The sequence below is a fragment of the Astatotilapia calliptera genome, chromosome 16 (genome assembly GCF_900246225.1).
Source record: "Astatotilapia calliptera chromosome 16, fAstCal1.2, whole genome shotgun sequence".
In the NCBI taxonomy this organism is placed as follows: Eukaryota; Metazoa; Chordata; class Actinopteri; order Cichliformes; family Cichlidae; genus Astatotilapia; species Astatotilapia calliptera.
The window spans coordinates 24,115,235-24,259,413 of NC_039317.1; the positions used below are offsets into that span (position 1 = coordinate 24,115,235).

General features: G+C 39.1%; 2 protein-coding genes across 7 annotated transcripts; both read left to right on the top strand.

Annotated features, from left to right (window-relative positions):
- Nucleotides 1-4,472: 4,472 nt before the first annotated feature.
- On the top strand, nucleotides 4,473-10,600 carry LOC113007582 (uncharacterized). Its single transcript, XM_026144299.1, has 2 exons — nucleotides 4,473-5,433; nucleotides 5,517-10,600. Exons 1-2 carry the CDS (start codon nucleotides 4,473-4,475, stop codon nucleotides 9,914-9,916), a joined length of 5,361 nt encoding a protein of 1,786 aa, XP_026000084.1. The 3' UTR covers nucleotides 9,917-10,600.
- Nucleotides 10,601-15,325: 4,725 nt separating this feature from the next.
- On the top strand, nucleotides 15,326-105,867 carry epha3 (eph receptor A3). 6 transcript variants are annotated; one of them, XM_026145865.1, is made up of 19 exons: nucleotides 15,327-15,516; nucleotides 22,985-23,049; nucleotides 31,210-31,221; nucleotides 32,102-32,762; nucleotides 66,058-66,213; nucleotides 71,423-71,782; nucleotides 75,753-75,877; nucleotides 80,603-80,765; nucleotides 81,438-81,543; nucleotides 82,283-82,347; nucleotides 83,523-83,648; nucleotides 86,682-86,867; nucleotides 90,275-90,336; nucleotides 92,372-92,581; nucleotides 95,285-95,434; nucleotides 95,671-95,864; nucleotides 100,044-100,199; nucleotides 102,246-102,359; nucleotides 103,628-103,690. In XM_026145865.1, exons 1-18 carry the CDS (start codon nucleotides 15,423-15,425, stop codon nucleotides 102,325-102,327), a joined length of 2,973 nt encoding a protein of 990 aa, XP_026001650.1. In that variant the 5' UTR covers nucleotides 15,327-15,422; the 3' UTR covers nucleotides 102,328-102,359; nucleotides 103,628-103,690. The 6 variants fall into 6 exon arrangements, with proteins under 6 accessions (XP_026001651.1, XP_026001650.1, XP_026001646.1 ...); XM_026145861.1 differs by lacking the exon at nucleotides 102,246-102,359 and having other exon boundaries at nucleotides 103,628-105,867; XM_026145862.1 differs by lacking the exon at nucleotides 102,246-102,359 and having other exon boundaries at nucleotides 81,441-81,543; nucleotides 103,628-105,867.
- Nucleotides 105,868-144,179: the final 38,312 nt, after the last annotated feature.

Sequence of the window (144,179 nt, forward strand, 5' to 3'; positions counted from 1 at the left end):
CCTGTTCATTTTCTTTACACGCCTAAATCAACCTTCAGTGTAAATGTTCAGTCTGCAAGAGTGTAATTTGATGAATAAGTGCTGAAATAATCATATTAATGTGATGTAATTAGGACTCACGTGACACTGTTCAGTGTCACTCAGTGCTCCAGCTGTCTTGCTTTTTGGCTCAACAGCTTGAACTGTTGTTCAGGTAACCTTATAAGCAGCCATGATTAATTAGAAAGGAACACCTCATTTTGTAGCCTTGGCAGGATTCAAGCAACACGTGTGTGTGTGTGTGTGTGTGTGTGTGTGTGTGTGTGCATCTGTGTATCTTCACAAGACTTAAAACCAATAGTCTTGCACGATTCACCCATCTTTGTTTTTACTGATGTGAAATGTTTACTTTAACTGTGGATCACTGTGTCTTTTACATGTTTATGGTGTGCAAATATTCAGAGACACTTTGTGCCTTTGCATTTATATATACATACACGCATGTTTGAGTATTAAAAATAAAAAGTGCAGCAACAGTCTAGACCAGACCTTCCCAAAGTGTGGGGCCCGCTCCCCCTAGCCATTGCAGGGGGCGCGGTATGAAAAGGGAAAAAAACAAAAAAAACAAGGCTTGGACACTGCTAGCACGGGGCGCTCACACAAACGCAAAGCAGGAGATGAAGCATAGTTGAATATGTTTCCAAACCAACTTCATTCTAAGCCAAAGACTAGAAAATATGGTGAAGCATATTTTCCCTTTGGTTTCACCTGCACAAGTGCCAAGGTAGGTCTCTTCTACATAATTGGTTTTCCCTTGGTCGGGAGCACACGCTGGGCTCTCCAAATCACGGACAAACAGTATCCCACATTCTTGATTTTTAGTTCACAAACATTTGTTGTAATGACTAACTACTCCTGACATTTTGGAGATGTTAGCTCTTTACACAGTAAAGTTACAGCGGGATACAAATAATATCAGGCTGACCCTGCCATGATTTGTTCCTCCGGTTCAAATCACAGACAAACAGTATCCCACAGCTGTTTATGTTTTTGAACCCATTTTGCACAGAGAGGCATTTTTTGAAAAATGTATTGATAGCAATGTTGAATATTATTAAACAGGAAAAAAAACAATTGCACCTAAAGTAATTACATCGTGATGCCTCAGCCTTTCTAAATGGAGGGACAGTAACTGCCCATGTTTATGTAAGCATGTAAAACCTGAAGATAGAGACAAAATGCTGTTAATCTGACTATCTGCCATTCTGCAGTTCATCTCATGTAAACAATAACGTGGCGCACAGCGTGACGTGAAAAAGGCACATACCTTTGACGTTGCGTGACGAACTCTGTATTCCTCGTCCACACCTAAAGGCAAAAAAGGAGTTTTAAAAAATCTCAGTTTTTGGTGATTTGAAATGCCGTTTACGTGTGAACGAAACAGCTGCATTTTCAAAAATACCCGTGTAGGTGCGGACGTAGCGTAAAAGAGTTAGTAGTTTGTTTTCTTACTACCTGTAATTTATTGCAGATTACTTGTATTTGCTTAATTGTTTACTGTTTGAGGTGTGAAATAAACCGCAATGGAGCAAAATATGGGTGTGTGTGGTTGGAGGATGTGTTTGTACGTGCGCTGGGGGGGGTGGGGGGAAATTTTTCTTGTAAAACAAAGGGGGGCCTAGCAAAAAAAGTTTGGGAACCACTGGTCTAGACAACAACAGCAACAAAGATGCACCAATGAAAGTGACAAGTCTGTAGAGCCATTAGCCAATTAGCAGCTATTATGGAAGCTGTGCAATGTTGATACACACTCATGCGCACAACTTCAGGGCCTGTACTCTATCATCTGTATAATTAAGGTGCTTTTCTCCTGAATATTTTAGTTAAGTGTCTCTGCAACAGTGCAGCAACAAGCCTTCTTTGAGCTGTCTTCTCACTGAAGTATGCTGCTCTCAGAGTGAAACCATTAGAAATCACACAGACTACACAGGCGTGATTACAATTATTCATTCGATAACATTATGTTGGTTAGACCTTCACATTGAACATTTTTACACTGAGATTTAAAATGCAATCTAACTACACTCTGAAAGAATAATCAGTGGAAATACAGACTTTTATTACTGATTCCTTCTAAATAGTTATTGTTTATTAAAACTAAATACCAGAGATGCAAAATGCTAAACTTTTCAAGTAAAGAATTTTAAAAAGAGTGGATTTGTTTAGGAAGTGGAGTGCACTGCCATCCAGGTCTCATTTGGCATAGTTATAAAACCTGTCTTGGGGGGGTGGGAGGCATGTGTGTTGGGGTGTGCAGAAGTTTAATCCTAGCAGATGGAGGAGGATTGGTATCCAAGACAATACTGGCAGAAGGAACGCTATAGGGAGTGAGATGGGAGTAAGGACGCTGTCCTTCAAAGGTTGAATAAAACTGGTTCTAATATGAACACATTGTTGTATCAGGACAGAGCCGTCTCCGCGTAGCCCACAAAACACAACCCTTTCATTCACTTGAGCTAATTATCTCAAGCAGTATTTGGCCTGAACTCTTATGTTGCAACACCATGAAATGAGTTTATTATTACAGTAAAATTAGTGATCAAGTGCTTCACAGGAGGGTTTTCTTTTCTTTTTTTCGCCTGTGGAAACAATAGATTTTTCACATATGAAGCCAAAACAGCTTTTCAGTTTGAGCACTCCTTTATGATTATAAAATCATAAAGGAGTGCAGAAGTAAATATAATTGGATTAGTTATGGATTCATATTCATTAAATTTCAAGTACATGTATCATCGGGGCAGTTTTAAACATTTACAGCCAACTCCTTGAATGTCTCCAAAACACAGTCGAGGCCGTGCGTGTGTGTGCATATGCATGTGTGTGTGAGAGAGGGAGCAGAAAGAAAAAAGTAAAAGGAGAGAGAGGAAACTTTCTTTCTGAGTTTCAGAAAGAAAGTTTCTGTCAGCATGTTTGGATTTTTGTGTCTCCTCGTGACAAAACCTCAATGCCATCAAGGAGACCATGTTGTTTCCTCGCTCTCTAATTACCGGCTCTTATGGTCTAGCCTTGTTTAGTTGTCCTACAGTAAATAAACCCTTATGTCAGACTGTTTAGTTTCGAGCAATTCTTTAGCTAAATATGCTGCCAGGTGGGACTGAGTTTTTGTGTACATTCTTTTAGAGGAAAAAAGTATCCACATGTATGTCACTGTGTTCCTTGTTGCTAACGTATACGGTAGACATACATGAGTAAAGCTGTTAGCTGTAGCAAATTCATGACGGATTTGCTTTCCCAAGGGAGAATCCTCAGGCATGTGGGAAGTTATGTGTTTGTCATTTTGCTAGTTAATTAGTTTGAAATGGTCTGTACGCAACAGCAACACAAGCCGCTCTCTGACAGTTTACGTCTGTATAAAACTTAATTGCATCAGCAAATTATTTTGAGGAAAACCAATTACTTTTTTAATGAATCTAATGTAGCCGGGTGGAAGTTCGATATTATGGGACATGCCACTGGATGGCACTGTTTTTCTTTTGGGGTACCTCTGAGAGCGGAAGGGATCATGGGGATCTACGGAGACATGCACGAGTGCTAGCTTGCATTGGTGTTATGTGGGTGTGCAATGCCTTTTTTTCGCTGCGTGATCTGTTTTGAACGCAAAGTGTGCAACAGTTAAGGCACCAGGAGTAGCTGCCACCAACTTCGCCGTTCGTCTCAGAGGGATCCATATTCCGTTTTCTGCTGGATTAATGCACTGTATGTATTTGAGTTCACACTTGTATTATACTATCTCTGTGGGTAAGAGGGAAATGTACCGTGTTAACTGTTTAATCTTGGCTCTGTATCTATGCAGGAGAAGCCACTACAGTTATTTTTGCACTGCTAAGTTTTGTTTTATTTATGTTTGGGTTTATATCAGACACGAAATGACGCTAGATGTCCTTGAGTTCCAGATGCTGATAAAGTTGGGGAAATAACCTGCAGTAGCAGTGGGTTACCAGAGCACAAAGCTGTTACTGGATAGGAGCTGTCTGTAACAATTTTATTTCTTTATTTTTACAACCTTGTTATTTTCTTCTGAGCACTTACTTTATCATTCAGATTAAAAGAACCCCAAAGATAATCTGTGTTCTGGGCTGGTTAATTTAGCCAGGCTACACAATTTGGTACCAGGAGTGGGGTATCTGCAAAAGTGGCAGCTCAGCGATTTTGTTTTTTATGGGTTTCCGTTTAAGTAGGTTATTTTACGGTGCAAGAAATAACTGTAGTGGTGGTCACCTGCGACGCGAGGGATTGGAAAGGATCGGACGATTGAGGCCATACCAGAGGTGTGCAGAGGAGCAGTGGCCAGTCTTTCCAGAAGAGGGTGATTTCGATCGAGGGAAGGATTCTTTCCAGAGGAGAAGAGGACATCAGTGGCACCTAGCTGAATAGACTGCTAAGGCAATTTCTGCATCCTGACCAAAGACTAATCTGGACACAGACATTTCATTATGTCAGACACAAACAGTGACGATGACCAGGGTTTGGCGGGGGCCACCGCAAGGGACCCTGTCACTGAGCTTCAGGCAAAATTGTCAGAACTGAGTAACAAACATGACCAGGCTATGGCCAGGATAACTGCTTTGAGTGACGGGGCAAGTAGGTCATATGTATATCTGCCGCGAGAGCGACCTATTCAACCCTTTAGTGGGGATGCAACCGTAGATGGACGTTCTGTAGAGGAGTTTATTGATGAAGTACAGAGGGGTATCAGAACTAGAGGCTTGGGTAATGATGATCAGGTTGACTTCATTTTTTCCCTCCTCAGGGGTTCTGCACTTGAAGAGATCAAGTTATGTACTGGGGGAGAGCAAATTGAACCCGAAGAAATATTTTGTTTTCTCAGAGAAGCTTATGGTGAGAGGCGCAGTGTAGCACAGTTACTGCAAACCTTTTTTAGCCGTTTCCAGCTAGAAGGTGAAGATTTCTTTGAGTACTCACACGCTCTGTCCCAGATCCTCCGCTTAGCCCTTAAACAAAGGCCTGATGCAGTACGAGACACAAAGATGGCAGTTAGAGACCAGTTTGTGGAGGGAGTAAGAGACTCCACTCTGCGAAGGGAGCTTCGCAAGATGGTGAGGGAAAAGCCAGAGTCTACGCTTTTTGATGTACGTCAGGAAGCAATTGCTTGGTCGATGGAAGAAAAACCTAGTGGCACCAGAGTTGCCAAGAGCAGGCCCATATTAAGTGACAGTGCGGTTGCAAGGGATCAGAGTACCCGTGAAGCTCCAGATAGGTCATCTGCAACTCTAGATGAAATCCTTAAGGTGGTTTCTGAGCAGGGCAAGGCTATTGGGGAGTTACTCAGTGTGGTTAGGGAGAGTGTTACATCCGGAGAAAGGGCCCCTAAACGTGGGATTCCCAGATCAAAGTTCCAGTTCACTGATGATGGGAAGCCCATCTGTTTCAAGTGTAAGGGAGTTGGACACATTGCTAGGGAGTGCAAAACCCTTAAGCAAGGAGCCTCTCCAGTTTCTGTTCCTGCACCTGGTCAGGGAAACTAGCCACCTCGGTTGCCAAGAGCCGGGCAATTCGAGGGGAGACTACTGGCTCAAAGACCCTAACTCGTGAGAGATTTTTTGACAGAGCAGTTGGTAAATGTCCTGAAGTTGAAATTGAGGTGGGAGGGATTAAGGCTAGAACCCTTTTGGATACAGGGAGCCAGGTTAGCACCATCTCAGAGGCATTTTTCCGACAACACCTAATGGGTGAAGATGATGATGTAACCCCTACAGCTAAATGGCTTAAATTGACTGCAGCTAACTCATTGCCAATTCCTTATATAGGTTACATTGAGCTGGATGTGCAGGTCATGGGGTTAACAGCGCAGGAGTGTGGGTTTTTGGTAGTCAGGGACCCCGCCCCAGAACCAGGAGGGCCACAGGACCAAGAGCTAATGTCAGCTAAAGTTAAGGTGCAGGAAAATGATGTGGAACAGCAGGTGGGAAAAGGTGCCAGCAGACTAGAGGGATCCCCCCCTGTTCTTGTTGGAATGAACATAATAAAGAGATGTAAGGAGCTAGCCATTGCTAGTTTTGATTCAACTCTCGGAGGAGAGTTAAATGCTGCTTGGGGAGAAGCTTTTCAGAGGGTGCAAGCCTGCGAAGTATTAGAGAGGTCATCCATCGCCCGGTTAGCTGGTAAAAATACTGTACACGTGCCAGCATCATCCGTGGCCACAGTATTTGCTAGAGGGCTTGGGAAAGTTTCAGATGACCAGACCTTAATGTTACTTGAGCCAACCAACACGCTCGTTCCCAGTGGTTTGGTTGTTGTTCCTACTCTTGTTGAAACTGACAGGCACGTGTTTCCAGTTCAAGTTGTGAACTTCTCTCAGGAAGATGTGTGGTTGGCTCCCCGGACCAGACTTGGTATGCTTACTGTAGTGGAGTGTGTTGAAAATGCAGCTGAGGTGCAGTTTAATCGTATCTCTGCTGACCACGAGGAAGTGTCACTGAATAAGGAAGGGGCTAAAGAATCTGATGGTGAACTGAAATTGCTGATAGAGCAGCTGAGCATTAGTGGCTCCCAAGAGGAACAGACCAAATTAGCTGCACTTTTGGCTCAGTATGCAGATGTTTTTGCTTTCAAGGATGAAGATCTAGGTTATACAGAGAAGATCAGTCATGAGATACACCTAGTCGATGATGTCCCGGTCACTCAGGCCTACCGACGGATACCTCCAACACAGTACAAAGAGGTGCGAGAACACATAACCCAGCTTCTGAAAAAGGGTGTGATCAAAGAAAGCACTAGTGCCTATGCATCGCCCATTGTGCTGGTGAGGAAGACAGACAACAGCTTGAGGTTATGTGTCGATTACAGGCGGCTAAATGCCAAGACCAGACGTGATGCCTTTCCTTTGCCCCGTATAGATGAATCCTTTGATGCATTACATGGTGCAAGGTTTTTCTCGACTATCGACCTGGCAAGTGGCTATCATCAAGTGGCAGTTCACGAAAGAGACAGGCACAAGACTGCTTTTACAACCCCATTTGGGTTGTTTGAATATACCAGATTGCCCTTTGGTGTGTGTAACGGTCCAGCCACTTTCCAAAGACTCATGCAGGCCACTATGAGTGACTTAATCCTTCAGATCATGCTCGTGTACCTAGATGACATATTAGTCTACTCATCAACTTTTGAAGACCATTTGACACGTCTTCAGACAGTGTTGCAGAGACTCAGGGAAACTGGGCTGAAGGTTAAGGTGGAGAAATGTCATTTTCTCCAATCTAGTGTACGCTTTTTGGGTCACCAGATCTCAGCTGAAGGGATAGGTACGGACCCAGACAAGATAGCTGCAGTGAGGCAGTGGCCAGTACCCACCACAGTTAAAGAGCTGAGATCCTTCCTGGGTTTTTGCAGTTATTACAGGAGATTTCTCCATGGATTTTCGCAGCTGGCAGGTCCTTTGCATGATCTGATTAATGCATGGGGCAAGGAGGACAGTCCAGCTAAATATAAAAACTTGCTGGAAAGTGTGTGGACGCCATCTTGTCAAGAGTCATTTGAACAGCTGAAAGAGAAGCTCACGAGTGCCCCCCTACTTGCTTATGCTGATTTCTCACTGCCATTTGTTGTTGAGACGGATGCCAGCAGTTTAGGACTGGGAGCAGTTCTTTATCAGGTGCAGGGTGGCAGGAAACGTGTTATAGCATACGCCAGCCGAAGGTTGAGAAACGCAGAGAGAAATGACAGAAACTATAGCAGCATGAAATTAGAGCTCCTCGCCCTTAAATGGGCTGTGTCTGAGAAGTTTAGGGGGTATCTCTTAGGCTCCAAATTCACAGTTGTGACAGATAACAACCCCCTCTGCCACCTGAACTCAGCAAAGCTGGGAGCCATTGAACAGCGCTGGGTTGCCCAGTTAGCGCCATTTGACTTTGAGGTGCAGTATCGTCCTGGTCGGTGTAACACAGCAGCCGATACCCTCTCTAGACAGCCATTAGCAGGGGAGCCCCAGCCTGCAGGAGATGAGGAGGAGTTTGATGGATGCATATCCATCTGTAACCTTGTCAGCAGAGGGACAACGCTAGGCCTGGACTTAGTAAGTGCAGGTGTAAAATGTTGTCAGGTGAGGCAGGCCCGGGTCACAGCAGTTGAGCAAGACACCCATTTTACTGATTCCCAAGGGAATACACCCACTCTGCCAGGATATTCTAAGGAAGAGTTGCGACAGTTTCAGTGCTCTGACCCTACTATCAAGTCCTTTAGGCAGTTTTGGGACAAAAAGAAGAAACCCACACACCAGCAGAGGAGAGGTTTGGCTAAGTCTGTGATTTCTCTGCTCCGGCAGTGGTCACGTATCATGGAGTTGGAGGGATTGTTGTATCGGGTCATTGAGGATGGACATTTGGGGAGGTGTCAGCAGCTCCTTTTGCCAGCTTGTTTAAAGGAAGCTGTACTGGGGAGTGTGCATGATCAGATGGGGCATCAGGGGGTGGAGCGGACCCAGAATCTGTTAAGACAGAGATGTTTTTGGGTTGGTATGTATGAAGAAGTGGACCAGTGGATTAAGAAATGCTACAGATGTGTGCTTACTAAGTTGCCACAGCCCAAGATTCATGCCCCTGTCAAGCCTTTTTTGGCCACTAGACCTCTTGAAGTGGTTGCAGTAGATTTTAGCATGTTGGAGCCAGCCTCAGATGGACGGGAAAATGTGTTGGTGGTTACAGATGTTTTCACCAAGTTCACACAAGCTTTCCCCACACGCGACCAGAAAGCTGATACAACTGCTAAGATTTTGCTTAGAGAGTGGTTCATGAGGTATGGCGTACCAGAGAGGTTACATTCTGATCAGGGCAGAAATTTTGAAAGTGATGTGATTCAGGAACTGTGCAAGTTATATGGGGTTAAAAAAAGCCGTACTACACCACATCATCCCCAAGGTAATGCACAATGTGAACGTTTCAATAGGACACTTCATGACCTATTGCGTACCCTCCCACCTGACAAGAAACGCCGTTGGCCTGAGTATTTGCCAGAATTGGTCTATGCGTACAATGTGACTCCCCATGCCACCACAGGGCACTCGCCGTATTACCTCATGTTTGGAGTGCACCCCCACCTTCCTGTAGATGCTTTACTGGGGCAGGAGCAGGTGCTTGATAAGAGACATGACTGGCTGGTTGTGCATCAGCAGCGCTTAAATGAAGCACATAACAGAGCAAGGCAGTACACGGAGCAGAAAGCAGCGGAAAGGCTTGAGCTGGACAAAACCCGAGTCTATTGCCCCCCTGTTGAAGTAGGTCAGTTAGTTTATCTGCGACACTGGCCCCAAGGCAGGAACAAAATTCAGGACGCCTGGAGCCCTGTGGTTTATAGGGTTGTCGAAGTCCAGGGCAGCACACATGCAGTGGAGCCGGTGGAGGGTGGGCCAGTAAAACGGGTTCACAGAGCTAACCTTAGACCTTGTATTGGCCCAATTCCTGCACCCAGGAAAAAGAAAAATAATGAATCCCCTGTGGTAGTGAGTCCTAGGACAGAAGAGAAAACAGGCTGTTCAGATCCAGATCCTGAGTATGTGTTGTTCGGAGAAACCTCATACCCAAGTGCAGAGCAGGGGTCTGATGAAGCAGTTCAAAGCAGTGACATTTCTGAGTCTGTAAACACTGATGATGCTCGTGTTACTGTACCATCTGACTCTGAGCAGGTGTCCACACCAGAGACAGTTGCTACTGAAACTAACAGGGATATTGGGGTCATTCCACCAACACCAGTGCCCCGTCGGAGTAAAAGAGCTAATGCTGGAGTGCATTCAAACCCTTACCATGTCCCTGTATCAGCATGTCATGCCATCACCTTGAGCCCTGAGGTACTGTCTCAGTTGTTGACTAATTTGGGTACTGCTCTCTTTAAGGAAGCAGTGCATGAGTTGAGATATACCAATTGAGTCACCGGGGACGTTGACTCTTAAGCAGGGGAGTATGTAGCCGGGTGGAAGTTCGATATTATGGGACATGCCACTGGATGGCACTGTTTTTCTTTTGGGGTACCTCTGAGAGCGGAAGGGATCATGGGGATCTACGGAGACATGCACGAGTGCTAGCTTGCATTGGTGTTATGTGGGTGTGCAATGCCTTTTTTTCGCTGCGTGATCTGTTTTGAACGCAAAGTGTGCAACAGTTAAGGCACCAGGAGTAGCTGCCACCAACTTCGCCGTTCGTCTCAGAGGGATCCATATTCCGTTTTCTGCTGGATTAATGCACTGTATGTATTTGAGTTCACACTTGTATTATACTATCTCTGTGGGTAAGAGGGAAATGTACCGTGTTAACTGTTTAATCTTGGCTCTGTATCTATGCAGGAGAAGCCACTACAGTTATTTTTGCACTGCTAAGTTTTGTTTTATTTATGTTTGGGTTTATATCAGACACGAAATGACGCTAGATGTCCTTGAGTTCCAGATGCTGATAAAGTTGGGGAAATAACCTGCAGTAGCAGTGGGTTACCAGAGCACAAAGCTGTTACTGGATAGGAGCTGTCTGTAACAATTTTATTTCTTTATTTTTACAACCTTGTTATTTTCTTCTGAGCACTTACTTTATCATTCAGATTAAAAGAACCCCAAAGATAATCTGTGTTCTGGGCTGGTTAATTTAGCCAGGCTACACTAATAACAAAATTCCTTTAACTAACATTTTCATAAAGCCACACATATGCATCAGTAATATATTCATTGACAATATCTCTTTTTACATTTGTAGAAACTTAAGAAAAACGGAATATATTTGAAATCTTTTGTCATCTTTCGGCTTGGTTAAGCTGTGAGAAAGATGTTTATATTGGCCCAAGGCATGTCTTATTTATTTGATATTTAAGATTACATTTATTTTCTTAAACATGAAGTGTTTTTGTCTCGCAAATCTAACCACTGAGGGAACTCCCAGGTTTCCTTGTTTGGTGAGAGTTGTGCAACTTGTGCACACCTGACATCCACTCCTTATCACCCCCTGCTGACAACATAACATGCCAATGCGTTCATTCACATAACAAGGTTAACCAGCCAGCAATTATGTTGCAACCAAATGTAATCATAAGTGAAAAAAAAAGAAAACAAAAAGTAGGGAACAGGTTTGACCAACAATACCCACTTTGGCTATGTAGTCAGAGAAAAGAGGTGAGAAAGAAGAGGAAAGACAGAGAGAGGCGGGAAATAAAAATAAACCATTTCCACACGGTTTCATTTACAAGTAACTGTTTTTTTTTTATTAAAAAAGTTAAAAACTAGCAGAAATTCCTTGTCTCAATAAAAGGTAATTGAAATGTCATGTCTCAAAATACCGAAGGAAAGACAGAAAGGAAGGAAACTTTTGCACATGTTTACTTTATATGGGATTAAAAAATGCATAAGTGCTTCAGAGGGTTAAACACACCAGTTCTTTCTGTCTTCTTTCTGATTTTTTCTTTTTTGGCATCATTCTGTAACTGATCTCAAACCAGGAACATCCCCTGGACAGTCCAAAGCATTCGCTTGCAGCAATTTTACAAGATTGGGCTGGAAATTGTTTATATGTCTTAAGCAATACTTTGAATAGAGCAACATAGCGTTGCACTGCAGTATTGGTCCTTTGATTTTAGTTAAAGACTTTTTGTCTAACACTGGTTTTGTGCTACATGAGTGGACACAGATTTAACCGATACTTGCACCAAAGCAGAAACAAGCCAGTCAAGAGTCATGCAGGAAAACATAGGAAATTAATGATAAACTGAAGAGCATGCCGATTTCTGCAAGAGCTCCATATAGTTTGAGGTTTTGTTGATGGGAACTGTTTATTGACAGTGTTAACAGAGAACAATAGTCACATTTAACAACCAGTCTTTTTCCTATTTATATCAAAACAAACTCACGAAACAACTGAAAAATCTGCCCCAACATGATTTATAAATTTGGCCTTGTCACCCCCACCCACTAAAGTGTGACAGTAGAGGACATGATCATGAGTGGATGTGGAAAGACGCCTTGCTCTGCTTCACTCTGTCATGGCTGGTCATTCAGACTTATCAGAGCCATCTCTCTCTAAGGGTAAGAGTGGGGGGATTTACCACATGAACCATAACCCAATTATTCATTGGTGCAAATCCAGGAAATGGAGGGGCAGTTGGGTTTTTGTTTAGTTGTGTAGTTAGACACACTCAACTGAACACATTCTTCATACGATAAGAGTGAATGCTCCATGTGTGATGCTGTAATTAACGTCTTTTCCCAGCATAAAGATTTCCTTTCCTTGATCTTAGATCACAGACGTTCACGGGGAATTGGTTGCATCTGTGAAAAACACGAAGGTTTTTGTAATCAGATGCTTCGACTCCCTTTAATCAACTTTTAATAAATTTGACACCATCAGCAAATTCAAGACGGGGAATAATCCTGTCTATACTACGTTGTTTTCAGTACATTCAAAGAAATATTGCACCTCCATTCAATTTCTGATAGCAAGCTGACACATGGTACTGTCGAACAAATGTTACTTTAAAAACAAATATTAGTATTTCTCTTTAATGGATGCATAAAATTTTTTAGTTGTGTTCTTCTAGTCCACATGAGTATAATATTGTAAATAATCCTTCTAAGAAAATAAAAGGATGGGGGGGAAAGGGTGAAAAGTTGTGGTGCTGGCAATGGTAAGAAAGCCTCCGTGGTATGATGTTTGGTGTGGGGAGGATAGTGTTACATGCCAGCAGCCTGCTGGCTTCTCCTCCTGCTGTACGCTGTGCGTATGGAGGAATGTGCCGTCTGAGAACCACAGGGAGGAAGAGAGTACTGACAGCAAGCAATAATCACAGTCAGCTTTTCTGTTTGTTTGTTTGTTTGCATGTATGTTACTGCATAAGAAGGCCAAGTCTTGGAGGCTTCAAAGCTGCTTCTAAAAAACATCTGTTCTATGAGTTTGGAACGCTAAAACAGCCTTGTCAGAGCACATGATGACTTACAATTGCGGCTTTAAATCAATATTTTCCTCCATCTCATACTGGATTGTTCCACTGGCAAGAGTTCAAGATGGACAAGCGCTCATTGAGAAGGGGGGGGGGGGGGGGGGGGGGGGGATGCTGGAGTGGGTAGATGGGAGGCACCCATTGCATTCTTTCAATTCACCACAATCAGAAACAGATTTCCAGCAATTAGTCTGAACTAACTTGCAGGTTTATTGACTAAAAACATAGTGACAGTGCCTCTCAGACGACCAAATGAAAACGATAACTACTAATTGTGTTTGACTGTCAGAATGAAGATCCTTTAAATGCCAAGTTATAATCTTAGTCACTTAGAACTTGAATTTGTTCACATTCTTTTCATTCTAATGGGAGTTTGCCATTTTTAATTGTGCTCTTTTGTGGCAGCAGTGACTTTGGTGTCTAAAAGAAATAAAATCCTTTCCAGATTTGAGTATAATTCATCTAATATTCTACAAACATGCAGAATGAAAAAAATAAAAGGAGATTCTGCTGTGAAGCTAAAGCCTGTAAACTGTGAGCCCAGAATGACCATCCTTTGAATTGATTGCTAGCTGTGGGGCCTCTTGTATTAATCTCGTTCAGTGTGTAATAAGTGAATTAGTGGGATGTAGAAGATGATGTATGACAAAGGCTGGCATGTCTAAAACCTGCTGTAAATCCACATGCCACAGTCACTTAATAATGCAGTCAGAGACCTCCTGGCATCATTCTTCACTGTATCCATTGACAACCTGAAGCTCATAAATTTCTCTGGTGGTTTTTTAAGCTGACTGCTAAGTTATTATTGTTTCTAATATTTAGGTTAAATATACTGCAAACTAACAACTGATTTACCGAAGGATGGTTTAACATCCTACAAGCTACATAACTCACTGAGCTCGACAGATGGCGAAATTAAAACTGCTGTCCTTGATTTGCAGGATTGTGTTATATATGCAATAATTTAATGGCGCAAATGTTATTCTAAAGCTGTGAAATCTGTAGGTTTGTTGACATCACATTTAGCTGTGTGTTCAGTGGTTTGTTTTAAAGTTTAGTTTAATTCAGTGACTCCATATTATTATCATTACTTCAACTGGGTACTATATTCCTTAGCAGCCTTATTTGTAAATTAAACCTTCAATAGAGGCTAAAACAATATTTATTTTTATTTGATTTAAGATGAATGTATGACAGGATAAAAGATATTTCATCAGTAAACTGATAAAATGATTTATATTCACAAGCAGATATTTCAAATCCAAGTGAAGCGGCATTGTTTCTCTGTGTGTGCTATGTCCTTTAACTTTTCCCATACATCACAAGCCTTCAACCCCCCACCACAACAGCTGGCGTCTCAGCAAGTGCCATGACGTTACACTGCCACCCCAGCCTTTCAGTATACGTCAAGTATTGTGGTGTCAGGGGCCCCTAATGGCCTTCAAAGTAAAATGCAGACAGTAGAACGAAATACACATACGACATATGTCCTTCAGCACAAAGATAAATAAAATTTCATCCTACTGTGGGTGAGTATTACAACATGGAAAACAGTATAAACAAATAGGTATTTTGGTTCTTCAGAATTATATGTTTATATAGTATGAATTATAGGTTAAACATAGCTAGAAGCTTAAATATAATATAAATTTGTCAATGTTATATTACAAAACAGCCGCATAATATGACAAAACAATTGTGTTTGTACCCTTATTTAATAATCCTGTGTGACTCACTGTTCTTTTGCACTTTTGCAGTGCTTTACAGTTTTTGCCAAAGCAGGATTGACACCATAACATCATACTGTTGTCTGCCCCAGTTTCCAGTTTAAAAACAAGAGGTCACTAAAAGTCAAAGCTTAAACCAAAACGAACAAATAAATTAAAGTATGGCCTTTAACCACAGACTTTATGTTATTTATATATTTAATAAATAAATAAAGTTTCTCATGGTGCTTATGTGGCTTTGTTTAAACACGGGCTCACACTGCATTTTCATTCATAATAGTAACTGAGCCAAATGTAATCCATTATGATCAGATATTTTGGGAGAGAATAAACACTCTTTAAGTGTAAGGAAAGATTTGGTAAAAGAAAACATAGTGCAGACTGTTGTTTCTAGATAAACCCATTACGTTTATCTCAGCCCCTGCTCTCCATTCGAATTGATTCATGTTACAGATTTCGGTGAAATAGACGATAAAATACGCTGAACTGCTGAATTCGTCATTCTTTTTCTTTCTTTCTTTTTCTTTTTTAAAGACGCCTGTGGTAGAAATTCTAAAATGACCTGTGATGAACTTGAACGCTGTTTTGATGTATGTAAGACTCTGTAGGACCCAGCGGAAAACTCCTCCAACCGGAGGGAGACGGAGCAAGAGAGAGTGAGAAAGCTGAGTGGGGAGAAGACGTTCCCAGATTAGTCAGTGGCTTCATGGAGTTATGTGTCTCTGATCCGCCGCCATGGATTGCAATCCGCGATCACTCCTTTTCGTTTTACTTCTTTTGTTGTCCTGCGTTATCCCCGCGTTTCCCGTCTTCTATCCCCCCAATGAAGGTAAGGGAACTCAGGCTGCGGACATGTGTGTTTGTGTGTATGTGCGCACTTGTGTTTATGTATGAATGGTGCGCTACGGCACGTATCGCGGTCAGAGCTGTGCGCTCGTCGAGGGCTTACTGTCTAAATTATAGTCTCAAAAATCAAAGGACTATCCAGAGCGAATCACGGTGACACCGGACATCACCGATAAAACTGGATAAGATCGCCAGCAGATAGTAATAATCAGAGAGTAAACTTGAATCCAAATCCGAACAAGCCAGACAAGGTAGCGCGATTTCCGATAATTTGGCTAAGATGACTTAATAGTTTTCAAATAGAGATGAATAAACTAAGTGATGTCGAGACAGCTCCCAAAGACGCGTGATTGTGGGACGAATGGACGTAAAGAAACTCCGATATTTGTGTTTATATGAGATGTGCGTGTCTGTCTGTTTTACCCAAGAATCCATTTGGGGTAGACGCCCCAGTTACTGGGTAACTGTGAGCTTAACTCAGTTTTAAGGCAATAAATAGAATATGAGAATATTCGCATAGTGCGTAAAAACGTGGCTGCTTTTTTAATGGGTTCGACTCGAATAAAGATTAAGTCTATCTTTGTGATCATGTAAATCTGCAGTTTCACGACTTTTTTAAAAGTTGCATTTAAAGCCGATTTCATGATAAATGAGCGACAAAGACGTTGCACTTTATCTCTCTTTAGGTCTTGGTCGCTTTCTAGGCGAATATAAGCTTGTGGCAGTATTTTGAAGCCGGGGCAGAAAAAGGCTACGGTAGACACGTCCACTAGCAGCACAGTCATTTATTCAAACATATGAAACTAAACTACAAACAATAAAGAAAGGGAAAAAAAACCTTTACACAACAGAGGGAGATTTGGTTTGAACTTTGTAAATTATTGGTTTACATCCTGACATCTTTAAAACTTTAACATGTTCGGGTCAAAGTGTGTGTATGTGTGTGTGTTAAGCAGGGGCAGTAAATGCAAATGCACTCTGAGGATGAGCTCCAACCCTTAGCACTCCACAAGAGACAGAAAAAAATGTAATTGAGTTTATTTTTAATGTCCAGTTCTCTGTGGTTTATGTCACATCAAGTAAGGGATAATGTTTAAAGTTATTCTGGGTAAAAGTCCGAAAGAAAAAATGAAAAATGAGTCTGTAAATGTGAATAGAACCTATTAACACGATAGCCATCTAAATGGTGCTTTATGTGAATTATCAGCACAAAGGTCTCAGTTTAGGATATCCAACAGTTTAAACCTTAATGGCGAGAAAGTAATGGAATCCGTCCGTATACTGTAGATGTTTCAGTTTACACCACAGTAATTGAATGTTCAGAGACAAACCCACCCCGTGTAAACTTCCAGATCAAGGCTGATGTTGTTGGAGAAGTTTGGAAAGTTTTGGACGTTAGTTTGTAGGTCACGCCAAAGGATCTGTTTTATAATCCAACGATTATCAAACTAAAAGTTTCACTTGTCGCGCACTTAATAAATGAATTAATTCATCAGGCCAGTCACATTTCAGTGGATTTTCTTCTGACCCTATAAGTTTTGTGATTTCTTTTAAGCCATCAAGCCTAAAATCAATGTTTTCTTAACGAAAAATGTTTGTGGAATGTAAACCATTCATTTGATGCAAAAAAAAAAAAAAAGACTGTCCCCTTTTTTATGCACAGCATTTGGTGTCTGGGAAATATATCTCCTTAGTTGTTAACGCAATGCAAGAGAGCATACGATTTAATTTATGGTGTTTGACACGAAGGCATGGGTCGGGAAAATGTGCAGTTCTGTGGTGAAGCAAAAAAAAAAAAAAATAGAAAAGAGTCAAAGCCACCCAGGCCTAATGCAAATCCACATATAAGCATTTGATTGAAAAATAAGACTGGTGAAGTTTTAGTTTGGCTCACGATGGTAAAAAAATAAGCAAATACACATTGACCCTAAAAAAATACACACAATTCTACTGGTAGGAGTGTGTTAGTATTTTATTGTGCGTTTGGAGGAAAGGGAGAAAGTGAGACGATACAGAACGCGGAGTGAGTGGGGCGGGGGATAATTTAAGAGTTTAGGATAAACGTGTAATTTATACGAGTGAATATCAGAGAGAAAAGAAACGATGAGAAGACACACACACACACACACACACACACAAACAGATAAACTAACTAAACAGTTTGCATGTTAGCTGGAACAGGGAAAGTGTCAATACAATGAAGAAATCAGGCAATTATGTTCGCCCTCCAGAGTCATAAATCAGCCAGAGAGTGTCAGTATCGAGCTGCCTCGTCTATACAGCACATTGTATAGAAATTCATATAGACTTGTACACCACAAATATGAAGACGACAAAGACGTTTTGAATCACTTAAGCGCTGTTTCTCCGGTTCGGGTTAAAAGTTAAACAGATGGAAACACACGTCTGTTTTGGTCAACTTTGACAGTCCTCACGATGAAAGAGAACTCATATCGATCATTAATTTCTACAAGTAACAAAGTAGAAAAACATAGTAATTTACTACAAACCTTAGAATGAGGTCCACACACATTTTTTTCCGTGACACAAAAGAAAATCAGAGGTATAATCACAGAGTATATATGCACTTAAAGGGCTTTCTTGGATCTTTCTTAATCTTTATTTAGATCATAAACTTTTGCTTTAAAAATAAAGCAGACAATAAACACGCTGGAAAGCTGTACCAATTTTGAAAATACTGATTTTCATAAACATAATGTGACGAATTCGAAGACACTCTTTTTTCATGATCTTTTACGTTGAACTGTAGGTCACTGTTTACACGACCGAAACATAACGTCACTTTTACAGGCTTTATTTTTTATTTCACGCCAATAAGTTGAAGGTGATCAAATCTACCCTGGCGCAGAGATTATAAAACAGTCCACTTGACCATGGGGGGCTGTTTGTACGTTTAAAACTCGATGGCCATAAAAACATCTTCTGTGACTTCGCTGACGTCTTACTGTAGTTTATATAAGCTATCAGTAAATTAGGAAATGAATCAAGTGCGTTATAACAAGTAAAGGAGAAAAAAAGCATCAGTATAGAAAAGAAACCTCAAGTTTAAAAGGATGACGACAAACTTATGATGTTTTCCTCGCGTCTGTACTTCGTTGAATTTTCCGTCTCCGCACCGCACCTCAGCAAGCATTTTTATTTAATTTTACTGTGTGGTTTTCATTAGGTCTTAATGATCCCGTAAAACTTTAGGAAAAGTTTAAGGAAATACAGAGAAACGCCTCAGTAATAGATTTCAGCGGAGAGGATTCATTTTCACTTTGAGAAGCCTTTGAGGAGACTTTGTGCTGACATTAGCTATCCGATATCGTTTAAATTCCACATAATTAGAAGAAAAAAAATATCTAAAGTTTCGAAAGTCATTAGTTTCTATGATGTGGTGCAGCATGTCCTTCTAGGTGGTGTAATGCTGGCTCGCTGCGGGACGTCCGGAGGCCTCTGGTATTTTTAGTCGGCGTTAGGGAGGCTTGGCCCGGAGAGCCCGGCTCAGCAGTCCCGCTGGGGCTGATGTGCGTCTCAGAGCGATGGTACTTTTCAGAGGGGATGGAAATGTGCGCAGACGCAAAATACCCCTCACTCCCGTCCCCATGTATTCTAAATGCCTATATTTATATGTGTATGCTGACCGAAGGGTGTCATCCTCATTTTAACGTTTTATCTTCAGAGTTAGGCGAAAAAAAATCCGTATTTAGGGAGACTACATGTGTAGATATACAGTACGTGGTCATGGTGTGCAGGAGTGCTCTATGCCTTTATGTCTGTGTAAATTATATGAGAAAGAAAGAAAGAAAGAAAGAAAGAAAGAAAGAAAGAAAGAAAGAAAGAAAGAAAGAAAGAGAAATGGGAGCAGAGGGGCTGGGCAAGCAGCAGCAACATCAGACAGAGCGACTCTGCTCTTGAATAATTCATAATGGGAGGTGAACACTTCACCCTTTAACACAGACACAAGTCGCTTGCTTTGCCTGCACTGCGGCCTGCCAACCTTCAGATGCATGGAACCAGGCTGCAAAGCATCATCCACTCTTTCAAATAGCAGATATTGATAGATAAGGACATGTGTTCTATGCTATTCTATTATGGAGGAAGCTGATTCTTTGGTCATGCCCCTCTCCTTAGTCTCTGACTGACTGACTCTTCTTTCTCCCCTCTAACATCAGCTGTGAAATATGTGGCTGCAGTGGAGAACTATTTCATGAGATTTTTGTATTGTACAGTTATTATTTTCATCTGAGCCGTTACTCATGGTAACACTGGCATCAGAAAAAGTACCCTTTCTTGCTTTGTTTGCTACAGTGTTCAACACATAATATGCCAAGCGATATAGGTCACCAGCAAGTGAAAAAAGGATGTCTTCCATTCCTCGGGGCTAGGGTTATGAGTGTGGGCGTTTGATGGTGACCTTAGTTTGCTTTATATATTGATTCACCTGTTTCTACCTCTGTGATGTTTTGCTCCCTCCCAGACAGGCTGGCTGAGTTTGCTATTAATACTCGTAGTTCCCGTTTAGAGGCACTCCCTGTTGGGGCAGGGGCTATATGCTTGGCTGACGCTAGCTTGCTAACTGACTGTGTGTGTGTGTGTGTGTGTGTGTGTGTGTGTGTGTGTGTGAGAGAGAGAGAGAGAGAGAGAGAGAGAGATTGAGCGAGAGAGTAAAAAGACTGTCAGCAAATGTTGATGTGTGCACTTGTGTTTGCTTGAATGCGCATGTGTGAGAAAAACTGCACGTTTTGGTCAGGTTCTACAAAAAATGAATGCATACAGTAGATGTGCGTGTCCATGTCCAACTACATCATGTGCTTGCAAACGCTTTCCTTTGGAGGATTTCATGTGTTGGCATCATTTGACTACCTCTCAGTATATAGCGTTTTTTGTGTTTCAGAGTATCTCAGTTCTTCTTGCTTCTTAGTTGAGGATGCGTCCTTTGTGTTTGTTGTGCTTTGCATGTATTTGTGAACGTACATGCATTTGTGCGCATGTGTGGGTACTGATTTCTTCAGCCAAGTGCAGCTGGAGGGGGCTTTTTACTCCTGCGATATGAGAGCTGTCTAATTTTCTGCTCTCAAATTCCCTCACTCGGCTCAATTTGAGTGTTGGGCTCGGCTCGTTGAGAAATGTAAATTGGAAGCAATGGCCCTGGATGCTGAGCTGCTATTATCTGACATGAACAGATAGCTTCATTAAACTCTAATATGAATGTGTCCACTGCCACTCAACTGGCTCAGCGGTTTAGCATGACTGCAGCTCAGGTGAACATCTATTGTGTTTTGAGTCCAGAATAATAAATCTAGGTGTTTGTGTCTGCCTTTCTATGCTTCATTTTAAGGTCCTTTTATGCCACATTGGCTGATGTTTACCTGATAAGTCTGAAACAAAGAATCACTTCCTTCTCCAACTTTTTCTGTAGTACAAAACAACAACCCATTCACAGAGAAGTGAGATCGCTTCTTCTTGCAAATTTAGATCCCGGTGCTTGACAGGGGTAGATTGTGTTTGACTTAAAAGGCTTCCCTGTGAGCCAGCGGTCCATCATGACTTGATAAACACTTGATATGTGGACATTCTTGCTTACTGAAGCCTTGCACAGGAGAATGAAGGAAGAATGCATTCTTCATATTCTCACAGTGAATAGAGTTACAGCTGCAGGGCCTCTACTGCACTGCTGCTTCACTTTGCTGTATGTGTCCACTTGCGTTGCTAAGTGTTTGCTACTTGTTTGAGTGTTCAGAGCTGTCGACTGCTTTGCTCTCAACGGGATAAGTAAAAAGAGGCTGAGTCAGTGTTGCTGGAACTGATGAAGTGTATTGCTCTTTTTTTCTTTATAATAAATGGTTGTCTGTCCTTTACTTTTTTACCAAATTCACATAATCCTAAGCTACATTTTCTATTGCACAGTAACATATTAAAAGTATAATGTGTCCCAATTTAGCCCACTGTAGGTTTATGTGCTTTTTTTCTCCACCATACCATTGCTTGTCAGAAACATTATATTTAAGCATCCTATTTTTCCTCAGTACTGTTTGAAAAACAGGACTAAAAGGGATTAACTGTAAATAATTTACGTCATGAACACCACCAAAATCTTTTTGTGTATTTTATTCTAACTACATAAATTGTTGTTTGAGGTGAGAGCACTAAGCTTTATTAGTCTGAGCTTTGTGTCGCTAGACAGAATCTATTGCCAAATTGCTCGTGACAGTTTGGTTGCTGAAGTGGGGCATCCTTTGAGCATAAAGCTGCCTTCACATTCCTCACTCCATGTGTCATGACCCATGCTGACAGTTGTATTCAATGACAATTATTCACTCCACAGCCAAGTGTATACACTAAGAATAGAAAATGCTTCAGCTCCTTTTAAGATACTCTGTGTCAGAGTCAATTTGGCCATCACATCTACTATTCACAAGTGTACTTCTAATTATGTTCTGTGGAGGTAGGCAATAAAAGCGCTTTCATAAGTAATTTGTGACTTCAAAACTTCTGCACAACAGACATAGTTATTCGTTCGGTCCCTTAAATTCCATAATTTGAATCCTGTTTTGCTAAGCCAGAGCCTGCACTTGCATGATTTAACCACTGAAGCTCCTTGTCTTATTTGTCCTCAGTCATATTTCCTCTATTAGACATGGATCCCCTTCTGCTGCTTGATGTGTGTTTGAAAAGAACGAATTTCTGGCAGGAGACACACTTAAAACTGTTTTTTTCCATTCATTCTGGATTGGATTTATATTTTGATTTCAGTGTGGCCAATTGAATTTCGGACCACCTCTGAAACCGGTGATTGCATTTGAATTTAGATCCAATAGAGTTTTGCTTCACCTGGTTACACTCTATTTTCCATGGATATGTGTGTGGGTCGGTAGAATGGGGGTCAGATGGGTCAAAAGAAAAGTCTTTAAAAAAAGAAAGAAAAAAAAGGAAAAAAGACATCTGGTGGTTTTTGAAAAACTGACTGTACTTTAGTTCAGTACCTTTTCAGGATATTTTCATTGTTTGCCCAGTGAAGTTTTGATTTGATGCCTTACAAAGCAAGGATACAAAGCCTACTTTATTCACTTACCTTCAGAACAAGGATGTGTTGGAGAAGTGAGGACAATTTGACCAGTCTTAACTTTCTTCTCTCTTCCAAGAGCCCCTTAAGTGTTAACACTTAGTTTTAGAGTTAAATCGGTTTAGGGACGGGTAGGCTAAGGGTCTAGGGAATGGGTTATATCAATGAATCTCCTCACAAAGACATCAGTACAAGTGCTTGTGGTTGTGTGTATGTGCATATGTCTGTGTGTGCGTGGGGGGCAGCTGAGTAAATAGAGTCATGATCAGTGCTTGAGGTTGGTGAATCCTCCTGTGGGATTAGATAAAGGCTAATTGGGGCTAACAAGGGCTAGACACTCATATGTTTTCTTTGTTTTTCCTCTCTCTCTTCCTCACCACAGTCAACCTGTTAGACTCAAAAGCAAGCCAAGGGGAGTTAGGATGGATTTCCTACCCATCACATGGGGTGAGTATCTTCCATCTCTATATTTACCCACATCATGCCTGAATATGTTTGCATTTAGGAGACAGATCCAATAACATGAATTGAATGTCAGCTTCAACCGTGAAATCAGCTTTTTCAGATTTTTGTCGTTCTCACTATGCCGTGTTGAAACAATCATCCAATGACGATTAACCCACTTTTTTAGGCATTTTGTTCATTTTTTTATCTAGCAGGGTAAAGTATTCAGAGCTCACCATACAATCATACTGCCTGTATATGTGTTTGTGTTTTTGAATACATGTATGTATAAATAAAGATTAAACATGAAAAAGCATACATTTTGGACTTTTGGTCCAAAAACATCTGCAAAAGAATTCCAGATTTACTTCCAGCCTCCCATTAACAACTCAGATAGCGTTTAACAGGAAATTCCATCAAAAGCTGACTTGTTGCACAATGTGATGTTGCCATGTTAGTATTGTTCCTACAGTATCTTAAATAATGGTGTTAAATGGCCATCACTGACTAGACACACTGTTCTCATGTCATACTTTTAATACCTTTGTTCCAGAAATCATGGGTTTATATAATCATCATCAAATGGGTTTATATTAACCCAAATCATATTTTTGTTTTCTTAACATCAAGTAGTTTTGGTGATTAAACCAAACAAATTACATCTCAGTTATGCAGGCCTAAACACTGGTCAATGACCCCATGATAACTAGCGGTCACTTGGAAAAAATTTTCATTCCCTGACTGACTGGCGAATGGTTGTGAGATGTAGCTTTGTGTTGTTTTGTGAAATTGGTCATGAACAGTGATGCACTGAAAAGGTTCTTGTGATTGCTTTGATCGCTACCACATTGGCGCGGATGCCAGTAATTTCTTTGGAAGATGATGAGTTGTCTGCAAAAAATGCACCAATTGCTTACGGAGAGGTTATGGAATTGTGAACAGTGCAATCGGAAATGGAGATGGTGTTCTCTGTTTCCAGTTTGTGTTGCACTTTTTTATGTCTCACTATCACTCCGTGGTTACTTAGTGAGTGTTTGTGGACAAGTTTCAAGTTTCGTTGCAAACGATGGGCAGTTGTGTCATACTGCTAGTCACTAAAGCAATCGCAAGGAAGTTTTTAGAGCACCCTTTTTGCGACCGATTTCAATCAGTCAGCAACTGCTTGCCATCCGGTTGGGAAATATATATTTATCCCTAGTGACCTGCAGGTTGACAAAGGGGTCATGTATCAACCTCTAGGCCTGTGTTGCTGAAGCCTACACAAGTATTGTGTAAAATTAACAGAATGTGACTGAAAACAAGCAAAAACATTAACTTCATCTAAAAATATTAACTCAACTTTGACTTTCATAAACACATGTGTTTTAATCTATTCATTTACCACAATGTCAACTCTATGTATTTTCTTCTATTGATAATACTTCTGCCCCACAGGGCTAATGGTGCTAGTGTTTTATGGCCTTATTCTCAGAGTAGCACAGCTAGGACATCACAGCAATCTGATAGGTCAGTTCAATCAGTCGCCATGGACCAACATTAATTTATAGTAGTATAAACAACACCCACCCACATGGCAATATCAAGTAAACCTTTGATTTGCTAATCCATAATATGCAACACTTCATTTTGTCTGTCTTTCATTATATTACAGAAACTACTGTAACCTTTTATCAAGCATTTTTCCAAGTTTGTTTTATCCATTAATGCAATTGAAATTAACAGGAGCACAAGGAGGAATCACATTAATATTGTTTTTAGTATTAGCATTATTTCATTGGATGTAAAAAAAAAAAGGTCATATATCAGTCTCTGCTTCTAAAATCCTCCAATGGGCTCTCGTTCAGTGTTTATTTCTCCAACTAGTTAGACTTCTGTGCCTCTGAGCAAGCCCACTGTCTCTCTCTCACACACAAACACACACACTCATTCACACACGCACACACACACTTCCTTCTTTCTCCTTTATTAAGTGTTAGAATTACTCCTTGGCAGTGGCTTAAGGTAATCCAGTCATTTGTTCCATTGAGCTGCCAAACCTTGTTTCTCTCGGCCATATACAGAGCTGGCACCAACAGAGCACTCGGTTTTTTCATGAGGTTCAACCACAATGAAAAAATTACCCAAAGGAAAAACTTCAGGTCCTTAAAATGTATTTAGTCAAAAGACAATTGCAACCTACACAACAACTGCATGACCAGCTGACAGGCCAGATTGATGTTGTGTTGATAGACATTATTCACATGTAAGCAGCTAGGGAAATACTCATTGATACAGCTATTTGATCCAGCGCTGGACACCAGACTTTTTTGACAGAGGTTAGGCAATTTGTGCAACCATGTCTGTTTTACTTCAAGTTTTTTGCTTTGACCAAGTTCAGATGAAGAGCGTGTGGTTATATAATTCATAAAAATGCTGCAGGAATGTGAGTCAATGTCATTGTTAAATGAGAATAACTCCAGAGAGATAGAGAAGGGAATGGGGGGAGGATCAAAAAGAAGGAGACTGATAGAGGGATGAAGAGAGAGGGGTGGGGAGAGGGAGACGGAAGCAGGGAGAGGAAAGGACAGGAAGGAATGAGGGAGAGAGAGTCACACACACAGAGATATTGCTGATGATCAAGTCCTCAAGGTGAATCATCTGTAATTACTCACGTCATCCACTGACTGCGCTCCGATAAGCAGAGTGCCCTGAGAGACTCCTGCTCACAAATGATTTCTCATAATGTGGCAGTGGCACTGAGCCCTCACTCCCTCCCTTTCTCACGCACACATACATACACAGACAAACACTCATTCACATTGATGGAGAGGCCGTGGCTATTGGCCTACCGAGACACAACGTGCTCCGGTCAGAACAAATTAAGAGCTTAGCCTCCCCAGGATGTTCACTCCAGAGCCACCGACTGGACTGATGAGTGCATGAGTGTGTGTGCGTGTGTGTCTGTGTGCGTGTGATCCAGATATACAGTTATCTGTCTTGGAAGCTGGCTGATTGCTTAGCAGTGTCCAGGGGGCTTAGCCCATCACTAAAGAGTGTTAAAGATTACATTCTTGCATGCTTTGAAAGCATTCTTCAGCAACAAACCAACACCCTAGACACTGGCTGTGCATACAAAATAGAATTAATGGATAATTACAAACTAAAGTCCATTCTTCATAAGAAGGGAGAATACAATGTCCTTTCTGGTTGTACTTGGAACTTAGATTCATTGTTTTTCAAATAAATAAAGTCGCTGCAGCATTTAGACCCAAAGTGTTTACCACAAGTTATAGCTTAACTCTAGTTTGATTTTCTGATTAAATACCAAGTTTATGTCAGTTATTTGCTACATGCTAATCAGCAAAAATAAAAAAGTTTAAAACTATTTATACAGTAAAAACATTGCCTTGTAATTGTTTTTACATGGGTTCAACAGTCTACATTACTGTGTCAGACTTTAGTAAAAGCGCAGTAACATTTGTATTGTTGATGATAAAGAAGCTTGACATCTGTAGAATAAAAAGCCAGTGCTCACAGTATGTGAACTTTGCTTATAGTGTCTGGACTCGCACAAAAATTGAACCAAAACACATTCACACCTCACATTCCAATTCTCAGGTCTGGAATGAGAGGGTGAGGTGACAGGCAAATAATAGCAGGGCTGATTATGCTTTGGGAACAGGCCCACCAGTCAGCCTACTCTTTCTCTTTCTCTATCTGTCTTCTTTCATTTTGACAACTGCTGTTTCAGCTTCTTTAATCATCCAAGTGCTTAAAAGCCCCCGCGAACTGCGTCTACTTCATGTGCAAAATCAGCCTGAGCAGATAAACTGCTTTAAAGGGAGAAAGAGAGCAAACCTATCCTTAAACAAGGATTAGTTTGGTAATGCAAGAGACCAGAGGTAAGGAGGAAGGGGGAGGGTAAAATGATTTATTGTTACTTTCGTGTTCCTGAGATAAGTTGGCACAAATCCTGAGGAGTTTATTTTATTACATCCTATTAAAAGTTGTATGCATTATACAACTGTACTGATAAGCACAGTCAGATTTTGTACTAAACCTCCCTAAACTATGAAAATCTTACACCTCGGTGTTACAAAGAAGCATTAGTAACGAGTAAACATATATTTTACCAGTGCAGTGAAGATCATGACATTTTTGAGGCAAGCGTGTCTTAAAAAATGAAAAAAGTAAAGAAAAAGAACATTAAGAACTTTGACAATTACAGTACTCACATTTTTCTTTCTTGAGTACTGTTTAAATATAAATGAACAGCATTTGTGATTCCAGCATCCCCAAACAATTGCCATCAGCTAGTCTGTCCTTGAACAAAACACAAACAATGATTCGTCAGGCAAAGCTCAGGGTCGCACATAAACAAGAGATGGGATGAATACAAGGAGGGATCACATAAACATTCAGGTTTTCCTTTGGCCGGACAGAGTGATGAAATATCCTCTATTTGATATGTTGCAGTTGTTGAGCCTGTAACCCCAAAGACCTCTGTGCTCTAAGCTTCTCGACCAGCATTTGTTGCAGACACTCCGGCTTTTAGGATCACCATCTCCAGCTGTAGAGATTTAACAGAACGTTTTAATTATAATTGTTTTCTTTTTCCGTTCAGTAATCTGATATCCCAAAATCACAAATAGCCAATTTTGGCAAATGAGTAAATAAAGAGCTTATTTTAAAAGTAAAAACCAAATTGTGAACCATTATGGTTTTGATTTTAACAGCAAGTAATTGTTTTTCTCCCGCAAATTAAGTTGAAATAATTATCAAAATCTTTAAATAAAAAAATATATTTTACATAACTTGATTAAACTGAATTATGCACTATGTTATAAATTATCTAAACTATAACATAATGAAACATTTGTTATGTTAAGCTCTTGTTGAGCAAGTTAGACTTGTGATAAGAGCATGATTGAGCTTGTTTTCTTACACTTAACAAGACTTGCTTTTAATGTATTGCTGCCCTTTACAAGTCCATATACTGGCCCATTAACTACCATTGACCTGAGTGTCTTTGAAGTGGATAAACTGGTGTGCTGACTCTGTGACTCAGAGATGTGCCTGTTGCTCTACTTATGTCCAGAGCAGATCAAGTTACCACACTTCATTTTACTGTCCCTTTAGCTACTTCACCTACAGCACAGATCAGAGAAACCAGGGGCAAGATTACACTGAACTTTGTCCCAGCTGTGACCATCAGGGGTCAGGGTCAAAGGTCACGTGGACTGCTGTAGGGTCCTAGTGTTGTTATATATCAATTAGAGGGCAGGGGGATGGGAGTTACACCCTCAACCCCTTGAAGAGAAACAAGGGAATAGCTGCTGACTAGATCTTTTTTTTCATCCTGACTGACATTCAGTGTTTCTTGTGTAGGTGGAAGAGCTTTCATGTATTGCAATGAGTGAGTAATAGCAATATTAGTGGAAATGTTGGGTCTAGAAACTCATGGGTACTGTGGTACACCTCCACTGACCCACACATAATGTAACAATCAACTAAATACGGATAATGATGTTAACATATTCTCTATTTCTTCTTATTTCTTTTTTACTTCTGGTCTAAAGGACAGAGAGTTGCAACTTAGAAATAAAGTGAAGTGATTCAAGGTTAGACAAGTTAACTCCCATGATGTAATATTTAGGGACAGTGATGGGGAGACATTTATATCCCTCTCATTTACTTTGGCAGAAAGTTGCTGAAGCTGAGTCATATTCTCATATAGCGTACTTAATGCACACATGCGCAGGCACATACAGACATATACTGGATTTGATTTGAAAACCTTTCTGTGTTTGTGTTTGGCAAGCTTCTCCATAAGACAGCTTACAGACTGCCATCAGTCATAGTTGCTTTAGATTAAGCCCAGTTTGGAGCATACTGGACGAGTATAAAAAGGAATGACACAAAGCTAGTAGCTCACACTGAGATCTGCACTACTGAGAATAAACAGGATTCACACAAAGGCTGTCTCACTCCAAACTCATTACACAAAGAACTGATGGTTGAACAGGGCAGTCTGTTACCTCATTGTAAAGTACAGTAGGTAGTACCCCTACCTGAAGGGGTACTCTATGAGCCTAACTTGAAGAAGAAGTACACTGTCTCACTGGACTTGTCACCTGTTAAAAAAAAAAAAGGAAAATGGAGGAGAAGGCTGTTTGCAGAATGGTAGAAGTTCATAAACTGCTATATTTCATTCCTGTTAAGTTCAATTTAATTTATAATAATGCCAAACCACAACAACAGTCACCCCAAGGGACTTTATATTGTAGGGTAAAGACCCTCCTTTAATAGAAAGGAAACCCCAACAATTAGACGACCCCCTATGAGCAAGAAGTTGACGACAATGGGAAGGCAAAACTCCCTTTTAACAGAAACCTCTGGCAGAACCAGACTCAGGGAGGCACTGCCATCTGCTGCGACCTGTTAGCGGCAATGGGAGGGAGGACAAAAGACCCACTGAGAAAGAAATCCAGAGATTAATAGTAACCAATCTGGTATATTAAGTGGTGATAAAGACATTGTGAGTGAAAATAGGTGAGTAAAGAACAAACACTAGGCCTATTGCAGCGTAACATAGAACATTCAGGGTCACCTGATACAGCCTTTGTCCACAGTATCATCCTTTGTTAATCCTAAAAAATGTATAAAAAGTGAATAAACAGCAACTGAAAAAATGTTGATGTTTTACATGACAAAACCGTAGTTTTTCATCCAATTTTTGTAAAATAACTGTTCTTCCACTGTAATATTGAATGATATATGCTGTATTATGGGATTGATATGCTACAATTTACTCATATGCAGTATGGTTCTATCCTCAGCTTTAATCTTTTTTGTTGCCGTTCTTAGCACCTTCACTGGCACAAGTCACCCAATTTCATGTATTTTTAGACAGAACGCAAACATCTGTCACTTCTCTTTTAAGCAGGTCACCACAAAAAAAAGTTAAATTACTGGTTGAACTCTCCTGGCAGAAACACATTGCTTTAACCATGACAAAAAGCACACATCTATATAAAGGACAAGCATAATAGGATATATTATTATTCTCATGTTCACGGAAGTCTATTATCTTGTAAAATTTAATGTCAGCAAAATCATTAATCAAAGTGGGAGTCCTTGCCTTCACTTTCCTTTTTGTTATGTCAAAGTCTTTCAACATAGCTTTTTGCATGTCATCACATCATTTTTATGCTTCTGTTTAAAGTCGTGCTCTTACACCTTTGAGTAAAGCAAGGTGAAATGTTAAGTTTAGCTTTACCTCTCTATATTTAGTCCCACTCACTCCTGCAGACATTTCCCTGTTATTGTTAGACCTCCAAAGAGCTAGGACTACTGGCTGATGAATGACGTGATACCAAAGAGGGTGATGGGGGAGACTAAACACCAAAGAAGTATCGGCCCTCAGTTTTCATTTCACTTTATCTCTTGCTTTCTTCTTTTTCCTTTTTTTTTTTAGCGCTTTCCTTTATTTCCTCTTGTTTTCTCTCCCCTGTCCTCCTCATTCTCTCGCTCTCTCAGGGGTGTTTCATTAACTTTGCCGTGAGATGAAAAGTGAGTGGCTATCCCTCAGCCTGAGAGCCTCTTGAACATCAGACATTCATACATATGCTTTACACCCGCACACCCCCACACACAGGCAGACAAAAACATGTAACAGAGAACCAACTCCTTCTTAGCTCGTCATTAATTTCTGAGTTCAGCTGAAGGCACCTGCTGTGTTTGCCTGCTATGAGACTTTAAACACTTCACATGAGCTTTATGTGAGTGCGTGTGTGGGTTTATGTTACCATTAATGCTTGTGGGTGAAAGGAGCAATAATTTAGGTTCCAGTTACCACGAAATTCTTTCTCTGTATATCTCTCCGTCTCTGAAGAAAGTGCTGCTCATTTAGACACACATGCATTCTGGATTTCACCATGAGAAAATATACACAAAAGCATCCATTTACGCATTTACGCCCATTTGTTCTAATGACTGCCATTTCAGCCACTATGAGCCCGCTAGTTCAGGTGTTTGTCCATTCATCATCACTCCGATTCAGCGTTGATTTGCCGGGACAGCAAAGCCAAAGCACATGATCAATGAGTCTACCCGCTGTGTTGAATTCAAAAGGAATGACCCCACTTTCTTTTTCTCCTCTCCTCTCTCTTTGCTTTCTCCCAGTGGAGGGAAAATGTAAGATAGACACAAACGTTCCTGGTATACACTCTCATCTGTCTATACGTCGTAGCTCCTTTTGTTTCATAGTGGATTCAGCACGTTTCCTTTAGTAGAAGTAGTAGTGTGATGCAAATAACCAAGACTGCAGCTTGAAAGTCCTCACTTTTAGAGAAAAACATTTTAGTATAAGGGTGGAAAAAAGAAACACTATGAGATTTTGTTAATATTTAAAATTAATTAAGCTGCCTCACACAAATTTAAAAAAAATTGAAGATCACGTTTTCTAGCTTTTTTCTTGGCGATATTTTCAGAGCCTTCTAATGTAGAAAATTTGGCTAAGCCAGCAAGTTTGCTTTTAATTAATTTCAACAATTTACAAGAGATCTGGTAGTGTGATTTTTCACCCTTAAGTGTTTATTAGATGCTTAGTATTCAGCAAGAATGTTTCTGGATCTAAATAATTCATCCCTAAATGCTTACAGGGTGGAGATAACTTTATTTTTTCTCTGCTATCTTCCCCTCCTTTCCTCTTATTCCTCCTTCTTTGACTGCAAATTCTCACTTTCCTCATTTGTTCTATCTTTAACTCACCCCATTCCCTTTACTCCCTTTGCTTCTCTTTTGACCCCAAACTTCCCAATCCCCTTGCTTTCCTTTTTTAAATCTAATATATTTTCACTTGATCCTTTTCATTACTCATAAAAAAATCTGTCTTTCCTGTATCTATGCTTCTTCTACTTTTCCTTCTGTTGCATCCATTCCTTGTTATCTATCGCTCTCAATCTTTAAATCTACCTTCTCCCCTTTTTTCTGTATTTGGTCTCTCTTGTCTATTATTCTTCCTTGTCTTCCTCTGTTTCTCCCTTCGACCTTTCCTTGTCTCTATTTTTTCCAGTGGGAGGAGATCAGTGGGGTGGATGAGCACTACACTCCCATCAGGACCTTTCAGGTCTGCAATGTGATGGACTACAGCCAGAACAACTGGCTTCGGACCAACTGGATCCCTCGCCAATCTGCTCAGAAGATCTATGTAGAGCTGAAGTTCACTCTGAGGGACTGCAACTCAATCCCGTTGGTACTGGGCACCTGCAAGGAGACATTCAACCTCCTCTACCTAGAGGCAGATGATGACCAGGGCAGCCACTTCCAAGAGCATCAGTTCTCCAAGATTGATACCATTGCTGCTGATGAGAGTTTTACTCAAACTGACCTTGGAGATCGCATTCTCAAGCTCAATACTGAGGTACGCGAGGTGGGTCCCATGACCAAGAAGGGTTTCTACCTCGCATTCCAGGACGTGGGCGCCTGTGTAGCTTTAGTGTCAGTAAGGGTTTACTTCAAGAAGTGCCCACACACTGTGAGGAATCTTGCCTCTTTCCCTGATACTGTGCCCATGGACTCCCAGTCACTGGTGGAAGTCAAAGGCTCATGCGTCAATCACTCCAAAGAGGAAGAGCCTCCTCGAATGTACTGTAGCACAGAAGGGGAGTGGCTTGTGCCTATTGGGAAGTGTCTGTGTAACCCAGGATATGAGGAGAGAAGCAGCACCTGCCAAAGTAAGAAACATATTTTTTTTGCAACTATTTCTCAACAGTGCTCTCACACATGCCTTGCCATGCATTGATTCTGCATGTATAAATGCACGTGTCACTTCTCTTCTACACATTTCCCTTATTTGAACCTTTGGCCTAAACAAGCAGATTTTTTTAAAGCTGTAAAAGTAAACAGTGTGATATCAGGACTCTCACGCTTCATATCTGTCAGTCCAGAAGGTTTAATGTCAAATACACTCTCTGTGTGCATGTGTGTATATGTTTGTGTGTGTATGCATTGTTTATGTGAGCTCTTCAAACTAACCCCAAATTCCCAAGGTGCTAGGTGATTGGTCGGTAGTTATACGTGCATATTCCCATACATGTGAGTAGAGTGTTGTCCAGGTCCAGGGTGCAGCATATAGAGGTTCAATAGTAATTTTCTCTGTGACACATCATTAGCTATGGGAAGATTTTAAGCAGAGCAGAAAGATGGGACTGATAACACAGAAGAAAGGAGTGGGCTGGAGTGGATGGTGAATGATGGGATAGCTGCGGTGATTGTTGTGGGTGTTGGTGAAGGTAGCAATGAGTAGTCATTTGATGTGCTTTCAAAAGTATGCAAATCTGCATGCCTAAAATTGCCTTTCATGTCCTGACCAACAGGACTGGTCTTCCGTACTATCGTCACACATGTTATGCAGGGGACTATTTTTTGTTGCTGCTGGATGGTTTTTAAAGTGAGCTTGTCAGAATGATTGCAGTGATACTTTGGCTGCTAGAGTTAAAGAGTTGTGCTTGGCCAGTGGGGTGACACCTTGCTCTGCAACACATCTCTACATGAGAGTTTAAAGTATAGTAGAAAACATGTAAAATGCCTCTGATTGTTGTTGTTCCTCCTCACATCATTTTGCCTTAACAACTTTGTCAAAAGAAGTAAAGTTATCCATTTTGAGATAAAAAAAAAAAAGGGATTAGCATAAAAAAATGAAAATTACAAAGTCTTCAATATCCATGGTGTAATGCATCATAAACTTCCCAAACATATATATTTGGATCTGGGTTTTAAATCTTGTAGACATGTACACAGATAGGACATCATTACACCACTTTACACTTTACACAAAATTAAATTTCCTCTGTTTTGCTTCTGTGGCTGCTATAACAGCTTTCATCAATTACAGTTACAGTACTTCATCAGTGTTTCCATGCATAAAAAAAAGAAGAAGTAGAAAGTGGTCCCTGGTGTGAACAATACAATGCAGATGTGTTCAGTTCATATAAATGTAAATGCCACTATAGATATGATTACATTATATTACATTTATACATTTTTGTTTGATTATACAAAATATAAAATAGTGGCAAACAAGACCAAAGTTAGCTGAAGGCTTCCATGATGCTCTATATCTGCTCCTCTTTACTTATTTTCTGTGAGATCTTCTCTGCTTAAGAAGCCAGACACAGCATCCATCTGAAAGCAGCCACCCCTGCACTGCGGCTGTCCCAGAATGACTTTAAAATTAAAACGGTGTTGAAGTTTCTGAAAAGGAAATCCATCTTTAGCATTCTAGGTTATTATAGTGGGTCCCAAATGGTCCCTTGTTCATCAGTTCTCTCTTTTCCAGAGCCATGCCCAGTGTTAATTAAAGATCAAAGATGGTCTCCCAGGTCAAGCTCCTGCTGTCAGGGCCAGGGGGAAGTGTTTTTTTTTTTTTTCTGTTGCTGTGAACTCCAGGCCAACCTGTCTAACTGTACAGATAGGAGGGAAAACTTTTTCCACACTTGTCAGTATATTTTTCTGAATTTACTCATTAAAAGCCAAAGGTATCTACTGCTGAACCCCTTTGTCCCCGGTGATTAACATCTTCAGAGTAATTAGAATTTCTCCCAAGTGTCACCTGTGATTTTCATTTTTGGATTGCATTTATTTTGGTTTGGTTTTTCCAAATTACACAGAAAAAGTGTAATTTTTCATTTATATCTTTCTTATTTTTCTGCTTTTTGTCCCTATATTTGAAAGAGTACAACATGTCATTTCAAGAATGGGACATTGTACAGACAAATGGCTCACCCCTGTGCCCCCCTGCTCCCCCCCCTCCTCTTACTTCCTGCCTCTGTGAATTGTGTGAATGTTTAGATGTATTTGACAATCTCTTATTAGTTTCAGAGTGGTCTAATGGACTCTAATAAGGTCTTATGTTACCATGGAGTGGGACAGCTGCACCAACAGGCCCCCACAATCCCTGCATGCAGCCGTTGGGGGCCCCATCATGCAGCTTGCTCTCCAGGCCTTCTGTGTTAACAGATAGATGGCTGAATGGGGTTAGGTCATCCCAAACTGATAGCAAAAAGAAAAAAAAGACATATTTACAGTGCTACGAACAACAAGCCACAACATTTTCTGGGAAAAAGAAAATGGAGAAGTGGAGAATAAATAGCACTGTATATTGTAGAGAGATACTTCAGTGATATTAATTATAGACAAAGAAAACTCTTCTGTTGGTAAACTCTTCCGAGGCACCCCGGTGTCCTGAGAAATTTCTGTTGGTATTTGACAAAAATAAACAAATATGTTATTAAGATGCTTAAAAACACAGACAAACATTGAACTGATGAAACATTTATTTTTTCTGGCAGGAATAACAAGGTGGATTTAAAGACAAAAATGCTTGGACTAAGTATTGTTGACAGTGAAGATTAAGCACCTTTACTGAATATTTTATGCTTTGTTTTCTTTGATAAGATGCCTTGTTGCAGCACCTCCTCTCCTCCTTCTCTACTTTGTGAGTCTGTCTGTCTGTTTTTGATCGAGTGAAGGGGGAAGAGAAAGAGTTCGCAAGCAGTTGCTTTTGTTTACACAGACTCCAAAGTGTGTTTAAGGGCTTTAATAAAGTCGACTCTAGCATTAAACCATCATTATCTTTCTGGACTGTGTATGTGTGTATGTGCGTGTTTGTGTCCATAGTCAGCAATGTTTGTCAAAGCAAGGATGTTGTTTCAGTGGCGCCTTCAAAGGACCATGTGAATTCTGTCTGGCTTAGGCAAAGGGACACGGCAGTTATACGAGCATGTGCATGCTCTTTTGTGCATCTGAGTCAGACTGTGTGTCAATATAAACTTTACAATATTCCGCTATGTCTATATATATATATATATATATATATATATATATATATATATATATATATATATGTATATATATATATATATATATATAACAGAGAAGAGCTCGAGAGGATGTGGAGGGTGAAGGTAACGGTGGTCCCCGTGGTAATCGGAGCACTAGGTGCGGTGACTCCCAAGCTAGGCGAGTGGCTCCAGCAGATCCCGGGAAAAACATCGGAGATCTCTGTCCAGAAGAGCGCAGTCCTGGGAACAGCTAAGATACTGCGCAGGACCCTCAAGCTCCCAGGCCTCTGGTAGAGGACCCGAGCTTGAAGGATAAACCGCCCGCAGGGGCGTGCTGGGTGTTTTTTTATATATATATATATATATATATATATATATATATATATATATATATATATATGTGTGTGTGTGTGTGGTTTGAATCCATGTCAGAGCCGCGACTTTTATCCAATTTTTGTTGCGATGAAACTCTGTGAAAAGATAAGATGAAGATTATAATACAGTACAATGCGAATGGACGTGTCGCTGATCGCCTGGATTACTGTATGTTTTGTGAGCAGCCTTCAGCCTTTCCACACAGAGAATGTGAGGCCAGATTTAATCTCGCTAAGGCACTCTTTCATCTGTCAGAACAGACTGGAGCAGGTGAACCAACTCCTATCTACCATCAGTGTGAAATTCCTGCAACCCTAATTTGATCCTAAAACAGCAAACGCATGCCAGTTTGTGTACGCGTGTGCGACTGTGTGTTTGCGCATGCACGTTGCAAATGCAAGCAGCTGTTCGCTCATACGTTGACGAGAGACCTAAGTTTACATTCTTGCTGGATTTATCAAGACACACAATCCTGAAACCTTCCAGTAACGTAAAGCTTATTACAATTACACAGACAAAGTATCACACATAAGCCTCAGTTGTTACTCGCCAGCATTGCTTACCGTATGCTTTCACGATAAGAGGAGGAAGGCGAGCTGTTTTAAAAGTGGTTTTAACTTCTCTTTTTAAAATCATTTGCCACTGGCGACTGGACCAACACCAAATAAAAGTTCATTTTCCCTTTCTGTTTCCTTCCTCTCCATTCATCCCAGCGCCCGATCGACTTGGCTGCCGGATCAAAGCCCATCGTCCATCTCATGTCAAATGTTTTATTTCACTCTCCACTCTTTCACTTAAGTGATTTAGCTGCTGCCCTCGTGCACTGAACTGCATGGCTTTCAAGCAGACATTCTGGACTCACATTATACATCTTTCACTGACACTGTCACGCAAACCTGCAACAGCTTGGTCAAAGAAATACTCAAGCTTAGCCTGAAGATATTCAACACCGACTTTAGCATCTTATAAGACGATTATGTATAGAAAGACAAGAAAATAACTTCTTCCCTGAAACACTTATTTGTTGTTTATTCCCAATCTACTGACTCGCTATCATGCAATTTGGATGGCCCATATATTATCACCATAACAGGAAAATATATGGCCAATCCAATTTGCATGAAGCTGGTTGTAAGAGCTAAATGCCAGCATGGATTCACTGTTGTTCTTTTTGTGACAAATGTCCATCTATTTTTGTTTTGGACTCTCCCTGCCCCCTAGTGATCAGCAATCCTTTAATGCAACTACATGTTTCATATAAAAACCCTGGATTTATAAAAAAAAAATATTACATTGTCAATGGCCCATGTATTTTATGCACACACACGTGAGAAAAATACTCTTAATATCCCTGCAGAGCTCCTACAGTTATGCTTAATATTTTTCGTGTGTGTGTGTTTTTTCCATGCTGTTGCTGTAGTGTCTTTGTTGTATACTTTTCTGTCAGACTGTTGAAGTTGAGTGCTGTGAATTCATGGAGCTGCTGGCTCTCCTCTGGTGCTTTGGAAGGACTCTGTTTGTTTGTGTTGGCCATTATATAACTGCCCAGCTCTCACAAAACATGTCACTTGTACCCGCAAATTTACACAAACCCACAAACCAATTGAAATGCACATATACGTAGCACTGCCTTCTAAACTGCATTTATTATTTCTAACCCACGACAAAACTAAAATTTGTCATGCCTTCTTTTCTGCATTCAGGTACATTTTTACACATCTGTCTGTTGTAGCACTTATGTGTCCAGTTCACTGAGTGGTGTGGTGGGACATTATTCAGTTTTCCAGCAGAATCCTCCTGCACTTCATATACCGTCCTTCCCACATTCATGATGAAGAAAGCAGCCTAGCTCAGTATAGCAATAGCCTGTACTATTCGGTATTTGGTTCTTTAATGAAGGGCACCTTTGCTCTTTGTGGTTGAGAATGGAGGTCTTTTTTAGACTATTGCCACACACACATTTAAAAATCGAATCCAGGCAATCACATCAGTTAAATCTGTCCCATGTGTCACTGTGTGTGTTTGCGTGTGTGTGTTTGGATGGGTGAATTGAGCATTATACAGTACACGGCTCTGTTCTAACACTGGTGTTCCATTGCATCGGTCTCCTCATCTCTTGTCAGTTTAGCTTAGTGGGGATGCTTTTTCTGCTGCAGCGTTTTGGCTGTGTGCTGCCTGGCATGTAGCCGCTTTGGAGCTGAAAAGAAGAAAAGAGGCTAGAGAAAAAAGACAAGGGGTGGATTGAGTGCTTCGGAGAGAAAGGTTCAAGATCATGATGCTAACTCTACATTATATGTAGTTACACAAAATTTACACCCCACCCTGATGTAGATCAAAATTAATTTTACACAGTCTTTGTTAAAAATAGGTTAAAAAAATATCGGGGGGGATTCATATCAATCGCCCTGCCACCCTTATACTAACTCTCATTTCACAGCAGCTAGGAGACTATACTGTATGTGTGAATTATGTGTGTGTTTGTGTGTTCAAGCAGGTAAAAAGGACAAGAAGTGTCACAAAAACAGACATAATTACAGATTTTATTGAGCTGTAGTGTAAGTGGATGAAAAACCTCAGCAATGATCTTGAATATGCTTATTTACTATAGGGCGTATACGGTGTATATGAGACAAAGAGAGAGAGACCACATTCATCCACTGATTCATTTGCAGCCTGAAATATAGCATCAAAGTCTCAGTTCATCTTTAAATCACTGTGTACTTCCTTATCTCTTTGTGTAGTCTTATAGTATATTGATGCATCGTTTGTGTGTGTAGGTGTGTGTGTGTGCATATGTGGCTGGCATTCAGGAAGCGGTAGCCAAGGAAGCAGGAAAGGTTTGCTCATTCTTGGTATTATTGCCTGTTTACTTTTCTCTTTATGAGCCTTCCAGTGCAGGCTGGGGGTAGCGGGTAAGCCTGTCAACCCAGAGCACTGGTGCTGTTGGGACTTCAAAGCTTTTGGTAACCACAGGCTCAGGAATTCAAGTTAACACACAGTCACAGACAAATATACACAAATGCACACACAAAACCGTGCCTGTAGCAGAAACAAGAGGGATAGATAGATGGGGTGTTTATTTGTTGGAGAGGCCCCTGCCAGTTGACCGAACCTCTTCACAGCGACCAGTCTTTGTGTATGTGTGTGATGCATGTGGGTGTTTGTGCCTGATCTGTTCACAGAGATAGAGTGTACAGGCAGTATGTGTGTCCAGACAGAAAACAAATACACAAAAAAAAAGAACAGCATATGTATAGATGGACATGCATAGCTTTGATTTTGGTGTTACGGCCATATCCACAGATGCAGCCCATGGGTGTAGCTTAATACTGATGGATGATAACTGTGGATTTAGCAATACATTTTAATCTCAGGGCATCTAGTACTCCCATTTTGCCAAAAGCAGCTCTATCACAGACATATGCGCAAAGTGTCTGTTTGGCTTCAGTGCCGTGATACATCAGCCAAAGTTGATCACTTTGTGAAAGTTTGGAAGTTTTGTGTTTGTACTTTGCTTTGTTTGACAATAAATTTCATCTTCATTTGCTTTCAGTGCTTGTACAAGTATGTGGTTAAGTTTAGGAAAATAAGCTTTGGTGAAAAAAAAAAGTTTTAGGCTACTTAAGCATAGACAAAACATTTAAATAAGAAGCCGAGGGGGCCTAAACAACAGTTATATGTTGATTCATAATTAGGATCTTCCTTACCATTACCAAAAAAAACCCCCATCATAATATTGTCACCAAATCCGCAACTGCAACAGGTTTGGCATCAGTATTTGACCACTCCAAGAATGCATGTGAGCATATGTGTCATTGTTTCAGTGGAAAGTCAAGGACTGAAGGATGGACACCAGAGTAAATGTTTAGTATACATGTAATGTAACACAGGAGGGAAACGGTGCAGTACAATACGGCAGTCACTCCATCATTTCTGATAGATGAGAAGCAAGTAGTTGTAAAGAGCTGGAGGAGGAGATGGGGAGGTGAAGGCAAGGAAGAAAGAAAGCAGCTGTCATTGGGATGTAGACCCCCGCTGTTAACTGGTGCTGAATGTCGGTTTTATGATTTATGATGTCACCGGCATTAATTTGACATCTGCGTCATTCTTTCTGCTTTGCTCCTCAAATTGTTTTCCACTTGTGCTATTTTAAAACATTTCTGCATATTAACCCATGCAGTGATTATCCACGATAGTTTAAAACAGGCAGGTGTGTCACAAGATGAAATGACTATGTGTGACATTCACAAAAGTCAGTGCATATTTAGTTTTTCTTTGGAACTGCTTAACTTATTGTAATTTAACCTATCACCTTAACATATTCTACTCAGTTGTATGTTCACTTTTTATTTAAAAAAGACGAATCAAAGGAAAACACAATATTATTACAAAAGGAATTCTAGAAACACCATTAGTAAGCAAGCCTTATCTATCTATATATATATATATCTATATATCTATATATATATATAGATATATAGATATATATATATTTGTGTGTGTGTGTGTGTGTGTGATTCTTTCTTGGGAAACTGGATGCAGCATAATCAGAAGCTCTTTTGTATTTTAAATTATTTCTCCACTTTCTGCAATGACTTTTTTTTGTATATCTGTGCAACCATAACCAAGCTCCATTACCACTTTCAGTTGGTAATGGAGCTGACTGACTGCACAAAAGACATATTAGAGGACCATATAATGTCAGAAAATACTGTAATGAAACATTCATTAGAATGCTACTACTACCAATAATATGCCTACTTATACTAGAAATTGATATTCAGCCTACACTTATATCACATTCTTAATTAAAGTTATGAATAAAAGAGGCCTAATAATGTAAATCTATTTTGTGTGATCTCTGCTGTCCTTGGTGCTGAAGCTGCAACCTCAGACACTTCTAGGCTGCGACTGTCAAGTGTCTCACTTATCTAAGCCCGCACTGCAGGCATGTATAGTGACACTGAGTAGTTGTCAGAAGCATCATCTTATTGTATAGATGAGATGCGTTCAGTGGAGAGAGCCCTCTCAGTGTCATTTCAGTTGAAAAACCCTAGCGTCACCACATAAATGTCTGTCTTCGAGCAGCTGTCTGATCTTGCTGTGCTGCTGCATCACAGATGTCAGCATAACAACCTTTCCGTTTTAACAAACGCTACATTCTTTAATGTCAGCCAAGCAAAAAGAAAAAAATGAAAAATGAAAACAAAAGGCAGTGTCTGTTTTAAAACTTCTGAAGGTTAGGGCACAGCATGGAAGTCTGGTGGTAATTCTGCAGTGAGGCCTGAGTCAGTTAATGTAGAGACAGTTACCGTTGATGTGGTGGCACATTAGAACTGATGTACTTATTTGTCAGATACCTCTGTTGCTACAGAAGCCTCCTAGACATTCAGATGTTTTATGATATCTGATATTTTTTTCTTTTCTGCATTCATATGCTGCTCTAATGCTAAGTTATGTGACACATATCAATACATCATAATCAGTATTATCTAAAACCTTGTCAGACTGACTTTGTTGTGGAAGGTTGTTGTGTAAGATAACAGTATTTTAGACTTGGCTATAGCCAGTTTAAGTCAATTATTTGTACTGCGCAATATACAAACAGGGAATCTCTATATGCTATATATGGTAAAGCAGGTAAACATCAGAGGTAAGACTTAATTAGCATACTATAATGCAATTGACGGCTAATTTGACACAGCAGCCTACAGTCTGCAAAAGCAACCACAAATGATCTGCAAGGGCAACAAGGACGGCACAATGTCCACCTAACCCAATTCCTTGTTACACAAAGTCAAATCAAGTTTAATTGTTTTATTTAGCCCAGTTTTGATTTAACCCCGTATATCCCATAGCTCCTGAGGGCAGCTCTTCTAAATTCATACAATTCATTGTTTTTCTGTTGCGTAGTTTCTATGATTGTCTATGTATGAAAACATTGTTATACAGACTGTTTTTTATTCTATGTGAATAATATCAATTCTCGTATGTCAATTACATATTTTCGCAGTATTTTTCAGTTTTTCCTCCTGAGTCACCTCAAATGCCTTGATGGCATTCGTCTGTAATAAGAATAGCCTGTCAGTGTGGCATGTCTATTAACTCTTCAAGAAGCTGAAAATCTTTGTGAAAGGAGTCCAAGGAAAGGCAATGAGTCAATGGAGCATCAATTCTGTTTAGTGACAGTGATACTGAGGTGATACTTTACTGCCTTAGGTGCTTTTTTTTTGTTAGTGTTAGCTAATGACTGCCAGTGGTGTTAGGAATTGTTAGCCTCTGTTAGGTGGTGTTACTGAAGTGTTATTTGAAGTAAAGCTAATCCTCTCAGCAGCTGGTTTCTATGAAATTAAACTGTTCAGTGCAGGGAAAGTATGCTCTTTTTTTAGGATACTAGAGTCCAAATTATGGTCCTGGTATAATTTTAGCTTATAAACTGGTGTTGTTGTTGTTGCTATAGTTGCTAATGGTCAGCTGTCCGGAGACGATTTACTTTCCTCTGCAGGAGAGTTTCACATCTCATCTGCTAACAATAACTTAGCTAAATGCAACAATGCTGTTTATGTATGGGTTTTTTGTATGCTAAAGTATTGATTGTAGTTCAGGACATGAGGCTTTAAGTAAGGAGGATGGAATGACATTGAGATGAGGGAGGAGAGTGCCTACATAGAGGAAGGAGGAGAAGATGACAGAGTGAGCAAGGACTATTCATCCCAGGGTCCAGTTGCCTAGGTAACCCTCTAATTTATTTACTACTCTGCCATTAGTCAGTCACCAATAGCTGCGCTGGATACTTAAATCACTCACCTCAAAGTTGAGAAAAGTTTAGTGGGACGTGCTCACAGTTTTTTAAAATTATATATTATTTATTTTTTTCACATTTAGTCCTCGAATGTCTATGGTCTCTGGTCCCTGTATATCTAAGAGTGGGGCTTTTATTCCTTCTTTACCCTCTTTTGTATATTTGAATGCGCTTGTTTCCTTCTACGTGTGTTTGCTTGTGAGTCATTGACCTTACTACCGTGACCTTGGTGCTAATATTGTTTGCGTCTTCCATCTTAATCACTTCTGAAAGATGTGGGGCTTCACAGTTCCTCTGGGATCTATATGTGCTTATGTGTATAAAAGTGAGAATTAGTACGTGACGTACAGTAAGCCTTTTAATGTTACAGCGATCATTAGAGAGAAGGTGCTTACTATGACAGCAACCACTGACACATGTCGACACACACACACACACCAAATCTGAGTCTGTTTTTACTGGTGGAGTATTATTTAATTTTTTTGTGTCTATTCATTCTTTTATTACATTTTTTTTAAATAGATGCCATAAATGACTTTCCCGCTTTATGTTTTAAATAAACCCCAGCAGAAGTTGTTTGTTTCAATACAGCACTTCTAGCCTTTAAAAAGATTTTGTTTTTGAGTTTCCAGATCCAATTTCTGTATTTCTATGCCTAAGGCGCAGTTAGTTGTATGTAATAACAGAATATGTTGCCTTTGAGAGTAGGATTAAGGCTTTGATAAAGAAGTGCCTTACTTTTCTGTATATTGAGCTGTGCTTTTAGTTAAAGAGGCCATGATTGGATCGGTTTCCATGTTGAAGCTGTACAGGAAATGGACTGAACCAGTGCCTGCTGCCCTGAATTTAGGTGTACTTTGATTTTGTTTACAAGTGTGCATGAAAAACATGTTGGGAATATGTCTGTGGTTTTATATGTGTATATATATTGTGCCTCTGTGGTTAAGAGAAAAAATGACTTACATGTGTTTTTGTTTTGACCCGCAAACTTAAGTTTGCTCCTGGAAAATTATAGAATTATGACGACAAGCACTGTGGAGACAGCAGTTGAAGTTGAACTTTAGGCTCCTTTAGTTGGTGCAAGAGCTCAATGAAGGTGGCAAACCTGGTAATAATATCAGGTATGTCACAACCGGGAGGTCGAACGCTGGAAAGTGGACTCAAATGCAGATAGCATATGGAGACTCGGAGGTATAGTGGAAAAAATAAAAAATAAAAAAAGATTTGTGAAGATTTATTTTGGCACATGAAAATGGAACACGCAAACAGAAGTACTAAACATGAACTAAGGGCGAGAGGGAAAACACTAAACCTCTGAGTTTGCTCAATTACAATACTAACGTAAAGCTTCACACCAGGGGACTAAGAACCTGTAACAGACACTGTGACTGGCAAGAACTTCAAAATCACTAAATATTACACAAAAGTACTCTATGAGATGCTGTGACGCAAGCAAAACTATGAAGCACTATTCTTGGCTGGAGCAATCTCAATGATAATCAAACATGTAAACAAGAATCACACCGCGAGTACAGCAGCAGAGTCCAAAAGAAAAGGTCGCTCTTAATGAACTGGGGAAAAACAGCCTGGGCTCGATACTGGGTATTTTCCGGAGCAGGCACACTTAGGTGGAAGATTACAGGGCAACACTCACTGAGTCACTGAAACAAAGGAGAGTGAAGTCAGAGCGAGCCCAAGCAGCAGTCTGGGGAGTGAGGGCTAAAATGCATTAGTCTTACTTTTCTAGGTGGAGGTGAGGCTTGGGGGGAAGAAAGTCCAGGTGAGGCTAAAACAGTTCACGTCACTCACGACGAGGTCTTGGGCAGGGAGGCAGGCAGGTGACTACGCCGAGAAAAGAAAACAAACCAGCGACTGAGAGTTGAGCAGGTTTATGACGGCGAGATCCAAATTTCCCTGAAGCTGCAGAGGGCGAGAAGACAAGTTTAGCTCCAGAAGACACACTAAAACAGGATTTACATGTCTGTGACTTTCACTGACGAGAGTTAGCTGACGTTCCAGCAACGAAAGTTTGAGAACGCTGGTCTTAAGAGCCTGCCAGCTGATTGCACACAGGTGCAACAAACGAGGAGGTGTGGCAAACCCCTGCCCAGTGATGGATTCACTGGCATGCTGGAAAATCCCGCACTCACCCAGACCATGACAAAATAGGCCGAAATGAGTGGTACTTCAAGGTAGATCTGATATTTACCTGAAAAGGTTTATTTTATCTCTTTATTTTTGGTTTTTGTTTAGTTTTTTTGACAGGCCATTTTGCTGAAAAAAATGAAAAATCAGCGAATGGCACAGACAAATAAGTGTACTCTACTTACTCATTCCTCCTTGCATTGCCTTCTTCTTTATGTGAAGAAACACAAAATAAAGTAAGCAGAGGATAATATATATCTGTTTTGGTGCCCCTGCAGAAGTTTCTGATGTCCCAGACAGTGCTGTCTTCCTGAAATGATCCATAGACTCAGACGCCACGCATCCTTGATTCTTCCTCCTCCAACAGTTGATAGAGATAAAGTAAAAGGTCTCTGCACTCATTTAATGCATACTCTAGCCATCCCCATCCTTTCGCACGAAGAAGAGTGGTGACATTTTACCTTCATCAGTGGCGGTTAACTTAAAAATGGTGTCAAATGGAACGACATGCCCGGCGGTGTAAATGTGCATGCATCTGTGTGTGTGGGAAAGTGTTCATCTGTGAGAGAGGAATGGGTCATTTGTGTGTGAGAAATATGCTGCTGCTGTGTATGCATGTGAGTGCATGCACAGTTTTTGGTGCTGATTAAAGGCAGTCAGGCCTCAGTGATCAGGCCTTCTGCTTGCACTTCGAATGCCAAACACAACCGAGGATTCCCAGTGCAGCCAAGCATAGAGTCTGCAATGCTAGACCACACTGGACAACCTTAAAGGACTGCAGCTGTGTGCATGTTTTTCATCTTTTTATTCTCCTTTATGCTCTTCACAGACAACATAAAGTTATATAAATGGGGAAAAAAGTTTTCAAAAAGCCACTTTTTCTCCATCTTCCAATTTTCGGCATCTAAACAAAGCACTACTGAGTGTGCGAGTCTTAGTCTTTATGTATTCCTTCCTAAGCTTTAACTCTGATTTGTCAAGCAAACTTTTAAGCCATTCATGCTGTACGAGCAAAAGTTAGACTATGGGAGTTTCGACGCCACAATTCATCACCCTGACATTTAAAGGAAACGTCTGTTCCAAGAACTTGGTCAATATTAATGTTTTTGTGTTGCAAGTTCTTGCAGACTTATTGAGCCATCACAATAATATCATGATAAGATGCATGATGCAGCACCTATTTCAAAATCATTCGTGCAGCCCTTTCTTTTTTTTTTCAGCATAGCCCCATAATGCTGTCTTTTATTAATCCCAGATTTGTGTGCCAGGAAGTGTTTGCACTGCCAAAAATGTTAAACGCCACTTCCCTCAAAACAGAGGTGTCTCTGTGTGCCTTTCTCTCAGCCTCTCCTCTTCTAGAGGCTTGAGTGAAGTGCCACTTATACCAGGACAAAGAATCCAACCTTTAAAGGTTGAGGGATATTGCAGAGATGACCTTTCTTACAATTACACACACTCACTACACACACACACACACGCACAAATATGCATGGAAGGTTGGGGGTGCAGTGTGAAGATGAGCAAAGTAAAATGGCAGACAGCAATGTCCAACAAGATTACTGTACTCATCATCCACAGATTTCCAACCTCCACCAATTCATTTCCTTCCGCCTCTGTCTGTTCAAATGGATGGCACCAGACATTTGTCAAGGTGAAGGTAGAGCGCCCCATGCCTCGCAATACAACCAACCAATTTTTCCATTCTTCCGCTCTGCTAGTCTTTTGCTATTAAGTGTTCAATTTCAGCACCTGGAGGTGATGCCAAAGAGCAAAGCCTCCAGGAATGTTAGAGAAATCTCACTGATTAATGCAACACCCCTGCACTCACTCCTGCCTGTTTCTAGTGGCTTTGTACTGCTGTTGATGCAAATGCCTACAGTGATGTGCACTGTGCTGATACTTGTGTTGCACAAAAATCTGTTTTGTTTTGTCCTGTCCATCTGATACATTAATTTCATAAACACGTAAACAGGACAGCTGATTCCCTAAATTGAGTTAGAAATTAATTATGCAGTGTGACGCTGCAATATTTTTCTTGTGTATGTGTGTGTGGATTTAGTATTATCAGATGTCAATACAATATGGCAGAAAAGCTCTCCAGTGAGCATGTGATAAATATGAATTAATAGAATAATAGCAGCATTCAGACAATAGAACAATAATGATAATAATAAGAAGAAGATATTAAAGAAATTTCCACTTTTCAGACTATTTATTTTCATTCTTGGTGAATTGCAATTTCCTGGTCAAAGAGCCTCACTCGTTGCTATGCATGTGTGTGTGTCAGTGGGGGTGGGCTGAGGATGACAGCTCAGTGCCAGAGGTAATTTAGGTGTATTGTATTGATGAGACCTCAAATCTAATGAGCTTTAGCCAATTAATCCATCGATTTACATGTAAATGGCTCCTGAAAGGTTACTGGCTGTGGCTGCCATCTGCATGTACTTACCATGCTAATGTTGTGCTGAGTGACACTTAACACGAATGCAGAAATTTAGGAGCTGAGAGACTAAAAGTGTCTCAGGGAGAGAGAGAGACATGACTGCTTGATCTTTGATAGATTGCGCCACATCCCATTATCTGCAAAATAGGGTGTTAATTGCAATGCCATACATCAACTGTGGGTGCACACACCTTTTAATTATGAAACAAACATCTTTGATCTGTCAATCTCCCACTAGACCCCTGCACATGAGGAGTTTTTTTAATGTAGGTTCAATATTTTTTTTACTTCATTGATATTCATAATTTGGTAAAAAAAAAAAAAAAAGGTAGTTATTTGAGTTTTTGTGTTTCATTACTGTCTCAAAAGCTAGAAATAGTCATAAAATTTATAATGATAAGAAATAATCTTACCTTTCTGTACTCTGTAATATCTGTGATCATGAAAGTGTCATTTGGGTGTGACATGATAAACAATTATTCTGCATTCCTCTCTTGCAAACCTATTCTAGTTTTACAGTAATTGATATTCCAAGTATCAGTTTTAAGTTTCCTTTAAGTGTGAAGAATAGCTCATCCTAGCTGTGCTCTTCCCGAGTCTTGCTATCAACTAGCATACTGGCTGAGGTTCAGCGTTAATTACGAATGTGCTCAGCTTAACTGAGATACTCAGTAAATTGTCCCCAGGTGGGGAAAGAATAGGCTCTATCGTCATTTCTCATAACTGCAGTTGAGCTAATTATGATGGTGAGTGTGTGCAAGCGGCTTGTGCTGGCAAAGCCTTTTCTGTCATCTGTGTATGTTTAGGGCCACTTGAGAGTGGAAGCTTCTACGTGCATTTGTATGTGTATGCTTTGGTGTACACTGTGTGTGTGTGTATGTCTGTGTATATGTTTATGTATATCTGTTTGGAGTTGTGTGTGCGAGTGGATATGATGCTTTGAAGCACTTTTTCTGTGTGTGTGTGTGTGTGTGTGTGTGTGTGTGGGTGGGTGGGTGTGTTTGTACATTCAAGCATGGCGAGACTACAATTGGCACATGCTAAAACACGAAACTTCCAAAGCCAACAGTTCTGTTAAGTGAGATGTGCTGTGTTATAATGATGCCATCTATCATTCCTTTCATCTCTCCATTCCTTTATCCCCTCACTCCTCCATCACTGTCTCTGTGGCCTCATTAATTTAGCCCGGACTATTTATGGGCCTATAAAAACAATAAGGAAAGAGAGTAAGGGTTTTACTGGCAAAAAAAGATACTGCCAAAGCATGGGAAAGATGAGGAAGCCTGTCAAATTAGATGGAGCATACCACATAATTTTCAGTTAATTGCACTTGACCCTTAACATCTGGTTAACATTGGACAATGGTTACAAATACCCAGTATTCATTTGAAAAATTAAAAGTACTTAAGTCAATATTTCATACAAAAACTAAAATAAATAAATGGGAATTTACTCTGGCTATGCAGACAGATTTTTAGAAAACCAAACACAGGCTACAATGCAATAATTTGAGGTTAGAATTCATTAATATTGAAGGTAGCATTGTAGGACAATTAGAGCACATTCTTAAACTTTCACAAACTGTTGAACTGTAAACTTCATATCAATTTTAATATGAGCAGCCATGCCTCAGGTGGTAGAGCAGGTTTTCCTGACATTAGTGGTTTGATCCATGACACTCCACTCAAATGTCTTTGGTCAAAACCCTCTACCCCAAATAGCTCATGATGGCAGGAAAGCTCAATCATCTTTAGCATGTCCGTGAAACAAAGTAATTGAGAAGCTATTTTTTACTGTTTGTAAAAAGCACATATTTAAATTGTGTTATTGTGGTAATTTTTGTATGTTTACCCTTACATATACAAGTTTGTACTGGGTGCACTTACTTCACCTCTGTCACAAGTATGGTGTAAGTTTAACATGCTATAATTTGTCTTTAGAAGCTGATGCCTCACTTTGTATATTTGCAGCACCCATAACCATATCTACCCAATAGGCCTCTATTGTTTCTTCATGCCTCAAGTTGAATAAACTTCAGCAGTGAGATGTAGAACATCTACAGCAGCCTTATCTCTGTTATCCAGCTGAAAAAATAAAGCATTGTTCCAAGAGAACTGTCAACAACAACAGATAGACAAAAGTCTGGTACTGTGCTTCTTGATGATGCCAATCTGGAATTGTGTGATCAAAATAAAAGACATTAGTGTGCGAGTAAGACAGTGTTTAAAATACATGTGGATTTTTGATTACATGAACATGACTGTTGCTTATTTTTATTTGTAATCTGTCAGTGGAAAGCTGATTGACAGCTGAATTAAATTTGTATTATAACTCACTGTTAAAAACACAGTATGATCAGAATTAGATTTGTGGGGACAAAAATAAGGTCATAGTTAGCCTGGCTGACAACTGTGCAGTTATTCCTTACCCATACCCTGTAGTCCTGGGAATGTTCTCCCTACCATTTGAGGTCCAGTGACTTTAAACTGCAAGACTTTCTGTCAGCCAGTGAACCTGGGTAACCTGTAGTGACTAACAATGAAGTGTAAAATGCACTAAAGATTAGTCTGTGAGGGGTTGTAACATGCTTGCTGGGTCTTTTAAAGCTTAAAAAAATGGGCTTACATGAGAATACATAGAACTCAAGGTAACCCTAACAGGAGGCCGCTCACATGTACTGTTGTCAGATACACTGGAAGGATGATTTTATGTTTGCTTAAGCAGTAGAGTACTCTGAAGGTTTGAAAGAAGATCTGAGAATATCATCATAACTCGGAAAATCTCTTGTCGGTGCAACTAATCAGTTATCTAAAAAGAAATAAAGAGTGTGATGAGTTCAGGAGATAACGTGTAAAGATCCTGAAGTTGTTTTCACGTTTCTATGCATTCTGCATCTGCCTGAGATGACAATCGTTCACCAAGTTTCTTTTTAATGATGGACTACCGTGAGTAGCTGTTATTGGGAAGAGTGGGGTTATCACCCTGCTGTAGAGTGAAATACCATGTGCTCGCCCAGCAGGATAACATTCCTGCTGGCCCCATGATTTCCTCAGGTCATTCATGCAGTTCTCATCCCCACTGTAATGGCATTGTACTGGGGCTCAGCTGCCCCACTAGGCCCCCCACGTTTCCCCCTTTGGCCTCCCTGACAGCACTGCCCTTCAGCTGCCTGTCAGCCACACCAAGTCCACGATGGTTGATGGGAGCTCAATGGGAGAATGGAGTCAAGGATGGGGTTAATATAGCTTTTAGTTAGCTTGAATTATTTTTTATTCATTTTTTTTTCACCACAAGTATGACTTTCATAAGTTTCTGGCAAAATTTGAATTGCTTATCACAAGTGCATATTTTAGATTTCCTCATATGAGGCGTGAAGTATAATTCATAAACTAAAAATTGAGGGGAAAAGTTAGTGGCAAAGAAGAAAATCAATTGCCTTAAACTACACTTCGCTCTCGATTTGTCTCTTGATTTCATCTCTGTCTCAGCTTAACATGAAATATATGTATTAAAGTGGCAGGCACATAACAAAGGAAATCCAAACCGCCTGCTATTTTCTGAGTTAAATGCTATTTGATCCCTTTACATACAAAAGATAATTTCATGACGTTGCCTGAGCAAAGCAGAAGAATTCACAGCATCTGCTGCATTGACAAAGTGGATGTGTGGAGTGAAAGCAGAGCAAGAAGAACAACATCTGCCACTACTTATAAATTCAACGAGTATGCGTCACACATCTTTTCTCAAAGATTCTCCCTTTTTTCCGGCATTGTGTGTGTGCAAAGATGGCTGTTCATCATTATTCAAGGACAGAGCTGATTAAAGGTGATTAAGCCCTTCCCATCCATCACTCTCGCCTTTCAGCCTGTCACTAGCCCCAGTATTAAGGGGGGACACCAGCATATGTATGCATGATTGTCTCTGTGTGTGTGAAACGGGGGAAACAGACAATGTCCATCCAGCTATGTGTTTTCCTAAATATTCGCCATTACCCTAATTGCAGACCATTTCTCAAGTAGAAAGAAACAATATACATGGTTCCTTAATAATGTTGCTTAATGCTAAAATAATACACAAAAGGATTCAAATTGTGGTTTCAGCTTAAATGGCCCATGGAAGCACATTCTTTACAAGACTCTTTAGCAACCCTATGATGAATGTCCTCTTTCTCCCTTGATGAATGATGCCAGTGAGAACCTTTCTGGCTCCTGCCATTCCTCATAATAACAACTTTAAGTAATGCTAACTAATATCTTTAAGAAGGGAAATTTTCAGGAGGAAGGATTAATTAATTGATTTACTGTTGTGGTTTCTGGTTCCTATGGAAAATACAAGAGAATTAGTAATGCCGTCAATTAAATGTTCCACAAACAGTATAGACTGTGGGAAAAGAGGAGCTTAACTAAGTTGATGCTGTCCTTGGCAGATTGTCATTGTATTCATTAATTTCACATAAGGCACTTGGGATAAGACCTTAAAACTGGATTTCTTTGTGTCTGCAACATGTAACTGTTCCCATGGCAGGTAAAGCTTCTGAAACGGTTTTTAGGCTATCATGACGTACTATAAGTCTTGAGCTTTTTGAGATGAAGTGAGGGACGTTTTACACAGTGTGAAGTTCATTGTTGATTGTGTATATGCATTCATGTACAATATGTTTGTGTCACTAGATTGTATTTGTAGGGATGCAAAAATGACATAAGTGGTGTCTGGAAATGTTGTATTTCTTGTCTCAGTTGCCAGTTCCATCAGCGTGACTAACTGGCGACACAATATACATGATTGAGTTTATCAGTTAGTGTGCAAGGTTTGTATGAGTGCCTGTAAGAATGTAGGATCCAGAGCAGAGCATATTTTGTAATTGTCATTTAACATTTGTGTCCCACTGCAATGTGCTGGAGCTTCACAATCTCCCACTAACATTAGCTCTGCAGGGCGCCACACTAGAAATACACTTTTGCTGAACCTGCACTTCTCCAAGTATCTCAGCCTCACTATCACCAAACATCATCTTCTCTGCATCCCAAGGGCACAGAAAGTCACCGAAACAAAAGTTTGGGAAGGCATGATTGTGTCAGTTCTGAATAAATGAAGGTGAAAAGCATTTCAGATTTTTGATTTATTAGCATTGTTTAGGATAACTCTTTAGTCATGGATACTTTTATAACCATATAAAGCACACATTAATTACATTTAATATAATAATGCTCTATGATACAGCTTACAGTTTTTTCAGTAATCTATGGCTCCGCCTTGGTAATTAAGTCCACATTCCCCATGAACCTACCAGGTATTGCAGCTATATGACAATGATATCAGTTAAAATATGCTAGTGTAGCTCTTCTTTCATATTTATAAACTGCATATATTGTTCCTCATCCTAAACAGTCTTTGCATGTTTAATAATTAAGGTTTTGCCATTATTTCAATTTATCTTAATTTGTTTCCAGTGCATTGTTTCACAGGGCTTTTATTCATTCCCACAGCAACTGTGGTGGTGTGCGGTTTATCTGTGTGCGTGTTCAAGGAGTTTGTTTTAAATGGACTCATGTGAATTCTATCTATGAGTCAGTGCTGACTCATTATCCCAAACCCACTTTCCACACAACATCTTGTTTACACACTCAGCAGGATTTTGTGCCTGTCTTTGTATGTTTGGGCATGTGCCTTTAATTTGATTAAAGCGGGTGTGCGCTCATCTGAATACACATGCGCTCATAGGTATTAAATGTCACACACAGTAACACATAGGATGGTGTGTAATCACATGTGAAAATAATTACAAATGTATAAAAATAAGCATTACTCGCTGACATTAACTCACCTTACATGTCTGTACGCTGCGCCAGCCGAGGGTGATGGGAGACTGAGAGTAGGGGCAGAGAGAAGAGCTGGGAAGAAGAGGGTAAGACGAGAGTCCTGATGTGTATTTTGATCGTGCCAGGATGTCTGGCCCTGTCTGTGGTTCACCTGCGCTGGTCTGTCACTCACACAAGCCCACACACGCACGCGTAACCTCATAACACTGATAGGAATAGGCAAAGCATAACATACACACATCTCAATCAAAAGTTTCTGTTTCATAGGAAGGTTTTAGAGAGGTTTCTCCTCATTCTGTCTCTCTGTCTTTCTCTCTGTGTGACCCAGTAACCATTGCCCATGAGTTTTTCTCTCTGCCTCCCTCCCGCCGTCTCTCTCTCTCTCCTCTTTCTTAGCAGCAACACATGGTGGGACACCCGTGGTGAGGTGTGTCATTTGAGGAGTGATTTAGTGCTGTTCTACCCCAACCACTGCTGAGCCACCTGCCCCAGGAATCCTGCTCTATACACACACAGAGACACACATTTACACACAGATGCAAGCATATGATGGACACATACTAACAAAGTGGTTAAGCACTACCAAAACCTCTAAATGCTCTGGTCTCTACAGCCTGATTAGACCCCATTGTGCTATTTTCACAAATTCTTACACACCAGCTCTGAGTGGATCATGAACTGAGGCATTCTTCTGTATATTCCCCATTTTTTACTAGCTAATTAATCTTTTACAAGGGGACCTGTAAGTGGCCACTGTCCAGTTTCAAAGATGTTGAAACACTGTTCACTAATTATATGGCAACAATTTATTCAAGCTCCTCTAAAAGTAATCCAAAATATGTAACAGCATTTGTACATTATTTCCTTGAGGAGATGTGTTTTTCCATTACAGCAGTATAATACAGTTACTGGCTGTAATGGACAGCATTAAAAAAGCTTGATTTTGCACATTGTATATAATGGAATAAAGCATAAAACAACACTAATCTGAATGGTCAACACTGTAAGTAGAATGGGCTTCAATGTTGGTATAAAGCTGAGAATTTCATTATTATTATGTTTATATGAAACCTTGATTAAATTGCCTGTTATATTCCCTGCTACATATGGGGGAATCTTATTGGCCCCCTCACGCCTGCACTGTACAAATACATTCTGACCTTCCTGTCTTTGTCAGAAATTTGTTCTGTTGTTCACTTTCAAGGTGAGAACTAATGAGGTACGTGCAACATATCTGATTTAATGTGATTTTTGAGATAACATTGCAATGCACTAGGGTAATTAAGTCTTTAAAATCAGGTGCATCCTAGCTTTAGATGAAGGACCTTTTTTTTTTTTTTACCATTTCTAAACTCTTGAAAACAACAGTTTTCTACTCAATTTAAATTTCAACACACATGGATGTTTATTTTCCTTCCAAAGTCCAAGACATGGCAAAACACACTCTTAGGAAGCATGATCTAAGAAGGCTCTCACTGAAGCCCAAGTGAAAAAACATTTTTAGCTTTACACAGTGGAAACTCAAAGTGGATACAATTGCTTGAATTATATCCCTGTTTTTACAGTAGTTTATGTTGTTTCCCTTAGTAACAAATGAAAACCAGATGTTGGGGTGTCAGATTACAGAACGCCAGTGTTGTGGCTATTTGTTTTCAGAATGAAAGACTGCATAATTGACACATTATTAAAACAAGAAAGAGTGAATCGACACTAAGTGCTGATCAGATTTTAAACTTATATGTGTTAACTCGGCAATAAAGCATATCAAAACTGAGAAAGCAACCCCCAGGATTTACCAGTTTCCAATAAATATTTCTCTCTTCTATTTAAATTGTTTCCCAACAACCCCTCGTCAGTACTGGTTACATAGATCCCATTGAGAGTAACACTGTGGGCTATATGAAAACCAGAGTGTCATATTGTCTGAAGTGAAAGGAGCCCGGGGGCTCTTTAGCATATGGCAGCAGCTACATTCTGAGGCTTGTGCCTGAGGTGCCTGTCAGCATAGTCATATGCGATGTGTGTTTATGTGCGTGTTAGTATGCATCTGTCTGCATGTTTCCTTCAGCTGTTCTCAGGTGTTCTGGCAATAAAGTGTTCTTTACTCTAATTCCCCACACACGCACCTCAGCAGGCAGAGTAACATGTCCCCGACTGAGGCTCAGTGTCAGCAATCACATGGATGCCTATTAATCTGAATTACAGTACTGAGGGGACTTTAAACTGGAGTGAGAACGCATGAGCCATATTTATAAGACATCAAATAAATATAGATATAGATGTAATGTTGGGGAAGCCTTTAAAATAAAATTTGTATCATCATTAATTTTAAACAAGGAGAAAATATTTGAATTACATTTAAACAGAATGCCTTTTTGTAATCACTTCCAGTACACAGTGTGATAGTGTAATATGCATCATTATTGTAGTATTTCAATATTGTAGTCTTGTGGGCAGGCAATCATCACATCAATTACTACTAGTTGTTAAAGTATTGCCGACTGAGTTCATTCGGTGAAGTGGGTCACTGTCATTGCACTTTCATTGTGTGTGTGTGTGTGTGTGTGTGTGTGTGTGTGTGTGTGTGTGTGTGTGTCCAGCAGCAGTTCAGCTGACCTATTTTCTTTTAAAGAAGAGAGCATGTCCTCTGCAGCACTGGTCAATAAAACTGCCCTGTTGGAGCTTAACTCTAAAAACAGGGGGGGGACAAGCAAGGATTTTTTTTCCCCCTATACACACACACACACGCACACACACACACACACACACACACACACACACACACACAAACACACACACGCATACACACACACACACACCCAAGCAGACATGCAAATATGAGCACATTTCCTCATTTTATTGAAAACTGCACTACAACTTGAGTATGTTTTTCAGTTTTCCCATTATCCATTCTTTGTTATACTCTTTATCTGTCTGCATCTTAAAAAATATTTTTCTTTCCTGTTAAGAACCCCCAATACGCATAAAACATACAAAAAAAATATCGTTCATTAAAAACAGTTTCCGTTTCTCGTATTCGCTCTTACAGTAAATGATTTCAAATGATAAATATGTTTGGCTTTGAAGTATTTCTTCAGAGAATAACAGCGACACAGAATGCTTGACATGCACTTAAAGAGAGGATGTTGTGAGTTTCATCATCTCGAATAATGGATTGCTTATGCTCAGTACTGTTATTATGAAGTTTTTTTCAATAGCGATAATAAAAAAAAAAAACTTTCTGGAAAAATAAACTAGAAAATAAAGCAAGAGATGGGAATCTGTCAACTACAGATCAGTTTCTCATAAACAAGCTTGCAAATAGTAATGCAGTTGCCATTTGTTACTACTGCCATAAATGGGTTTAGGGTACTATAGCCTGGCCAGCTAAATCAACAAGATGACGACATGTGTACATGACTGGTTATCGCTAGTGTTAACAGAAGCACAATAGCCCTGTAAAGCATGAGGGGAGACAAATGGGTTTAAATGCTGATTGGGTTGACTGCTGTGTTGCCAGGGACTGTAAAAGTGGAATGTCTATGTATGTGTGTGCACTTGCATTTGGGCAAGTGCGAGGGCAATAAGAGGCCAATGTCTTCTTCAAACACAGTGACTGCATACAAACAGATAAACACCCCACATGTGTTGAATTTAAAAACAAGGACTGTTTTTTTTTCTTGTGTAGTGGATAAAGGCAGAAAAGTTAATATGATGATAAAGAGTATGATATCTAGAAATGAGTTACTCACTTTTTATTGACAAGCAACATTTCCGCAGACATCAGGACAATGAAAAAAAAGGGCTTATGTAAAGTGTAGAAATTTCTTCATGGGATCATTAATATAAGACCTAGAATCCATCTGTTAAATGTACACACTTAGTAAGTACACACTTTTTATTATTTGCAGCGAGCAAACTCAGTGATGTAGCATGCAGTTAAATAAATGGTGCACTGACTATAACCTGTATCATAAACGTTTAAACAAGAATTGAATCCAGGTTTTGGGGGGACGCTCAGCACTTTAGCAAAAGTCAACCACTCAGAAATATTTTGAAAAGGTTTTCTAGAAACAAGCATTAACTATAAAGTAAAATGCCTATATTGTTTGGTAAATGCTCATAAAATGAGTACAAAGAGGTAAAAAAAAAAAGGGGGGGAGTAATTTGCTAATAACATTGTTACCCTAAGTTGTTCAACTGATATCTGTCCACTCATTTTCAGTAATTAGGGAAGGTGAAATCATTTGTGTCTTTGGAATGAGGTTAACCATAATTCATTGTTTATTGATATATAACAAGCATTTCCTTCCTTTAATGCTAGAGATGGAAAATTTAGTCCCCAGAGTCTATGTCTCTCACACTTTTATGCCTCGTAGTATGTGTGGCAGGTACAAATTAAAATCCTGAGCCAGTTGCAGAATAGAGACATCGGAAAAATTTTTCTTGGTAGAAAAACCAAAGTATATAGCAACGAAAAAAAAAAGGTGGTATATACTTTCTCCACTATCACTCCATCAAGTGCAAGGTTAAACTTCTGCCTCCTTACAGTCACATCACCCCTTTATTATTGAAATTAACATAACCTCACTGTGTGGGTGGGTGGGTGTGTAGGGGTGTGGGTGTGTGGGGGTACGTGTGTGTATGTTTCTGAAGTTTGTTCCGGCTGGTGTGCCGGTTGCCCTGGATTTTCTTACTGACCTGGCTAATCTCTGGAGTGTGGACTGTGTAGGAAACAGTTATTGCATCCTTGATGGATACAGCAGGGAGTTGATCCATGCCTCTGCATGTGTGGGGTTAGTAGAGTCCTTGCCCTGTTTTGTCCCAGTTTATTGTCCTTCACAGCAGCTTTGCACACATACATACGCACACATGCTATTTTAATAAAAGTGCCCTTGTCAAATCAAATGCAATGTGGAGTAATGTGACTTAGAGTAGCTTTCATTGTATTTGCTAATAATAAAATGGAAAAAATAAATTAGCAAGACATTTTAAATTCCTGATGATGGGGAGATTTTTTTGACCTATGTAATTTGCGCAGATACAAACAACAAAAATGTGAAATTTACTATAAATATGAGATTCAAAACATGTCGTGTTTTCATCTCAGTGCTTTTCTGATTTAAAAATGCTACGCTGATTTCACCGTGTAGCATCTCAGTAAACAATATATTCTAATTGGCATCTGTTCTGTTGATTTTGATCATTTTCTCTCAAACTGAAGCTTTTGTGAATATGAAAGGGAGGGGGGGGGGGAGCTTGAGTTTCCTCTTTTTATTAAATCAAGAAGATTAGACTGATATATGAAGGCCGATACTTGCTCCAATTAAAATCTAATATAGTGCAGTTAGCACACTGCTTGTTTTATGATTACATTACACTAATTAACATGATTTTAATTTGCTGGAATTAATGAAGTTTAATTTCAAAGGCTACATCTGGTGAATCTGCTTTTAGAAAACACAAAGAATGATCCGTTACTTCACATAAACCCTGTATCATATAATTTGCTTTTATATATATTTAAAACAAACACATATAGTATTTGGTTTGTTACTATGATGATGTGCCTTTGAGTATCTAACTTCAAAAATATATGTTTTTTTTGCTTGTGTATCAAAGTATCAGTAGTATAAACTGTCCTCCTCCTCTTCATCCTTTCTTCAACTCATCCTATCCTCCTCCTCCTCTTCCTCCTTTCATCCTCCTCTATTTCCTTTGGTCCTCCACTTACCCTCTCATCAGGCTGCTTTATTATGCAAATCATTGTTGGACCGCATCACTTAATTAAGCTTTACTATGCCAGTTTGCGTGTGAAATCTAACACACATGTACAAAGCACACTCTCAGGCACAATAACACATACTCATCCTAACTTTTAAACAAACATTAAAGGAACTGGGAGGTTTAATGATTGGTATTCGGAGTCTGAAATCATGCTCACAAACACACAAGCGGTCCCTCTGTGCAGCAAAAGCACCTCTTTGAGTGAGTGCAGATAAAAAGACTTGAATAGCAGGGTTTTCCCAAGTCATTAGCCTGCAGTTAGTATCTATACTCCAATCTGGCCCTCCGCTGCTCACCTTGCAATGCCAACTGCTTCATTCCTATTGCTCCTAAAAGTGCTACTTATGAGATTGTGGTGGCAAAACTAAATAGCATGGTCTGAAACTGATGTAGCATGTATAGGTGCTCTTGACAGAGCTAGCTCATTAATTAATATTAGTGAGGAATTTGAACTTAGTCTTAATTAAATACAGCAATACCAAAGTTTTTCGATACAGATTGGTTTATTTACTGGTATTAAAAAGTAGCAAACAAAAAAAAATATATTTATAGTTTAAATCTAGCAAAAAAAAAGAAAGAAAAAATAAGAAACTGTAATAAACTTGTTGTCACTTCTACATCCCCTCTTCTTCTTGCAAGCTATGTGCAAACAAGTGACCCAAACAAAAACAGTAAAAGGATCAAAAAATATGACCCTGAAAGTTTAGAGTCTAATAAAAACCCTTCTTGTTATTCAATTGGCTTCAGTAGCTTTCATCCCATTTACAAAAAAACAAAAAACAAACCTGAATTGGAGGCACTGTTAAAATGAATTCTTGCTCCTGACCTTCTGGAGGCTTGAAAATGCAGAGAATAACTTCTGCATTGGTCGACAATACTGACTACTGACATCTGAATATATTCTCACATGTCCCTGTAGTGATTAGCAGGGTAAATGACATGATAATTGAACATAAGGAGATAAAAATGTGTAGTGATTTGCCTTGAGACACAGCCTATCAATTCTGATGATTGTTTTCATTTATATTTCTGACAAAATTAATTTGGTTTATTGGGTTACAGACATATTAACTTCAGCAAATTGTTTGCAATTCAGCGCACTGGATATCCATGTTACTCTGTATATCAGAATACTGAGTTATATATTCATAAATTAGTTTTTCTTACATCAATAAGACTTTCTAGGGTATATTTTGCAGGTTTTTTTAAGGTAATAAAAATGGCAATATTAGTGTATTATAGCCGCTTATATCTAACATTTCATGCCAAACTGAAGTGCATTGAAAAAACTTAAGATGGGAGATCATAAAATAACAGCAAAACTGCACTTTGAATATTAAAAAAAAAAACATGTGTATTTTTATGCGTTAGTCAACAGTTTGCTTAACATGTTTCTACATCAACCCCATTATTAGGAAGACAAAAAAATCCCACCAAAATATGCCACCCTTTCATAAAAGACTTTGACCTTTCTGAGATTTCTGTAACTTGTTACTGGTTCTGCCTGAAGCAGGATTTCATGGCAGGGGGCAAGATGTTTACTGTTGCCATGTCTCCAGTAACATTACAAGTGGCTCCGGATAAGACCGCCAGCCAAATGCCTAAGCTGTCAAAGTAAATAACTTTTCCATTTCAAAGAGAGCTATTCCAATTAAGGAAAGAAAGTTGGAGCAAAAGAATGAGAGGGAAAAACCGCAGAAAAGAACTCAAGGAGGGAGTGCAAGATGAAGGGAAGCGGACATGGAGGGAAATGGAAGAGGAGGAGAGAAAGAGTGAAAGTCATTGCAATCTTATTGGAGTGAAAAAGAGAGGTGGTTTGGAAACAGGAAATCAATTGTTGGGCCTGCGTTTTGGTTTGGCTCTGTTTGCAGCTTGACTTAACCTTGAAGTGTGTGAATGGGAGAAAGCACTATGCTGGGATCAAGACTGAAGCATGATGCAATGATAGGGAGTCAAGGGCAGAGCACTTTCCCACTTTCCCACTGTAAATTGATTGTTGTAAATTGTATCAATTTGCAAGTTATCTTCAGGGGTTAAGACACTGATCATGTGACAAGTAACATTCTGAATGTCATCACATTTTGATAAAATTATCACAAGGTAGTTTAATAAAATGAGCTTAATATCTTTTAATAGTGTAGTGATTTGGATTTTCCCAGTTCTTTACCTTGTAGCTGAGTTTTGGCGACCTTTCACACACAGACTGCAGGTGCCACTTGAAAGCTGTATATCACAGATTTTCTACTTAAAAAAAAGGGAAACAGCATCAGCGTAACAGGATTTTTCTTCCCCTTGAGTTCCTTTAATGGAAGATGATAAAGACATTGAACGGAAGTCTTGTACGAAATGAGACCTTCCATCCTAAACAGCAGTCAAAGCATGTAGAATTGTTGAAGTACTGGACTGGACACCAAATTATAATAATGATCACTACTGGTAATGGTCACTACTAGTAAAAAAAAATCAAGGAACTAGATCCACAATCCAAAGACATGTAGTTAGTGGGAATAGGTTAAATGGAAATTCTTAATTGCCCATAGGTGTGACTGTGGAAGTGAATGTGAGTGTGAATGGTTGTCTGTGTCTATGTGTTAGCCCTATGACAGACTGGTGACTTGTCTGGGGTGTAGCGGAAGTGGATGGATGGATGGATGATGGCTAGACCATCTAGTACAGCAGTCCCCAACCTTTTTTCACGGACCAGTTTATGTCCGGCAATGTTTTCACGGACCGGCCTTGTGGATAAATACAACAAAATGAAACCAATGATCTAGCACTTATGCTAATTATTGGAAAGGAAGCCCCTTCTTGTTTGCAGTGGTCATGGATATGTTGATAAATGAGGTCAGGCAGGAGACTCCATGGACTGTGATGTTCTCAGACAACACTATGACCTGTAGTGAGTGTGAAGCGCAGGTGAAAGAGAACCTGAACAGGTGGAGGTATGCTCTGGAATGAAAGTCAGTAGAAGTAATGCAGAAAGCATGTGTTTGAATGAGATGAAGAGTGGTGTAACAGTGAAGATCCAAGAAGTAGAGGTATTAAATGTACAGAAGATACAATACACAAGAAAGGTGAAGAAGAGAGTGGAATAGCTGGAGGTGAGTGTCAGAGGAAGTTTGTGTCAGAAGAACAGCTGCAAGAGTGAAAGGGAAGGTTTACAAGATAATAGTTAGATCTGCTGTGATGTACGGTTTGGAAATGATGGCTTTAACAAAAAGACAGGAGGCTAAATTGTAGGGTAGCTGAGTTAAAGATGTTAAGGTTTTCATTGGAAGAGACCGGGATGGAAAAAATTAGAAATGAACATGTCAGAGGCACAGCTCAGGTTAAGCATTTTGAGACAGAGTTAGACAGGAAAGGCTGAGATGATATATTCGACAAAGGATGCTGAAGATCTAGGCAGGACAAAAAGAGGAAGACCACAGAGAAGATTCATGGATTTAGTGAAGGAGGACATGCAGAGGGTTTGTATTACACAGGAGGATGCTAGGGATAGGGTGAGATGGAGGCAGATGATCCGCTGTGGCGACCCCTAAAGGGACCAGCTGAAACAAGAAGAGGAGTATTGATTGAGCAGAATGCATTCCCAGTTATTTTTCAACCACCATGTCATGTGGCTTCTGCAGCTGTGTATGTGTACACGTGTGTACTTCTGTGCGTGTATAACTGCTGTTTCAAAGTGTGTAAAAGGATTGTTCCATCTGCTGATATGTAGAAAGTAAAAAGACATCATGTTATACCTTTATGTGTGCGTGAGTATTTAAGACCATCAGTTGAACGGCTGTTTATATGGTTAAAGAAATGAGTACTTGTAGGAATAGTGACAGAGCCTTTGCACGCTATTGACTGCGAATAAATAAAAGATAATTAACTACTTACATACTGTAAGTAGAGATTTTGTTCTCTAAGATCCTCTCGGTATCCAATAAGTTTCATAGATGTGTTGAAAAGTCTTCAGTGTTGACTCGCCAGAGTCATTTAGTATGCCCTGCAATGGACTGGCCACCTTTACACGCTATGCCCCGCCTCTGGCCCTGTGATGAATAGGATAATGACACTGTAGCAGTTAAGAAAATGGATAAATGGATGGAAGATGTGAAGTTCATTTAGTAGGTGCAGAGGTTAATAAAGCTACTCAGTAATTTAATTTTAGTTCCACAAATTTATGAAATTTATAAATGAGCTCAAGTACTTAAGATGTGTATTAATCTATAGCTGGAAATAGTCCAAGCTAATTTGCAATGCCTTATTGTGCGAGCAAGCTTTGCTAAAAAACAAAAACAAAAACATGTATATATATACATGCCTTTTTTTTTTCTATTTCTAACATGTATGCAGGGGAAAAAACAACTTGATTTACATTCTCTGGCAATATCCATGCAAAACTCTAAGCTATGATATAAATGACTTGGAAAAAAATCTGCCACATGTGAAAAATAGCTTCTCCTATAAATATGCATGTGTCTGCATAAGTGATTTGTTTCTACCCTTGAGTGAAGTTGGTATAATACGGTACCTAAAAGAAAACAGATCTACTTGGACTTGAGCCCAGTGACTTAGCTGGCCAGTATATATGGTAAATGCATCTTTGTTTGGTGTTATCCAGTGGTGAATTGTTAGTGGCATACATACTCTATCAAAGTCTGCTCATGGCTAGACTAATCAGTCTCTCCCGCTAGTATGAGACTAATTCATTTTAACTCTTGCCTATTATCTATAATTCTCTTTTATATTCCACAATTCTGTTAACCCAGCAATTTCCTCTGCTTCTGTTATACGATTGGCTGTCAGGTGTAATTTCCTGGCGTGTCCTCCAATCAGGGTGGTCTGTTTTCTGTGTGTCAGCAAGTGTTGGGGTTGCTCTTCCATCAGTAGGATCATACTGGGGGTGTTTGAATCAGCTTCACATTATATTACTCTCTCACACAAGCATGCATGTACCCTCTCTTACAGACTACCACATTGTGGAGGAGAGGTAGTATTTAGTGCAGCACAGGGACCTTGGTGTGGCAGTGTCAGTGATGGATATGGCAGTAGGATCAGCAGTCTTGGCTTTTGCAGAAGTGTGTTGTCCACCACTGGGATCTGTCAGATCTGTTCTGCTGAGCCCACACATTCTGCTGGCTGGCTGCTATTGCTGCTAGCTATTTCTTTAATCGCTTGTGTGTGTGTGTGTGTGTGTGTGTGTGTGTGTGTGTGTGTGTGTGTGTGTGTGTGTGTGTGTGTGTGTGTGTGTGTGTGTGTGTGTGTGTGTGAGTGAGAGAGAGCGAGAGAGAGAGAGAGAGAGACAGAGCGCAAGCTTGTCTGAGTATGTGCACAACACTGGGTTTACAAGGAGCATATATTACAACTGCAATTGGTTATAAATCCAGCAGAAAATAAAAAGGTCATCAAATACACCTTAATGGCCATAAAAAGACAAACACAGTAGCTGTTGGTTTAAACTTTTTCATAAAAAGTGAAAAATGCACAAAATAAACATTTAAACCTGATTACTTCCTTGCCTCGATCTTTCTGCACATGGACTCAGTCTTGGAATACATTATGCTCTTTTTTTCCTTCCAAACAAAGAAGACTTGCAAACTGATATTGTCCTCTGAGACCTTGTTTTTTTACTTTTAATTTATAAGCTGTAAGAGATGAAGAATTAAAAGCAGTACTACGCTAAACAGATGATAAATATCTGTCTTCAAAGAGCTGGTGAAACACATGCCTAAGAGATCCATCCATAAAAGCATGCCATAAAGACACACCTATGAGCTGCCATAAGTAAAAATCGTACTATATTAACATCATATTAGCACATCCCATCTAGACAGCTTATGCACACTTAGCTGAATTGATTTTATAATCACTTTGACTTTGACTTGGATATGTTTAAGAAAATGGATAGATGGATAGGACATTCATACAGTATTCCAATTCTAAGATATAAAATTTCTGCCATTTTTGTGGCAGGAACTGGAGGAATGGTTATAGGAGCTTGAATTTCCAGTTACTGTGGTTCGGCAGTGGAGATACCGCTCATGCTTGGAAATACAGTACTGTTGATGGTGAACTCTAAATGCAGTTGACCATCATGGAAAGAGACAGTTTGTATGCCTAAATGCTTTTTATCTCACTATAACTCTGGATAAGTTGACAGAGGTTTCAACCTTTGGTGGTGGGAGAAAAGGGGAGCACTGAATAAAGTAGAGTGGAACTAAATATGTAGAGAAAGGAAGAAGAACAGAAAAAACACAAGGGAAAGTCTTTTTTTTAATCTTCCCCCCTTGATCTTCCATCCTACACAGAAAAACAGACACACATACAGTCTACTTTCACATGCAATATACTTTACACAGGTAGAGTGTCACCCTACTTGCACAGATTGCAACAGATTAGTGGTGAGTAGGAGTTAAAAGAGCTGCTGAGTGCACATTTAATACCACAGATATTTAAAGAGAACATCCCTTTTATCTGAGGGGACAATCTGCATTATTCATGCTGTGCCCTCTGAGAGTTGAAGGGAGGAGGAAATAGATGCAAATACATTTCAGAGAATTATTGTTTTTACTAGCAGCCAACGGATTCCTGTTACATTAACAGGAGATATACATTCTGTCTCCTTCCAGCACTTTGTTGGTGTCAGTGTGTCTGTGTGTTTGTGTGTGTGTGAGAGACAAAGAGAGTGCATTAAACATGTCCAATCTTTCATTTTTTGACTTGCAATTGTTGAAGGTGCTCTGAAGAAGAATGCAGCTATTACACAGCTGCCGATGTGCTGGTTCAGCGCGATGCTCATGTATCTGTCTGTGTTGTTTTTGTTTTCAGCGTGCAGGGCAGGCTTCTACAAATCTACTCTCGGGAATATGGAGTGCTCAAAGTGTCCACCTCATAGTTTCTCTCACCATGAGGGGTCTCTTCACTGTGGCTGTGAGAAAAACTACTTCCGTGCTGAGGGAGATCCTGCTTCTATGGCCTGTACTCGTAAGTGTGCATTTTCCCCCAGTGTAAATAGCACTAACATTTCCTGGTGAGCTATCACATGGTGAGTCAGTGAGTCTCATATGTTGCAGTTTGTATTTTGTGTCACTAATATAAAGGTTTCCAGACATTTTAAACAACTTATTGTTTTGCAGTCGTCCATGTTTGCCCATGAAAATAAACACCTTCAGCACAACATTGGAATTCCAGAGATAACACACTGGGAAAACAGTGAATAAGTGGACACAGGAAGATAAAAATCCCTCATTTTTTTAAAAGGTCACATTTTCTACCACCTTTTGCACTTCCTGTGTGAATCTGTTTGCCTCCATCTCATGCAAATGGATTGCAGATGCAGACGACTCCTGCAAGTATTCAAAAATGCATTCTCTCTAAACCAATAAATCACTGCATTCCCTGATGTCAGATTATTGATACATCCGTTACTAACGGGGCTAGGAAGAAAAAAAAAACTGTGTGGGGAATGGTGGAAAATATAACGCCCGCAGCCGCAGACAGAATGCTAATTATAACGACAATCACAGCAGGTCCCTGTTGTGATTATCTCAACATCATCTTGTCAACTACGCAAATTTCATCTCATTGGGACAAACTGAGCAACGCTAGAGCTGAAAATGAATAGATAAGTTGTTAGGAGATAATAATCGTGATTATCTCAGGAGAGGTCTTTTACTGTTAGCGGTGTGATAAAGGTTGTTTCAAGCTGACTTTGGAAATTTGTTGGCAAGAAAATTTCAAAGGTCAGAGGGAAGGTTGAAGAAAAGGAGAAAATGTTTCTATTTTGTTCTTCATTCAGTACAGGGAGTGCAGAATTATTAGGCAAGTTGTATTTTTGAGGAATAATTTTATTATTGAACAACAACCATGTTCTCAATGAACCCAAAAAACTCATTAATATCAAAGCTGAATGTTTGTGGAAGTAGTTTTTAGTTTGTTTTTAGTTTTAGCTATTTTAGGGGGATATCTGTGTGTGCAGGTGACTATTACTGTGCATAATTATTAGGCAACTTAACAAAAAACAAATATATACCCATTTCAATTATTTAATTTTTACCATCCATCCATCCATTCGCTTCCGCTTATCCTTTTCAGGGTTGCAGGGGGCGCTGGAGCCTATCCCAGCTGTCATAGGGCGAGAGGCAGGGTACACCCTGGACAGGTCGCCAGTCTGTCGCAGGGCTAACACATAGGGACAGACAACCATTCACACTCACATTCACACCTAGTGGCAATTTGGATTATCCAATTAACCTATCCCCACAAGTTGCATGTCTTTGGACGGTGGGAGGAAGCCGGAGTACCCGGAGAGAACCCACGCAAACACGGGGAGAACATGCAAACTCCACACAGAAAGAAACTGATGGTGGAATTGAACTCAGGACCTTCTTGCTGTGCGGCAACTGTGCTAACCACCGTGCCACCGTGCTGCCAGTGAAATTTTTACCTTACCAAGGCCCCACAAGCTCATCTTTGATGATACCAGCCCAAACCAGTACTCCACCTCCACCTTGCTGGCGTCTGAGTCGGACTGGAGCTCTCTGCCCTTTACCAATCCAGCCACGGGCCCATCCATCTGGCCCAAGACTCACTCTCATTTCATCAGTCCATAAAACCTTAGAAAAATCAGTCTTGAGATATTTCTTGGCCCAGTCTTGATGTTTCAGCTTGTGTGTCTTGTTCAGTGGTGGTCGTCTTTCAGCCTTTCTTACCTTGGCCATGTCTCTGAGTATTGCACACCTTGTGCTTTTGGGCACTCCAGTGATGTTGCAGCTCTGAAATATGGCCAAACTGGTGGCAAGTGGCATCTTGGCCGCTTCACGCTTGACTTTTCTCAGTTCATGGGCAGTTTGGTTTTTCCACACGCTTCTTGCGACCCTGTTGACTATTTTGAATGAAACGCTTGATTGTTCGATGATCACGCTTCAGAAGCTTTGCAATTTTGAGACTGCTGCATCCCTCTGCAAGATATCTCACTATTTTTGACTTTTCTGAGCCTGTCAAGTCCTTCTTTTGACCCATTTTGCCAAAGGAAAGGACGTTGCCTAATAATTATGCACACCTGATATAGGGTGTTGATGTCATTAGACCACACCCCTTCTCATTACAGAGATGCACATCACCTAATATGCTTAATTGGTAGTAGGCTTTCGAGCCTATACAGCTTGGAGTAAGACAACATGCATGAAGAGGATGATGTGGACAAAATACTCATTTGCCTAATAATTCTGCGCTCCCTGTATGAATCATTGCATTATTGCTATTATTAAAATGTAACACATGTCGCACAGTACCAGTTACATATGACGTTAAAAAATTATAGTATGTTGCTGTTCATCTTGACTTGACTTTTCCACAACCGTATTGTAATGTTGACCGACTAATAATTAGAGATTAGGGCCACTTTTTCCTGCTTTAGCTGACCACTTCACACATTAGGGTTAGGCGCTTTGCACATGATCATGACCGTGCCATTGCCGATGACCGATAGCATTGCTGCAGGGCAGCAGAGGAAGTTAAACTGCACAATTATGGTAGCACCGTTCATGACACACAAAGTGTGGCCCACATGTAAAAGGCGCAGAGGTCAGAGCTGACCATAATTAGACAGATAGCAGCTGAACAGCTAAAACTGTATTAATTCATCACATTTTCTGGCTTGTTACTTTTTAAAATTAGACCTATAGTATAGCTGTCCTACAGTTCTTTTTTTTGTTTGTTTGTTTAGGCGTTAAATATTTCATCTGTCTTCCCTTCGGTCTTCACCATGCGCTGCATACACACTGTGGAGAAAAAAAAAGTTAACAAGATAAGCCAGCATCTGCAAATGAAAGTCACATAATGGGGTTTTAAAAATCCATCCAGCAGTCAAAAGTATCTTCTTCTGTTTTCTCTCACTTGATGCTGATGATGGATTAGTGTAGCTGCTCCACGCGCATTAACTTCAAAGCAAACAGAATTCTGGGTGTAAACTTGTGTTTGCACGCCGCTGCATGCCCAGACATGTCTTTCTTACAAATATTGCTTATATGTGAAGGTGCTATTTGAAGTTTATTATGAACCTTATAATAATGATATTGATTTCATGCACCAATTGGTAAATGAAATAAAATTCACCTTGAGTTATGAGCTATTGCGCTTACTTCGATCATTGTTGATCCACGACATCGTCGCTCATCAGCACAACCCTATCACACAGCACAGTTGCAGACAGGCAGGTACGCAGCCCCTCTCCTTGCTAGCAGGTAAGGTAGCTGACCTTCAGAACAATGAACAACACTGAGGGATTTGGAGAGGTCACTGATGCTCCCGTTTATACATCACGGAAGCATTAAATAGCACATGATAACGTTTGTCATTTAACTAAGGCGTTTACTGGCTAGCTACTATATATATAATAAAACAATAATGTTAATGGCGCAGCCCAGCGCATCTGTAACATTAATAAACAGTGTTAGTTTAGTAGGATAACAAACTAATTTGTGTTCAAAAGCAGAGGCACCACTGTTACTGTATTTGTGGATAACTCTGAGTATTGATCTGAGTATTTGAGTATTGAGTATTTTCATGGGTGTTAATTCTGAGTTTGAAGTTCTAAGTTGCAGTACATGCAGTACACAGCAAAAATGTACATTGCTGAAAGTAAAATGAGTTAACTGACTTCTTGGAGGAATTTAATTTTCAATGACGAATCCAAACTGTTAAAGTTAAAGAAAATATAAGTGACTGAAACTTCTTCCACAGTAGTTTTGCACCTTTAGCTTTAACACATTGTGTTTGGTTTCACATGCCAGTCAAGATGTGTTCAATCATTTTGACTTTTACTTTAGCTTCCCTGTATGCATGTGCATACAAGCAGTGCAGTGCATATACATGTATGCACATATGGGTAAAGCTAAGCTGAAATGCAGACTCAAAACTCTGATGTGGTCAGTGGATGTTATGTTAGTTGTCCTTTTTTTTACTGATGTTTCAGACCTTTTTTTTTACCACTTAGATATTTAAATGACTGACTTTTAGAAACTTCTTGTGTGCAACTGTATTTAGAGTTAAAAAGTTTGAATCATGTAACTTGACATGTAATTTCACATGTCTTTCAAAGTTAGATTCATGAGACTTGCAGTTATCAGAACTTCTTTGCAGCCAAATCGTGTGTGTATTTTTCTTTTGATTTCTCTGGCTCAAGCACATAAATATCTGCGATGCAGATAACTGAGACAGCCACTACGCATAGTTTGGGAGTGAAGTAAATTCAGCAAAACAAACTAAACAAAGCGTTTTATCTCAAGACACAATCCAGTAAGCCCATTTGAATCTTTTTTTTCCTTCCTCTGCCTTCTCAGTTTCCCCCACTGAGCTATTTGGCAGTTTTGCTATGTCCCCCATGTAATTAGTCATAGTTTTTCATATGAGTATCTGGAAATCTGTTTGTAATAAGACAGATTTTATGTTAGTCTGAGTGAGTCAGACTCACTTGCTCCGACTGTGCCATGCTCCTCTTATTTCTTACGGAATTTGAAAGTGAGATGTAAACACATACATACTGTAGTAGATTCACCTATTTACATTAACATAACCCTAGTATTACGACAACTCATTCACTGTATAGCACTCATAGTAAGAATTTTCTTCCATGAAGATGTCCAAGTAGGCAAATAATGCATTGTGAAATATATATATATATATATATATATATATATATATATATATATATATATTTTTTTTTTTTTTTTTTTTTTTTTTTTTTGCCTTTTTGTGAATTGTCTTCCTTATGAAAGAAAAAGGAAAAACTTTGGGAAATTTAAGGAAGAATAAACACCAAATCCAGCTATAAATGGGTGATTTTTCACAACCCTGCTCCAATTCTCAAAGAGAAAGACATAACAGCAAAGAAGTAAAATGACCATATAGTTAGAGTTAAAGTTCATGTTACATGTTCTGTGTACTACACTTAGCATATGACTTTGCTGTTAAATGTAATTCAGTTTAATGCCAGTCTACTGACTGATGTTAATATTGCTTTTCGTCTGTTATGCTGCTGCATTTTCCTTTCTTTGTGTTCTTTCCTTTCAATCTGCCTTTTTATACTATACTAATCAGTTTTTGTGTGTTTTTTATACTACTAAGCGTTCTGTCCTTCTGTAAATCCAGTGACCTGCCTCTCGATCTCACCTCATCTCCTTCTGTCTACCAGGACCTCCTTCAGCTCCCCGGAACGTAATCTCTTCCATCAATGAGACTTCTGTTATCCTGGAATGGAGCTGGCCTGAGGACACCGGAGGGCGCAGGGATATCACCTTCACTGTCCTTTGCAAACGTTGCCGTGCTGTTGCTGCTAATGGCAGCAGCAGTGGGACCCAGCGCTGTGAACCTTGCCGGAGCAATGTTCGCTTCCTGCCAAGAGCCATGGGACTGCACAACACCACAGTGACGGTTGGCGACTTGTTAGCCCACACTAACTACACATTTGAGATTGAAGCACAGAACGGTGTGTCATCGCTGGCACCAAAGATGAGACAGTACGCTGCCGTCACCATCACCACCAACCAAGCGGGTGAGATGTCATGATGTATGGGTGGCTAGCTAAAGATATGAGCTGAGACGATTGACTATACACAATAACAGCAATACTTTTGAACCATTTTGGATATTGATTGAAAGTTGTCTGCGTATAATCAATAAAAAAGATAGATCACTGATGTAAAAAACATAGGCCCATTCTCCAACAACAAAGAAAAAATAGCCTCTGGCAGATCTTAGGTTAAGCAGGTTGGTCATCTCATGCAGGTTGCAAGATTTTGCTTATCTCTATTTTTAGCTGGTCTGAGGACTGGGAACTATGGAGTGGCTGATTCATGCATGAAGAAAAGTGCATTTAATACAAGTGTATTATATGTGTAATAACAAGTACTGTGTGTAAATAAAAAAAAAAGCTACCATGTTGATAACATACACAAGCTTCTCCTCCTCCTCCCCCTGTGCTTCTGAATATTCTCATAAAATAATACCCTAGCCTATGGTTTATATACCTCAAACATATGTACTACAACCATCAACCCTGGACATTTACAAGGCGATCCCAGGCCGCTATTCTCTTGTTTAACGACCAGGATCGAATGTCCTCCTCCTTTTCCAAAATATAACTCCTCCTTTTAACATACTCTCTTAACGTGAGGATGGGCTCCTAAAACTCCCATCAATCTTTTTATACAAATATGTCTCCACACATCCAGTTCTTACAAGAAAAAGACGGCAAAGGAAAGCAGTGCCGTGAAATTCCAAGGGTAAAATAAATCTAGCTGCAGCAGAAAGTGCCAAACCTCAGAAATCCATGACTCTAGCAAGGAATGTGCAAAGGTCCCAGTCTAGTTCATCAGCTTATTTTCTTCTTTTTGCCATTCCTTCAGTGTTCCCCTACACATTTTGCCTTTGTGTTTGGAAGCTCAGCATTTTTTTCTCAAGCAGTGTGGTTCCCTACATCCCCCCCACCGCCCTACCGACCTCCTTTACTTCTACCTGTCATGTCCCAAACCAACCCCACACCCAGTTTTTCTGTGTTCCTCTATTTTTCTGTATGGCTCTTCTTCTAAACCTTGAAGGTTGATTTAGCACCTGGAAGGGTGTTTTTTTTTTTTTTTTACAGACCAGACAGATGCGAATTTCTCTCATAAGCTGTCATACAGCAAGGTCAGACTCCATCACATCGATGATGATAGGCAGATGGCAAGAGCAATGAATTTAAACAGAGTCAGAGTAGAGATGCCTTCAAGCAAAATGCAATGAAACCTTTAGTACTTCAAGTCTTTTGCTTGTTTTAAAAGTTACATGCAAATGTCGAGTCTTGGTGCCTCTGCTTTATGAATGAAAGAGACGCTTTCTCTCACAGGTTACAGGGTGTACTGATTATTCTTAGTATCAGTATCAGTAATGTAGTCCCCTTGGAATTCACATGCCTGTAAATCAGGAAAGCTGTGTGGAGAAAAATGAAAATCAAGTAATGTAAAATGTTAAATATTATAACAACAGATCCAAAATTGTAAAAACAGCCTCACACCTGTGGGTACGCTAAACGGGAAATACCATGAGGGTTGGATTGTATTGGATAACTGATTCAGATCTTGCTACTTGCAGCAGTCTTTGTGAAATGTCGTGTTGGGCTGACTTGGTGACAGGCTGATTTTCTTGTGATAGAAAACATGCATGTACTACAGCATGTAGTTTAAGGTTCAGAGAGTTCCAAGAGGGAGACTCAAAAGAGGCACTGCATAGAGTAAACAGTTGTATTATGGAAACTTTTAAACTAGACACACAAATACAAATGCAGGAGCTTTGATATATATAAATCACATACCATATAAAGAGTCTGCTGTGTGTGTGCCTTTTAAGTGACAAAATAGGGATAAGCGTTAAATGTAGATTTTAAGTGTCTTTCTGGGTGCTCGTATGTTTAAGTGCACATGCATCAAAAGTTCAGATTAAAGCAAAATTAAAAATATACAAATTTGGACAAAAAAATAAAAAATAAGCACATTTTTAGTAAGCATTATATTGTAAGTGTGTGGTTAGTTAGTAGGATTATCTCTGCAATCTGAATATATATTAGATTTGAAGAGGGCTTATCAATACTAAGAGGTCTGTGTGTGCACAGAATATCAAAAGCCATCTTAGTGTCTAAGTGATAATCAGATGAAATGAAACTCATCTTTACTTACCATTTATCAGTGTGCTCACATAGATGCAAGCAGATTTACACACCGAGAAGGACAACATACACACCTCGGTACTACACCCTCTGTCCCGGCTATTCACACTTACAATCCCCTCTCTCTTTAACAAATATCTCAGCCTGCAGCTGCACACTCTCCATCAGCCCTCAGAGTTTACAAGGATTAAGTATGTCAGTGCACTTGCCCCACCCGTCTATATGCTTTCCCTCGAATAAACACACATACTTACACACCAGCACACACGTATAGATGCCAAAGCTGTTAAAAGCTGGATTAAGTGTTTCCCTGGAAGGAGCAGTGTGTCCTGGTTGTGCTGTCAAGGTGCTGTCAGACAGTTCTCCTCCTCTCGCCTCCTTTGCCCTCCACTTATTTCATAACTATGCTAAGAACAGAGTAACTGTGATTCAGATGCAGAGTAATATCTAGTTGCATATCTCTAGTGATATGATAATATGGTTGGTGATGATAGCTGTTAAACAATGAGAAAGTAAAGGCAAAGTTGTATATTTTCTCTCATTTGGGCAATGATTTTTGCCATTGAATAGCATCTTGTTTAATTTAGTTTCCAATAATAATTACTTCTAACTGTGTGCCAGTGTTGTAGAGGTCACTGTTTCAACATCTGCAGCATGGCCCTCAAATTACGAGTGAATGACAAAGAAGGACAGTTTTTAACACCAGTACAGGCCTGGTATACTGTATCAGTTATGCCTCAGACAAAAAACAGAGTGACAGCAAATTAAGTGCTTAGCAGTAGACATGCCGAGGAAGATAGAAAGGGAAGCAAGGCAAAGGAAACAGAGGAGTAGAGGAACTTGAATCTGCCTCTAAGCAACCCAGACACAGTAAATCATTACCACCATAAACCACAGAGCCAATAAAAAGCACAGCCTCACCCCACTATCAGAAGCAGAGGGAGAGGAGAAGAGGAGGAGCAGGGGGTATAGAAACAGATTCTCCCCATCTGGATTCATTACAGGAGAAAAAATAACTTCCCGCGGAATACACACGAGTAAATGTACACACACACTCAGACGCATTCTGCAGCCATATAATCACAATCAAGAAAGGCTTGAACATTTCAAAGACAAACATGTTTTTTCCTGTGGTCTAATAAAATTAAAAGTCGATGCCTCAGATGCCGAGCTGGCCCTGGAGCTGCCTGGCAATTAGAGAGCAGTAAAAAAGGGAAATGAGAAAGGGAGTGAGGAGAGAGACACAGAACGAGAGAGGGGTGCGAGTCTTGATAGAAGGAGAGATGTGCTGAATTACTAGATTGGGACCATGTGAACTCCCTGAGGCAAAGCGGTGCATGGGCAAAGGATTGGCGAGGAAGATTGGCGAGAGAGAAAGCGACTAACCAAAATGGATGAGGACAGCAGAGAGGAAATTGTTTATAGTGTTTTAAATATAAGTGATGGAGGACAAACTACTATACTCTGATCAGAAATAGCAGAAATGATCGTGCTTTTGCTTGTTTTTGGTACACATGTAAATCTTACTGGTCCTAATCTTTACTTAAAACGACAAATATCGATACACATTTTGATAAATTTAAAACCAGTAGAAAATTCCGATATGTTGATCCAGTGCAGTTTCTTGTACATTACTTCACACGGTCTTGTTCCACTCACAACCCTGGGCCTTTGCTTTAGAATGCCACCCCACCAAGCAGCAAACTGAATTAGGCTAACAGGAACTATAGACAATTGCCAGGATTCAACACTGTGGACTGAACTTCCACTGAACCTTACACTAACGGAACTCACTCTCTGACTGTCTATGTCTCCTGCCCAGCTCCCTCTCCAGTAGCAGTGATCAAAAAGGAGAAGACAACTCGAAGCAGTGTCTCCCTGTCCTGGCAGGAGCCAGAAAGACCCAACGGTATCATCCTTGACTATGAGATCAAATACTACGAAAAGGTTGGTTCAGTATATATCACTGTTAAAGTTTTCCTTGTGTGCATTTGCATCATAAAATGTGCCTCTCTAAGAGAAAAAATATCTAACCCTAACTCATTTGGGGGAGTACACCTAAGATGGGAAGATTGTAAGCATTCTCTAAACGTCTGGTAAGAATGATGCTAAATTCAGAAGATAAACGCACATGGCATAGTAATTCGTGAGCCGCTTGTGAATAGATTCTAGTATTTTATTATTTCAATCCAGCTGTGTCTCCAATTTAGGCATCAAAGAGAAATAAATACCCTGAAAACTGGTCACTTGAATTTCCTGAAAATATTTCTCACCAGGGGAATAGACTGAAAAGGTTTACTTACATTTCCACCTTTTTAGGTCCATGTAGTATATCCATCAGTCTTTCTCTAACATTTGGAAGCACATCCTGGACTTATTCTCTGGCCTAGTAGACTGAATTTCTGTGAAAATAATAAAATTTAACTCAACTCTAACCCTTCTAGTCTTTGTAAATGTTATTCGAACTAATGCGAGTTGTAGTTTTGGGTTTTCAGGTACAATTTAAGTTAATATAAATTAAAATGAAATGAAAATGTAGTTGTCGTTATGTTGTGCATAATGTTTTATTTTTACAATAAAAGAAATCTCTTCATCAGAAGACCTCCCTTTCCACCATGTTTTCTTTTTCATGTGACAATTTTTACATTCTTCCTTTCTTTTTGCTTCTCTTCTCTTTCTATCTATCCTTCCATCTCTCATGCTGCCCTCCTCTCTAGTCCACTCCTTAATGGAGACAAGTTTTATGGCAGACAGTAAATGCATCTGTGGGGTCCCTCATTCTTCTGTGAGGGAAATTAGTGCAGAACGAATTACACTGGCTTTCAGCACCAATGCTGGGCTATGGCTGACATTTGATGGTGAAATTAGCCGTGGATGCAAGTTTAATCACTCTGGCAGATTCAGTGTGTGTGTTTGTGTGTGTTTGTGTGTGTATATGTGTGTGTGTGTGCCCCAAATCAGTTTGCTTGAATGCCAACAGTGGCCCCTAATCTCTTGATTAGTAGGCTGACAGAAGCTGTTTCCTCTCTAAACTCTGGTCTCTGCTCAGCCATCCCTACCTAAGATGTTAAAACAAGGCCGGAAAACAGTGAGAGGAAAAGTTAATGAGTGATGCTGGGTCAGAGCTCACTGCAGGTCTTATTCTCAGCTGTGGTTTTCCAATTGCACACACATGCTCACTTATCACCAATGCACGCTCGTTCAAAAAGGACAGGAAAAATATGAGGGTGGAGCTAAAGTAAAGCATTTTGTAATAAAGCCTTCTGGGTATTTTGCTTGGTAACCGCATTATCTTTCAGGAAGTGCTGGAGACACAAACACGCATACCCACAAAGCAAGTTCCCATAGGATTCTCCTCACTAGACATACATACCCAGGGATTTTAAACCCCTGACAAAAGGCTCTTCCACGCAGAAGAGCAAACTTGGAGAATCATGGTAGATCCCAAGACGAATGCCAGACAGAGGCCTCTTCTTGTTGTAGGCACAGGGACACTGAGGGCAACTAGCATGCCAAGGATAAAGGCCACAGAAGGAGAAACACTGGAACATGAATTCCCCACACCAAGACCACACCATGACTCACTTATGAGACAGAAAGAGGCTTTTAGAGACACATGCACAGACACACAGATATAATTGCACATAGACATAAACAGGATGGTGAAACAGAACACAAAAACAGACTAAGATTAAAGAGATTAAAAGAGAGAGCTTTTACCAAGGAAGTGATGTTCAGGTTTACATCAACAGCCAGACTTTTTTTTCTTTTTTTTGCTGTGGTTTCCTGTCTGGATTTAAACAAGTTTAAAACAGACATTTGCAGTGAGAAGAATTCAGTAATCCAGTAGAAATTTACCAGCGACTCCAGCCTAGCATCTGTCACTGTAGAAACTGCAGTCATATCAAAAAATGCCGAGCATATAGTGCATAGAGTAATGGATCCTCAGTGGACCAACATTTTTTGGGGGGGTTAAGCCACTGAAACCAGAAAGGAAAGTTATAAAATTACAGCCTTGTTGTTTTTGTTGGGTGATAAAATCAAATACTGTTTTATATAAACACTTCATAGTTTAATTTTGGACCATAACATATTTCACTGGTAAAATTTAAAAACAGGAGTTCTCTACTGGGATGTTAATGTGAGGCAAAACAAAAATGTTATTTGTCACAAGTCATTTCATCTCATATTGTGGGCTACCGCTCTAAATCCTGTGATTATTGGCCTTCCTAATGCACCAAATTGCAACGTATTTTCTGCTAACTGATAAAAATGTGTATTTTCCAGACATCTGTGTAAACTTAATAGACCACGTTACTTCAAGATAAAACCACGTGAAGCTAAGGCACTAAGTATAGTGTTAGCGGCTTGATTAAAAATAATCATATTCCTTTGATATCCAGTATTCAACAGATGTGAAATTTTATATATAACATAAGTGAAAAAAAGCACTGGATACAAAAAAGTGTTTTATTGCAGAATGGCAGGAATAATAATAAAAAGAGAGATACTTTTTTTTAATCCCAAAAGTTGAGGTTAGCAGCAGCCAAAACCTAACAAAAACAAACCAAATAAAACCCAGAGCTGTAAAAAACATCGCAAATATTGTGTCAACATAGAACTGTTCTGAAAAGTAAAAAAAAAAAAAAACATTAAAGAGAGGCCTCAATAAATCACTATACATTGAGGAGCTTAAATCTAAAATGAATACTACCTGGGAAGGGTTATACCAGACAAACAAGCCAACTCATTATAATTAAATGAACCACAGCTAACCAGTTTTCTACCTCTGGCTTTGCTCACTTTGCTCTCGCTAGCACACTTGTAAAACTGATGGGTCAGAATGTCTGAATTGCAGGGGCTGCACATTTTATGTCCCATATTTGGGGATGGGGAGGTTTTGTAATAATCTTGGGAATTTCCAACTAGAAGGCTTCCCAGAAGAAGAGAGGTGTTTCATCTTTTGGAAATCCCATGGTAGCTCCATGCTCTCCGTGTCCGTTAAACAAGCTAAAGGGCAGACCGATAAGACAGTTCCTAGTGCACTTTGTGGAAATCGAATTTGTGCGAATACACTTTGCTAATTATTTTTGCGTGTTTTATCACTATAATCTAAAGAGCCGAGAGCCGAGAGAGAACTCCAGATAAAATTAATTTAGGCTGTTTATTTAGTCTTAGACAAAAGGGATTTTTACTAAAACAATTCACAAGACTTCTGCTGTACATCACCCATCTTAGGATCTGTATGTTTTTTTGCCTCTGTGTCTTGTGTGTGTGTGTTTAAGCTATAATTTACTGCAGCTTTGTTTATGTTATCAAAGCACAATTCAGCACTGAGACCATATTAAATCCTTACAGCGTTCTGGTGTTCAACACACAAAAAAGTACATGGAGGCTCATGCACAGAACAGAAAGTACACATGCACACCCACACATACACACACACACACACACACACACACACACACACATCTATCTATCTATCTATCTATCTATCTATCTATCTATCTATCTATCTATCTATCTATCTATCTATCTATCTATATATATATATATATATATATATATATATATATATATATATATATATATATATATATATACACACACACACAAAGATACTTGTGCCACACCTGTGTATGATTTTCAGGGGATGACATGCTGTCCTGAACAATGACAAGCTGTAAGAGATTTATAGCTGTGATGAAGGGTTGTTCCAGTGCAGGTCTGGTGTATCAGTTACTGCCTCACACACATGCCCGTTTTAAAAAGCTTTGTGCACCATAAAACTCTGATCTAGTCCATTAATAAGCATTAAGTTTCTTTGGGGGACTGAATTTTTACATGCCAGGGTCTTTGAAAAAAGAGAATATGACAGTGTCAGGAATTTTATAACATTGGCTACATTGCAAAACATGTAGCTCATTTTTAGGATCGCTGAAGTCATCCCTAATAGGTTGTCATTAATATTAACAAGTGGCCTTGTGCGGTTTTCCTCTTAATCCAAAGTTTGTTTTATACCAGAACTGGGTCAGCAATAATGTGCCTGCAGTCCTCTGTGGGCATGGACAAATCTAGCAAATTTTACTCAGGACAGTTGAAGGCTATAAAATACAGAACTGTGTGCACGTGTATTCTATTATACAATGAGATCTTGTTTTGTACCTCTGTAAGATGTACTCAGTGTTAATTAATTTCATAGAGTGCTACTTTCCACCATCCCACTTTTTCTCTGCCCTCTCTTTTCTTTCAGTTTGTTTTTTTTTTTCTCTCTTTTTTCTTTTCCTTCCACATCTGGAAACAATGTGTTGAATACAGACCTGGTGTGTAAATCCTCTTGTTGTTTTATCAGTGGAGATCAGTAGGAGAGAAGTCATAAAACGTAAAGGGCATAATTTATCAGATTTGCAAGAATGCTATCAAACTGTCTGGGATGTTTACGCATTTGCATCAGTACAAAAAGAGAGATACATGATTATACTATGGAAAACTTTATGTCTATATATATATATATATATATATATGTACACACATTGTATTCATTATTAGTTTACACTACTGCGTCTATAAATTACATAGTACTAAATCAGTATGTTAAATAAATATTTAATTCCTCAAAACGATTTGATTTCTCATCTGTCATCCTGTTTCTTTTTTCTCTTTTTTCTACAGGAGGAGCAGGAGACCAGCTACACAATCCTCCGTGCTCGAGGTTGTAATGTGACCCTGAATGGTTTGAAGCCCAACACTGCCTACTTACTTCAAATCAGAGCCCGTACCGCAGCAGGATATGGAGCCAGCAGCCCCACTTTCCAGTTCGAGACCAGCCCTGACTGTAAGCTCAGTAGAGATTAAAATGAAATTAAATTATATGATAGTCCATTAGCCTTTTACATACAATTTTTTATTTTGAATTGTGGGGTTATGAAACCTCTCTGGCAGGATGTGTGCATGTTAATTTTTTTTGTTGGAAGACCTTATGTCCAGTTGTGTAGCAGCTGTTTCAAACATGTTCGCTGACAAGAACAATTTTCTTTCCTTTCTTGCTGTTGGTGAAATTTAGATATTCATGCAGTAACTTTGGCAGAATTTCAGAAGTGAATTCAACCATCACATTTTTTATTGCAGCAAACATGCAAGTGCTTTGGGGAAAATGTGAAAATACTGCCCAAGATTTTTGCTTTACTTTGTGTCTGTTACACGCCTAAGTTGTTTCATTTAGCTGTTACTGTTCCATGGGATAAAAGCTGTGAAAGCACATTATTGTTTATATCAATTTTGCTGCCAAATATGTGTAAGTGTCTCTAGAGTGAGCTGAATCACCTTTACCTGCTCTTGTGGGAACTAAATACAATATCTTATTGAATCAAAGGTATATTTATTCTTGATGTGCATGCAGTACGTTGGAATAGGACTAGCAGGTAATTGAAGTTTGTATTGTGATGTGCTGTAATGTTAACAAAACAAAGTTAGCACTGCTTATTACTTGTTTCTTTCTGTCTTTCAGCAGCCTTCTCTATCTCAAGTGAAAGCAGCCAGGTTGTTTTGATTGCCATTTCTTCTGCCGTAGCCATCATCCTGCTCACTGTGCTTCTCTACGTCCTGATTAGCAGGTCTGTCCACCAATCACTTGCCTGGATTCTCGCCTTGAGCATTGTCTCCTTTAGTCACACCATCTGTACTCTCTCCTTTCAGTTGATTCTGTGTGCACTTTTCCAAAATGTACTTTCAAAAGCTTAGAAGAAACAAGTTAAATGATGTGCCATAAAAGAGGGCAAATTAAAAAACACCAGTTAATAACCAAAGGAACTTTTACCGCTGTGGTTTACAAGGTGTTTTAACCTTGTTGATGATTCCTTGTAATTGTAATGCTATCATTATTCATTAAATATTTGAGAACGTGTTCTAAATTTGTTCAAAGAAGTTCTTTTTAGAACAGCTTCGTCAGCTTTCTCAGGAAGTACACATTCTGATAGCCTGTATGGTCCTTTAAAGTCCAGATCTATACACACTTCAGCTGAAGTTGCTCTTGGCTTAGTTGCCACTCAATCAAAAAACATGAGCATCTTCAATAAATGGAATCTTTTCAGTGCGTTCATGCACAACACGGGCGTTTGAATGCCAATGTGAGCGCGGCTGAAGTTGGTGGTCAGCAGGTTTCAGGAAAGAGTATAAATCCACATCACATTATAAGACTTACTGATACTCTTTTGGGTTATAAGAGCCAGAAGTATATACACACAGACATAAGTATGCACACATGGATCTTGGTAGCGTTTGGGCTGGGCTTGTGGGCGAATTTTTATTGAAGATGTGGCACTACTTCTGGTCTTTCTCTGTTTGCATTGGCAGGTTTTGTTGCCGGAGCAAATCCAAACATCCTGATGAAAAAAGACTGCATTTTGGCAATGGACACTGTAAGTACTGGACTTTGTTTATCTGAGAATTGGCTCTGTCTCTCCTTGCCGTACTTTACTAGTCACTGAATACAGATAGAACTAGCTAGTTACATAAAAGATAATTTGAGGGATGTTATTTGAATATGCATGTCCTTCTGAGAATCTTTTGACCAATAGCGGTTGTTTTAGAGTAGATATGTCAAAGCTTGAAGTGGATTTCCCCTTTAAGTTTAGATATATCTTTGTTTTTTCATACGAGAAGACAATAATCAAACAAGACCATGTTATGACCATGTTTTTGGCCCATTTAGAAACAAGTACTTGAGGCTTCATTTAAAAGGAGAACAAAATAACACCGTTTTCCAAACCAGCCAAGTGAAGTGGCTAAATCTGCGCTTTAGTTTCTACTTTCCAAATAAAAAAGTTTCTTGATATTACTTCTACTATTAGAGTCAGTACTAAATAAATAGTAATTTAATTTTCTTTTCATGCTACTTCCTCATCCCTTTATTCCTTGTTTCTTCTCTCTTTCTGTCTTTACGAGATGTTATTTATTTGAAATAGTCCTACCTTTAAATTTGACCTAGGCTTCTAGAATTCCTCAGGGTACTGCCCACTGCTTCATGAGTAGTTTGGATGGGTCAAACCCAGAGCATAAATTTTAACACACAGGGACTACTAAAATACAGCTGTGTTACATATTGTCCCTTTGTTTTCAAGTTTATCATAAAATAAAACATATCTCTGAAACATAGTGTTTCTTAAACTTGATGTGTTATGAAGGGTATAATTCCTCTTTTTGTTATTGTTCCTCCATCAAATCTCAATAAGAGAGACTCTCTGGGGAAAGAGAAAAGAGGGAATTGTAAAAAAAACTCTTTCCATTAAAACAGCTAAAAGTGTCTTCATATCCATTTGATAAGTGACTGTTGCTTTAATGCATAATATATTAAGTGAGAAAATCTCAGCCCTGCCTGCTCCTTGAGGGAAATTCTTCACTAAAATTCAATCATTGAAATACTCAGGACTATATCGTCTTCATGGTTTTGGTTTCATTGTGCAGGGTTAGTTGGATCTTTTGCCACCCTGTGTGTTTCCTAGACTCCTCTGAAAGTGCAATATTACTGTAAGCTGTGCTATTTTGGAGTTTTTAACTAGTTGGTAACCAATGCAACTTTCCTGTGCTGCTGCAGTGCGTCTGCCAGGGATCAGAACCTATGTGGACCCCCACACATATGAGGACCCGAGCCAGGCTGTGCACGAATTTGCCAAGGAACTGGATGCCTCCTGCATTGCCATAGATAAAGTGGTGGGAGCAGGTGAGAATAGGCAAAGGAAAGTGTATGGCCAGATGCTGCTGCTTGTATAGATTCCATATAGGTTTGGCAACTTTGCAAAAAATTCATGTCATTTCTAATATTTTCAAAACAATAATCAAAATGAGCTTGGTGGGATACATAAAAAAAGGGAAATCAAAAAAGACTTTTCCCACTTTCGTATCAGTTACTTCCTTTTACTTTTGCACTCTTTCATGCTCTATTTAAATGACAAAGACAAACCAAGTGCACAACCACTTTAAGGAAAATGGAGTATATACAGAGCTCCTATACATCTATATTTTCATAGCAGTGAGCTAGTTATCTATGCGTCATGCTGCACAGCCGGGAATGAGAAAGCATTCTGTGCCCCAGCTTGATGTCTCTTCTTTCCAGCCCTCACCTAGGATGGAGGGAAAGGTGGTGAAATGAGAAAACCTTCAGTTGGTTCATGTCTCCTTTAACCCTTTCTTTCCTTCCTTTATTTTTCTTTCCATTTTCCGTAGCTTATGCTCAAGTTCGTAACTCCCGATGTACAGTAATTGCAATAGTAATTGAAGCCTTGTCTCCTCTTTTCCTCTCCACTCATGTACTCCCTGATAACTTGAGCAGGAGTGCAGACGGGAGGGTAATGCATTATGATTCATGTCGAGTGCAGTCAGAATAGATGGAGACTAAAGCACACAGCACATAACAGCAGACTGGTCTCCAGAGTCCCACCGGCCCTTCACACTGTAAAACTGTCAGGACAGCCTGAGAGTCTATTACCTGAGTATACACTGGACTCACACTCTGCAGTGCTAACCACAATATATTTTTCATACATAGCAGACACAAAGCACAATGATTTTCACAGGGCTGCAATGGTACATAGGAGATAACTGTTTATATATTAAAACCACATATAAAAAACAAAATCAGCTGTTCTCTTTTAATATAATAAAAAATGTGGTACACATTTGTCCACAGTTCACTGTGGCTGTCATTTTGATTTTACACAAGCATGAACTTCTTCAAATCTGCATGACCATTTGCAAGAAATGCACACAAACTAATGTCCATACTTCATTTAATATTATTAAATACATGCAATTTGATGTTTGAGGCATGAAAAGTGAAACAGCAGTGAAACATAATCTATCGAAAATGCAAATAGATGAAGAGTAGCTCCAATTTATCATCATTCTAAACCAGTATTAGCTGACTAATACCTTAACCCATAGTCGATTTACAGCAGAAAAGTCTATACTGTACTATACATTTTTAATGTGTACAGTGCACAGCTGATTCAAAGTGTATTTATTTTAGTGTTCTTCCATAGTAACACAAAGAAGGGAGAGTGCAACTTTGAGAACAAGTTCTGGACAATATAAATAAAATGACAAGTTGACAGGGTGATTACTTTTGAAAAGCAACTTAGTAGTTCAGAGCAGTTTAATTTTAGAAAGATGGACAGAAAATCCCTGAAAGATTTTCAGATAAAAGCCAGAAACCTTATATGAGAAAACCATAAATTTACAGATCCAAATGTGAGATGAGAGGAGAAGAAAGGGGACTTTGGCCTGCTCTTGCTAATCTATTTTAACTTCATAAAATGTGAACCGAACACCAGAGGTGAACATTAAAGCTCCAGCCATGATGTAAACATTTTTGTCCGTCAGCTTCAATGCACCCTGCCACCCATCTGTGTGATTTTTATAAAGCCACATAAGCACTCTGAACAATATACAACATACCTTCTCTTTCTCCATTCCTGCCTCAACTCCATCTGTCTTCATTAAACACGTTAAAGGGACTTTGATCCTCTTGCCAATCGGTGATTGTGTGTTAAAAGACATGAAACACATGCTCCACTCTGCTTACATGGGTTAGACTTTAACATCAAAGTGAGATACCTAGCTCTACTCATAACAGGAAAGGAACGAGTGTCCCTAATCAAGCCTTATTAGACGAAGATCTTCTTTCTCTGAGTGACCACATAAAAAGGTGCCTTGGCTTGACTTGCCTGTCCACTGCTCAGGACAAGAGGTGCAAAGCAGAGAAGGAAAGAACAGGGATGGTCTGGGTATTTAGACAGGTTATAATTATTCAGGCTTAAGTCCTTCCAGATGCCATTGCTTCAAGTCCAGGATTTGACCCATGCTCTCTGATCCAGAGCAGCTATGGGACATGATTGTACTGGATGAAGAGTGAGATCTGCATATCTTAGTTCTGACATCACCATTCTTGAGCACACTCAGCATGCATGTACGTTCTGTTCAAACACCTACATTCAGTACACACACACACATATATATATACACACACATATACACACACCCCTCATCTTCTGCAGTCCAGCCAAAACTCTGTCTCCAGGACTGCCTTTGAAGTGGCCAGCATACCTACAAAACTTACAGTACCTTCTGGATAGCTCCCCATTGCATGCACATACTTACAAGTAGTAACTGAAATTCATGCATCCCCTCACCAGCGAAGAATGCTAATTGAGCTCTCCCCGAGTGGATGTTAAGTAATTTTGTGTTTTAATTCGACATATAAATGAAGCTGAAAAGTTGTATTGGTGTCTATTCACTTTGTTATTTTGGCTATGGGTACACGCTATGCATTAATCAGGAAATGCTGTTTTTTGTCCAACATCAACCAAAGCATTTCCTGATTAATTGGAGTTAAGTTATTACAGATGGAAATTTTAAGATCCTTCATGATCTGCAGCTTTGTCTGAATGAATCACTGACAGGCAGCTGTAAAAATCACATGTTGTAACACCTTAAAACACATCTGAACCCCTGTTGTACATCAGAGCAGTCAGGATTTTCTGACTCATGCTATGCTAGATGCTGGGCTCTCAGTTGTGAAGCTGACCTAGCCGTAGGTTTAAGGAGTATCAGCATGCAACCTGTCTTTGTGGTTTTACTGCTGATCATGTACTCTGGTACAAGAGAGCTAGTTAAGTTAGCCATATTCACTCCAAAATGCTTTTCATGGCAATGTCATAGACATCATACATAAAACTTGCCTTTATTTTATCTTTAGGTGAATTTGGAGAAGTCTGCAGTGGTCGCCTGAAGTTGCCCAGCAAAAAGGAGATCTGCGTGGCCATCAAAACTCTCAAAGGTGGATATACAGACAAACAGAGGCGGGACTTCCTTTCTGAGGCATCAATCATGGGACAGTTTGACCACCCTAACATCATCAGGCTGGAGGGGGTGGTAACACGCAGTAAGTTCCACGACAAACTGAAGAGAATTGAATTACCAGGTGCTATTTTGATAATTATATGTTACTCTGGTTCTTGGAGAATATTAATCTATGAAGCACTTACTTTTTCAGAAGCATGATGTTTCAGAGAACACAACAATTTTTAGTCACATTCCATAAGAGAGCAGGCTTCTCCTGAGAGTCTTTTTACCGATTCCGGATTTGCAGTTGTCTTTGACAAATGGCTCTAAAGTGGCCGACACTTCTGTGAAAGAGCAAAGGAGTTTTATTGAGTTGCCGTGGTGTAAATCTCTGCAGATCAATGTGCTCTGATCAAAGCCTGTGTCCAAAGCAGGCATAAATCCATAAATCCATATCTCTGACTAGCTTCCCTCTGGGCCTCTTTATAAGACTATCATTAGCACACAGAAGGCCTCTTTAAAATGGAATGACTGCAGAAAAGGGAAATAATGAGTCTGAACTTTGTCGCAAAGAAACAGTCCTGGCCTCTATATTTCCCTGCGGCACTTGGCTTGTTAAGTAGTTCTGCCAGTATTGTTATTCTAAAGAGTAGAATAAAATACCAAGTGAACTTGCCTTCTCTTTATTATTCTGGATTTTAGGTTCTTCTGTTCCGTCTCATTTGTTCTTTGCTTCCTCGTCTCCACCTTGTCTTACATCAACTTGTTTTACCTGCTTCCCTAACTTATCTTCTTAGCAACTTACTGCCGTGACTTGTAATCAAAAACAGCCCAGTCTTACAATGTAATGTAATTTCCAAACAGCAATGAACTGGGCATGTAAACCATATTGTTCTGATTATGCTTCATCTCTACAAAGAAAGAAGGAAAAAAAGAAAAAAGAAGGGAAGGAAAGGAGGGAGGGAAGGAATGAAGGATGGAAGGAAAGTAGAAAAAAGAAAGGAGGGATGGAACGCCAAAAGAAACAAAGGAAACAAGGAAAGAATGATAGAAGGCAGGAAACAGGAGGGAAGGAAAGAAGCAAAAAAGAAGTTAAGAAAGGAACAAGAGAAGGAACAAAGGGAGAAAGAAAGTAATGACAGTAGAATCAAATAAATAAATAAACAAACAATAGAAAGGATGGAAGGAAGGGAGGAAGGATGGAAAAATTGAAAAACACAAAGAAATAACACAAAGGAAGCAGGAAGGAAGGAGGGATGAAGGACAAAACAATAGAAGGAAGACAGAACAACACCAGTTAATATCTTATAACATATCATTTTGAGTCAACAGTGGCACAAATTATGCTACTAAACTGTCACTTGTGCAGTTTTTGTAGGAGAAACTTGTTAAACATGCTAATACGCATGTATTTGTAAAATAATGTCAGTAAATAAGGTCAAATAATAGAAAACAGTAACCAGAACAACAGAAGCTAATCATACTCCTTCATCCAGTTTTGTCTCTTTTAGAATAATTTTTCAGTTAGAACGTACGGCATGGTTCTGCACTGTACTGATGAATGAAATCAGTCCACTCTGAAAGTGAAAGTCTGTGTGTGTGTGTGCATGTGTGTGATCCCTCATCACACATTGTTTGCCTAATACATCTTAAACCACTCTTCCTGTTAATGTCCGACCTGTGAGAAATGCTGCAATAACACAAGACTGCGGTTTCATTTGCTGGTTTGAGACTAATAGGGGAGGCCCCAAATTCACTACTTCGCACATGACATTTGGAGAGATGCCCTGAGCACATGTGCATAAGTAGGAGCAGCATGAGTGCAGGGCATAGTTTTAGGAGGTCCATTTGATATGCTCCCACACACAGACACACACCTACACACACACAAACACACACACAAATGCACGCTGCTGTCGGGTGATTTATTAAGCTGCTCCTGTTAATTCTTAATAATCCTGAGACTTTCACACCCCATTTACCTTGCTGCTGCTTTTGGCTGATCCACAGGCTGCATATTTGCAGGAGCACACACACACGCGCACACATGCACACTTCTTGCTCAAGTTCATACATCCACACTTGCACACATACAAGTACACTCACACTTGGGTCCGCAGAACAAAGGGGCTTGGGGGCCTTTATCTTTGTTGCCAATGTTGAAAGTAGAGAGAAAGAGGGGAAAGGAAGGGGCGGAGGACAGGAGGGAGGACCGGGTGCGTGCATGCCTGTCTGCAACTATAAAAGCAGTTCTCTGTTAAACTGAACAATCCATCACAGCCTTTTTGGGACAGGGTGTGGGTGGAGGGTGTTGTACTGGTCCTGTGACGGTGTTTAAATGATGAGAGATTTTTGCTAAGTGAAATTGGTGCAACTTTCCTGAGACATGCTGTTCTGTGAGTTTAATCTCCCCCTTTTTTTAAAAAAAAGGTTTATTTTTATTTTGTCAACGTCACATTTTTAGCTACGCTTACTCTGGTAAGATGTAAATAAACAGAATCAGTTGAAATAGATTCAAAATCTTTCAGAGTCATTTCAAGCTGAAATTGACAACATCTGTTTTGTTTAAATGTGCTGTGATAAAGAAAATGAATTACCAGTGCAATGCAGATTCATGAAACGGCCCTTTTCTTAAAATTTCCATTGAGTTTAATAGATTTGCTTCTTTTCGCAACTAATTCCATCACCCTCTCCCTTCAGCCTGCGCGATTCCTGAAAAAAAGTCCCTTTCTTTCCAGATGTGGGGTTGGTTCACATTAATACATGCAAGAGGGATGGAGATGAGAGGGAGGGATGGGGTGATGGGGAAAGAGAGGCAGGTATGATAGAGAAAAGGTAGGTCAGGAATGAAAGAGGAGGGAGCAGGGCACATTAATCAGAATAAAAAATGGAAAAGAAGAATATGGCTGGTGGTAAGTCAAGAGTGAAGCTGAGAGAACAAAGCCATCTGGGGCACAAACAAGTCCTGACACGGATGCTGTTCATTTAACCATGGCTGATTTAAAGCTTTCTTAAAGAGTTTTTCCCCCCCCTTTCCCCCCTCTGTAATAAACTTTGTGCTGGCCACAGTCTGATCAGGTACAGATGATAGCAGGCAGCATGGATTTACAGCCAGATCTTCCACAGAAATAAAGATGTCACACTCTGACAGGTGACCTGCTGGGACCCTAAAACTATGACTAGGATCATTTCATTCTGGTGTGTGTGGGCGTGTGTGTATGTAGGCGTGCATGTGAGTGTAACTGAGAGAAAAGAGAGTACGTTCAGCCTGGTCACTCTCAGGGTCTGTGTACGTCTGTTTAATGTCGAAGTACAGCTCTTAATGTCTACTCATTATTATTTTTGCTTGTTTCAGAGAATAAATCTAAAATCAATACAATACTGGCACAAAAGAGGGTTTTCTTTCGTTGTTTTTTTTATATAAGTATTCAGGATGTTATTGCACTAAATTTTTTTAGTCCTGTTGCTGGTATGATATGGGAATTTATTGAAATCTTCCTGTTGTAGGTAAACCTGTCATGATCGTCACCGAGTACATGGAAAATGGATCTCTTGACAGCTTCTTAAGAGTGAGTAATAATTAAAAACACACTTATGAAATTTTAATGCACTGAAAACCCAAACCAGTTTTGCAATGAACGATTAATGGCTAGTTGAAAATTAAGAAACATTCAATGTCAGCTTTGTCATAGGTTCTTATTTTATAATTTATGTAAGTATTATTTATATTTTATATATGAAACGAATTAGGACAGTCAGCTAATATAGTAAGTTTTAACACTACACTATAACACATTGCACTGTATACACTATAAAGTACCTGAGATATGCTGGCTTTAGCAGATTTCTTTCAGCTGTACTCTTCTTACACCTCGTCAGCGAACAAAATATTTTGAACTGCTCTTTCAGCCAGGACTGAATGTGATTCTTGCCATGCCTCAGTCTCTTACAGAGAAATTGACCTGCCTTACTGAAATTAGCCAAAGCACGGCAGCCAAGCCGCAACACTGGCATGAAAGCATGTGTACTAATGCCTGTTTTAGCCTTTTTCCACATGCGTCTGCAACACACATAGACAAATCCAGGACGTGTAGCTGTTGTCTGCCGACGTTTTGACAGAGGCCTGCACTTCATCATTGAAAATGTGTCATAAACACACAAGCACGCACACGGAAATTCATAGCTTTGCGCTTTAGCTTATGTCTGTGTTATGAATCTACAAAGCTTTGAAGTGACTAAACCAGGTGTCCTGGCCACTAATGGTTCAAAATGAAGTGGAAGGTCTGGTTGGTTTTTAGAGAAAAACATACTTATCATACACTCAGAATAAGCCATTTCATGTGAAAATAAATCTTTATCAATGTAAACAGACAAGCCATACTAGCTAAAACGAGCCTAATGAAAGCCTATTGATAGATAGTTTAGATAGATAGGTGGTGGTCAGAGGGCCCGGTGTCCGGCAGCCTCGCCTCTGTCAGTGCGCCCCAGGGCAGCTGTGGCTACATGTAGCTTGCCATCACCAGTGTGTGAATGTGTGTGTGAATGGGTGAATGGCTGAATGTAGTGTGAAGCGCTTTGGGGTCTTAGGGACTGAGTAAAGCGCTATACAAATGCAGGCCATTTACCATAGTTTTGAACGAAAAATGTAAAAGTTACTTCAAAAACTGTGACCATGCAAAATTTACATAACTTGCAGTTACTTGGAAGAGATGATTATTTAAATTGAATTTATAGAGAAGACTGGACGATTGCCTTAAACAGACAACACAGACACATAAACCATAGGATAAGAGTATTTATGCTCAAATTCTGAATGGAATGAATTTGACAATGCAGGGCAACAGAAGATACAAAGAGCAGCAAGAACAGACAAAATGAAAGCGCTATGGATAATGAGCACAAAAAAAAAATTCATATGGCTCTCCTCATGTTTCCTCAGTTTATATTTATCTCATATTCAGATAGTAGCAGCAGATCATAGAACATATATGCCTAGTTATGAACTCTTGCCAGTTTGAATCAGTGTAAACACCGCTGCTTGCCAATGCAAACAATAAAATGTGCTTTGTGTTTACATCTCACCCACTATATGTTTGACTGCTGCAACTCAACACCTGGCAAACATTTGGCTATAAAAATCCATTGGATAATGTGCCATGAAAATGCATTATATCCCTTTTTTCCACATGATATGATTTTCTGATGAATATACAGCATTCAAATATATATATGTGGATGCCAGTGTTCATATTGTCTATGTGTGTCATCACATATGTAGCATATGAAAACTGCTCCACAATAACAGCAGTGATTTATTTAAAAAAGAAATTCATTTTTATGGTCTAATCCTTATTTCCATACATTACTCTGTATTTGGCTCTGGGAATTCATAGTTGAAACGAAAGATGAGGTACATAATGTCAAAGGTGATTTTTAAAGGTTAATGAAAATCTTGTGGACAGTAATGCAGAAAAGTTTCATTTTATGCAAATACCCCAAAAGGTCAGATTCCCTTTGTGTACTATATAATGTATGTTAACGTGTAACATAAAGGGAAAAGCACGCTTTTCTTTCTATAATTATTTCTTTTATCTCCCTTTTTAGAAACATGATGCCCAGTTCACAGGAATCCAGTTGGTTGGCATGCTGCGCGGTATTGCTTCAGGCATGAAGTATCTGTCAGACATGGGTTACGTTCATAGAGACTTGGCCGCTCGAAACATTTTGGTCAACAGCAATCTGGTGTGTAAAGTGTCAGACTTTGGCTTGTCCCGGGTGCTGGAGGATGACCCGGAGGCTGCTTACACAACTAGGGTGAGTTGGAATACAAATACAAATAAAACATTTAAAGACAACACTGTTTTATATCAATTCTATATATATCCTCTCCAGCAAAAATAATCCCCCCACCAAAAAGCAACACACTCCATCCTCTTCCGGTCTTTGTTTTTGTCATCACACATACACAGATACTGTGCACCTGTTCCCCTCACATATCACAGCAAGGGTGAACGACACATAAAAAACTAGTTGTTAAAGGGCAGACATAAATCCACATATCCTAAACTGGAAGGTCATAGGGAAGACCATTAAAGCCCCATGTGCCATAAGACGATGCGTCTCATTGAGAAGAATATTGTTGGGCTTTGCCACTGTCATTTGCTTTCATGATGTATATGACAGAGGTTTTTACTTCTTAGATTGAACTTTTTTCAGATAACTCTTTGAGGTATCCTGCATAATCTGTTGGTGCAACAATGGCAGGAACTGCCTCTTGAGGCTGCTAGCTAGTAGAGAAGGCATCTACTGACCAGATCTATTGGGCTGATTACAACTTATAAAAGCCGTTTGACATGCTAATAAATTCTGAATTGGTTGCTTTTTGGTGATACACAGAAGTTGATAAAGTTCATCCTTTAGGAGGAAAAGCACCGATACTTTCAAAAAGTATCATGTCTCGCTTTTAGAGGCATAGGCACACATGCCAAGAAGACAATTTCAGACATTTACAGTGCTTCTTACGATGATGGAAAATCTGTGTTTCAACTTACCTTGGAAATCCACTTAGGATACTTCCCATAACAATGTAATAATAGCACATAGGCAATGGAAAATTAGTATTATGAGAAAGATCATAAAAATGGAATCCTACAGATGTTCTTTAGTAAGTTTGGGCAATTCAATTTTTCAGAAAGAAGTGTATGCATGTAATTAGATTTGCACACCTGTGGTGAGAGAAGCTCTAATTGCTCTGTTTGTGTCTTTGCATCTCTACATCCTGAAGAAGCATAACCTGGTATGCATTCATGTATTTTTAATGTCATTAGCCCTGTGAAATAAAGGCCCTTGATTGCTTTTTCAAACCTACCTTGAGTACCAGAACCTGGATGTTTTATGCCATTTATTGATTTATTGATTTCTTTCCACCATTTCCATTAAAGTTAAAAAACAAAAAATATTGTAAAAGCATTTTTTATTTGCCTTAGCATTAGATGCTCAAATTGAAACACACCCAGTAGGCAAATTATGATCCAGACACTGATCTTAACCGTTGGAAGTGTGTGCGTGTGTGGCCATTCTCAACTGAGGAATCTGTGGTCTTAACCGTGCGTGCAGCCTTTTAGACAGAGTATAATTTTCTGGCTGAGAATGGCTTGTCAAATAAACAGTCAATGTGCCGTTTGCCTTTCTCCCAGAAATTCATAATCTGAAATAATGAGACAGAATAATAAACTCTGCCGCATTAAAGTAACTGACAATGCTAGCACATGTGGGCTTCAGTGGATTTTTTTCTCTCCACTTCTTTAGTCATTGTTTTTTAGGAAAAAATCAAAAGTTTGTGGTCGTATGTGCATGTTTACATGCATGTGCGTCCCACGTTTAAGGGTATTTCTGCACATTTTAGACTTTAATATCTTTGTGCAGCAGCTGGGTATAGTATAAGTGCAAGAGCAGAGTGTATTTTCTTGTTTGTATTTATAAAGTGTTTCTTTGTAAACTGCTTTATGTGTGCCGCCATTTGTTGGCTGTCTGCATTTCATTCTCACATACATTCCCCATTATTTCCATAACTTCAGTATGGAAATAGTAATAGAGGAATGTAAAGTTTAGAGTGTGACTGCACAGCATTGGGCAAAACCCAACTGATTGGGCCAAGGTTTCTGTTAACTTTGGCTACCATCAGCCTCCTACCCTATGATCCATTTTGTTCATCTGTCTTGATTTTTAGCTAAAATGACAAATACAGTTACACACTGTAGTATGGGGTTATCCAGGACACCTTGGATTACAATTTGATGAATGGGTTTTTCTTTCTGGCTTCAACTTTCTTTAAGACTGATGATAATCCATTTTGATTAAATCTTAATATAATGTGTTTTGTTACAATAAAGTTCAATGTCCCCTTATGTGACAATTTTAAAGTCTTTTTTAGAAGTCTTAGACTTTTTTTTGCCAGTCTGGGAAAACAAATTAATTAAAGACAATGAAATGAAAGTGAAAGGTAAAAAAAAAGCTTATGCATGGTTCACCTTTCTGTGATGAAACATGGACTTTAGACTCTTCCAGACCAGACTGGAAAAAATAATAAAAATATTATTTTTACAATTGTTACAGTTTTGAATCTGAAGCTGTGATCTCAAACCTTAAATCCAAACCACGAAGACCACCAGGATTTAGGGGTTTCAGAACACCCTAAATAATATTCATAAGAAATATTCTTGCATTGGACACAAACCTGCACCTCAGATCCAAATCCTGGTTTTCAGAAATTTTGCTCAAGAATACATCCAGTTTTAAATATTTATATCCACGAGCAGTACTAAACTTTGAAATTCTATTTTTAAAAAGTTTTTAAAGATTTTAAGATGTAATATTAAAAGGTTTATCCAAAAAAAACCATAATTTTAGGTAGAAAATTAGTTATGCTCAAGAATTATTGATGTTTTTCAATGACAGATTGAATGACTGAAATACAAAATGAGCTCAATGAATGACCTCTCATTGTCTGCATTTCAGGGAGGTAAAATCCCTATTCGGTGGACTGCTCCAGAGGCTATCGCCTACAGGAAGTTTACATCTGCCAGTGATGCTTGGAGTTATGGAATTGTGCTATGGGAGGTGATGTCATATGGGGAACGACCATACTGGGAGATGTCCAATCAGGATGTAAGTTCTATTTATTTGCAAAGTTGCATTCCTTTAATAGCTACACATGCACATCTGCAGGGCTACCACCTTTGCACATCTGAATAATTTCTGTATCTCATCTGAGATACAGAAAGACATACTCTAGTAAAGTATTCTTACAAAACTGAGAAAAAAATCACTTACTATTACAATGTATTTTGTTTTGAATATTATCTGCCTTTTTTCAAATGCTGTCCGTGTTGTTCCTCATAAAGGTAATAAAGGCTGTAGATGAAGGTTACCGACTGCCCCCACCCATGGACTGCCCTGCCACTCTCTACCAGCTCATGTTGGACTGCTGGCAAAAAGAGAGGAACAATCGACCCAAGTTTGAGCAGATAGTTAGCATCCTGGATAAACTCATCCGCAACCCCAGTAGCCTCAAAATCACAGCGAACACCACATCCAGGTATCAAAGCTATCTTACGTGTATTTGTTTTCATTATTATTTTTAGGTGCTTGTCACTTGCATATATAAAACTTTACACTTAAGAAAATACGAAAAGAAAAACCCAGAACTGGTGGTCAAAACCATGCAAGGCTGGTGAATGTGTCTTAGTCTTGAATGGTTTCTAAGTTGTTCTTTTTTTCTCTTCTTCTTTTAATTTTATTGCCATGTACTAGACAATCCAGTACTGTATTTTAGGTCATATAAAGTTCTGGCTGGTGATCACTAGACATATTATCAGCATATTTATGAAAGTTCTACTTCTCAATAACATAATTTAACATTTTTAATGTCATGAAAATTTGGGATGGGGAAGTTTCTTTCACTTGTTTTACCACCTGTACACAAAGGAGCTCAATATAAACACCGCCTATTTTTTCTGCTTGTAAGATTTAAATGCAAATTAGCACCACTAGAAAATGTATCAGATCTCTTTTCTGATATTTTTACAAATGTTATCTTATTTGTTTCTCACATTACTTTCTTTTTTGCCCTTGTTAATGCTTTGTTCCTTGCCTTTATTGAATCAGTCATTTTCTCCCAGGGGTGTGTGGGTAAGCAGGGCAAGATACACTTGTCAGTCCTGGGCAAGAAGGAATACAGGCATTGGGTCTGCAGCAGACGGCCATGGTATTATGTAGATGTCAAAGCTAGTAACATTGACTAATGATTTCTTAAGAAAGTGAAAATAGGTCCCTTGGAGTTTGCACGTAATTTTCCTGATTGGCTTTTAACACTGGGTGAGCACAGGCTGGCCGACAGAGGCTGGTGCGTTGATTTATGAGAACTCTCTGTGCGTATGTGTGTATGTGTGTGGTGGCGGCGGCAGTTGCACAGCGGGAGCAGCTGCACTCAGCTCCACACACCTCGTTTGTCTCAGGGCTGTCCTGGCTTGCTAATGCAATACCCCCTCCTCCACAAAGCCCAGAACAAAGCCTGTGAACCAAGTAGAGCATCTGGAAACTTCGAGGGTGGGACCTGGTCAGTTTACTCTTCCTGCATATGGATGATGAGAGAGTCAGAAGGCCAAGGTTGACTGTCAGGGGCTAATTATGGGCCAACTGGTGTCCAGTAGAGGTTAGCAGCCATTGGGTATCTGACTTAACTTTCAGGGTGTCTAAATTACGTGAGATTGCTGCAATCGCACTTTCTAAATCAAAGATAGTTTTTTTTCTGCACAACAAAGCATGCCAATGGCTGCTTACAGTATTACCTTTAAATACATAACACTCAAAGTTTTATCAAATCTAAAATATTTATATATAGAGAATATCTCAAATATCAACCTTTATCCAGAGAGGCCAGGAACATAGGTTGGATAAAAGGACTTGGGAAGCAACAAGGATTGGTGCCTGGTCTATGCTTGGCAATTGCAATGGGCAAACATTCACCTGTGAATGGAAACCGCCTGATAGTAGAAAAGAACACAGGCATTTATCACAGAGAGGTATATGTTGATGAGAATATCTAAAAAGTCACAAGTATGAAAAACTGGATAGAAGTTAAATAGAATAGTTTTATAATGAGCAATACTTCAATTCAGTTACCAAAAATTCTTAAACTGTTAGCTCAGACACTACCAAAACTTCAGAGTGAAAATAAATTGAACAAAGAATTCGGAGCACAGTCACGTATTGTTGCTGAAATCAAATCAAAATGTCAGTTTAGCTTTCCTCAGCCCACCAGAGTACTGGTTAAAACTACATGATATCATCCAATTTGGCAGTGGCAGCAAAGGGCTGCACCTGAAAGGGCTAATATTACCCCTAAATATCAGTCTAAACTGTCCTTGAATTGCCTTGGAGCTGTCACGCTGAAAGGTAATTTCATTCCCTTTTTTGTGAGCTCAAAAATCAGAAGATTATTTGGAGATTAAAACAAGGAGTACAGAACAAAAGATGAAAAAAGGGAATATATAACCCGACTCCCTTTCTCTCTGATGTAGTCATATTTTCATCTATATTTTCAAGTGGGTGTTTTCTGCTTTGCTATATAGTATTAAGTAGACATTATACCCCCCCGCCCCAAACCCCAAGTCTCAGACAGATGCTTTTTTTATGATTTTCCAATTCATCACATCTCTCTGTTTCCTCACCAATCATCGTGTCTCTTGAGCTGCAACAAGATGTTGCTGAAAATGTAACAACAAAGGAAACATTGAAAATGATAAGGGAGACGAATCAAGGTCATCTGCAGTTTACCTCTCAGTGGAGACAGCAGTAGGGAAAAAATGAGACAAAAAGAGGAAAAAAGATCAAAGATAGAAAGAAAAAGGGGTGTAGGAGGGGAGGGAAGAAGATCAATAATCCTGAAAAAAGAATTTTTTTTTATAGCCCAAAACTTTAAACGGAAGATAGTTATCTTTTATATATCTTAATTGATTTTTCCTGATTTGTTTTCTAGTAAATATCAGCAAAAATCTCTATTGATTCCTCTTCCTCTTTTTTCAAAAAGAAGTAACACATATTTAAAATATTTTTTAAATGGGTTTCTACTGTCAGAAGATTCACATATTACTTTATTTTTGTGCTCATGCAAACCACCCCCTCCATCTAGCCCTCAATTCCCTCCTTTGCAGACAAACCATCTTTCCAGGGAGTCCTGGGGGCCCTCAGCATTTTGACAACCCTCTGATCTGGCAGGAAAAGACTCAATCACTGTAACAGCACCCACTCCACCACCTCAAGTGCATCTTTTTTTTCTCCTTCTTTTTCTTCTTTTCTCCTGTCACCACTTGGGATACCATCTCAATAATCTCAATGTGCCTAATATTTTGTTGGCTTAGTGTGCTGTTTCTGACACCATTAATTATATTATATTGATTTCATTAAAGAAAATCATATCAATAAAATACATTTTAATTAGAGCAGGTGACGAAAGCACGTAACATATTATATGAAATTAAACCTTTTTTTTTTTTGTAGGTACACAAACCCTGGCACATTTAGAGTGGCTTTAAACTTCCTTGCCAATTTCCAAGTCAATTAGGCAGAGGTGGACTTTCTGGTATTCTAATGAGTTTGTTTACAGTGCTATAAATAGTTTTCCCCAAGGGAGCGCTATCTGTTTTTTTTTGTTGTTCTTTTTTTTTTGACCTGCTTTGCTGTATTCCCTTGAGTGCCATACATATCTTGGTACAGGTGTATTTATCTGATCTTTGTGACAAATGCAGTGTGTCCTTCATTTTTGGAACCCAGTTTTAGATGATACTCAGAAAATCAAAATGAAAATGCACAGTGTGCTACTAGTGGATTGATTATTGTGTTATGAGCTGTAGTTTGACCTGATATGGTTTGGCTTTGTTTCCCGTTCGCTGCACTAATGTGCTCAGGTTTCACAGTAGCTGAGGGAATCACATTTGTATAAACATGAGTTGCGGTATCTGAAAGTCGCCATTAATAAAGCACATTGTTTCCTTGGGCCCTCTGCACTCTCCAGCTCTAATGTACCTTTACTCTCTGTAAGTCTTTTTACCCATCATTGTTCCTCAGCCCCCCCTCCCTTTGGCAAACATCAATCAGAGCTAGTCACAACAGTGCCTGCAGTTTTTCCCTACACCCTCTACAGTTGACTGAGCATTTTAAAGCCCAACGCAGAGCATTTAATATGATTTGATCCAATTGAAACCATCAAGTCTAATCAAATCTAATGTTACGTTCTGCTGCATGGTACATCTGCTACAGGAAATAATGATGGAATTAGCCAGAAACATTGCTAGCTCAAAATAATAAAAAAGGACAGTGAAGCAATGACTGCTGGTGATAGCATGAACAATGAACAAAGGCTGATGTCTGTTGTGAAAATGCAGTTGCCAAACTGTTTCTGAGACCGTAAAGCATGCAGACCATTTTGCACACACACTCTGACATGTCTGACATGCTTCAGACTCTGTAAATGGTGCAATAGTGTATGCTTGAAAAGACAATATACATAGTTGTAGGACTAGTTCACTATGACATCAGCTGGCTGTAGATAAAACAGAAACTGTGATACCTGGTGGTGTTTATTCTCCTGTTTTCCTTAAACTACAGTATGCTGTGAACTCTAATGACATCTGGGACACGAAAATCTTACAAGTGGTTCATCATCACTTATTGATATGTTTGCTTCTCCCTTGACTATTCTTCTCCTCTCTGTCAGGCCAGCCAACTTGTTGTTGGACAGAAGCAGTTCAGAGGTTCCCTCAGTGGGAACAATGGGCGACTGGATGGATGGAATGAGGACCTTGCCCTGCAAGGAGGCCTTCTCTGGGGTCAGCTACAGCTCCTGTGACACACTGGCCAAAACCTCCACAGAGTAAGGCAACAACACACAGAGACACACACATTAGGCTTCTTTGCCTATTCATGTCAGCAGTGTTTACAGGGCCCAAGTATCAGAGGTAAGGCCCAGGAATTTGAAGAGACTCTTGGTGAAGAACAAGCACACACATTCTCTTGTTCTCACTAAGTAAAGAAAGCTATAGAGCCATTACTAAAGGTGTCCAGATGAGACTCATGGTAACTCATAAAGACAGGTCTTTAGCTATGCTTTCAATGCTGCAAGTAAGACCAGAGGGGAAGGTGAGAGCATTGAAAGAAAGAGAAAAAAAAAGAGAAACCAAAAAAAAAAGAGAAAGAGGGTAGAAGAGTTGTGAGTTCCATGAGGGAAAGGGAATAAGAGAGACGCTATTGAGAGAGAGAATGAAAGGGGAGATTTGACAAGATAGCGAGAGGGGCCTTTGAAAGAGAAAATGAAGGCATAGCTGTCAAGTAGGTGTGCAAAGACATGGCATTCTCTGTGCTGTAAAGCATTAAAATGCAAAGAATAGAGCAAGGATATATTGCTAGAAAATTATTTGGCAGCCACATCCAGAGAAATCACAACTGGCGAGCACACAATATAGGACCTACAGTATGTTCACTTGGTAAGAAAGTAGGTCCTACAGTGTGTATTGTTGTTCGGTCCCTTTCTTTCCCTCTCCCTGTCCTCCTTTTTCCTCGCTCTGTTGGCCTGCTGCTAGTTTAATTGATGTGGAATGTGACAGAGTAAATAATTGGACATTTCTAATCATTGTGATCAAAGCAGCCATTCTCTGCGTTGATAGCAGTTGCGGGGGCAATTGGGGACTGGTGGTCAGTACTACAAGCAGTTGTAACTCAATAACTGTACAAAGCAGGGAGTCATTAACTGTGTTGGGCTTAATATGCTGGAAAGAAGGATTGTGTGTTGTGCATGAGTTTAAACTATGTTAAATTGGTTGGAGCTGATATTAAAAAAAGCTGTTGTTTAGCAGACCTCCTCACAGTGCCAACTGTAGACTTCATTGACTTGTAACTGGAACAGAATAGTTTTTCCTGGAAATATTATACGTAATGCTCTGTACTACCTTAAGACAAGCTCAAGTGTGTTTATTTTCCACACAGAGCGCTTAATTCTGAAATATATACTTTCAGCTTCCTGTAATTTTTATTATGGTTCTTTTCTTATGTAGGAGTACTACACAAAATGTTTTTTTCTCTTCTCTTATAAGTCACTATCCAATGTGACAAATGAATGTGTTTAATCTATGAAAAGGTTATCTTAAAATGTTGTATTTAGTGCACAGACTAGGTGGAAATCCACAATCAGTATTGACAAAATACATCAAAGACAAATTGCACTGAAGGAATCGTGCACTAAACATAATATATTGGTCTACAATGCCTTTTCAGTGGCTAGATGCTAAATTGGATCACCGCAGTATTAATCCACTGAAGGCTTCATCTAAGGCACCTAAGCTCAGCTACAAGGCAGAAGCCTTGGCTCAGACTATGAATTGCACTGTATAGATTTCTGTATTGATCTGTACAGTCTTAATCTAGTCCTTGATATTCAGCACAAGGCCTGGCAATGCTCTGACCTCAGAGGAACAGTTATCATACTCGGCCGCAGTGTGCTGAGTCATCTGTTGGAGTAATTGATTAATCCTTTTTCAAGAAGAGAAGATGGACTGACATATAAATACTGCATCATTTGGAGTATTTTTTTTTACCTTTACACTGTCAATGTCAAAATGTTTTCAAATCATTTTAGGATCTTTTTTTTTTTTTTTTTTAGATTTTCTTTTACAATGTGATAGACACACACACACAAAAAAATTAAATCAGCATACAATATAATCACAATCTATACACTTTATTTTTATTGCCCGTTAAAGAAAACATTCTCATTGCAGTGGCAGACAAGTCATCATTGGTGTCTTGTCTGCCACAGAGGTGAGATAAGCAGTTTGTGTTTATTCTTACAAAATGTGCTAATACCACCCATAACAATAATATCTAGTTTAATGTGTTAACATTGCTGGGCCTGGCTGTTTCTCAGTAGAGTGGTTCTGACGGAGGTCCATGTCACACAAGCCACTTGCCCAGAATGGGAGCCATCCATGGGGATCACCACTCTCTAACACCCAGCTCCACCCTACTCAAGCTCTGGATGGTGGGTGGAGGACCAAGGCCTAGGTCTAAGATCAATAACCTCCAGAACCACTGATGGGCTTTTACTTGTCTGACCTTTGAAGGGATAGTTAGTTTTTATTGAGTGGTAACTTCATCCCATTTTAGGCTGTAATTATAAAAAAAGAGTAAAATGCCACATGTTCTAAAACAGGGCTACTGATTTGGTGCTCAAAATACTAATACAGTGTAAATGTTGATTAGTATTGCACACATAATCAACAGTAGATGCTGGTTTCAGCCTATTTTGCATGCTAATGACCAGAAAACAGACCAAATAAAAAGCTTATAAATTACAGATTAATTATTTATCTTTATTGTTGCAAAGGTAGATAGTTGTAAACCCAAGTATTGTGCCAACTTGACAACAGAATAATTTGTATAATCAACACTGAAGCAACTATCCCTTAAAATCGTCACACAAAGTAAGGCAGAATCTGTAATTTGGATCACTGTCAGTTTCTGGGTTTTCAAATTGTATCTGTATTTTTTTTTAACTCTATTTCAAACTAAACTTTCTGCTTGCATATGGAAAATAAAAACATTGTTTGTTTGTTTTTTTTAAAAAGCACTAAATGGCTGAAAGAGTTTCTTGCAGTAATGCCATAATCCCACTGCTTCTACTAATACAATACACTATTTAGGAGAAAGGAGTCCTAACATGTGCTGTGATTGCTGTGTGCTGTAAAATCAATACACTGTATACAGTGTAAACTGTAGGTTTACACTGTATAACACTCTTAACAACTGTATTCTAGTTAACTCAAGTGGTCTTTTCTTTGAATGCAAGTAACCAACCTTCTAAGAGCTTTTAAGAGTATTAACGCTTTAACAGAAGCACTTTATGAACCAGTGTCGTGTTCAACACATGTCCCTGTGCTGCTCCTCTCCACAAAATTAAGTGTACCTGTCAAAAAAATCCAGCTTAATGCAATGCAGAAGAGTAGTTCTGTTCTGCCACTGTGGCCCTTGTATTTTATTGTTTTCTACCCTGACAGGGTCATAATGGCAGCTGTCAGTGAAGCCTTCTGGGAAATGCAGTCCTTTGCAAATGACAGGCGCACAGCGAAGCGAAGGGAGCAACACTGGGAGCATGCCACTATTGTCACACGGATGTCATATTTACTATCACTAACGCACACGTTTCCATTTTTTTCCTTCCCATCTTTCTCTCTGTCTGATTTTGTCCCATTTATTTTTCAACCTCACTCTGCCCCTCTCTCCCCCTTTCTCGCTTTTCTTGCAAACCAGGGATCTAAAAAAGGTTGGAGTGACTATTGTAGGACCGCAGAAGAAGATAGTGAGCAGCTTGAAAGCCCTAGATTCTCACAACAAGAATGGCCCAGTACCTGTTTAAAAAAATGGACCCGACAAATGAAAACCACCAGAGACCTATCTGTTGGTCTGTGTTGACAGACTGTGTTTGCTAATTGCACTCTAACACAGTGGCTGCATATTCAGACTGAAAATGGCGGAAAAATATGGCATGATTCAAATGATGTCTTTCATTGATTCATTTGAAAGATGTCCCGGCAGAGAAGTGGAGAAGAGCTCAGTTCAGTTCTACCTGCTAGGTAACTGGCTGACTCAACCCTCTGCCCCTCTGTGCCCATGTTGAGTTGCCTTACAGACTAAGAGGGGGGTAGAGAGCAGAGAAAAGAGAAGAAGGTCAGAGAGACCTGATCAGGAAGACAAAGGAGAACTGTACTGGGATGCAGGGCAAGGACTGCATTAACATATAGCCGGACGTCTCCATGATTATGGCTTACCCACAGCACGCCCGAGAATCAGCCTGTAGTCCAAGGCAGTGAAACAACTGAAACACCTTGCTAAGAAGGGTACGACGGACAGCAGCAGCTGACCCACTTGTAGAGCCCTCCTGGAGTGAGGAAGTCTGAAGCGTGAGATTTTGTTGCAACTACCTTCATTTACCGTCTCTATCCATGTGAGATCTCAGCTGGAATGGACACACCGAGATGCTGACCGAGCCATTTTACTCTGTAGCTCTGATCTATAGCATTTGCATTCAGTAGACATGTCACTTAAAAGCAATAATGATATAATCAGTGGAATAATTTCATTGTATGGAAGCCATGAGTCTATCACATGTAAAATGTATTGAATGCTGTGCTTTAAAAATAACAGGGGCCATAAATCACTTCACCCACAGATTTTTCTTTATGGTGACATCTGTGTTCTGTGTGCTTATGAACAGATATTGTACAGTTTTAGTGCAGTTCTCTCTGTAACCCCTTTGTGTGAAATCTCAGGATGTATACTTCCTTATGTTTTCTCAAGCAAGGACAAACTGATGGGGAAAATGGAGCAAACTAGAACTGAGAATTCAGGTTAAGATACATGTGCAAGAAAAGGGAAAACAGAGAGATGATGATGAGAGACAACAAGTAAAATCAATGTCAGCCCTCTGCTACTGCTGCTGATGTATTGCAGAAGTGTAATATACTCAGAGCTCACGTTTCTTCTTTAAGGAAGACAAGTTAGCATCATCAAACTCTCACAACTCTCGTTTTCTTTCTAAAGAGTGTAATTTTTGCCTGTGTAAGATCGGTTTAGTAGGTTGAGATTAACACTGCCTATCTGAGGTTATAGTCCAGTAACTTAGGTTTGAATTCATAATTTATTAATAAAAGCCATTTAGGAGTTGTCATTTTGTTTGATTGGAAAAATTTGTGTAAAAAATAGTTTGTTATATTGTAAAATTAACTTTAACCGATTATTTTTGGTGTGTTTAATGCAAAAAAAAAGTTGAGTGCCTCCTGTAGTTGGACTTGGTTTTGGTTTGACGTCAAGAAAGTCTTGGCCTTCTTTCTCTGTTCTCTTTGGGATATAGAGTTGGTTATTACCTAAACTAACTAGATTTTGCCCTGGAAGAGATGCAGCATATCTAATAGATGATTGCTTTCTGAGATAGTATCCAAGTGCGTCATATCTCCAGTATGGGCTTTCCTAAAAGCACCTTAGAAGACCTTTGTACAGTGAAGTACTTTACGATGCTAGTCTCCTGCTTTGATGTCACCCAGTCAATCCCTCAGTGCAACATGTACCCAGATTTTTTTAACTGGCACTTTGGTACTTTGTGCTTTTGGTTGGGTAATATGTAACAAGAAGGATGCAATATTTAAGTTTCTTCAAGCACTTAGTACGCAGTATTGCAGCACTTTGAAATTAAATGTTATTGCCTTGGCGCTAGATTAAACTTGTCTAACAGACGGGGTGATTTTGGTGCTTTTGGGAAACCCAGCCTTGGTCAGTCTGTCAGTCCTGTCTTCTTTTCTTTGGTCTACCTGTGGATGCTACTGTTGCTGCTATGTGTTTTAATTAGCATGTACATAATGTAAACCATTGTTATTATGGCAACTAGCACTACAGATCCCACTATATGTACATGTCCATCCCTTTTTTGTACAAATGTTTGTATGTATAAAAGCCTGAATAAAAATTGTGCAACATTTTTAATTAAAAAAAAGAGAAAAAGCATTTGTATTTTATTTTATCTTGTTTTGAATTATATTTGTCAGCTTTGTTTTTTTTTCTACAATAAAAAGGCAATTATGATTACGTTATTTATTTGTTAACATTATACAGTGCATTGTTCGTTTTTTGGGAGGGTGGGGGGAGGGGCGTAGAGTAAATACTGTGTCAATGCTGTCTGTGTTTTGGTTCTAGACTTACTTTATAAAAATGACACAGCTGAGAGAGCAATACTGTTATGAGCCCTATATCCAGATTCCTAAATTTATGTTTCAAGTCTGATTCGAGTGTCTGTGTGAGAGTTTATGTGTGGAAATGTAGATCGCCTTGTCTACTAATGTAAAATGATTTGTAGTGGAAACATTTATATTTTTATAATAAATATTCTCAAAATATTTTCCAAAAAACGGATGATGACAGACCTGCTCCTGTGTTTTTTTATTTGATCATGTCGTAGTCATGCAGGCCGACAATTTTTATTACGAGCGCATGATTCACATGTTAAATAGATCACAAGTGGAAGTTGTTGTTTTTTTAATCTAAAACATTATTAAATGTCTTTCTTTTTTATAATTTTACACCCAAGAGAATTTTTTAATAAGAATTCAAGCAATCCCAAAATTAACATTTGAAGTATATAGTCCAAATGATCACTGATAGGCACCATCAAAAACCGCACTCATGGAACTGGTAATAACAATGTAGGGTACTTTACAATAAGAAAATAACTGAACCTTCATTTTAAACTCTGTATGTTTGTGAAATATAAATAAAAAACAGGTAATTTATCATGTAATTAAAATACACAGAATCAAAATTCCAAATGAAAGAAATGATTAGATCTTAGAGTTTAATGTTATTTTATTTAACTTGGTTTAGCTTGTTAGTTAAATAACCATTTCAATTTAGTTCTTATAACCATGATGTCCTATCTACCTCCCCTCACCCCAACTGGTTATGGCCCATAGCTGCCTGTCCCTGATCCTGGTTGTGCTGGAGGTTTCTTCCTGTTAAAGGGAGTTTTTCCCTCCCACTGTCGTCAAAGCACTTTCTGAAAGGGGATCGTGATTGTTTGGGTTTTTTCTGTCCTTTGTTCTTTGTATTATTGTAAGATCTTTACCTTACAACATAAAACGCCTTGAGACAACTATTGTTGTGATTTGGTGCAACATAAATAAAACAGAATTAAAGAGAGTACACGTGTGTCACATTAATTTTCAAGAAACTTTCTTTAACTGCTGGAATGAGTTCAACATGATGTTATAAGAACATATTTTACCAGCAGGTGGGGTATCAGGATGAATAATACCTTTATTGGAATGGTTAACGAATAAATCAGTTTCAAAACTATGACTGATTGATTGCAATTGATTTAAAAAAAGACACACAGATATATGCAAACATGCCTCTGCCACTTAAATAGGAATCTCAGATTGATAAAACAAGCCAGCAATTTTGTAATTATTCATATTCTGTCTTTGATGTCTACCTATAAACACTTACCAGGATAAAAGAATAACTCCATGTGTGTATATTAAACAAAGTATTAAGATTCCAAAATTCCCCAAACTAAACCAAATGATGTATTTTTCCCATTGTATCAATGCACACCAACTTTTTAAATAAACAACTTTTAAAAAGCTTACATTTAACATTGAAACATTTTGTCATTAATTTGTAGTAATCTGTCTTTTACTAACATCCTGTCTGTTATAGGTTTGTCACAAGACACATTCCAAACCACTTATTACTCTACTCATCCATGCTGGACCCAGCTCTTCCACATCCTCCACATCTGTTAACCAGCTTCCCACCTCTGCCTCTGTTTTTAATCTCTTCCACTCTCCTCCTTGTGTCCACAGCCACATCTAATAAAGCATTTTGCTTCCGATCATCCATGGTTAAAGTTGATTTGTTTCATGACTTTAATGCGGAAGATCTGTGTTTTCTCTCTATTTTTTCCTCACTGGGAGGAGATGAGATGTGTCAGAGAGGGGAAAGAGTGATGGTTGCTCTGCTCAGTGTTGAATGCTGACATTATCCAGATGGTCCCAGGCAGATGTGCACAGTGAAATAAGAGGACATTGCCCTCCTCAAACAATGAACACAGTATGCTTGACACCGCCACCAATTTTTCTCTTGTTTTTTATCTGGAAGACCTTTGTGGCACTGAAATTGCAAGGGTGATGAGAAAAAACAGAGGGAGAATGAAAGTGGGGGAGGTACAGAGAGTGAATGTTAACAGATTATGAAGCCACAGACCAGAGGATAGAAGGCAGGTGTGCTAAACACATGATGCCGGTGGTAGTTCTGCCTAAGCAGATAAGAACTTTTCAAACAACGGCATACTATCACGGAATAATGCAAGAGAAGATTAGCCAACAGTATTCATCACCCTGCTTGGCAGATACAGAAAGCACAGTTCCAGTTGGAGAGTAATGATAATGAGAAAACAGAGTCATGATGTGTAAAATGAATTTCTCACTTTGAGCAGGGGTAACATGCAATCATGAAAAATACAGCTTTACAGTAACATACTGGTCCTCTTTCTAGGATCTGCCAAACACCACTGTTTCCGTTTGGCCTCAGACATTTCAGAACAGTCAATGAAACTGTTATTGCTGTGGTTTTCAAATCATCTCCCCAACCCTGTGTGTTAGACACCAGGACAATGAAGAACAATAAAAAAAATGTTTTATGTTGACTTGAGGCCAGTGTTTTTAATCTGGTGTCAGTCATTTTTCCATCATCTTCAAGGGTCCGTAGTTTGTGTTTAGATTTTCTGCTGAAGTTGTGGTTAATTCTTGAAACTTGTTGGTGTACACATCCTGTGGAGCTTTTGTAGCCACATAAATACAGCTGATGGAAATTAACCTGATTCTTATGGAGAACGAGTCCTATCCTCCCCATGTAGAGATATCTCCTTCCTTTGAACCCTGTTCTGTGGCCTACCCTCATCGCTCTGTCTCCCCTATCTTCCCTTTTGGTCTTTGGTAAAAACAGGTCTCCAGCTGTGTGCAGCTGCTTTACAGGGCCTGACGACATGTTGCAAACTTCTGTTGCTCTGGTGAGCCAGTTCTGCTGTGAGGATGACATCCTTGTAACTTTACTTCCCGGATTTAAACTTCACTGAAAAGGAACCAGGGTGTCATGTGTTAATTATCTTTGTTTCACACCAGGTTTATCTGTCTGCAGCAGCATATTATGAATAAGTACAAGCTGTGTACCTCCAGTGTTCTTCAGAATGTGCAAGAGCACACACAGAGCGGGGCAGTGCTGACACAACGGAAATCTTATATGAAAACATATACACTGCAGGGACCACTAAGCTGTCACACACGTACCGGTGCACACATTCAAAGATACTGTAGATGGATGTTTGTTGGTGGCTTTGTAATGTCTGTGTTCTCTATGGAACCTAAACACATCCTAACTCTTCAATCATTTTATTACCACATTCTGCGCTATCATCACAGCACACACTAACACACAGGTCCCAGGACTACAGTGCTCAGACTGCTTCTGTCATTTTAACAAATGGCACCATCACAAAGGGAAGTGAAGCTATCATCACAGCCTCTACACCACTACTGGATATTTGTCTTTTTTTAAGTGGAAACTACAAGTAGGTGTGCTTTTTGATCAACTTGGGCCCCAGGTGGAATCACTGTCACTGAGTCGTCTCAAATGAAATGACCTCGAAAAACTTTTTGTTGTGTTGTTTGATTGAGTGCATTCTCAGCGCAAACCCTGTCTTATGATTTCTTTTTGGATTAACGTTAACATTTTAATGTTTGTATATGGTTTGATTTTTTGATTTCAAATGTTAGAATAGTTCTCCAAAAGGATTATTTATGCGGGTGAAAGCCAATTTAAAAATGTGTTCTTTATAGACCTGAATTTATACCTACATTAGAACTACATTAACCTCTTAAGCCCCAAGCCTACCTGATCTCCTGCCTTTTGCCCCCATATCAGGGGGCGTTGGGGCTTAAGAAGTTAAAATAGTGTTTTTGTAAATAACTGCATGAATACGCTTACCAGTTACTTTGTTAGGTATGGCTGTTCAGCTGCCCGTTAACACACGTATTTGATTAGCCAGTCACATGGCAGCAGCTCAATTCATGTTCAAAACAACCTCTTGAAGTTTAGATTACGCATCAGAATGGGCAAGTAAGATTATTTAACTGACTTTGAATTGGACATGATTGTTGGTGCAGGGCAAGCTGGTATTTCAGAAACTACTGATCAGCTGGGATTTTCTCACCCTACCATCTCTAGGGTTTAGAGAGAACAGTCTGAGAAAGACAAAATTTGTAGTGAGGGCAGTTCTCTGGGTGAAAATGCCCTGTTGAAAGTGAAAGTCGGAGGAGAATGTCCTGCCTGCTTTGAACACTTAGGAAGGCAAGAATATCTCAAATGACTCATTACAATAAAGGTATTCAGCAGAACACCTGGCAACTTGTCAAACCTTGAAGAAGATGGGCTACAGAGAAGACCACACCTGGTGCCAGTCTTGTCAGCTAAGAACAGGAAGGCTATAATTTGCACAGGCTCATAAAAAATGGTCAAAATGGTTATTTGAACATGAGAATTAGTTCACTGCACATAAATGGCCACCACAGTTATCAAATTTCCAACAGTGCACCTTTGTTAAATGATGGAGTGGGAGATATGCACATGAAGAAAAACAAAAACCTGCAGCAACTGTGTGATGCTATCATGTCAGTATGGGACAGCATTTCTTCCCAGCACCTTGTTAATTAATGCAGTTCTGAAGGAACTGTACTAGCAAGGCATACTTAATGCCTATGCAAATTTTTGTGTTTAATTTATTTATCCCAGCCTGTCACCCTTAGCCTCTGTCGTATAGAGTGATGAACTTGTTTTTTTGCAGTACCATTGGTTGTTGCTTATAGAGATTATTTAGACTGAGGTGTTCCATGCCTGCTAAATAATAGGATATGCTAGACTACACAGTTGTATCCCTTTTGCTTACAGGACCTCAATTGTCGCTAGAACCCTGCCATATTTATATTCATATTCACGGTCTTTTATGAAATAATCACACTATATAATTTTGATTACTGATTTGGGATATTTATCAAATCAGTATGGGGTTAACCTCTAGAGAAGGTGTTATTACCACTCTGTCTTTTAGTGTCAATGGCAGAACGAAGGCCACAGAGGGGCTGGTCTTGCCGCCTGCTGACACCATTGTCCATACCAGGGAGAATTGATTTTCCATGAATGCTGAATGATGTGAAGGGACTGCTAGCCCTCTGATGTCAGCACTCTGTCATCTCTCTCTCACTCTGCATTTTCTTTGTCATTCACCATTCTCCTTTCAGTTTTTCTTCTCCCCCATCTTTTTACCCTCCCTCTCTTTTCCTCACTCTTCTCCTCGCTGCCAGTTTTCCTCATGATTTTCCTCGGCTTTCCTCTTTCCTGCTCTCTTGCCTTTCCTCAGCTTCTTGCTTCTCTCCCATCACGTAGTAAGTTCCATAGTCAATTTATATATGAACAGCTCATTAGTAATAATTTTATTACAAAGGAATCAGCTATAGTAATGCCTTTCATGCCTTTTCCTTTGCTGTGTGATATTACAGAGATGCTTTTTGAATGCCATGATGTGGTGTTAAATGGCACTCCAAATCTTTAAGGCTGGGCTAAGGGTCGAGTCTGAGTTGTCCTTAGTTGACACTACACTGTGCAAACTGGCAAGTAAAAGACAAAAACACACAATTTCATCATACCATGCTGGTCTCATCTCTTTTTCTTTCTATAGCAACAGGAAGGGTGATTACATGACAAGATCATTATCCTAAAAAAAGAGTCATATTTCCACTGTTGTCGTATTTTTGCATCATTCGCTTAATTTCACACAGTTGAGCATGGTAGTCAGTTTGGAACAACATGGATTTTATCTAGTTCATATTCTCCTTCGACCTTCTCCTTTATTGTCCTTATTAAAAAACATTTGTTGATTTAACAGTAAGTAGTTTGCATTTTGTTGGACTAAAATGAAAGTATCTGTTATGTCAATAATGGCTGAAATGTGGCTATAATGATTATACTTGTGTTTGTTATAAGTAGCTTAATAAATTGTTTCTTTAATAATCAAACTAAAATGTAATGACAAAGGAGGAGCACATTTTTTAAATGCTATTAAGATTTCCTCTGATGTACGAGCACTTTTGAAAAAAAAAAACCCCAAAACAAATAAAACAATCAGTGTGCCCTCTGTCTCTCTCTTCCTGTCTACTTTTATTCTCTTCATTGCGCCATGCTTCCATAAACATATTAAAGGCATATATCACCAGGATCAAAATCAGTGTGTGAGAGGCAGCAAAGGGCTGATTTACTGCTCGGTTTCCTCTGTGTCTGCTAGTTTTATGACTGGGGTCGAGGGCCATGGACACAGGGATACATTTCTGACAAGGTCTCTCTATGACTACTGGTATTCTCGCCACTTTTCATGCCTTTTCACTCTGTTTGACCTCAGTGAATTGCAAGGCCACATGTTAATGCTACTATTGACTTAAGCAGCTGAGTTTCAGAAGATATTGGATCCAAGGATCACCAGCTGCTACTGTGGTTAAGGGATGGCCATATTTATTCTTTAGTGGGTTGCCATAATGTTGCAACATTATTTCTAAATGTACTTGAGAGAAAACATGTAATGTACCAAAGAGTATGGGTCAACATCATGATTTCAAGATCTATCAAATTTGTATTTTTACGGTACTAAATTTACACTAAATTGTTTCTGCAATATTATGTTATTTTTAGTTTCACCAGTTCTTATATTATCTAATTATTCTTTTTCTACTGCACAAAGATCAAAGGGCGTGTTTTCATTTATATACAAAATCTGGAAATGATTTGTGAAAAAGCTGGAGAAACACAGTACATATACAGTACAAATACAATAATGCAGTATAAGAGGGATAGCACACTCGTGGTTAAGTAATAAATAATGAACTTGATGATAACAATCCAGTCTTCTAACTTGTTTAAAAACACTTTATATGTTGATGACACTGATTTATTTTAGCTCTCTGAAAAATTTAAAAAAAACATTCTGAATGCAGTGGAAATTGAATTGAAAGTTTTAATAAAAGTGTTTGACATACACCAACTGCCAACACCAGTGTTTTTTTTTAATCAGAGCTTATCTTGGAAGGCTCATATAAACCATGTAAAAACAAAAATGCCCATAGAAAAGATATTGAATCTAAAAATATTATCCATACTCTATTGTTCCCTAACAGCTCCATATATGTATGGGGAAACATACAAAGTAAGCAGTAATCCAGTTTATATCCTACAGAAGAAAGCTACGCATATTCTATATGGATCAGATTAATAACAAGCCAATCCACATATGAGTCATTAAACTACACATCTTAAAATGTAATGATTTACTTGATTTCACTGCACCAATAATGTAAAGCACAAAATAATTGCCTTCCAAATTGTATTGAGAGGTTTTTTGAAATTAGAACGATAAAGTTTGAGCATAAACTTCCACAGGAAAACGCATGTTCAAAAAAGCATTCAAAAGAAATATAAGAAATTTAAAATATAAAAAAGATGTGTATCTGTAAAAGGGTCAAACTTAGAGTAACTGTGATGGGGAATTAATACTCAAATTTAGAAAGCTGCTTAAAAATCAGGTGGTAATCAAATGCACAATGGAACTATATTATTATCACTGTTTATGGTTTTTTTCTTTTTTGAATATTTATTTATTCTTTTTCTTTTTTGGTCTTTGTGGGTTTTTTTTGTAAAATGTAATTGAAAAGTGTTGACATTTATAATAAACTTTATGGGAAAAGATAGCTGTAACAAGCTAAAACTTATTACAGCCATTTTTAACTTAAGTTTTCCCATCTAAATTAATTATTTGTTGTCATCATCATTATCATTTATTTTTTTAAGTTAATATTGACCCCAAATTTAAAAAAATCCCTAAGTCCCTAAGCACAAACAGTTACAGGCTAATCATGACTACCCCAGAATGACTAATCCATGAATCACGGTCTAACCAGTGAACATTAGATCTGTGCTTGCACACATGATAGAAGCAGTACGTAAAGAGCTTTCTATCCCTGTGATTTATTGTCTTTTTTATTCTTTCTTTCCTTCATTCATTTTTTCCTCTAACATGTTTCCATGTTTGGTAAAACCATATGAAGTTCTCCCCTGTCTTTCCTCAAAGTAAGTCAGTTTAACACACTCCATCCGTCAACCCTCAGTTAGTCCCTTAAACATCAGCCATATCATTCACAGTGTGATCACAGTGAAAAAGAAATTGTGGAAACTTAGATATAAGTGTAATGGCATGTATTTTGTTGAAAAGCCATAAATGTTACACGGTTCACATGTGCGTAATCTGTTTATATAGTCAAAAAGTGTAATTGTGAGTAATTTATGTGTAATGTTTGTGAGCATGGATCATATTTCATTTACAATCCGAATTATACAGACTTGATGCTATGAAACTAGCCGATGACTGACTTGCAGAAAGCTGTGTCCTCTGGCTCTGCTATAATGTTTTTCCCTTGTCCCTGCTCACATATACATGTAAGGGAGGTTAAGCTATTTATTTTTGTGTTAATTCTGCCTGACATTTACAATTACGACTGTGTTTGGTTGCAGCCAGCCCTGCTTGAATAGGGCTGTTGACTGTCAAACTTGGTTAGATCTCCTTAGATCTCAGCCCTTCTTTCATGGGGACCTTATTGTTTTTGTGTGCGGAGGAGGAAGTACGTGTGCGGAAATCCTTGCTCCTAAGTGTGCTCTTTATTCTATTCTATTTTAGTTCTAAACGAATGTGTAGGGGCAAGTCTGGCCAAGCTAGATCTGCTTGTCATTACAACTATAGGGGTCATTGTATACCTAAATCTACCAGTGGGCAAAATGTAGTCACTATTCCCAAGATTTCATAGGTGCTTCATGCTAAAATAAGCAAAAATGAAAGAAAAGTAGAAAAACAAGGTTTTTTACCTGCCATGATCTATCAGTATAAATGGACAAATTGTAATAAAGCACATTTTTATACTATAGCAACAAGAGCTGCAAAACAATTTTAACCAGAGGCATTTTATGTTTAGTGGAACATTTTTCAGTGGACCTTTTGTCAGTCATGTCAACATATGCACCTGTATGTTTGTAGTCCCAGTGAGGACCTGCAAAAGACCGGATGCTTCTCATGGCTTCAATGAGAAATGATAAAACCTTCCCTCTTCCGATGATTGTCATAAAAGGAAAAAGACATTAACAAGCTAGGCAGTATCAGCTGGCTTGTCATGCTCTCTGATTCTGACTTCCTCTCTAGTTACAGCCATTCGTGCAGTTCAGGGAAGTGGCTGCCATAATCCACTAATGACATGAACAGTTAGCTGAAGGACAGATAGACAGACAGACAGACTCTTGGGGACTGTCAGAAATGTCTGTATTGATTTGGTAATATGAAACTTTTTCCTAATGGAGGCATTATAATGTTATTATGTTATTATTGCAGGCCACTGGAAGAGCAAACCTAACATTTAGGGGTAAAGAAAGACTCTTTTTGCTTTAGTGATCCCCTATCGCTCTTTCTCTGTGTGTGTGTATATATTGACGTTTATAGGTCATATAGCACTGACTCATTTTATTTTGGATTTCTATTTCAAATTCCCAAAAGATGGTTGACTTGGGATTGCCTTGGGGTTCCCACAGAAGAGCTGGAGACAGTGGCTAGGGAGAAGAAGTTCTGGAAAAATTTGCTTTGACCTAGTCCCCCCATCAGTGGCACAGAATGACAAAATGAATGCATGGAATAGACATTCTGTTCTGCTTCATTTAAAGGTATTAATAAGTAATAAGGAGAAAAAACGTAATTTGAAAAGTGAAACAGAAGTGTTAAGAAGCACAAATGTCAGATAAAACTGTAAAAATTAAATACTGAAAGGGGCCAAACTGGCAGATGAGTCACAGACAACCCGAGATGCACACACACTCGGGGCACTTTGCCTACTTTCCCCTATACCAGCGCTATGGTTATCAAGGCTCTTGTAATGATGTGATGGTCTGCTAGCACCCCAGCCACTTTAGATGGAAAATATGAAGCGATCCTCCAAAAGGTCCAGCTTGATCAAACGCACGCATAAACTCTACCTCCTAGTCTCTCTCTGCCTTCTATCCAAAATGAAAGGTGGCAACATCAGGAGGAATATTTTCATTGTATTAAGAGGATTCATTTAGATACCCTGGTCCTCATCAAGCCTGTAAGCTCTAGGAACAAAATATCTAAAGGGATGATCACTTCATCCCACTGGAAAGCCCTTCCTCCTTCCTCATAAGATGGAAGAATACTGTCAGTGGTGAGGAATGTGAATCAAGGTGGACAGCATGAGCAAAGGTCATCAACATTTGGTTGTCATTAAGGCTGCACCCAGCTCTCCATGACAACATACTAAGCTTTTGTTGCAGAGAAGATGCAGTATATAGTGTAAGTACGATGGATGCTTAGATCCGTGCTATAGGTCACTATGTAAATGTGAGGTGCTCCAACACTCTAAATGGAACAGGAAAAAATATTTGATGAATTCATTCCTATGAGATTTAATTATTTAAAGTAACAAAATTTGGAAGGAATCTTTGAAACTAGTCATACTTTTACATAATTATAGACTTAAAGCTCTGTCTGTAGAAGGGTTGAAGTTGACATTTTAATTTTAAGGTATTGAAAAAAAATGTGCTCAACAGGTTTCTTCTACACTAAAAAAATACATATTAAATTGTATCAAAATGTATTCATACTGTACATTCTTGTATTTTTAACATTCTGCTTTAGGAGATTCCCACAGTTTCAACCAGTCAAGAAGTTAGGTTTCATGCAGCAAGGGATTGCTGTAGAAAAAACAATTTGCTGTAAAAAACCATGAAGTCTACATTACAGCTTGTCACTCTTCACAGTACAATTGTGATTATCTAAATAAAGCTTCTCTCAGGAAATCGGACCTGGGCTTTTATTTAACGCCAACAATTTCAAACTGTTTTAGACATCTCACCTCTGCAGAAGTTGGGAATGTCATCTGACAGCCTCCATCCCTATCTGGGTGAGATCAGAAAGTAGTCATCACATCCCAGACCATCTGTTTACACCAAGACAAGCCGCAGAGCTCTGACTCGGGGATACCTAACACCGCCAGACAACGCAGCTGAGTCCCAGTGAAAAAAGCAGACATTGTGGGGTGGCTGCCACAGCTTTTTAGAATTCTGATTGCACATAGTCTAAACAATACAAATGGAGAGGGGCGCTGTGGAGGGAATAGTTATGGATAAGCTGTTACAATGTTGCCTTACTGAGACAGCTTTTCCCTTTTTTGAGGAATATGTAATACAGTTTATTATTATTATTATTATTATTATTATTATTATTATTATTATTATTATTATTATTATTATTATCACCACGTTATCATGGTGGAGAGGTATATGTTTCTGCATGGCTGCAGGAGCTATGGTGTAATTAACCCCTAGTTAGCGTCTTTTTAGGCAAATTGGTCCTAGTGCCTCTGTGAAGGGCCAGACTAAGAGCCATTCAGAAAAAAAAAAAAAACTCCCATGATGAAGAAGAAATCAAGGGACATAGCTGCCCTGTATGGAATAGAGTTACTGGGGCCCCACCCTAGAGCCAGGTCCAGGGGGGAAGTGTTTGTGGGAGAGTGCCTGGTGCCTGAATGGTTGGGCCTAAGCCTATGAAGCCTGGCTGGGCACAACATACACTGTCTGGAGGGGCCAAAGGGGTCCGGTGTTTAGTGGATCAGATACCAGGAGCATGTCTGTGGACCTCCTAGGTTTCAAGCATGTCCTATCAGGAGAAGGCCCTGGAGCAGACCCAGGACATGCTGGGGACATTTGATCTCTCAGCTGACTTGAGCCTCTGTTTCACTGTGGATGAGCTAGAGAAGGTAGCTGGGGAGAGGGAGGTCTGGGCATATCTGCTCTGACTTAGACCCCTAACCCAGATGTGCAGCAGAAAATGGATGAAGTGGATTGTTCCTCTTCTTGTTTGCATCATTATTATTATTATTATTGTTGTTGTTGTTGTTGTTGTTGTTGTTGTTGTTGTTAGTTACGACACAGGTCAGAATTTTGTGTGTTGTTTTCATTCCTCCACACCTGGGGGTGGCATCGTACATTATTCATGTTGCATATGTGAGTTCTAGGTGGAGGCCAACCATTGGTTGAAGACTGTGTGTGATGAAGTATAAGAGGTTGTTGAGTATATATTGTAAATGTTGTAAAGTCTCTTTTGTTGATTGATCTGGTAGCTGTAGGGCAGTGGTTCCCAAACCTTTTTTGCTGGGCCCCCGTTTTTTTTACAAGAAAAATCCAACCACACACACCCTTATTTTGCTCCATTGCGGTTTATTTCACACCTCAAACATTTAGTAAACAATTAAGCAAATACAAGTAATCTGCAATAAATTACAGGTGGTAATAAAATAAACTACTAACTCTTTTACGCTACGTCCACACCTACACAAGTATTTCTGAAAACGCAGCTGTTTCGTCCACACGTAAACAGCGTTTCGAATCACCAAAAACGGAGATTTTTTAAAAACTCAGTTTTTGCGTTTACGTGTGGACGAGGAATACAGAGTTCGTCACACACCGTCAAAGGTATATGTGCCTTTTTTCACGTCACGCTGTGCGTCACGTTATTGTTTACATGAGATGAATTGCAGAATGGCAGATAGAGACAAAATACTGTTTCTGTTAATCTTACTATCTTCAGGTTTTACACGCTTACATATACACACGCAGTTACTGTCCCTCCATTTAGAAAGGCAGAGGCGTCATGGTGTGATTATTTTACGTGTAGTTGTTTTTTTTCCTGTGTAATAATATTCAACATTGCTATCAATACATTTTTCAAAAAATGCCTCTCTGTGCAAAATGGGTTCAAAAACATAAACAGCTGTGGGATACCGTTTGTCCGTGACTGAGACAGAGGGAACAAATTGTGGCAGGATCAACCTGATATTATTTGTATCCCGCTGTAACTTTACTGTATAAAGAGCTAACATCTCCAAAATGTCAGGAGTAGTTAGTTATTATAACAAGTGTTTGTGAACTAAAAATCAAGAACGTGGGATACTGTTTGTCCGTGATTTGAACAGCCCAGCGTGTGCTCCCGACGAAGGGAAAACCAATTCTGCAGGGGAGACCTACCTTGGCACTTGTGCAGGTGAAACCAAAGGGAAGATATGCTTCACCGTATTTTCTAGTCTTTGGCTTAGAATGAATTTGGAAACATATTCAGCTATGCTTCAGCTCCTGCTTTGCGTTTCTGTAGGCGCCCCGTGCTAGCAGTGTCCAAGCGTTTTGTTCCCCCCCTTTTCATACCGCGACCCCCCCCCCCCCTGCAATGGCTCTGGGGGGGCGGGCCCCACACTTTGGGAAGGTCTGCTGTAGGGGTTGTTTAGGTTAGGGAGACAGGTTAGAGGCCTCTATTTTCTTTTGGATCTTTATAATAGGTGAGTTAGTTCTGTTTCCTTTCTAGAATGTTTTGTTTTTTGGAGACTGCTTAATATTTTAACCACCTTTACTATGGAACAGTGACTATAAGAGTTTTAGTATTGGGAGTTTTGTTTTTGTTTGTTTTTATTTTCAGTCTCAGTTTTTCCTGCTCTGTGCTTGCGAGTATCTGCTTGCGAGATATTGCTCAGGGAGTACCCAGTTTTGTATTATATTGTAGGTATTGCTGTAAAAGGGTGCATAGAACACCCACAAGGACAACTATGATGTTGTTAACTGTGTTCCATTCAGCTGGAAATATTGGCCAGCTGAGTGAGACTTTTATCTCTGGTAGAAAGACTCATTGGTCTTTTTATTGTAGAGTCTCACCCAATGGTGCTTAAGGAAACCCAGGAAATCAAGTTAAGTCGTGAGAATGTCACTTTCAACAAAGATGTATGTTCCTGGACAGGATTTTCCAAGAACAATATTACTACAGCAAGGGATTTATTGTTTTTGTTTGTTTTTGTTTTTTTTGTAGTGGTTTGTGTGTTTTCCCCTATTTTTCCAGCACATCTCTCTTCCAGACACACTCCTCCATATTATCCGAGTGGTGAGGTCATGTTCTCATTTTCTTGCTCAAATCAACAGCATGCTTTCAATCTGTACCGGCACGTTGTCCATGTACAGTTTATGGTAATTTCCAGTAAATGTTTTACTTTGAAAAAAAGTCTTACATTAATTGGGATATTTCTTGTTTATTACACTTATTTCTAAATTTTCCAACACATTTATTCATTTTAATATAGCTGCTGTATGACTTCCTACAACTGGTTGCATCTGTGAGTGTTTGTTGGCTCAATGAAAAATGTTTGTATCAACTCTCAACTGCATTGTCATTGAAAAGAAATAACATATTTCATGATTGATCATCACATGACTTGCTGCAGACATAGCTTGTCTGAATATAAAACCTTATAATAAACTAATTTCCACTGGGTCAGCCAACAAAAACAGACATTAGCAAGCTATTGTCTCATTCTCTAGCTACATTATTCCCATATACTGGGTAAATCCCCCTTTGGTGTAATTGCATGTAAAAGCCATTATCATCTGGGTCCATGCTAATCATATTTTGAGGCTGGGCTCTGGGGTAATTGTTGAACTTTCTGTCAATGTGTGGAGATAGAAATGCAATCCTGGCACTGGCATAGCTGCAGCTGCTTCCCTTTTCTGGTCTGAACCCCTAAACCACTACAGATTGCCTTTCATTCTGCCCTACAGCAGACAATGGAGTAGAGTTAGGTTCTTCAGATCATTTGGCGTTTTATTCTTGTTACTGTACCTTGAGAGTTGGCACCTCATTCCTTGGGATGAAAGATTGACTCCATCATGTCTCAGCCACAGTGGAAAGAGAAAGAAAGAAAGAAAGGCCAGTAAGAGGAGAATGAAGGGAGAGAGAACAAAGGGAGTGGAGAGCGAGATGGAGAGTTTCAAGTTAACACTGTGTATGGAGACAGCTGTCTCGGAGCAACTCACTCTTTGGAAACACTTACAGACTCATCAGTTTAAAGAGCTGCACCTGCAGCTATGCTTGTCTTTGACTGTGTGAGAGAGATGTACTCATGCACATGTGTCACTGTTAAAGTGTGTGGAGCCAAATTTGTACGCAGGAGAAATTACATTTTTGGAAACACTGACTAATCTGTATTTACATTTCTGCATGCACAGTTTACATCTGTTGGACGAGTACTATTGTATACTTTAGATTTCCTTTCACTCAGCCTCAACTGGCTGTTTCCAGAATGCTTTTACTGATCATGTTATAGGCTGATATAGTAAAGGCCCATACAAACAATGAAATGTTTGACTGATAATGCCATTTCCTGACATTTGTTCAAATATTCTTTGGACTTAAATGTTAACCAGGAACTCAATGTTTTGTTCTCAACATCATTTTTGGTAGGGTTACAAAAGCAGCAGCAACATTAATCATAAAATGCACATAAGTGAATGTAAATGAAAACATTGTTATAAAAAAATGTTTTATATTACGTTTTTTGCTTTGGTTAACATAAGAATACAGGTGTTACCACTGGCTGGACAGCAACTCAAATGTAAATGGTTACAAAGAATCCCTGTAGAACTTTCAATAATTTTAATATGTACATACAAAATGTGAACAAATATATTCATAACCACCAAGTCTCATGAAGCATTCATCACAGGGAAAGGCGGTAATGATTCTGGCATCGCATAGCTTGGGAAAATATATGGCTCCTAATTACTATGCCATCAAGCATATTTGGTCTCTCAATTTTTCATACATAATATGGGCTTGAATCACAATCAGAGGCAGGTTTGTGCTTTGTCACTTTCTCTGCTGATCCCAGAAAAATATTTAAACCAGACATTTAAGAGGAAAAAAAATCATTGGATATTCTGAGATTTATTGATATATGTCAGCACTATATTCACAGCTACAGAGGGTGATATTGTTTAATGATTTATAGGTATACTAACTCTTGCTAAATGTTTGCTTTAATGTATGTATCTAGTGACTAACCTTCCACACAGGCTCACAGTCATTATCTACATACATATATGGTCAAGTAGTAATTGGGCGATTAATCAAGACTGAAACATAAAGTAAACTTAGCACAAAAAGTAAGGAAATTTATGTTTGGTTGATTATTTTTATGCTTCTTGGCAAGAAATCTTTTACTGCTGGAAGCCCTGTGTATTTCCACTTAAATGGTGCCATGTTTGTAGAAAAATGCATTTGTGGATTGACCAGCAGAGTTGAGTATATGGGTTGCACCTAGAAAAACTTGCCAGATCTTGTCTGTCAATGCCAAACAGTTCATTCTGCTTTTTAGTCTTGTTTTGAGTTTCTTGGTGCTGACAGTCAGGTGCCTGATTAACAGCACTACTCTAAGCATGCCACGTTTGATTGATCTGGATAGAGGCCGTGCATAAATTTCGAGCTGGTGGTCCATAAAACCAAACTGCAGCATTATTTGGAGTGAGCCCTAGCCCAAATTCAATGCCAAGTTCATTGTCAGAGACAAAGTGGGGATCCCATGAAGATTCAACTTAAATTCAATTTTATTTATATAGCACCAAATCACAACAACAGTTGCCTCAAGGCACTTTATATTGTAAGATAAAGACCCTACAATAAGACAAGATGACGCCACAAGAAAACTATTTCTTCACCCTGCTAGCAGAGACTGCACGCAGTTCATCTCTGGTCTCTTAGGGCTGCCAGGAATCCTGAAATGACTGCCCTTAGCAATCGGTTTTGTTTGCGCTGGTGTCAGGGCAAACAAAACTGAATGTAGAGAAATGTTATGTTGAACAGTGAGTCCTGATTCTGCCTACGGTACTTGGTTCATAGGGTTAAATTGTGGAGAAATCATGGAAAATGCTGCACCCATAGGGTAACAACTTTTGGCAGGAGTATGACGGTGTGGAGTGGCATCTCCCTCACTGGAAAAACAAGGCTTGGCATTGGAGGCAATCTTAATGCAGAGATGAGATTTTGGAATCAGCAGAATTTCTCAAAGATGATGCTCATTCCCATAAAGCAGGATTTTTCAGACACTACCTCCAGAATTTGGGAGTGGAAAGGATGGAATGGCCTACCTGTAGTTCCTGCAGAACTGTTTATGCCAGAGTGACCAACACAAGCCCAATGGCTGAAGAATGGGATGCCACAGCAGTGTGTAACCAAGCTGATCACCAGCTTGAGGAGGTGGTACTATGCTTTTGTAGCTATGTATGGTTCTTCTACATGCTGGGACCTACTTTTGATAAATAAATACATTTTTAAATGACCAATATGTCTTATTTCCTCAGATTTCAATTATCGAATCCAATAAACAACACCAAACAAGAGTCAATAGCAAAATAAGCTACTTGGCATTGGCTGAGAAGATCTGGCCAGTTTTTCATGAGTGCAATCCACAAATAGGAAATAAACAGGCTTTCCAAATGTTTTTTGCCAAGAAGTTACTGCAAAGGAATAATGTACGAAATATTAATTTAGTTACTTTTTGTGCTAAGTTTATTTTTTAAGATTTTAACATCTATTTACATATCATATCTTATACAAATAAAAGACAAGAATAAAATACAACTGTGTGTGTGTGTGTGTGTGTGTGTGTGTGTGTGTGTGTGTTTAGGTGTATGTTTATGTGCATGTGTGAGTGACAGTTCTGTGAACTGTTGCAGATGCAGCAATCAAGTGATTTACAACAATGGCATAAACTTCCCTGTGCTGTATATGTTAGGGGTGCAACGATATTCGTATCGATATTGAACCGTTCGATACAGTGCTTTCGGTTCGGTACGCATATGTATCGAACAATACAATTTTTTTCAATTTTTTTTTTTTTTTTTTTTTTGTGTCCCGTTTGGATCTATAGCCATCAGAATTGTTGTCTTGAGGCCAAGAAAGATGCCAAGAGGATTTATTTTAAGTGGATCATCATATTGGTCCATTTGATTAACCTTTATTATAATTATGAATTTATTTTATTTTCAGTTGCAAACGGGACAGACATGACTGTGGGATAGGACAGGGGGAAAGAATGAAAGAAAGAGGAGGAGAGAAAGAAAGAAAACCAAAGGGGAGAAAAAAAAAGAACAATACAAAATTTGTAATTTATTTTATCAACTTTCCTTCTGACGATGCTGTCTGTGTTGAGCGCTCAGTGAATCTGCATTTGACTACTCCGCCTAGGCTCGAGAGTGCAGCCTAGGCGGAGTAGTCGAACGCAGATTCACTGAGCACTCAACACAGACAGCATGGTCAGAAGGAAGAGCGCAGGGCAAGCTAGCGAGACAGAAGTGGACCTCCCCACCCTCATTCAGATCTGGCGTTTGGAATTATTTTGGTTTTCATGTGACGTATGACCCTGAAGGTAAGCGAGTCATGGACTAAAGTAAAACAGTATGTTGGATGTGCCATGCAATGCTCAATTACATGGGTGGGAGCTAGTGTGTTAGCGCAGTTAGCTCGTTAACGTGTTGGCCGTCTAGCCCCTCTGTATAGGGTAGCTCGTTAACGGAGATTTGCCGTGTTGTGGCGTTAAGGTTATTTCAACGAGATTAACCTGAAAGCACTAGTGGGAACACAACGAATATGACTGCACATTTACACCGACATCATCCTAGTGCAAAGACAAAAACAACAAGCATGCATGCTACAAACTTTAGCCGAGTCATTTAGACAGCTGTTAGCACAGAATTCTCCTTATGGAGACCTGATATGTTTAATATGCTGCTGAGAATATAGCCCAGAAGAAGCGGATAGTATAGCTTTTATTTTGGAAAGAGACATTTCTCTGTAATAAACTCTCTTTTCCAAAGATGAGTGATTCCTCAATCAGATACAGGGCTCGCAATATCGCTAGCCCGATGTCCCGGGGCTATCTCTGCCCTGCCTGTCCGGCTATTGTAGGAAGGAAAAATATATGTCAATGCTTTTGCATTCTTTCAGAAATGTAGCTGGGTAATTATGTCATTGGGTGAGCCACTGTCAATATGTGACATATTGAAATCGTGTTTGAATTTGCGCTTGTTTTTTTGCTTTCACTTTGCAATCGCGCGAACTGTGTATAGAGAGCGACAGCACTGATCTGTGAGTGATGATAATTTGTGCACCAATTCCTCTGACATCGTCTTATTAATCGTTAGCTTACTATGCAAACATGACAAGTGAAATCTCCCGCAGCTTAAACATGTGAGAGGTTGATCGCGCAGAGAATCGCTGAGCTTATGTGAGTGCGGCAGGATATATATTTCACTACGATGACCTGGATGACTGAGAACCTTCACAGACAGATATATATTTTAGTTCTGCTGAGCCAAATAAGACAGGTCAGGGTGAAGAAGTGACAGCCAAAGAAAAGCTTACCACAAAACAGAGAAGTTATGACAAATCAGACTATAAGGCAAAAAGAAAGTGCAGCTTTATGGTTTCATGGACAAAAGAATTTCTGTGGCTGCAATATGACGAGCTAAAAAACAACACGCACAAGGGTTAGGGTTAAATTTAAAAACTGTACTTTTGTGTTAAAATATATATTTATAATTTTAATAAATGACAAATTAAAAAGGCATGAACATTTTTTTTTGTATCGAAAAAATATCGAACCGTGACACCACAGTATCGAACCGAACCGTGAATTTTGTGTATCGTTGCACCCCTAGTATATGTAGCAAAATGGTATTGTAAATTGTTTTACCGGTTTAACCCATGAAATTACACCAACTGTCAAATAAAACTCAAACTGGAACTTGGAATTATATATATATATATATATAATCTTGTAATGAAGTATTTGTGTTTATATTTAAACCCAAAGAAATGCCAACCACCCGATAAGGTTTATTCCCTTCTGAGTTGGTTCCCTCTTTGACCTAGTGGAGGGGACATTAGCAGTGGTGTAATAAAGCATAAAAATAATATAGGGTGAATTTAAATTTCAATATAGATGCCTCAGTATTAATAATCAGAAGGGTTTAGAGTTTATGTCTTCCTACACACGCACAAAAATCCCCCCAACTTAAGGGAAAGAAAGAGAAAATAAACCAAAACAAAATACATGGCAGGAATATTTTCAGATTGGTTACATATGGTCAATGTCTGCTATACGAGTCCATTGTGATTAGATGCACTGCATGCATTTATTTAGGCAGCCTGAGACATTATTTGACAGTTAAAAACTCAAACAACTGCAAGGTTTTCAATGTGCAGTAAGTCACTCAAAGAACTCCAAAGGAACTTCAATTTAAACTTCTATTAAATCCCCAGTGCATGGACACACACACACACACACACACACACAAAACCCTGAAAAACAAGGGGCAGTCACAAAAATCAAAACAATGTTGGGTACCTCTTTTTTTACTTTGTCATGCAAAGGTCAATTTGGAACCCTATAAAAGAAAATCTACATCACATGAACTTTGCAATCTGCTTCTGATAATTCAAATTAGCCAGCTCTCAATTACTACCAGAGTTGACCTACAAACTATTGAGCAGTGCAGTCTAATCCTTTACTTTTAAAAAGATGAGGACTTGATGTATGTACTTGTGTGTGTGTGTGTGTGTGTGCGTGCGTGCGTGCGTGCGTGCGTGCGTGCGTGTGTTTGTGTCTAAGTTTTGGTGGGGGCTCACTGGAAGTCTCTTTTTTTGACATGTTTAGATTCTGTCACCAGGGTGGGGTTGTATGAAAGTCATAATATCTTAAAGCTAGTCTGCCGAGGTTAGTACGCTCAACAGGATACACAAAGACCCACAAACATACTCATACATTTAAATAATAGGCTGGTCATCAAGAGGCTCCAGGAAGCTTCCACAAACGTTACACAGCGCTGACAGACAAAGTCTAACCAGATGACTGGAAATGAGGCTGCATGAAAAGCTCTGTTTTATAAAGACTGCATTCCCATACAACAAAACGTTCCTTTAACTAATCCTAACAAAACACTGACTGGAAAATTTATAATAAACGTTCTGCAATCCCAAATCCATTAGGGGAAAGTGTAGCATATGATATGAAGACTATTAGTGATGCTACATCAAACTGAAAAAAAAGTCATACTGCTGCTACATTTGTAGTTGAAATGACACTAATTTTGAAAAAAAAAGGGGGGTTTTCATAGACTGTATGCACTCACCTCAAAAAATAAGGATACTTCATCATTTGCTAGCTTGTAGGACCACTTTTGGACTTTATCAGTCTCTGACATAAATTTTGGCCCACTCTTATTTACAATGTTGCTTCAGTTCATTGAGGTTTGTGGGCATTCATTTGTGCAGAGCTTGTTTAAGGACCTGTCACAGTATTTCAGCATTTCAGGGCCATTGCAACAGCTTGATTCTTTTGTTTTTCAGCTGTATTGTTATAGATTTGCTCTTGTGCTTTAAATTATTGTCCTGCTCCTTTACGCAATTTCACCCAAATTTAAGCTTATTCTCTATTGGCCCTTACATTTGACTCTAGAATATTTTGGTAGACAGACGAGTTCATGGTTGACTGCATGATGCCCTGGTCCTTTTGGCTGCAAATCAAACCAAACTACAGAACTATTCTGTCGGTGCTGTGCTTTTGGAAAACGAATTTCCCAGAGGAACCCACCCGAGGGATTAATAAAGTTTTATCTTATCTTATCTTAGATAGTTGGTATTAGGTGTTTTTGCACTGGGGTCCACTGTGGTGCTGTGGCTAACACTGTTCCGTCACATAAATATGGTGATGGATGCAAATCTAGTCTTGGACCATTCTGCATGGAATTTGCATGTTCTCTCCTTGTTTGTATGGGTTCTCTTCAGGTACTCTGGCTTTTTTCCAAAATCTAAGAACATGCATGGGTGTCACGATCTGGGAGGCAGATCGTCAGGAGAAGAAGGACTCGGACCCAAAAGCAAGCACGGATGATAGTGTAGCTGTGAGAAAGTTTATTAATAATGAAAAGCAAAATACAAACCAAAGCAGAGCATCGCTGGGAACTACGCTAACAAAAACCTAAACTGGGAACAGCTACAAAATAATAATGAAAGGAACAAAAACCTGCAACGAGAAACCTGAAACATGAAAACCTGAGACGTGGAACCTGGAACACGGAAAAAAACACAGCAGAAATACAGGGAAAGACGAACCAGCAATTAACAGAGGGAAACACAAGGCTTAAATACACAGAGGGATAATGAGGGAATGAGACACAGAGGGAGAACACAACTGGGAGTAATCAGACATGGCAAGACCAAGGGGAAGCAAAACTCAATACACTGACATAGGACACAGACTTTCAAAGTAAAACAGGAAACATAACAGACGTGGACTTGACTAGGTGAGACAGCAACCATGGAACACCGAAACCAAAATACTAGAAAAGACAAACAATGACAAAATTAAAGTTCAATAGTAATACAGAAACAAAACACTGGGCCGTGACAGTGGGTTAGGTTAACTGTTGATCCTTGTGATCAACTGATGGCCTATTCAGAGTGCACCCTGCCTCTTGTCATGTGGATATGGCATAGTCACAAAATTACACATGACCTGTAATATACACTTTAAAAAAACATGGAATTTGTCAGTAACCATGTAACTGAAGCGCTCCACAAAATTGTTTGGTGTTAACATTTCCAAGAAGCTCTATAGGAAAGCAAGACATATGTTGCTGAACTTTCTGTTTCGGCAGGATGAATTGTCCCACTGGCTCGCTGAAGGAATATAGTGCTGGATTACAGGAGTGTACAGGCCTGGTGTTAATGTTTAATGTGTGCCTCAGGGCTCAGTATGCTTATTACAGAATGGTCAAAGCAACTGCTGCATTTCAAAAGGACTGGTGTGTGGATAGAGCTGTTTATACCGTACTGCAAAATCTAAACTGTATAGCCATTACAGAACGTTTGTGGCTGATGCAACTGGCATGATGTCTGCTTCTTTAATGTGTGAAGAGTTGGCTTGCTGGATTTTCTTCGGGTATTTTCTGATTCATTATTGGTGTTTTAAGGCTGCCGGTTGCACATATAAAGTTGCAGTTGTTGTGCATATGAAGAACTTGGTGGCAAATGCATGCAGTCACTGAGAAAGGGAACAGTGAACTGAGTTTGCAATCATTTACACTTGTTGTACAAAAAGATATTAGAGATATTTAAAAATGTTTAGTACACCAAACAAAATGACATTATTAAAACATAAAAACAGTGTTAATTAATTAATCCAGCAAAGGTTTGTATGGAGAAAAGATAAATATAAAATGTAATTAAAGCACTGATTTTGACAGAAACAAATATCAACTTTGTTGCAAACAAAGTGTAGTGAAAACAGCATTTAGCATCTGCTTTAGGCTTCCAACACTTTGACTGGCAGACAGACGGTCGTATTTTTACTGGGGGCCTCACACCTTTCAAAATCAAAAAAATCGAAATCACATCATCATCAATCATCAGTTCTTACCATCTGCACTTACTCACCATCATATGATGTTTATCACTGTGATATACAGGCATTTGAAGACTTTTACAGAAAGAAAAGCAGGGAACATCTTTTTGCTGAATGAGTAATTTTACTCTGGATACTTGGAGCACAGTTTGTTAGTAATACAGCTTATGTTTTGTGAGTTTTATTGGTACTACTGCTAAATAAATTGTCCTAAAAATGCCTCCACCCATTATTATCCTCATCATCATAAATAGTAAATATTCAGAAGATCGTTAAGGTCAGCTACCATTTGTGCCCAGGAAAGTAACGTGACCGTTGATCCTGATTTTGTTGAAATGCAAAGATTATCTAGTACAAAATAAGACAGTACTTTAAAACAGTAAAAGGGCTTACTACATGTATATATGCTGGTGCATGCAGTGTATAACTAGTTTTAATTTTGTCCCAAATTGGGCTTGGTTTCATTTGTTAACATTCGTGAATATTCAATTTTTAAGAAACCTCATAGTAGAGAATTATGTGGTGTGTTAGGTATTTCCCTCATATGGAAAAGCAAAGCTTGAGTGAAACAATATTGATGATGTTTGTTTGAATAAAATTCTAAACATAAACAAAACTGAAAACATGTCATGCACTCAGCTGCCTGTTTAGTGTGAGCTGTCATTAGGTGATTTGACATTGTTTCTAAATATGCCAGGCTTGGCTCTTGTTGGTTATAGAGTAAATCCAACCAATTCTTACCCTGACCATATTAATGACTGCCATATGATTAATAGAGGCAATAAATGATGGACCACCATGACTGAGAGGCTGAAACTGGATAGAAGTTATATTAAAAAGTTTTATCAAGATTATTTTTGTTAACAAGTAACAATGACAGTGGAGTTCTGTATTTTACCAGACGTAAGTAAGAAGAAAGACCCATTACTTTTCTTTACTTTTCCTTTTTGTTAAATAATATAAACTGTGGCTTTTTGGAAAACTTGAATTTAATATTGATTGTTACCCATTACTAATGGCTGTATAGTATGTTAACGTACAAAAATGATCAACTGACCATGTTTTCTGAATATATCATGACCATAAACATTCGTTAGTGTGAATTTTATCATACTATATATTTTTAGGTTTTCAAAGAGGAGGATATATATATTGTATGCTGTCAGATGTACACAAATTCATTTTTACATGAATCAGTATCTTTACATATTATGGAATGTTGTTTAGGAATCTCTCTCTCTCTCTTTCCGTCTATCTATCTATATATATATATATATATATATATATATATATATATATATATATATATATATATATATATATACGTGTGTGTGTGTGTGTGTGTGTATTACAATTAAAGTCTGAATATATAGAATGGAACTTGAATATATGGAATCAAATGAAAATATACTGAATGTATCCAAAGTGTACACACACACACACACACACACACACATAGACACACATGTATGTGTTCTTTCAAGGCAAAAAGTGAAGTAACTGGCTTGTTTGACTTATGAAAGTTCAAAGACACTGTGGCAGGGAACAAAATGAACCAGGGGAGCAGAAACACAGGTGAATAATTTGCTGATTGGACACAGGTGGAACACAAAACCAAGTCCAGATGTAAAAAAAATAATACAAACAGCACAAATAAAACACCAAGCTAAACATAATTTTAGAACCATGACAGAGAGGTTGAATCGAAGTTGGAGGTAAGTCAACACATCCATCAGTCTTTGTTTTAAGTGCACCTCTGGGAATAGCTTCACGAGTGGGTCTTTGTTTTGTTTTTCCCCTAGCTTGGTGAACAGTGTAATTTAGCCCTATTGATGTGAAATGAAGCATTGATAAGAAATGAAGTTGAGGGTGAGACACCCAAAACCTTCACCCATGATTATTAAAATCAATATTGAAAACATTTTAAACATCCCCCATATGTAAAGTTTGCTGTTTCCGTGCTCATGGGGAAGATAAACATAGGCAAAGAGAATGAGTAACTGAGTGAGTGAGATGGCGTGTTCATAAGGTACTGGGCTTTGCATCTAAAAATATAATGGCAGATGGATGAAGCTAATTGGCTCCTTAAAAATCTAAGAGGAATGAAATGATGGAAAGGACACATGGTCCTGTCAGCACACAATGTGTTTAATCCTCTCTGCCAGATAAACAAACACGCACACAAGATTAAAACTGCACTCTGATAATGTACAGGAGGAATGGACGTCAAGCTAATCCATGAAGATTGGCTTTTATCTAAATCCACAACTTCCCCTATCTGTTCTCTGGAGTATTAATGTCTACAGGTTCTCTCTGTGTAAAAAGTTCAGCCTGACAAAAACACGCACACAAAGTATCTGCAACACAAAATCTGTGTTGCAGATACTTCTCTGACATTTTTGTGTGTGTGCTTTTAATATCTGTACCCCAGATGCCTTTAAATAAATTGCAAGGTTCAGCATTTTCCTTTTTTAATAAAAAAAAACAAACATATAATATAATTATACATTTTATGTTGATATACTTTAAAGGTACCAGTCATTTGACAGTATGTCCAATACTCATTCATTCATTATTTCTGACTTTAGAGCAACCGTACAATTTTATTCGGCTCAACAATGTCATAATATTTTGTACGAAAAATAAATGGATGGATATTGACTGTATATAGTTAGGATGGGCTCCTGACCCACCATGAACCTGAACTGGACAAGTGGAAAAAGATGGAGGGATGGCTGGTTGGCAACAATTCCCAAAGATCAACAGCCGCTGTTTGTTTTGTGTCTGCCAGGTAAGACGAAACCCTCTCAGAACACCACACTGAGTATCCAAAATATCTCAGTATGAGATGGAGAGGGAGATATACATAAAATTTTAATACCCTCAGCTTGTAAATTGGTTTCTTGGTGCACAGAAAGTTTTCACTAACTGCACCAAATACCTCCTTCCTCCCATCCCCTGGATGTCTATGATGATAAAGCTGCAAACATAGACATAACTCTCTTGCAAAACACTTCTAGGATTTCTACATGTTTCCCACATGCCCTTTGACATCACTCTTCAGCTCCAGAACACTCCTTCACTAAATCACCATTAACCTAGGGTACAGGCCTGGTTCATGGGATTGTGAAGCAATGCATGGCCCTGTTGACCTTTCAATGCTCCACCGTCCTGTGTATCGGTAAATCAGTCTAGCGATGCTTTCCCAAGGCTGCTCTGACTCTGAAGGTCAGGGACAAGGAGGATGTGACCTGAGGAGTCATAGGTCTTAGGAAATCTAGTTTAGGGACCTGGATCCCACTGAGAGAGAGCGACCAAGAGCCAGCAGGGAAAATGAGTGATGGAGGTCTAAAAGAAAAAAACTGTACAGCTAGGAGATGTTGTTTTTGCAAGTTCATTCTTCTATTCAACACTCATCTCATTGTTGTTTTTTGGTATGAAAAGGAGATGCAGGGTCATATACTGGGTTAAAAGTAAGGTTCAAAGACCTTTTCCACCCCAACTTTAAAGCCAAAAAGCAATGTCATAATATCTGTTATGATTTATTTACATTTTGGTGCTCAGAAAATAATAATAACGATGATGATAATAATTTAAAAAAAATACTTGCAACTTGTCTGAAACCAGTCCATTTTAAATCCCTCTAACATATGTGGATTATAGATATCTGGAGACATCCAAACTTTAATAAAAAGCTGACTACAGGAAACTTTTTTACATGTTCAAGATCTATTAATTTTACACACACCTGGTGTTATTCAAGCTGAGCTGTTCAACTAAAACTTTAATACCCTGTGATCGAATCTCCCGGCTTGCATGAATGGACTATTATTGGAGAACTCCTACTGACCTAAGATACTGCCCTCACAGATTGAATAGCTTACCAACAGCTCAAGAAACATTGAAAGGAATCAAATGGGTCTTTAACATGCACAGTCATTTCTGCTAATGCAAAAGAAAAAAAGTTCACACAGTAATCACCATTTAAAAACAGGTTGCTGCAATATTTTTAATGTAAAGATAGTAAAGGAGTTCTGCTTTATTCAGTCATTCTGTGAGATTTGGAATAAGCCTTGAGTTAACTTAAGTCTTATCTGGGTTTCAGGCACTTTTAATACAGCCCTTAATACAAAGAAGAGTTGTTTTAAGGCTGATATCAGTGGTGCAGCTCTGGGTGATATTTTTAGTAAGCACATTTACAGGGATTGCCAAAACATTTACATATCTGCTCCTAATCTGGCTTTTTTGAATAGTCACAGTTTTACAATATCATTCCCATTCAAGTGACCTAAAATGACAAATCAATGAATAAATAAAGAGTTTCTGATCAATCATTACAATATTTGCTATTAACATTTTTTTACCATTACCTTCTGCATTAAGCCTCACCACGCAAGGAACAGACTCACAGAGCTGCTGTTACAAAAAAGGACAATAGTTTTGCTTCAGGTTTACTACTCAGTAGTAAAGATTTTAATCAGCTTATACATGCAATATTACACAACCTACAGCACTCCAGTAGCTCTATAATTGCGCTATTTTGAAATGGCTCAAAAACTGTGATTTGGCAATGGGAATCTGTGAAATTTTGGGTTGCATTGCAGATACAGAGTCAGTTCTTATGCTCTGTTCCATTCATCTATGCACATTTCTGTGATCATAGGAATAGAAATAGCAAAAAAGGGATTGCACTGCAGTAGATTAAAAAAAAAGAATTTGATGGTACAGGTGTAGATGATAAACTAGTAACTTAGTAATTAGATAGCCTTGGTTGTATGAAAGCAATCTCGGACTGAAAATAGACTGAAAATAGAACAGAGACATGGAAAGACATGCACACACACACACACACACACAGAAGACAACACAACACACAGCCCATAGCGAGCCACTTCTGGCCCAGAAGTGAGGTGAAAATAGTATTTTCTTCTCATCTGAGGCTTCATTGAAGGTTAGCCAAGTGAGAAAGAGCTTCCATCATAGCTCAGTCTCATAGCTATGTGTCTTTCAGAAAGGTTGAATATTGACTCCTCTACCTCTTCGTTTTACTGGGGAGTTTTTGATGGCGTGCAGTGGGAGATCCTTGTTGTTTGAACTACTGTTTATTCAGCTTGTGTGAGCAGCGTTAGTCTAGTGCGGTAATTAAATATATTTCACAGAGTTGTACATTGCCTCGAGGCTGGCAGCTTCTGAAAAGAGAATGGTAGATCGCTTTGTTTGTATTTTTTCACAACTATACATTCTGAAAAATCATACTGTTCAGCAGAAATGTTAAATCCAATATAGATTTCAGTGAAGGAAGTAGTTAATAATTAATAATAGCACACAAATAATGTGGCTGTATTCTTTTAATTGTCCTACAAAAGCTATTTAAAACGCTGAATTATGAGCAGATCAGTTGTAAAAGAAGGCAAACAAACTGTTAGGAACCATTTATGATTAACTGAAAGATACAAAAGAACAGGAGTAACAAGATTCTTAGTTTGAATCTGGGAAAACTGGTGGCCTATGACCAATGTGGAATGTACTATACCTGAAAAGATAACTTTAGTGCACAACAAAGTAGAGCAAATTAGCTTCTTCAGTAAGTATTTCTTTTAATATAGCATGTTTCTGAGACGCCTTTTGTCCTGAGCCTTTGTTCCATTTCTTCTTCATCATTGTATCAGCTCTACAGTCAGCAGAGCAATATCTCCAAACAGACAGCTCAAATGAGTGATCCTATCAATATCTGTGTTCCCTCATCAGCAGTTTTATAGCGGCTTTCCTTGGCAGTGTGTGGATGAATGTGTGTATCTCTGTGTGTCTGCACAACAGATGGCCTCTGTGGGGAGCAAGGTGTGTATGTGCCCATCTCCTGTCATCCCCCCAGGACCTATAAAGCATGTAGAACAAACAAGCTCATTAGTCCTCTACACACGCACGCACACACACACACACACACACACACACACACACACACACACACACACACACACACACACACACACACACACAGTCATGCTCATTGATGCACTGCATTCATAGTAATTACTGTAACAGGTTATATATAATATGTAAAAACTATATACGCTTTTTGCACAGCCATGATGTGACGCTCCTGTTCCACCACATCCCAAAAGTGCTCTATTGGTTCTACTGGCGTTCATGTTGTTTACGCCACATTCTGACCCTACAACCAGAACTTCACTGCTGAAATCAGAGCAGGCAATATTTTTTCCAATCTTAGTATGTCCACTTTGGTGAGCCTGTTTGAACAGAAGCCTCAGTTTCCTCTTCTGAACTGACAGGAGTCACAAACCTTGTTTGTAATGAGTGGTTATTTGAGTTACTGGTGTCTTTCTATCGGCTCAAAGCAGTCTTGTCATTTTCCTTTGACCTTTGACATCAGCAAGGCATTTTCAACCAGAGAACTGAATATTTTCTCCTCTTCAGACCATTCTGTCTAAGCCCAAGAGATGGCTGTGTGGGGAAATCCCAGTAGATCAGCAGTTTCTGAAATGCTCAGACCAGCCTGTCTGGCACCAACAACCATGACATGTTCACAGCCACAAATCACATTTCTTCCCTATTCTGGTGATTGGTTTGAACTTTTTTTCTTTTCAACCAACACACATATTCCTTTTGACCAACATTAAAGAAATGATATGACCTATTATTTCAAAAAATTTAGTTTAATATTTTTGTTTACGCATACTGTACCCTAGATGTATTTTTGCAAAAATGTGACTGGGCTTGTAATTAAAACAAAACAAAACTGTCCAGTTAATCAAATTACAGCAAACACAAACATCTTAGATAATTAGAGCAATAGAAGAGATTTCAGTATAGCTTTATAAACAAGTGAAAAAATAAAGATAGAATAGCAATAAAGTGCAAACACACACATGCAGCACACTTGTGTAACCACAATACATTTGCTATAAATAACAACGATCGGTGAGGCATTAGACATAATGTAAGATACCGTAGTCATAGTGTCTGTTTTCTCCTTTTGTTGTGACAAATGCTTGGGCCAACAGCTATGATCCATCGGATATATGGGAGGCTCATAGGCGCTATGCTTATTCAAGCACAACCTGAATTATTCAAACATGTCAGGGTGAGACACCAAGGCTGGGCTGCTGAAAAATAAGAGAAACTGGTCAATGTGTGTTTGTTGTTGATTGTATGTCAGCGCATATGTCAGCATTTGTGTGGCTGGCCTAAATTTAATCCCATCCACATCAACAGCACAAAACAAGCACATTTCTAGATTTCACTTTGGTGAAGGAAATGGTAAGCATGGGGATATACACAGCTTTTAATGTATAAACTGTTAAAGAGTTATGAGGGTTACAGCCTCATGAAAGAAATGTTTTTGTGGATATGCAAGCTCAACAAAAGACATGTTGTGTGTTTACATGTGCATGTGTGTGTGTTTAGCCATCCCTTAAACTCCCTTTTGTTAAGCCCCTATCATGGACCTCCAGTCGTCAGATAGGAGCTAATCTGTGCAGTGTTGGTCGCTACCTCTGTCTTTGTCTGACTTTTCTGTCGTGTAGTGACCATATGATTGTGAACATGCAAGGCTGCATGTGTATGTTTTCCACAGGGTGAGGCTGAGATGAATGTGTTTGTCAGTGATGGATTTCTTAAATCTGAGAAACACTGGTGTCCTTGAACTTCAAGGTCTGCCATATGCTGCCCGGGACAGGGCCAGGGGAAATTGTGTGTATAAATGAGTGTGTGTCTGTGTGTGTACATGTAGTAGCAGTAAACTGAGTAATACCTTGGGCAGTTCTCACAGTATAGCATTATTTCTGGTAGGTGCCATGTGCTTTGGATGGTCATCAGGTCATACAGCAAAACATTTAATGTAGTTCTAATGTAGGTATAAATTCAGGGATTTGTAATTGGCACATTTTTAAGTAGATTTTGCATTTAAATCATAAACCATGAATTCAAGCATTGCCTATTTTACTGTTCTATACTTTTATCTTTTGTCCTTTACGTGCTTTACAGACTGGGACTGCTTCGAATCTGTTTTTAATAATAGTTTTCTTGTCAGGGGACTAAACCAAAAACTGAATGGACCTAACTAAGACATCGTTAGTGGCTCTTGTTTCTCCCTAGCACACTCTGTCTGATGTGTTTACAGTTTCTACCTTCACACTAAGTAAAAAAATGAGGAAACAGGCTCTTTCCTTGCAAAACCTCTCTCCAACCAAGTCTTTGATTATGACAAGGAAGAAAGGACCTTTAGAGAGGCACCCATATCCAGGGTCAGCACTTTCCTCAGGAGATGGATGATAATGTAACTTATCATCCAAACTCTATACAGGCTTGAAAAGAGCCATAAAGGCACACAAAGCATATACAAAGGTTTACGTGTTTAGAGTAGAGCACAAGTAGGGTTATTTTCATCAAACTTATCCTAGTAAAGGTTTATTGCTATGGAGAAGAAACCTTATTAAATCAGAAGATTAGGTGTGTGTATATATATATATATATATATATATATATATATATATATATATATGTATGTATATATATATATATATATATATATATATATATATATATATATATATATATATATATATATATATAAAGCATACATATTTGTCTCTGTGTGTGCAAGACTGTGTGTCTATGTGGATAACACACAGGCTACTTGCCAAGAGGTTGAGTGTAAGGCAGGGAGTATAGAAACAGCAGGCTTTTTTCTCCCAAGTTTGTTTATATGGAACATAATTCAATTACTTGTCCTCTCCTCTTTCAAGTCTTGAGTAATTGCACTGAACATGTAAGTGAGTCTGTCTTTGTCTGTGTATGTCTACGGACATGAATTACTAACAGAATGTATGAGTTAATGGAGCGCGGCCAGTAAACACTGTGTTAAATATGTCCACAAGCTGCAAGCTGCTAAATAAAATGATGACATTGTCTCTTGAGCTTTGGCTTGCCTCTTTTACTTATTACTAATTTCCTTAAACATTTATTTCTTTGATTATTATTTATTTCAAAATTCAAATCCAGTTTGTGAACATGGTTTCGCATGTGTTTGTGATGTTATATTTTACTATTTCAAGAGGATGAATTATCTTAAAATTGTACTTGCTTACTGTATGATTATAATTTATCTATGTCATATTTACTGCTTTCCTTTTTTTCTTCCTTTATTTAAATATTTCACTTCAGAACACTCTTAGTACTAAGGGGAGTTTTATGTAAAGTAAATATAGTCTGCTGTCACCACAGTCCTGGCCATATTCTTCTCTTCTTTAATCTTTCAGATGATCCCATTATCACAATTTCAAAGTTATTATGAGCATTTCTCATTCAGCCTGAAATAATTGCTCGGTAGAGTTATGATTACAGTAATTCCAAAGGGTATTTGAATGCAAATGACAGCTATGAATTTAAAATCGCTGCATGTGCAAAGACACATTAGAAAATACAACAGAAATCTCTATCTTGTTAATGGTGATAGGAGTCAGAATCACTGATGGAAGAGATGAACTTGAATGGGGCTTTGCTAATTAAATAGCCGCATTATATTCCCTCTCTGCGATATTCTCTCTGCTTTTCTGTCGCCACCCATCTCTCTCGCTTTCTCAGAAACACACACACACACACACACACTGGTACAAAGCCGTGTGTGCAGCAGAGCAGGAGGTCTCAGAGGCCTAATCTTGGAGCTAGCAAGGTACAGCCATAAAACTGACAGGCCAACTAATTACCCCAAAAATTACAACATCTTAATGTTTGCGCTCACAGCAATGTTCACTAGGACTGTGTGGGTGTGTGAGTGTGTGTTTGTGTGTGCATGCTTGACTATTTTCTTGTTTTTTGGTGTGTGTGTGCGTATGTTAGAGAGTGTTTATTATGCAGACAGCTGGAGGTGGTCCCCTGCATGTAGAATAGAGAGGACAGATGTGTGGTGCAGCTCTTTGTTCTTGTACTGCAGTGCTTACCCTTCTCACACAATGAAAAGCAAGAGTTGAGTTCAGAACCCACCAAAGTTTTAAAAACAAATCTCTACTCAAATTTGTGGAATACCTATTTCAAAACCTTGAAAATATCATCATAAAAGGTCAGAAAGCTGCTCTGTATTCCTCTGAGTTTGCTTCCTCTCTTTCCTTTGGTGTCTGTTGCATGTTGCGATCCCTGCGTAATCCTTTGGTTCGGTCCTTGCCTGATGCCCTGTAATGTTCACATCTGTTCCTGATCTTGCTTTTCTGTGATCAGCTGAGTGAAATCCAAACCTTTTTCAATTGACTCTTCTGATGAGACAAACAAGCTATCTTTACACATTTAAACCAAACACAGAAACCTAACAAATATGTCCTGCGCCTCATATAGAAAGATAAAGGAAAGAAGAAAGAAAGAAAACAAATCACAGAAACCACCCGCTGCTTCCATCACTGTCAGCTATAAGCCGGAGGTGAAAGTAATCCTTAGGTTTCTATGACAGTAGATAAGCAACGTGATAAGAACTGTGCAAATACCATCATCGATTCACATGTCGGCTGTGGCTTTAATACCCTGTCGGAAACCAGACACGGGATTACAAAAGGGACAAAAAAGGATTTACCCCGATCTCATTCTGCTCCTGACACAATACCACAATAACATGTCAAGCGACAATATTACCAGAGGTATGGCTGTAATGATTACAGCATTAACATATCTCTGCTGTAAAAGTCACCATTGTAACTTAGGACAGATGTACAGAAAGGTAGTGACAGCCTTACAAACAATCAAGCAAACACATAGCAGCTTGGTACTCTGCTCCACCTCCAGATAGAAGTTCTCTTTTAATCCGTGTCTGCTTAACTGTGCCTTTAATAATTTTTTAAAAAACATCGTGGGACAGAGGAAGAGCTTTCTGTTTCACCTTCCTACACAACTGGACAAACTAATGGAGCACATACACATGCGCATAGAAAATAAGCGGCAGGTGTGAGTCACACTGTTTTGCTAATGCCTCAAGGTCATTAACTCTGTGCCTGATTAGTTTGGTGAAAAAAAAGCAAAGCGAGAGATAGTTCATCCAGATATATGAATAGTGCATGAGAGTAATGGAACAAAAGGTTTCAGGGCAAGCTTATTTTGAAAGTCCAATTCATTTTCAAGTATTCATTTCTTCTTTAAAGTACTGCGCACAAAGAAAAAACTTTTTTCTCACTGTCAAGAAAATCTGACTCTAGTCATTTTGGAAGAAGAGATGAGAGAAGAGAATGGAGATAGAACCACTGATGAATGGAGATTGGCAAGAGATAGGGAAGAAGATAGAGAGAGGGAAGAAGGGTGGACATCTGGGTCACAGTGATGGAATGGTAGATTGATTTGGAACGAGTTTGAGGAGTTGGTACAGGTCAAAGTCACCATCTATATTACTGTCCCAGACTATTCATCTCATCTACTGTTAGCCTGTCTGTTCATCGGAGAAAAGACGAGAAGAGACGAGAAGGGAAGATAAAAGAAATGATTTACAATTACAAGTGGAGAGCAGAGAAGAGGGCTGACAGAGGTGAGGTCTGTAGAAAGCTGTAGGCAGCTGATAGTTTGTTTTCCTTTTTTTCCAAAATCAGAAGACACTGTTTCCTCTTAAAATCAAACTTAAAGTGTAATTACTTTTATTTGATATTTATTGATTATATTTCATACTATCTGTCTTTAAAATGCTATTTTGCGGTTATGATTTTAATGTGTTTTCCTGGAAAATGTTGAGAAATGGGTGTACACTAACTTTTACATTAAAAATGGTATGCCTGCTCTAACCTATGGAGTACAATGGGCTTCTTGGGAGGGTAGCAGTCTCCAGATTGTCATTTAAGCACATTAATTTATTAATATTTATATATGATCAGTAAAATATTATCCTTTATATTAACGATGTCTATATCCATACTCCGAATATGGGCAAGCTCCTTGCTTGAATCACATGTGACCATATGTATCTTCTCACCTTCCCTCGGCCACTGAAGGATGTTTGTATGAGTTAGTCTGGATTGTGGATGTGTGTAATAAGTTAGCGTGGGAGCAGATTGTCAGATGGCAAGCTGAAAATGAGAGAAAGCAGGTGTGCGACAGCATGTTTTTCCTGTCATCATCCTTCCCTGGTCATAAGAGGTGCCAAGAGAGGTTGAGGAATAAGAAAAAGATGTATCACACTTTCTTTGACAGAGGTAAAAGACTTTCACCAAGCAAACTTGGGTGACTCCAGAGTGGCACCGTTACTTTCCCTCGTTTTTTAGCTATTGTACTTTTTTCTTTTTTACTTTTTTTCAAAAAGTACATGTGAGGTAAGGTTTAGAAAAATGGGAAACCCAGTCGTAAATGTAATCACATTAGTCTTTGTTCATTATTTGGATTGCTATAATAATCAGTCCTACATCACCTAATAAATGTTTCTTTGGCTGAAAAGGAGTAGCACTAGGAAAGCAAGAAAATCAATGGCAAGTACACCTCAAAATGTAATTGAAAGTGCACTTTACCTGAATGGGAATCAACTTTCCCAGACAAGACCGACATTTAGTCCATACAGCCATAATTTACAGCAGATCTAATCAATACTTTCATCTTAACAGTGGATCATTTTTAATGTAACAAAGGAACTTTTATTTCTTATCTTTTCTCAACATTTTTTGTGGTTGTTTCCCTAAAAACTGATAAATGAGTAGAGCCAGCCATCAGTTTAACAGTTCACGACTTCAATCCTTCTTGAGTTGGTTAGTTGCTTTGTGACTATTTTCTAAGGACATAGACAGACATTTTCCTTGGTGCAGATAAAATGTCAAAATGTGTAAATGTTGGACTGTTACTCAAGCAGTCAACAGACAGCAACACTTTTAAGTGGATTCCAACAGATTCCAGTGGATTCCTCATTAACTATGTTATGTACTGTTTACAGCTTCTTCAGATATTTTTTAAAGTGCTGAAAAATGTTAGCTGGTAGAAAAATATTTAAAACTACAATATTATTCCAAAATATAAGCCTCATCATCTCTTTGTTTAAGAATAAAACATACCTTAAGTGACAGAAGCAAAAGTTTCAGGGAGTGGATTGAAATAAGTAGCATGAAAACAGTCTCAGCAGAGACAGCAGGATATGTTGTTGGATACTTGTTTCTAGGAAAGGTAAGTTAATTGAATTAAACATGCTAAAGCGGGTGGATTTTACATATTAATGTGCCATTATAATAACCACCTGACAGATGCTGGAAATCTTTACAGAACGATTTGACTCACTTTTGCAACACGCTAATTTAAAGTGGTGAACAGGAGTGTTGATGGATTAAAAGGCTGTAGCTTTTGTTTCAGTTTGTGTTTAATGTTAAGAATAGAAGGACATTAAATTATTCAATATGAACCCCTCTTAACATTATGAAATCATTTTTAGTTTTTGAAGTTGTTCTTCTTTTTGTTTGTTTAGCTCTAAAAAGTTCTGAGTGGTTTAGGGAGAGATCGTGATTTGAGGTAGAGTGAGACCTACCACAACCATAACCTAGTGTATAATGCAAAAAATGAGAATGGGCTAAACTATCCCAGGCACCTCCTTCCTAATTAAATCATGGAGGTCATTAAATAAAGACAGCTTCAGTATGTCTGGATGTGTAACTAAGAAACTAAAAAAAAAAATGTTTAATCAGTTTAATATGTCTCCTCCTTGCTCACTTTGTACCACTTTGCAAGGGGAAGGGAAATGTTTTTGTATTCATTTTAATTGTGTTCAGTGTTACTGTATTGATTTAGTGATCGTAGCCTTACACACCCCAAGCTCGTAGAACAAAAAGGAAAAACAAATGAATGTTTTATTCATTTAAAAAGCATATTTTGTGTTTACCTGCATTTCGGCTCTTTGTTGCTGTGATAGCCTTCTGAGGTGCATTTCCAGATGACAACTTGATAATTATTTTAGCATACACGGGAAATTGATTGCATACCAACACATCACATGCATTCAAACATGGGTCCATTTGGAACTTTTCCCAGTCACTCAGTGGATTAATGGCTTTTGGCTTACATTTGGTGTTGCATGTATGTGCGTTTCGTTAGTCCTGCCTATTTCCATATGGCTGTGTATGTGTGCAAAATACGAACTACTCTCTCTATGTGATGTATGGATTGAGGATGATAATCCCAGGTTATGAATGAGGAGCACAGAGTGTAATTTATTGTGTTTTCTTTGTGCACCCCAAGTACATTTTCTCTGCAGCACAATATAAACCAGACAGATGACAGAGTGTCCCCCTCAGTCTTGCTTCCTCTCTCCAGCAGAGATCCTTTTCCCTCTTACTTCTCACTCTAGTCTCTTCACGAAAGACTGTTTGTCATAGACATTTGGGATAATGCATCATGTTGTACTGGAACGACAGAGGATTTAACATTGGAGGTTTGAAATAGCTGACATACTGAAAGCATTATCTTTGCAGATATTTTTCATAAATGTGTCACACATGTCTTTTACAATAGATTGAACAGATATATCCAGTTTGTATGCAGGTCATAGAGTCATGTTGGTAACGACCTTAGGGAGTGTGATCACTGCATGCATTTGATTGAGAGGTAGACAGTGGAACTGAGCGTAGCTCACTTACAGATCAAACCTAAGCTTCTATTGTGTTGTTACTTTTCTATGTGACCTTTTGCACGAGAATCTCGTGGAAAATGTAATATTTGTTAAGCGGTATCACTTATAATAATTGAGTGACTAACTATAACGATATGTAGAATAGCAACATACAATAAAATACACCAAAAAAACATATTTAGCAAAAAAAGAGAACTGAATATAGCATAAAACATCTTGCACTATCGAGGGATAAATTATATGATAACTG

Bases quoted from the DNA above. Each gene is read 5' to 3' on its own strand.
- LOC113007582 (XM_026144299.1), top strand. From the start codon at position 4,473: ATGTCAGACACAAACAGTGACGATGACCAGGGTTTGGCGGGGGCCACC. The intron at 5,434-5,516 runs GTAAGGGAGTTG...GCACCTGGTCAG, and splicing joins GAAGCCCATCTGTTTCAAGT to GGAAACTAGCCACCTCGGTT.
- epha3 (XM_026145861.1), top strand. From the start codon at position 15,423: ATGGATTGCAATCCGCGATCACTCCTTTTCGTTTTACTTCTTTTGTTG. The intron at 32,763-66,057 runs GTAAGAAACATA...TTTTGTTTTCAG, and splicing joins GAGAAGCAGCACCTGCCAAA to CGTGCAGGGCAGGCTTCTAC. The intron at 82,348-83,522 runs GTAAGTACTGGA...GTGCTGCTGCAG, and splicing joins GCATTTTGGCAATGGACACT to TGCGTCTGCCAGGGATCAGA.